A 144,179-nucleotide genomic window follows, 5' to 3' on the forward strand; every position below is an offset into this window, starting at 1 on the left:
CGAAGGGGAGCTGAGAAAGACTCTGAAAGACAAAGAGGGAGAGAAGTCAAGAAGGCTAGCAGAAAAAAAAAGTCATGAGTAAGGAAGACGGGATTCTCTTGAGAGAATGTGAGGAAAAGAAGAAGAACTTACAGAATTAAATGGAAAAGGGAGGACTGTAGTATAGATGCTGCTTCGTCCCTTGGAATCATGGAGCAGACATCTTTAGATTGTTTGTCCATAGTCCCTGTTATTACCTCCTGGTATTATGGTTCCTGTGTCTCCTTTACATGTGCATTTCAAGATTTTTCTGTACTTTGGTATGCTAAAATGTATTTAATAGTTAACAAAACCTTATGTTTTTTGTCAGGTGATTTTCTCCTTTCCTGTGCCACATTAAACTACTAAATATGTGGCTTGGACATGCATTAACTTGTGAGTCCAATGAAGTGCACTGCAAACAGTCATTTGTATCATAAGTAGCATATATTAATTACCCCTTCATTGCTAGGCTAAGTCTAGGCCATTGCTTTGAGTGTAGAAGATGCTTGTTTTTTTCTGCTGTGGGCTTTTCCTTTTCCAATGCAGTAGCTTGGTACTTCACTTTTCTTTCTTTTTCTTTTCTTTTTTTTTTTTTTTTTTTTTTTTTAAATTAGACTTTAGGTTTTTATTTCCTGCCATTTTAACATTACTCTCAGTTGTTTCATCTGTCAAGGTAATTTACATATTGTTTACCTTTTCTTTGAGCTTATTAATGAAGTTATTAAAATAAGAAACCACTTCATACCTTGCAGGAGATCCACTGCCTACTTCCCCACAACTTAGTGCAATCTCCTGCCATTTCTCATCAGCCAGTGTTTGTGATCCTTCAGCCTGTTTTCAATTTACATGACAGTGCTTACGTCCAAAGCAATTTGGATTCATTTTGGGAGATTTAGTAAGACACTGTATTGAATCCTTTATTAAAATCATGCTGTGTATCTCTCATCCAGGATTTTTGCAGTTCTATCAAAAAAGCAATCACGTTTCCTTGGCACAACGTGTTCCTTATGAACCCATGCTGCTTATTGCTCATTGTACCATTATCCTTTGAATGTTTAGAAGAGTATTTTGGAGTCATGAGTTTTGTTTCTTTTTTCTGTTTATTTTCTTTTTCCCCTCAGCAAATGTTCTGTTCTTTCTCATTACAGAATATGGTTGAAATTAAACTCCTTGTTTAATAAAGCACACTTCTTCCCTTTATTGATGTTTGAGGCTGTATTTCCTATGCCATATGACTTTTCACAAATAGTTTTTGAGGGCTTACTCTTTTCATTGTGCACTCAGGAATGCATTTAACATAGGCTAATTGACTGGATACAACTGTTTTTCTTACTTTTGTGCTATCCATAGAAATTTTTTCTTGTCCTGATTTTGGCTAGGATAGACTTAATTATCTTGTCCTGGTTTTGGCTAGGATAGAGTTAATTTTCTTTCTAGAAGCTGGTGTAGTGCTGTGTTTTGGATTCGGTAGGAGAAGAACGTTGTTTCAACACTTTGATGTTTTAATTGTTGCATATTACTGCTTACCCTAAGTCAAGGGCTTTTCAGTGTGCTCCTGCTCTGGTGTTGAGGAGCTGCACAGGAAGCTGGGAGGGAGCATGGCCAGGACAGGTGACCTGAACGTGTTCTGTACCATAGAACATCACCCCTCTGTAGAAACTGGGAGAAGTTTCCTGAGAGCTGCTTGAGCATGGGCTGGGCATTCGTCAGTGGATGGTGAGCAGTTGTCTTGTGTATCACTTGTTTCTCTTGGGTTTTATTCCTCTCTTGGTTTTATATCATTATTATTAATTAATAAAATGCTCTTATCTCAACCCACAGGCTGTACCTTTTTGTGATCAACTTCCCCATCCCACTAGGGAAGGAGGCCTGGGAGAGAGTGAGGGACTGTGTTGCCAACTGTGGCTAAACCGTGAAACTTTTTTTCAGTCAATCTTGCTTTCAATGAGAACAAATAAGAAATACATGTGGGAGATGTGAGTTTTGCCCACCTCTCTCCCACCAAAGTAGCCCTACATTTGAACCATGTTTGCATTAATAGCCCTACATTTGAACCATGTTTGCATTAATTTTATATATTTTAGCAATCCTCTTTGGTATCATTAACTTGTTCTTGGCTTTATCCTGAGAGCCATTGAACACTTTGACAGAGGTCTATTGTAATTGTAAGAATGTATTTCCTTTTCATTGCCCAAGTCATCCTGCAGGAATTTGGATATTCCCCAGTTTTGGGAATATTCATATATTCAAGTTAAGCACAAGATTTTATGCTTTGCTGTTGCCCATACAAGATCTCTTCTACAGTTCATCTTTTTCCTGAAGAGTAGCCCACTGTATGTATTATCTGCATAAGTAATCACAGCACCCTAGGGAGAAGAGTTACTTAAAACTGTGATAAATGTCATACACGTTTTCCCTTTCATGACTTATTTGTTCTCTATTAAGGTCAGATCTGGAGTCAGTTAAAGTTGTAGACAATTAATTTTTATTGCACTCTTACTTGTCAAATGTCATATTTTGGCTTAGGGTTCTCTTTTCTGTTTTGATTTGCTTTGGGTTTTTTATTTTATTTTTTTCCTATTTTTTTTTCTTTTTCCTCTCTCCCACTTCTGTATCCCATGATGAATTGATAGCTTCTGAAGGATGACAGGGAATAAGAAGATCAGCTAACTGCATCTCAGCAGCTGGTGGTACTTTTTGTGCATTTTTATGTTATGACCTTGTGAGAAACATTTCTGCAACTTCTTGTAGATATACTGTATTAAAAAAAATTCTGTATTTGTTTCAAAGGCTGAAATCCTTACCTTCTATAGCATTGTTCCAATTTGCCAGCATCTGTTAATGAGGACATAGTATAAAGTCACTGGTAATGTCAGCAGGTCATTAAGGAGAAGAAGCAGTCAGGGATGCCAGCTCTTCTGTCACTGGTCTTTTGAATCACAGATGTCCAGGACCACAGAAGGCATCTGAGGGTGTTGGTAAAAGCTGCCTGTGGTGATGTTAAATTAGGCTGTGCTTTTTCTACATAAATAGCGTCAGCACTTCTCTTTGTATAGGTGCAAACCTCAGTTTGCTGCATGAGTTAGTATATTCTTCTCTTAAAAACATCAGTGAATACCCTAATTTAAGAAATGACCTTTGGTAACAGAACGTGTCTGTCAAGTAAAATATCATTAGAAGGCACTTGTTATTTGTGCCCAGTAATAAATTCTAGGATACTTTCTACAAGACTGAAAATATCTTGACACTGAGAGCATGGTCATTTCCCGTAGCAGAAATGTCTTCACTTCAGTGGTAAGTAAATTACTTGTACAGTGTGACACATTTTTGGCTGTGGCTGTTCTTTGCTCACCAGGCCAGCAAAGATACAGAGAGTTAAAGTAAATTTCCTTTTAGCTACTTTGACTCTAAAGCTTCTAAAAATGCTTTGAGGTTCAGGGATGCTCAAAGAAATAGTACCCTGGACTGTCATCTGCAGCCCTCTTTCCTCCTGAGGGGTGTCACAGAGCCATGCTAGGTGATGTTTGGCAATCAGCAACTTTCTTAAATCAGGGAAAACTCACTTGCCTTGTTTTAGCTGCTTTTTAGTATATGTAGTTCATAGCACAAGGAGACCAGAGAAAAAAGGTCAAGGATCCAGTCTGATCACTGTAAAGAGCTTTAGAAATATGTTATTGACCTCCCAAAGAACTTAATTCCATGGAAGCCTGAACAGCAGAGAAAGCCATATGTTTTCTGGAAGAAAAATATATTACTGGCTGGAAGAGGTTATTGCAATTATTTTAAAAAATAGTAATTCAAATTTCCAAATTAAATAATCTTGAATACCCTTTCAAGTGACTATGGTTTGAAAGAAAGCTAATGGCAATTATTTTTCTCTCTACCTTTCATTCCAGAATGAAAGTTAAGGGTTATTAAAGTCTAATTGTGAAATGAATATTATCTCTTGATGATGCCTTTTTTTTTTTTTTCCCCTTAGCATCCACTGTAAAACCGTATTTCATCTGGGTGCTGGCAAAATGTTAGCTTCCTGTAGAGTGAAACATTCATTTCATGTGGCACACATGTATCATATATGAGCCTGGTTGAATTGTATGTTGCTGTGAGCTAAGGTTTCTGCCACATCCCCTATAAAGGTAAGGAGCAGCAGCAGTGATTTATGTGAAGAATTTTCAAAATGTGTTTAATTAATATTTTAAATAGGAAAGGGCTGTGCTATTATGTTTGTGAAGATCCTTCTGTTTTCAGGCTGAGCCTGTCTGAAAAGTACTCATCGTTCAGCTCGAGTCACTCACTGGAGCATTGCTTAAAATGAAGGGCTGCTCTTTCTAACCTCTTGCAAGGAAGGCTTTAGCCAGAGCCAGAAAACAGAGCACAGCCCAAGCTGCCAGCTTGTTAGCGTGAGATTCCCGCCTCCATAGAAGTCTTTGGATTAATGACTTCAGACAGACAGATGTGAGACTCAGAGGCCATATGTGGGGGAAGGGGGTTTCTTGTCAGAAGGCCCTGGAGTGTTCTTGGTGATGAGAGTAGCTTTATTCCCTGAAAAATACAAAGAGTTGACTGAGCAACTCTAAAGGAAGGCTGGAAAAATGGAAGGAAAAAATATAAATATTGCAGGTATCTTTGTGCTGGAAAGTAATGCACAGCAGCTGCTCTGAGTCCATCCAAGTAAACACCCTCCTTTTTCTGTGTTCAGTGTAAAAATCTTAAGCTGAGTTTTCCACATCTGAATACAGTAATGTTACCAATGCATCATTGCTGATGGAAGTGATCTGAGTTTCCCATGAGCCATCATTGCAGGAAAACCAGATTTCTGTGGGGCAGAAGATTTTATAAGCAGCAAATCTGTCATAGCAAATCCATCAAGGTTATCCTCTGCACACTAGCTTTCCTGCTATGCTATCAAAAATAAATAAAATCACATGAAATCTAAACATCTTCATCAAGCCCTTATATTATTAATGAGAAAATACCCTATGGGGCACAAGTTACAGTATGCACATTGTACAATGAAATATTTGCATGTTCTGTGACATCTGAAGAGTGCAAGAGTCTATAGTCTTGAATGGTATTTGGAATGCAATTGTGCACACAGAAGAGGCAAATAGAAAAGTTACACATATTTTTAATAATAAAATGTATTTATTTATACTAATTTATAATTATAAAATTATTATGGTAATATAAAAATGCAAAACACTGATATCCTGAAATGATTTCTTTACATATTGTGTATTCCAATTTAATATTAATTACATTTTTATAACCTGTATGTTGTAACTACACATATGCACGTGCACTGTTTCACACAAACACATGTTCTGTCATACACTTATTAAAGTATATGTCACATTTTCTATTTTGTGTTGTATGCTAATGTTAAAACCAAGAAAGTAGAGGCATATTTTCAGTCTAAATTCATAACACTGGGAATGGGTAATGGGAACAGATGTGATGTAGAAGGAATTTTATTCTGGAGGGCTGTCATAACAGAATTAAGCTATCCAGCTGACTTCATTTCAGTGGTAGAAACTTTCAGCAGTGGGTGGTGTATGAGCACAGAGTCACACCAGTTTAGAGCTCAGTGAATATCTCTTAAATATAGCTGAAGCATAGCCTGATGAAAGATTTAGGAATAATAAGCAGCAGCTGATGAAAAAAAAATAAAAAAATTGCTGGTAGACCTAATGTGTCACAATAGCCCATCACACTGAGATAATGTACAACTGCAATGATGTCAGCTGCCCTGTTGAGAGCCCTGTGATGGGGTCTTGGAATGATGCAACCGAATGAAATAATAAAAAAGGCTCTGTCAGTGTGGCAAGAGGCTGGAGACTTCTGAGTACCCTCTTGAGGCATCTGACCTCCACAGATTATCAGAGCAAGTAGATCACAGGGCACTAATAACTTCTGGTACATTCAGTTACCTGTCTTTCAAAATTTTCAAGGGACCAGGCCCTGCAGCTACAAAGCCAGGAAAAGATCTTGCATCATCAGCATGATTGGTAATACTCTGTCCTGTGTTCAGTAATGATCTCACCTAGAGATTTGGTATTTACAGCATGGGAAATGGGAAAGGAAAAGAGCCTTGAAGGGTGTCACATATCAAATTCCTTTATTCTGACACATAATTACCCAGCAGAGCCAGTTACCTCCTATTTTTCAGACAGCTGGAAGAGGAAGGATGCTCTTACAGGTAAGATCTTGGGAAATACAGTAGCTGTCTCTGAGAGAGCTTGTTTAGTAAGTTCTTCAACTGGCCACTATTTTCTCCTTATTTACAAGAGAATGACTATTTCTGGTCTTCTAATTTTCTTGATACTTCTAGGCCCGTGGGTTGACACTAAACACCTACAAAGAATCAGGCACACAATGTTCTGATGCTGTTTGGACCTGCATGCACTTCCAAGCACATGGTTCTTGCATGCAGTTCCTTCAAATGAGCAGTGAGCAAGACTGCTGGAGAACTGCTTTAGAAACACCAGCCATTTCCTCTGTCTGCTAAAAGGAAATATTATGGATTAGATATATTATTTATTTAAGAATCCTGGGGAAAACTAAACAACACTGAACTTCTTGAGGAACTGTCCAGGTAGTGACGATTGTAATTGATGATTCCCTCAAATTTAATTCTAGAGTTTTTCAATTTTCTAGAAATTGGTGAAATAGAATAGGGTTATTTGCTGAATTTTTATATAATTTTATTGAAAAGTTCCTAGGTAGAGAATTAAGGAAATTATCTATTGTTTTGATCACTATGAAATGCTGACACCTGTTTCCCTTGGAAGCTCTCAAGCAGAAATGAAATGTATTGCAACTGGGCAAAGAAAGAGGAGGTTCCCTTTTATTGTTTCCGTGAAATCTTATTCTGCTGGGGCTGTTTTTTCTCTCTGCAAGTGACAGATGTGTTTTTTCTCTCCGTGTGTCTGCTGGTAAAGATGATAGCAATTGTTAGTCACCAGAGACAGGGGAGGAAGGAATGCAGGGGAAATCAGAGGAGGTGATGCTGGTGAGCACTGCAGCACAGGTGTGCAGGCTGTTCCGTGTGCCCTGCTGGAACTGCAAAGGCTCCAATAGCAGCAACTCCTTCACCCTGTACCTGCTTCTTACAGTGAAAACACACTGAAATGGCTTGTGAGCCGTCAGATATAAGGTCTTGCCCCTTCTGAGCAAAATGCCTCTTGATCTCAGCCATATATGCTGCTAAAGATATTTTTCTTGCATCTAAATGATTGGTATTCACAAAGTGAAGGAGAAGGGAGGGGCCATGGCTGTCAGCACGAAGGAGAAGCAGCAGAACCTTGCCTGCAGCGAGGAGTGTTTAAAAGTCTGAATGCTAACATCTCCTACAGCACTTCCTTGAAAGAGCATCCTGGATAAAATAAGGGAAGCCTTGCTAATATTTTATGGACCAGCTTGTTAAATAAGTGACTACATTTTCAGTCTAACACGTTGTTTCTGATTACCACTTTTTGATATATTTCTGTCCACTTGTTCTGGAATGCCTATTATATCAGACTGACATGGACTAATAGCTTGGTAGATTATCAGAGCAAGTAGACCACAATTGAGAAAATTATCTATGCCTATTAATACAAGAATTCTATTATGTTAATTGTGTATTCACAGAATAGCCAGAGGGCAAATATATTGTACCTTCATGTAACAAAGTGTTTCAGCTGAAACTATTACTGAGTATATTTGAATTAATATTTTTCTGTATTTGAATTCATATTTTTCAGAACACTTGTGCTTTTTTACTTATGTGCTTCACAGCAAATTTCTAAAATTATATTTGGTGATAAATTTTGGTACCAACTGTGCAGTGTCTGCAGTAATTTGTTATTATAGAGAGTCACTGTCAAGTCAGACAACCCAGCTCAGAGAGGCAAGACTTTTAGGAATGGTAATGTAATTTCATTAGCATGTTCCCCAGTGCTTTCTTTTTTAAGGAAGCTGCTTACCCCACACAAACACACACAAAATTATGAATGCTGCATTGCCTCTTCAGAAATATGTCTATCATATTTCTGCTGTGACATGTTATGCCACTCATGGGTGGTTCTGTATAACTAAGACACCCAAATTCCTAGTTTTTCTTGCTGATTTCCCCTGCCACATATAATCATAACAAGTGAAGAAGCAGCTCTTTTTTTGTCTCCTGTTACCAGAATATTGCTGTATCTGACATCTCAATATCTAGACAGTGTAAGGGAAGACTAGACACAGCACTGTTGTCTTAAACTGCTATGATGGAATATCACTGTAGTATCCTCTTCTCTAGATCTGGGGTCTGGAGAAAGATCTTCAAACAGACCTCATTCGCCGGCAATTTTCTGGGTTAAGTAACAACTGCCTCCAGCAGATGCTTGTGAGGCATGTTTATAAAATTCTCCAACAAAGACCTCCCAGCCTCTATGGGAGCAAGCCTCAGAAAACAGGATTTGCTTTAGATTGAGATGTTAAGAGAGCCTGTTCTAGTTTGCTTCAAGGTAATGATCGAGACAGGGGAGTGCAAGCACTTAAGGACCACAGTTACCTGTCTCAAACATGGTTTAGGATGCAGAAGGACTTTGCCATGGGATAAGCACAGAATGGAGTGGCAGGATGGTGCTGGCTCTGGTCTGATGAGGTCTGCCTAGCATCTCCTGGGTAACACATCCAGACAAAAATTCCCACTGTGGCAAACCGTGTAAAGAAGCAAGTGTTGGTACACACATCAGTGGTTAAACCAAGATCACCCCAATTTATGGGACAGATGGTACCTGTGTATACTGAAGACCACTGAAGCCCCCCTGAGTAAGCCTCCATGCATACCTGAAACACGGACTGTAAATTAAGCACCATGACAGGAGCTTGAGAGAAGGTAAAGGTGGCACTGTTGCCCTGGTGTTATCTCAAACCAAGGGGGAGGTTAACGAAGTTGAGGGAGAGGAATATATCACTGATAATGGCAGAATTTATGGGACACAAGGAAACCCAACTCAGCAACTGTGCTGAAATTTTGAAATTAGCCCGGATTGGGTGAAAGGTAATTCTGGTGGGGGTAGACTGTGACCACCAACTCACAACCCACCGACTCCAGAAACCCACTGACTCACAATCCATCAACTCAAAAGAAAAGAAACACTGAACATGGGACTGTTTAGCATTAGAAGAGAGGGAATAATTTAGCCAATATATTAAGACAACTGTGTAACCAATGAGCATTAATTCCTTTGTTTGCTACAAATCTATAAATAGCAAAAATTGTTGAATGTCCTCAGGATCCCCACCACAAAGAAGCCCAGGATGAAGAAGGACCAATGAAACACTGCTGGATCCACAGGTTCTGACTATGTTTTGCTTGATACCTCTCTTTCCCCACCCCACCCCCACCCCTTGCTATTTCTCTTTCTCTCTCCCCACCACATTTTATTGTTAAATAAATTCCGTATGATTGACTTCACCATATGGTCTCCTTTGCAGCTTAATTTGGGTAGAGGCATTTCTTACTAGTCAGATCATAACAGAGAACAATTGTGAGAGAACAGAATGCACCTGCAGAAAAGTCTTTTTTTTCATCCTACATGTGGTTTTTGTTTTCTTTTTCCTGAGGCTACAATAAGTTGAAAAGAGAGAATCTCTCTCTTAACAAGCAATCAAGGATGTTTGAGGGCTACTGGAAGATTATCCTACTTGCAGTGATTATGCTGTTGAATTTTTTGCCTAAAATGTTTTGTCATCATTGAAAAAAGAACTAAGGAAAATAAGTCTGACATAAAAATAGTAGTAAAATGTGAAGGGAGGAGTAATGTGTGTCTTCTCTTATCCTAGGATCAGACCACATTAACCCACAAGGGGTTTTGAATACCACAGCACCTTACTCAGAATTAGAGTGAGAGGTTTTAACCATGTCTGCTGACGTGTGCTTTAATAAGAGAAAGTTTCATGTGCTTTGTCACTTCAAAAGAAATATACTCACTTCATTGCAAAACCGATGAAGTTTGAGTACCATTAGCCATCTCTGAAAATCTTCTAAGGATGCTACAGTTACTGCCATTGAAAACTCAGCAGTCCTGCTGTAGCAGCATAAAAATTAAACTGATGAGCTGTAACTTAAGTGTTTAACAATGAGATATCAAGTGAACTATCCAAATTTGCTGCAGTATAGAAATTCATAGCTGTAACTAACAGAAGGCAACAACAGGTATTTGAGAGATGAGTGAGAAGCATGCAGTGTGAATGCTGAGGCAGCTTTAATGGACGGCTGAAGAAATGAAGCAGCAAAGAGAATTAATTGTTGAAGGGACAAGAGATTTAAGTTGCTCTGAAGCTGACAGGTAGCAGTGCATTAAATGACTCATCCAAACCAATGGAAGTTGATGATACTGTAGTAGTAGCAGACAATTTTTCAATTACATTGTAATGGTTATGGTTCTTGGCCAGAAGATGACCATTTCCAGACCAGTGAGCTTTTTTTTTTCTTTTGTGTAGTCAGGAATGTGGGAATTTCAGGAAAACAAAGGAAGAAATAGTGGCTCTAAAAATGAGGGTTTACACACTCATCTTTTGAATTACAGGTTAGAGACTAGTAGCTTCCATAGGGAAATAACAGCCTACCTTCAGTTCCCTGCTTGGGGTCATTCAGACACCTGACTCAGCCTACTTGGCATCCTAGGGCTAGGATTTTCCTGGGAAGCAAGTGAACATAGTCCCCATCTCTGCTCCCCAGGACATTGCTGCACCTTCCACTCCCTACTCACCGAGAAGTGATCTCGAGCACCAAGGGCAAAACCAGCGCCACAGAAACCTGCTGGTGGCTGAGCAGTGGCTGAGCAGTTTACAGCCTGTGCATCCACTGGGAGGAGAAAGCCCTTTTTGAGCAGGACTGACAATGTAACTCTTAATGTGGATGGGAAAGGGAAATTATTTGGATGGAGAGTGTGAGAAACCTTGTCAGCTGCTCTCTGAAATGGGGAGCTGCAATCCTGGCAGTCCTGACACCCTGGGAATGAGGGAGGTCTGCTGGCTACTGGTGCTCTCCTGAGGGCCCATTCAAAGATTCAGGTATTTGTTTCTAGCTTGAACTCAGGACCTGTCACTCTAAACAGGCATTTCCCAGACCCAGAAAAACCATACAAAAAAGGAAAGGATTTGACTGATCAGACACTTGATCTGACACCTGTTTGTTCCACTACCTCCAGGCTATTTTTCCTTTTTTATACTGAGGCAAATAACCATGAGTGAAATCGGAGCCAAGATGTTCAAGTTTAGCCAAAAGGATGTTTTTTTAGCAATGATATTTAGCTATTAATCAATCTTGTGGAACCCTGAACCTGATGTATAAAATTATTATTTATTCTATTATTGTTATTGCTTCAATTGACAGAAGGGAACAAATAGAGCTTCATATGAGTATCAAGCAAAAAGGATCCACATCTTTGAAACCCTGAAGCTCCTTTTTCTGAGCCAAGAGAAACTCCAATACAAAACTGAAATGTGGGAGAATTTGTTACAGTATATTAATCATGAAACTGAGTTAATTAAACAATACTTGAAGAAAAACACTGTATCAAAAATGGTGCATAAATATAGGTTTTATAATGAAAATATTGATCATGAATCTGTCTTACAATAATATAACTTTTTTTTTTTTTTTCTCATTACTGGCCTTAAAATCTAAGGTTACATCAAAATTATTTGATTATAGGTAATGAGTATTATTAGGTGGTGAAAAATATTAGAATCCAATACAGAAGCAAGGGACGGCTATTTCTGTATCCTGTGTTATAACAAACATGATTTTAATGTTTCTCTTCAACAATGTTGTTCTATATAGATACAAATAGGGCTTTAAAGAGGATTCTGTAGGCAATTTATACTGGTGTTTGTAGCTGTTTTTGCAGGTGGAGAATTTGCACAGAAATAAAAATCTTTCTAACATCTGTAAGTACAATTGCCCAAGAGAGAAAAACGACATACAGGAGAAGGATGCCATTCAAAGTTATGACTATTGCTGTAGAACTTATTCTTTCTGTGTGTTCCAAAAAAATCACCAGACAGTGTGAAAATGGATCTGTTCTTTACCACAATTATTTTCCTCCAATTTGTGTCCAAGTTAGCTTGCTGAGATAGACTGGTGGGCTTTTGGCACTCATTTTCCCTTTGGAACCTAAAGAGAAAATTTTTTTAAAAAAACTGTATATATATAAAAAAACCCAAACTAACCAACCAACCAACAGAAAACAAACAATAAAAACCCTCAACAACAACAATCTCCCCTCCTCAAACCAAAACAACAAAAACCCTGTAAATTCCTTTATCGATTACAAAGCAAAAATGAGATCAAAGGAAGTTACATTTCAGGCCTGCCACTTTCATCAGTTTCCCTAATTTGAAATTGCAGTTGTTCTATGAGCTTGAGTCACATTTGAGTCTTTACTTGACCTTTTGTAGAAAAAAGCAGGTGTGAGGGAATAGTCAGTTCCCTGTGTACATGTTATACTAATGAACACAACCTTAGGAAGGCAAGGCGAGGTTGGGGTGATGTTATAAACACCAAGAAGTTATTTTCCATTCCCCTGCCTGCCATCCAGAGGGTGATCAGGGCTTTTCAGAAAGTATTTAGCTGATACAATCTATCCTATTGTGATTTTCAATTTACAGTGCAAGCGATTGACTGATGTTGTTGGTTAATGTAGAGAATATGTTTCTGTATATGTTTTATCTGTGTGGTTTAGGCTGTGTTGAAATTGCATCAATTTACAGTGTTAACTGTTATGCAGCATAAATAGAGCCTGCATGGAAATTTGAATTGGGAACTAAATGAGCAGATGCAGAGATAATTCCAGCTGTCACTATTAATATTTCAATTTTTTTTTAATTTTTTTATTTTATTTTTTTTAATGAATACTGCTCCAATTTTAAATACAGATTTGGGGCTATGTATGGATAAAACAGGACGCCATTTTTACTCAGACATTGTTCACTCAGATACCACACGATGTAGCCACAGAGCACAACCAGGGGTGCCACATTCTGACTTGCAGAGAGGGCTCTGGCTGCCTGCCCTGCAGGAAACACCTGTCCTATACCCAAAGAGTTGTGTGCTACTGATACTGCAGATGACGACATTACCAATACACAAACAGATTCTCCTTCAGCCCTTTGTGACTTCCCAACTCATACTTTAAGGGCCCCTTAGTGCAGTTTCCCTTTGGAGCCATACCAGCTGAAAGGGCATAAAGCTGAGATGGAAATCTGCCAGATGCCAACAAATAGCCAAGATTTGGTAGAAAAATTATATTGTGTTTTAACATAATATTTTGTTTATATAGACAGAAAAAAAGTTAGGTATTAATGTCATCAAATGTATGCAGACATCTTTACCTACAAAGAGATCTGAATCCACAGTTAGATATTCCTTCCTCCCTAGATGAGGTGGGGATATAGGGAAAAGCAAGTGGTTGGAACATATTGTTAAGGTGAAGGTCTGCAGGAAAGACAATTACCTGTATTATTATCATCTTATTTATCTTTTTAATCTTGGAGACAGCATGAAATGTTTCCCAGGCACCCCTAACAAACCCCGCATAGTTGTGCCTGCCGCATATTTTTTCCTTAGCACACTGATTTACAGATCTACATCCTAAAATTTGTAGGGAATAGCTCCCTCCCCTGCAAAAGATAAGGTATTGCTGCAAGTCACAGAGGACCGACTCCTTAAGTGTTAAAGGGAAAATCAGTCCATTTAATTGGACTGCAGTGGTAAATTGCACTTGCTGACACATTTGTGCAGTATTTACTATATTTACTGTGTAATTTGTGAATTTCACTCAGACATCTAGGCTGTAAATTCATTTAGAAATATAATAAGAGTCTTTAAAAAACACGGTAGAAGCAGCTCATTAAGGAAATTTTTCCCTAGAAAAAAACAAAACTCTTCTTATAGACTTTTCTTTTCTGATTGGGGGGCTTACACAGTCTTTCAACAAAAAGAAGATAAAAGAAGCATCTGTTTCATAATCATCATATAGACAGCATAATAGTGTCAGAATGCAAATACTACAAGAACTGCAGATGCTGGGTCAGTCCTCAAAAAGTATTTGATATCCAAAGCTTTGAGAACAGTGTAAGATTGACATATACATACAGCAATCTTTCCATTACAAAAAAAAAACCCCTCAAACCGCCATTTTCCTGCAGGATTAAACTTTAGAGTTCATTTTCATGCATTGTAATATGTCAGGTTTTTGTAAAAAAACATGTGACGTACCCTAACAGATTACACATCCTCTGAAGATGTATGGCCTAATAAGAAAATTAGTGGGTTTACCAAAGATGGAAAGTGATTTAGATAATATTTTTTCTGCTTGCATTTGCTTAACTGCTATTTAGGAATAGCCATACTAATTGAGACCCCTGGATAGAACATCAATAAAAGTAATAAATGTATTGTGAACATTGATCAAAGTCCCCTTCTTCCCTTGTCCTAGTATTAGAAGTATGAAATGATAAGAAACATTCAAATAGGTCTAAAAAATAGAAATTATATTTAAAATAATAAACTTCTCTATTGTTATCCAGTAAATTTGTAAAGCTCTTTTAATGGGCAGGCCCAGCTGTGCTGGCACGAAAGCATGCTCATCCCAGAATCAAAATGGTCCCCTTCTGGCACAGTGTTGGCAGGAATAAGAGACTTGGATTTTAAAACTGGATGAAGAAATTTATGTTTGACCTTGGTTAGAAATCAATATAAATTTTTCACATCCTATGTATTTTGCAGGCCCAGTCTGTAGAACAGACTTTTAACCTTGCGCTGTAGAACCCACCGAAGAGCCCAGAATTTTTACTTCCACTAATATGTTTCTTTTGTTTCTGAAAGTATGATTATTAAGAAGCATGTCTTTAGCAATGGTCACTCTATCAGTTGGTAAAATGTACAAAAACATACACATGTAGGTAAAGTTGACAAGAGGAAACTGACTATTGTAAGAACAATAAAAAGATGGTGCTGCCCTAAGTGGTTGTGGTGGGTTTACCCTGCCTGGACACCAGGTGTCCACTAAGCTGCTCTAGCTTTCCCTTCTTCAGTGTGACAGAGGGAGAAAATAAGATGGGGAAAAAAAATAAATTGTGGTTTGAGAAAAAGGTAATTTACAAAAGAAAAAGTGAAGATTGCACAAGTGTAAGCAAAAAGAAAACCAAAAGATTTTATTCTCTACTTCCAACAGCAGAAAATGTCAGCCTCTTCCTGGGAAGAAAGGTTTCATCACCCATAGTAGCTACTCCAGAAGGCAAACACTGGAAATAACAAATGCCTTTCTTTCCTCCTCCTTTCTCTTGGCTTTTATATTTATCATACGGTATGAAATTTCCTTTTGGTCAGTTTGGGACAGCAGCCCTGATTTTGTCTCCTCTCAAGACCTTGCCCACCCCCAGTCTCCCAGTGGAGTGTTGGAAGGTTGGAGTGAGGGCACGGATGCTGTGCCAGCACTGCTCAGCAGTAGCCAGAAACTGGGGTGTTACCAACACCTTTCCAGGTCCCAATATAAAGCACAGCTCTGGGGGGGGCTCTGGGCGGGAAATTAGCTCCATCCCAGCCAGAGCCAGTCACAGGTTACATGTTCTCATTCCCATGAGAACTGGATACCAAGCCAGGTACAGGGTACAGAGCACTTCAGGTCTCTACCTGTCACTGCTGACATCTGCCATTCTCTGTCTTTCCTTTGCTTCCTGATGAATATAAAGATGGAATAGGAATTTAGATCACAGTCATTACCAAACTGTTCCTGGAGTATGAGAAATAAACCTGGCAGCATTAGTAACATGGGATTCCTTTCATGTTTCCTTTTCCTTTTTTCATTCATCCAATATTTTAAAACCTGTAATTACGTTTTGGTTGTTATTGGCACTCTTTTGTTGGCCACATTTTTCAGCCACAATAAAGGGCATAACCTTACTGAGACTGATTATGATGCCCCAGCTTCTTTCAAATTACACACTGGCCAACAGCTGGAGACAGTATGCAAATAAATATATAAATATACACATAGCTTGCAGTGCTGGTCTTTCAAAGATAACCCATTAGCAAAATAAAAATAGTGAGAATAGCTATTGATATAAGAAGCCAGACCCATATTATAATACAAAGCAAGATTTTTAAAGTAAGATTGAATAGATGGATATCCATTTAGTTTGCTAACTATAGAAATAATATAGTTTGAAAAAAAAAAAAGGAGTAAAATATCATTAAGATAATTATTTTCTTTTTCATGACAATGAACAATTTTAAACTATACTAAAGTATGCTGAGACTTACAAGGAGCAGCTGTGGTCACTTAGTTGGTTCAGTTTGGAGAAGGCTGAGGGTGCCTAATTATAGTCTACAATTTCCTCAGAGGGTCAGAGCTGTTTATCTCCTCTCTTTGGAGACCAGCAACAATGAAGAAGTTCAGATTGAACATTAGGAAAATGTCTCTCATCTGACAAAAGCTGAGGAAGAGTATATGAAACAGCACTGATGAATAATGTCCTTTGATGTGGTTTAGTGGTTTAGGGGTGTGCTGTGCCAGAGAGCTCATATTTCTAATTAGTCAGGAATAGCCTGGAAGCAGGAACTGCTAAGCAATTAACTGTGGGTATAGACCCATCAGGAATTAAGCACAGGGAAACTTTTGGTGAAATCCCACTCTTCCTGAAATGGAAAGCAAAATGCACCTATTGATTTCAGCAGCATCAGCAATGTATTGACTGCATCATTTACCAGTTTGCCAGCCAGTTTGTCCTTGATCTGTTTGCTTTTCTCATCCTTAATGCAGCCACTGGGACTATCACCTCTATTTCATGCTAGAAAGGCTGTGTAACCAGCAGCTTTTTCAATCCACAAGAGCAAAATGTTGAGAGTTTCAACTGGTGGCGTAAAATCATGGCTCTATTGATTGAGTGCCTTGGTGTGGTTGCAATGGGTAGCACCAACCTTGCCACCAAAGCGATCTTCATTGCATTTAGGCCTTTAGGACTAAAAAAGACTTAAAGTCAGAAGGAATGAGGTGAACTTTAGAATGATGTCACCCCTTGTGCTTTGCCAAATAAATAATTTTCTGTGGCCCTGCATAGACTAAGGACCCAGTGTGGGGAGTTAAAGGAATGGGGGGCTTGTGACATGACTGCATTCAACTAAAAGTTGGTGTCTTCTAGTTGTTCTGTTGATGACAGCATCCAGAAAATTCCTAAATGTTTACAGGAGAAATGAAGTATGTTATGGATTTTTCACAGTCTTTACACTGGGAAGAGTTATGTGCAACATTAAGCTTAAATTGATTTTCAGTGTTTGAGCACTGGCCTGGACAATGGATCTAATGAGTATCTACAGTTATTTAAATAGCAGAATTGAATACCTGGGTTGCAACAGTTCTCTTCTTGGTTTAGAATTATGTTTTGTTAAGGAAACTCTTCTTGTGATTCTGAGAGGTGAATTTAATTGGGAACTGTAAACATTAAAAAAAAAACTTGCCTTTGCTATTTAAGCTGTGATAGTTTTGCCCAAGTACTCAGCTTAGAAACAAACAATGAAAACAGAAGCTGAGACACAGAAAAACCCAGCTGCTATAAAGCACATTTTGTGAGAATAGTAAATCTGTATCTATAAGAGCTTAAATTTGCCATGATCCTTTGTCAATACACTTGGTCTTTTGGGGTCTTTTCCACCAGCTTTGTGCAAAGCTGGCAGAAAACTGGCCAGAGTGTTACGTGTGGATCACCAGAAAACTCAATCCATTACAGCCTAAATCAGAAATCCTTTCTTCATCCCGTGTGAGAAGGTATTTTGTGACAGAACAACAGCCAAAATGGGTCCTGGGAGGGAGGGCTCTGGGTCTCTACTTTTATGTTAACCCAAGAAAACAGTCCCACAGGAGCTGGTATGTGTTAAATTTACCAGCTGACTTGGAGAAGAAAGATGTCTGCCTCACATTGTGTTGCAATCCTTAGCCACTTGGTACATTTAGACAAAAAAATTATGTGGCTATTTCATGCTCATTTCAGAATGAGAAAACAAGACAGATTTATAACTAAATGTGTGTGACAGACTTCTCACCTAATCCTTAAGTTTCTGAACACCCTCAGTTCCCATCGAGGTCATGTGAAATACAGGAGTAATAGCACCTTGCAAAGACATGAAGGAAGGACTATTCAGGGGCTGCAAGTTCAACAAAATCAATGACAGAGCTTTGGTATAGGGTCACACCAGGGGTATCACACATTTTCCTTACCTTTCCTTACCTCAGATTGCATTCTGGATGAATCATATTTAGGACGTGGGTTTTCTTTTCTCTGCACAAACCATTATGGAATTTTAATAGCAGCGAAGTGTGATGTTAACCCCTGTGATCTGAATGATGTTCCTCTAATTTGCAATCTCTTAATTAATGTCTGACATGGCTCAGCTATTATTTACACTTATAGTGTTTGGCCATCTGGGCTTCACTAATAAATAAGCACTTTAATGGCTGAACTACTTAATAACCCTTCAGTGAAAGAAGATGAAAATTAAGGAAATTCTTTCATTATGAAAATATGCTGCGCCATCTAATTGTTCAAAAGCAGATGTCACTCAAATTCAATTAAGCTGTTTAATGACCTGCATGCCTATTACTAACTTGATGGAAGGTTTGACACAGTTAAAGTAAATACAAATGGCTGGTATGACTTTATCTTATTGTGTTCCTGCTTTTTGCTACTTTCCCAAAATATCCATGTCAATCTGTGTTTTTTTCTTATGAAAATTGATAAATTTGCATTGTGTGGCCTGAAATAAGAGCTTATGAAAATTGCTAACACAGATATTTTTCTTATTTTCACTTCCAAATGTGTAGTGATTGTCTCACAAAAAAAGGCTCAAATTATTCAAATGTGAGTCAGTCATAAACGTTGTTGGTTAGATAGGCAGCAAAGCTCCCCAAGCCAGATCTTAGTTTAGTGATTTAGCCTCTTTTGTTAGTGACAGATTGGGAGAGATACTAAGGTTGCTTTTTCTCTGTAAACAATGTCCTATAATATGCCAAGTTTTACAGCATGTTAATGAAACCCATATATAAGTTCATCCTGGTTTATTAAGAAACAGACATGCAATATTCACTGATTATTAAAATGTTTTTCAGCACTTCATATTTTATAATGTGCTTCCATCTTCGTTTCCCTCATCCTTGTGACTTTTTAATTAGCTAATTATTGCTTAGTACTTATTACTTACAAAATTAAGAATTAAGGATTATCTTTGTTATAAACTTCCATCCATATTGCAGACTTCCTGCCCAACAGTTTTCATGGCATTAAGAGGTGGCTATTTCAGTCTTTCCTGACAGAAATATGAAGCTGTGTGGATGAGGTGTAGCTCCTCCTGGCTCTGCAGCTGGGATAGACTTAAGGAAGTTCCAGAGGTGCTGTGCTTCCCACAGCCACATGTACGTGCCAGCTCCTGCCGTGCTGCAAAACTTCTCCCCACAGCAGTCTCTGCCCAAGTCCTTTCCTTGCCTTTGCCATGGGCAGCAAGGTCAGCTGCATCTGCCCAAAGCAAACATCAGTAGGAAATGTTTAGTCCTGCACTGGAGTGGGAGAAGGGCTAGAGTGTCCTTTAAAAAATCTGGTTTTTAGACTAGATCTGGTGCAAGTATCTCTTTATTATAAGCAAACTGAGTTTTTCAGATGTGTTGGTAATTCTGAAACCATGACTTAAACCTAAAAAGAAATCCTGAAGTGAATCTTAATGCAGATGCTCTGGATGGACAGCTTCCTGCTAAGGAGTGGCAAGAGAAGCCTCACCTTCACACATTGATCTCAGATCCAGGTTCTGAATTCCAGACTCCACAATGGGAAGCAGATGACCTAGGAGCCCTGCAGGCCCTGAGCCATCCACATGGTGACACAGCCCTAGAGCAATAGAGCCTGAAAAACAAGGCTCTTCAGCACCTGCTGCTGCCAGGGAGCTGGCAGGCCTCCAACCAAGCACAGTCTACGTTCCAGCAGAAGGCTTTGAACAGGATGCACTTCTGAAAAATGCTTGCATTTAGACTTGTAATTTTTAATTTTATAAAACAACTTTAAGACTGCTTTTGCCACATCCCAGCCTAGATTTTTGCTGTGTCAACAACCCACAGTAGAACTCCATTCTCTCTTCTTGAAGGAATATGGGGCTACATGCAAAGCTCTGCTCCACTCTCTAATTCTTAAATGTGCCCCTGTGTTTTAGAAAATAGCCAAAAGTACCCTTTGAGTAAGAGTTTTGCCATGTGTTTTGAGGTCACTGCAACTGTTCTGTCTTTTTCACTGGCTGTTAACATTTTGGTTTGGAATTCAGTCCAATTGTGCTTTCCACGTAAAGAAGTCATTGTTCTGTGTTAGGAAGTAGGTATGTTTATTTACCTATCAATGTACTAATAGCAATATTGGAATGTAACTTTATAGCTGAGGACTTTATAGTTCAGACACGGTTCAGAAACTTGTGACATGGAAAAAGTTTTAAGTGGAAGAAAAGACAGATTTTTAAATTTTAATTTTGAAACATGAAAACATATCCAAACTTTCACTGGTACTTGACAACAAAGTACCAGAAATTTGCTAGAAACTCTTCTGAATTGCTCAGAGATGACTGAAATCCATGTTGGCATGGTTAGTACAGTTCTAAGCTAGGTCTGATCCTTCATATTCCTGTGTCTCAGTGTAAGGGTGGTATAGCTTGTGCACTTGTGTACAATGCTTCTTTTTTTAGTCTGAAAAGAAGGGCTGATATTGTCTAAGGATATTATATTAAAAAGGTAGTCTGAAATTATGAGACAATTCTGAAACTTGAACAGATCTCCAGATGTCTTCCAATACAACAGCTTTCAAAAAATTAAGTACAAATACTTTGTGATACACTACTGAAGGATTGCCCTGTCCACTTGGTCTTTTGAGCTGTGGCTACATGTCACTAAATGCTCATCAGCAAATCAGTTCAAAAAGTTACATCCACCATTTCTGTCACTTATTGCCACTCCTTCTTAGCTCTGATAACTCAACTTTTCATGTGACTCTTTTCACAGGTGCATTTGTGGAATAATGCAGACTAAGTGATCATTTTCTAACATTTCTTTTTAAGGAAATCTTTTATTTTAGGCCAGGACATTTACAATTTGTTTGGAGAGCTGCCATGCTCAAATCCAGAGGAGATTTGGAGACTTTTGGAGAGGGGGTATAGGAAAACACAGCTGGGTACAAATGTAAACCTGGAAGTGGATTTGCTGCCAGTACAATTGCAGCTTGTGTGGAGTGAGAGCTGCTTCCCTCTAACTCACTATCATTTAAAAACTGAAAATTCTCAGTTAAGCTCTTTTAGCATTTTTTGATTGTGAAATTCTCAAAATTTAGAAAGGATTTCCAGAACAGGACAGTCAGGAACAGGTGCCAGGCCTTTAATGACTTCTGGAAGCAAGAAATAATCCAACAGGTTTTGGTGAGGAATGAACCCAAGATTTATTAAAGATGAAACCTCTTTCTCTGTATGTTCTCAGGGCAACCATGCCTAAATAACAGTAGGTAAGGGGAAAAAAAAAAAAAAATCATGTTATGTTTTATTCACATACCCTCCATTCATCTGTTTCATTTATGAGTTGCAGCTCATCACAAGCACACACAACTTACAACAGTCTCCATTTGGCCATAGCACGTGATTCCCAAATCTGGCTGTGGCTTCTGCCTAGACTGACTTAAAAATTATGTATTCGTCAGATATCTTCTGTCCACAGAGACAAAGAAGTAAATACTTCAGATGTACTTCTAATAAGATTATATGTTTGCCAGGCTGAGCTTTGGATTTTGCCTAAGTGGACACATGGCCAGCCAAATGAATAAGCCTATGGCAAGCCTCATGCAAAAAAATAAATGTCATCATTTTCTTGGACAGCAGTGCAGGATTCAGGGAAGACTTATTGTGCTTGCATCTATGCTTGTCTCTTCACTAGCACAAATTTTTGGTCATTATCCTTAATTTGTGTATATTTAAGTGGATTTCCCTTTAAAAGCATCCTGATGCTGCCAGAACAATAAGGGTGAACATGAAAAGCTTAAACATCCTCTAGATACATGCCAAAGAGATTCCCATTACAAAACAGAGGATGAGTAAAAGGCTCAGGCTGGAGGGCCTGTCATGATGATCTTATTTACAAGGAAAGCACTTATTTTCCAGTTTCTGCAGATAATAATAATATCCAGAATAAGAGAAATCTGTGAAGAATCTTGCAATTCCTTTTTACACATTGATAAATAAAACATTTGTGCTTTCAATGAGCACATACATCTTTGGGTTGCAGTACTTCCTGTACAATTAAAAGAAGAGATGTGATACTCATTTGCTCAATTTTCTGAAGCCCTTTCCATCCACTTGCATGTCTCTTAGTACTAGAAGAATTAATAGATAATAGAGCCAGTGCTTGAAGCACAGCTGGGTAGAAGCTGAAACAGATTGTCTATCTACTAAGGGGTTGATTTAGCCTTAAAAATATGGCTGTGGTTCTGCACTATATGAAACAGATGGGTTGTTTGTGCAATTAGGCCGTAAGTGTTAAGTTCTCCTCTTGATGAAAATGCCCAAGACCTCTATTACTATCAGTGAAGATGTGCGTGTCTAGTACAGGGAAGGATACAACCCTGAGTGTTAAATAATGTGTTTGTCAGACAACTGGGGACAGAAGGGTAGCACACTGCACATTTCTGGCCCATGATATTCCTGCTCTTAATCTGGGAAACCAAACCATTTATGGACCATAACCAAATTTATTTGTGTTTATCAAAATCCCACATCTCATCAAGGGTCTGACTTTGCCCCATCAGTGAACAGTGCCAGAATTTTAGGATTAACAACTTTCCAAGTTATTATGTTGTCAATTGTCACACTCCAGGACATCTCAGGCAGCAATAGCCAGACATCAGTGTTTTAGTGCAAGCATCTGCTCCTGAGCCCGCAAAGTTAGCAGCTCTACTGGGCCAAGATGCACACCTGTCCATATGTTTTGAAACTGTTCAGACACACATTATTGTAACGTGCGATTTAATCTGCTGCTTCTATTTTAACTTGTCAGTGCTCTCTTTTAGATCTAGACCAACTGTTGCAGTTTTTAATATCTAACCTTTCAAAATTAATTTGAGGACCAACAGGAGAGTACTGATACACTGTTTGAAAACTGACAGTGTTTTATACTGGGGAGGTGCCCTTTCTTTTGGGATCCCAGTAAGTAAGGCACTGACACTCAGAGATGGATAGATGATTTATTAAGTATGGAAATTGCAGAGGAGGTGACAGCAATCTGAGTCCCTTTTGAAGCTGAGAAATGCAGCTGTTGCAGTCAGAGGAGCCCCTCCCTATGGGTCACAGCACAGCACATGGTGTCCTGCTGGGGCTGGGGCTCACTGGCATTCCCAGGTACAGGCTCATCTGCCACTGACAGCTGTCACGTTTGGAATCTGGACTCAGCTTTGAAGAGTCCTGGGGATACTACACTCCAATACTCTCAGCTCAATAAGGATATGGTTCCCGAAGAAGTGCATTCATATAATTATGATTGAAAACATATTGAATACTGTGAATTTATTATGTATACCTTGATCAGTTATGCTATAGTATAAAGCAGTTGTATGGTATCTATAAGAAAAAAATCCCTTTTCAATTCAGTGCCTCCTCTGGGGCCTCTGCTCTATTTGAGCAGGTAGTCTTGTGCTTTTCATCAAATTAAGTTTTTATTTACTATGTGGTTTAAGTTTCAGATGAAAATTCTTTACCCAAGCTAAATTACCAAAAGCAGAATTTATCACTGTCCCATTTTTCCATGTGTCAGTTTAAATTATAATTTATTTCCAATTCTGATTTGCATTGTTGCATGTGCTCTTGACAGGAGTATTTGGTACAGCTCTGTGCTTTTCTGACACATATTAGCCAATGACCTCGATATTTAAGATGAGGCTTGAGTACCTTTGCCATAGCCCCTAAGCAGAGAGTTCAGGATTCCCTGCTCCATCACATCACATCAGCTACCTCCTTATCCAGACTGAAAAGTAGGCCAGACATTCATATCTTTCTAGGCCTTACCGCAGAGCTAAAAGAGTTTTGAAAATTATTGCTATTTTTAAACTGCCTTGATAATCTTGCTGTGAAAAAGTACACTTAGAAGGTATCATTGTGGAATATCATCTTTGCCAGAAAAAATGATCTGAGTAGGTCCTGGCACTTGGTGAAGACAAATACTGTAATTTTGCCAACTCCTACTCCATTCAGTTTTTAAAGGATAAAAACAAATTCCAGTAACTGGACCCAGAGGAATTAAACTTGTATAGAAATATAATTGTGAATTAGTTAATCACTTAGAACAGAATGGAATAATATTCAAGATGTTATTTATTATCCAATCATATAGAGCACAGCAGTCAAAAGATCTACATTAAGATTTGCAAAGTACAATATTTGAATTATAGAACTGCCAGGTTAGATATCTTAGGTTCACTCCTCATTCCTCATTGTTCCTTCATGTGTAACTTCTGTCCTTTCTCAACCCTTCAAACAAAGCATTTGAAGTTTTCTTTTCTGCTTCTGTTTCCTGCAAGAAGGACCCAAGCCACAGCACACTGCTAAACAAATACATTGAACTGACCTGTAGGGAAAAAGCAATTCTTCACCTTTCTCCTTACTTTTAAGGCTGTTTGGTTTACTCTCAACAAAACAGCAAGTAATGGAAACAGCTGTTTCCCTTTAAGTCAAATGCCATTTTCTGGGCAGTGAGACCTTACACGTATGTCATGGTTTAGGAATGGCAGTTCCCAATTCAGTGCCCCTACCAAGACACTCCAACCATGCTCTGCTCTCTCTCACTCCCCCATTTTCCCCTCTCTGTCCCCTGTAGCAGAATGGGGAAGAGAACTGGAGACAAAAAAGATAAAGGTCACAACTTGAGATAAGAACAATTTACTGGAAACAGCAATGAAACAAGAAAATGAAGAGTAATAGCAACAATATTAATGAGAGAGGGTACAAGAAAAGAAATTATGCACATGGGAAAAAGTCCCCTAAAGCAGAATAGGGGGCCCGCTCTCCACAAGAGGGTCCCTTTCCCCCAGCCCTGGCAGTGATGTGAAGTGTACAGAATAAGCTCTGCATGCCGGCCATGCCCACTCTCGGCTGCTGCAAAACAATTACCCCTGTCCTGACCAGACCCAGGACACCACCACACTACACGTACCAGGTACCTCTGCATGACGGGAGACCGCAGGGCAGCGTGTCTAGATGGCCTCTGACACCTCGATATCCCAGGCTTATGTCAAATGCAATCACGCCAATGTTTACATTCTTATAAATGGGATTTTACTCCTTTGGCATGGTTAATATGTAAGGAAAACTGTATCCTTCAAAATGGAGTAGCAAATGAATATATGTCAGTGACAGCATTTAAGACAGCTGTGTGGTGAAAGCCCCTTTCTCACCCCGTTAAAAACAATAATGAGCCCCTTTGGTTAATATACAACCTGTCAGCAACTGATCATGTATGTCACTTCAAACATTGCTTCAGAGAGGCTTTGAGTTGCTTAAGGTCTCATTTGTAGACACAAGAAGAAATAAAATCTGTAATTAAATCTGTTCCAGCAGCAGATTTCAGTTTCAGTTTTGCTGCTATTTAACCAAAAAATTCAAGCAACATTTATAAACTGCCATTGTTCAGATAATTCCTTTCAGTGAAGAAACACCTCCATAATTCAAAGCTATCTGATAGCTGGCCTTTGAAATTACAGCTGAATATGAACTCAATTCTAAAGGTGTAGCTTGTACAAAACTGCACTTTTTTGTGTCAGTTTAGCAGTGTCAGTCCACAGGCTGTGCACACAGAGTAGAAGGTACAGAACAAAGTTATGCTTAAAGCTATATGTAATAGAACAGTTGATAGAAAACCAAAACCAAAACCTCTTCTTTGCTGGCACGGATTTCCCCATTCAGCATACATCCTTGTAAAAACAAATTAAAATAAGTATCTATTACATGTAGATTTATTCCTTGACTTTCAGTCTGCTCTGTTTATGTAGACAAATGGTACCAATACCGCAGTTTTATGGAGATACCTCCATAGCAAGTATCACCCTTGCAGTAGAAAACAAGGAAAAATTGTAACACATTATTCTGGGGTGAAGTCCACCCATATCTTTACCACAAATATGAATTCATTAATTGTAGCATAATTCCGCTCTACATTTTTTAAGCACTTTGGATCAGGTATTCCATCATCAGATGAATGCTTTCCCAAACAACAGTTCTTATTGGGAATTTCACGTATAGGAAATGTTGTGAACAGGAGCTGCAGCAAACTGTCTCATAAAGACTGTCCATCACTTCTTATTTTTATTACTATCCTCTGGAACTGCTCTTTCCTTCTGTCTCCATTTTATGCTGATTTTTTGTTTCCAATTCTTTACGTTCACTGTACACTTTGAAAAATACCTGGAAGTAAATTCTTATTTGGATTTTTTTTTTCTCCCCTCCAGTGAACAAAATTTTTTTGCAATGGTCCCTTTGCACCTGAAGAAATTGAAAATATGTATCACCTGAAGAACTTGAACATATATTTAATTTTTTCACAACTCCATTTAAATATTTGGCCTTTCCCTATAGGGTAGTATCCCAGTTCCTACCAGTTTTACATCTTAATGCAATGGCTTGGTCAAAAGGTGACCTAATATGCATAAATTCTCATGATTTAAAATGCTGTGGTATTGAAAAGCTAAGCACTCATCCCTGTTAAGACAATAAACTCCCTTCCTCCTGTTTCAAGCCTCAACTTGTATCCTCTGGGCTCCACTGTTCTTCTCACAATCCCACTTCCTGCAGCTCTGTAGCCAAAGGATTAGCATTAAGCTAAGCATTTCAAAGCCTTGTCTGTAAATCTCTAGATCCCATAACTGCAAAAGCTGATGAGAAAGTTCAATCACTACTCAACAGCAGTAAAACCTAACAGGAATGCCTCCTTGTTTTTGCAATGTTATTTATTTAGATTCTCTCTTTCCAGCTGGAGCTTCAAGCATATGACATGTCCAAGAGCTTAAACTCAACTCAATTTGGATAGACTTCCAACATCCTTAAGTTTTTAAATTCCCTTAAAACACAGACTTCAAAGAAACAAATTACACAGGCATCCCTAAAAACACTATTCCAAATCTATTTTGCTTTCTTTTTTTTCCCTGAAAAAGCCTTTTTAAATTACAGCTTTATCATTTTTTTTTGCACTTATCCATTGGAACAATGAATAGGCTTATGTTCTCTTCTTGGTCTTTTATATTTCTATTATTTTCCCTCACAGCTCCTCCTTTTATATTCAGATATTCTTCCTCCTTGATGATGTTTCTGTGTGTGATGTACTTCACATTCCATGCATATTTTCCATTTCTAGTAGGAAGGTGCTGTTCTGATTCAGTTTTCCTGAAAAATGTGGAGGAAGATGTGAACCAGCAAGACATGCCTGGAGCTCTCACTGGATCTTAGTGTACAAGTATTAACCCCATCTCCTCCTACTGGGTCAGATTTTGAGTGTCTTTAAATATATATTTCAGTAATTAAAAAACTATTAGAGTAGACATTTGAACTTTTATTAAAATGTTTCAGAAACTGATATCATACACCTGGTCAAGAAACTCACCAAAGGAAATAAGAGTTTCATTTGTAATTAAGAAAATTTTAAGTAATGGCTAAAAGTCATTGCTGCCTGAGATGCTCATCTTTCAGAAACCAGAGCCTGCTGGTGCTGCAGGCTCAGGACACAACAATCTCAGGATTTCACCCTCCAGTCAGACACTCTCAGCACTGACCAGGCACCTAACCTTAGGTAGCTAAGGTTCAAGTCCCACCTCAGTGACTTCCACTGCTCTGTACAAAGGCTACCAATGAGAGCCATTTTTAAATGTCTGTCCAGTAATTCCTTCCTATACAGTGATCTTTAGTATGAACAAATATATAATTATTAATTTATTTCTACACATTATATTTAGAAAAAGAACTAAACATGTACCTTTTAATCCAACAAACTATACATTCATTTGGAACACTATGTTGGATGAAGGCTACTGATGACAAAGTTTTCACGCCTATGAAACAGAAATTAAAAGTCAAATACATGAAAAACCTCATTACATGGAAAAATCTTTATTAAAAATTTTAATAAAATATTCAGTAGTCAAAAAATTATGTGATGCACATGTAGGGTTTTTAGGCAGGGATCTCAGGAAAGACGTGGTGAAATTGACTTATTTTACACTGAAGTTCAAAACATATTTTTATTTATTACTTTACAAAGACAAATTAGAAAAACTGTACAATATCAGAATCTTTCAGAGCTGTTAACAAAAATCTAAAAATAGAAATTCATGTTTTTATACCCTATATAAAATAAAAGCAAAGAAGATTGCCTTCAATTTAACTTCTAACTTGTGAAAACATTTGGGTATGGCCAGTGTCTTAAGTTTCATAATATTCATTTGTTCTAACTATTTTTTGTTGGTGCATTTATGCAAAAATTCAAGAAAACTTTCTTGAGTCAGTAGACTCTTTGATAAACTGCTGGTTCAATTCCAAAATATTTTTATTTTTTAGAAATTTTTAAAGGAAATATGCACTCACTACTTTTAATACTGCTTGCCCCTATACACCAATCAACAAAGAACAATATCCTGGCTTATGACATTTAAACACAGTATAATTTACAGTACAAGAAAATTACTGGAGGATATTTGATGAAATTTTAAGACAAATGGCATAATCTATTAAATGGCCCTCAAAAATAGAAAAAAAAAAAGTCATCTACTATCAAAACAATAATTTACTTACAAATATCCCATCTTGCTTCTGAAGTTCTTTAAAAACATCTGTTCTAAATACTGGAGTAATTTTGTTCTGATGGAAAGCATTCGATTTGACAGGGATTTCTACATTAATTACCCTTACAGAAACATGTTCTGAACTTGTCCTAGAGACTTCTGAATGCAAAGTAAAACCACCATATAGTTTTCTAGTCAGCAGAATTTTCAATCCATGATAGCACCAGATCTGTTTTGTATCTCTAATTTAGGCACACAATCTGATTATGTAAGATGGAAAAGGCAGATCGAGCCTTTGAAAACACAGACCCAGCTAATAAACATGCAAACAACTTTGGTACCCAACCAGGCCACCTCAGAATCATTACTAAATGTCAATATTCATTTTACAATTCTACACTAGTTTACTTTCATGGCTTGACTTTAATTTTAGTGGTAATCACTACATGGCCATGTTCATGACCCCATCATTATTTGCAGTAACTGGTACATGTAGCAGTTACCTGAGTAACTGGGAGTAGTTTGAGTAATGGGAGGAGTTTGTCTAAATGTACATATCAGTACAAAATGAAAGAAGTCTCTAAAAACCAACCTCCCTGTCAAATTGAGAACAGTAATATTGGCTTGTACAAAGTAGTCTGAGTTTACCGAAGATCTCTTTCTGTCTGCCTCTGTTGACATAATTTAATACAAAAATATAACAATTTAATACAAAAATGAACACACAATGACTACATTTTTCTGAGTAAAATTCACAATTTTAGAGTAACCTCATCACTGCCTTTATGAAGGATAGATGGAAAGTAGATTGCTTCCATCAGCCTAAGCCAAGCAGCTTCCAGTGAGAGAAACTTAGAACCTCCACTTGGCCTTAAATCACAAAGTCGTGTGCCAGGAAAAAAGCAAACATATCAGAGTATAATTCCCATTTCTATTCATACATAAACTAAAAGTTCATAAAACCAGGTTAAATTCCTAAGAAAGGAACAACCTTTTTTTTTTTTTTAATACAATATCTGATCCCATAACCCTCCCAGAAACTGATTCTTACTGGATTACTTCCAACTAGCAACACATGACTATACAACATCTTCAGCAACTGTAGTGTCAAAAATTTGGTAATAAACTTGATTTTTCATTGCATCTCTGACATTATAAGATCTGATGAAGCACTCCAGCCACGGCAAGTCACCTATCAACAAAATCCAAATTACTGTTCAATATAATTACTTATTTTTATAACAGGCAAGTATAACTTGAGCAAGATCTTAACTAGGATATCTAAATTTATACAACAGTTAATAATAAGAAAAATGAATTGTTAACTTCGAAATTCCAACTGGTATCTTTTAAATTTCCCACAAGAGCTGAAATGGTGCTCAGTGACAACCTTCCAAGACTCGTCCTCCCTGCACCAGCATTCCACAGAACACTTGGACCCAGCAGTCATGACACAGTATAAAATACCTATATGTAAAGGCTTTCCAATAATAAAAATTCATCTCCATGTGTCTCAATGAGACAATTTCATTGGTCTCAAAGGGAAAATCCTTTACAATCTTTATTACAGGACAACTTTTTGTAAGTATGGCAAAGACTCCAGGGTGATTGCAGTGGTCACTGACAGCCATGTACCCGGAGTATGCTCTGGAGGTCAGAGCTGCATATTACACATCCATCTACCTTGGACATGTGTAGTTCAGGCAGACCTACTTTCTTTCACAACACATACACTGCACAAAAAACTCTAAATGGATTTGGATTAAGCATTTGCTCAATTTCCATGGATACTTCCCATGGCAAGGGATGTTCCAAGGCAGCATGTGCAATCAAAAGCAGGGTATCACCCAAAACATGTGCCATACACTGAATTTCCTTTCTGTTTTCCCCAACGTGCTGTGACATTCAGTATGAGGGTGTTCTGATTAACCTTCATATGACTACAGATGGCATGTGAGTGCCTGCACAGGCATGGCTCTATTCACACACCACTGCATGCTACATGAGAATTTACTGAACCATTTATTTTCTTTCTCAAAGGCAGAGTTAATATGAAAGACATGATTCAGAACAAATTAATACGAACTCTGCTTTCAGGCTCCAGCATTTTTCAACTTCCAGTGTAAGTTGAATTCTAAGACTTTGCATACGCAATAGTAGATTAAAACACCCCTTCCCACCCCCTTTTAAAAAAACAGCAAGCTGACCTAGTTTTCTTCCTGGAGGGCAGAGTGTATTCATGGTCATTTGCATCTTTTGCTGAAGAAAATTACTAGTTAAGATTTCAGAGGCAGGAATTTGGAAAAACTTCTCCTGAAAGAGAACAGAAGAATATGAAGTGTTGAAAGAGGTGTAAGAAATCATTAGCCAGAACCTTGACTGCATGTTCTTTTAGGAGCTTAAAATCAGGTAACACAAGAAAAGAATTGTATTATTTCAAAAAACGGTCCAGATACAGAAAAAACCCAAACTGTCTGAAAAAATGATCAGTCTGTTTTTCAGTTCCCTGAGTTTTTAGGGACTACAGCCACCCAGAAAGCACACGTTAGTCACTGAACATAACTGGCAGATATTCCTCATGAAACATAACCAGACAATATCAGACAATGTTATGGCCAGAGAGGATCAGCTCCCTCAACAGTCCCTCACATCTTGAGAGGAACAAGATCCCTTTAAAACAAGGGGCACTGCAGCCTGGCTTTATATCTGTGGAACTCTCTTAGCACGAGTTTCATTTTTAGAAATTTAGGCAGTTTTAGAAACTATAGAAAAAGGCTTATACTGTGGGGTACACTTCTGAATATACTGAGACTAACCAGAAGTGCACTTTCTGAGACAGAAAATAATATATGGAACATTAAAATGTTAAACATTTTCTGTGTATTATTAAACCACATACAGTATGATTGAAAAAACTCCAAGTTTATTCTTTCCAACTTTGTTGACTGATTTTGGATCCCTAAAGGCTCATCATCTTATAACTTCTCAGAGTGAGCTTAAGATTTGTGGTAGTAATTTCTCATTCTTGTTAAAAGATACAGCTACAGAATAATCTGCCTCTGTATAATTTTTGTATGACATGGTTAATGACAATGATCAGAAGTTAGGGGATAATCCAGCAGCAAAAATGGCACAGATAACTTTCTCGTCTCTCTCTTCAGTCTTCTTCTGACTACAGAACTTTTTCGCTTTTTGCCTTCACTGAATTTTCTGTAAGGAGGGAAGGAAGGAGAAGCACTGTGCTCCTATGGAAGTGCAACTGGAAGCTAATGTAAAGCTGCACTTCAAAGCAGCCCAGCTCCTTCTGCGGTGGTGCCGAAGGACTGGAGTTTAGGCTTGGAAACTCTTGGCTTGTCTTTGAAGTACCACCAGCAGGAAGGCGAGCAGCTGGCACTTCAGAAGAAACTGTGGGTATTTTCCTGCAGCTAAACTGTAGTACTGAGCAGTATCTGATAAAAAAATGAGCCACCATGAAGTAAAAATTTTTGGAATTCTGCATCATGAGATGGTTTAAATCTTGTCCCCCACCTCCTTCTACAGTTTAGTTTCTTGATATAAAAAGAAAAAAAGACAGTAGAAGGAAAAGATGAGTGGGGATTTTAGTCTTAGATCTCCTTTGCTGTTAAAACACCATGTATTTTAAGAAAAAACACATTTTTTTTCTGATATTAATTTTACTTACAGTCTTAAAATTAAACAAGGAAGAGTATTCTCTTTAAAGTCCCATTCAAAGTAATTCAATATAATGGCAGAAAATGTGCAGATATATACACATTAAACAACACTTCTGTGCACAAAAACAATCCCACTAAATTGTTTTTCTGTCCCATTTTGTCATACCCACACTGCTGTGACAGGAAAATCATCCAATCTTCAGTGTCTCAGGTAGCAGGAATGGTCTTAAGTTGCTTCAGAGAAAACTGAAGACAGGCTAATTCTAAGGTTAGTAAAGTAGTTGAATAAATTGCTTCTGAAATCCAAGAAAAATATCTGTACAGATACAACTGTCCAGGGAAAGAGGGCCTCCTTACCTCATGCTCATGTGAAACAAAAAAAATCAAGCATTATGGAAAGGAGAGATTCTATTAAGAGTTAAAAAAAGAGGTAATGAGATTTTAAGCTGATGCAGAAGTTAACTGCATAAATCCTGAAACATTCCTGTCATTCACACAGCATTCAGGCTGCATAATTTAACACTGCCAATAAAAGAAAAATTCAGCTATAGGAATATATAAGTTTATGGAAATATCAAATAATCTTCAAGCTTCAATTTTGTCTTTATGCTTTAATATTCTATACTCTGTACAGTATTAATAACAACCTTATAGCATTGTAATTATTCCCACAAAACACTGCAGGTAACATAGAATGAACATTTGTGCACATACATTTGCCATTTTAAAAACAAATAAAATCCAAACTCACTCCATCTATAGAGTCTACCTTTAGCTAGATTTACTTACATAATCAAAAAGGTATGCATTTAGTGCTCCTGTTTCATCAACCAGTGTAAACTTCATAATAAAAACATACTGGAGCAGTTCAATACCTAAAACTGAAGGAAAGAAAAATTGGTACTTCTCTGAGAGAATATGCAGTCTTTTAATAGCAACTCTTTTAATAGCAACTGACTTTGAATATTGTCATTAGAAGTATTAAAGACCAAAATAGAGAGACTCTGATGTCTGACAGCAAAATGTCATTTATCTCTTGAGACCACATTGCAATTTTCCTAGAAACACCTTAATAGATGAGCCTATAAAAACACAAAGATTCTTAAGTACTTATTCCCATGCTAGTAAACAAAAAGCTATTATTTGCTTAGATTTTAGATCCCACCTTAGTAGGATCCTCCTAGTCCTGTGTTCTTTTATCCATGGAAGATTAAAGGAGAGGTGCTCTTAATTCAATGGTAATACAAATTCCACCTGAAAACTATTTTCTGAGGAAAAAGAGTTTATTTGGTATGATGTAGTAAAAGCTACCAGGCTTGCTCAGAAAAAAATAAACTTTGCTGGCAGTTTTGTAAGTATTTCAGTGTAAGTAAAAGACTACAGTCACCACATCACTGGCAGCAGTAACTGTTATGCTGCAAACAAAATAACTGAAACAGTCAAAGTTAGTACAGCTCAGCATCAGTCTTTTCTAGGTACACCTACTTAAATTGGTAGTCATTTTATGTTCAACTGATCTGATATACTTGCAGGTTTATACTTTAGCCTGAAAATACAGCTAATAGAAGAATGATATACATAACATAGTGTAACTGTCAGGAAGCATTAATTAATATTGTTTTCACTTTGAGAATTAAATGTCAATCACTGGCAGTTATATATTACTTTACAATTATTTAACAGGATACAATTATGAAAATTTATTTGAGAAAATCACTGTATTGTTCAAATAGTTTTCTTCTTTTAGAAAGTGTTTATCAAACTTATATGTTGCTAGATATCCCAATTTAGTATGTTAGAACATGAATTGATAAATATGCAAATATTCTTTTTCCTTAATGCATTGTATAGTTTTAAACTCAATTTCCATCATTGTAACATGTTGACTTCATATAGTAACACAAGGAACACATGAAGCACAGAATACGTGTAATTGTTGTGGTATATTTCATTTATTTCTTGCAGACTCTCTGGAAAATGAAGTTTACAGAAGATAAAAGTCTAACTTGCATGAGTCACTAAATAAGACTGTCTTTTCTTCAGGTCAGAAAAACAGTATCTACAAAAGGAAAAGCAAGATTAAGTTCTAGGACTGCAAGTTTAAAAGTAACATCTACAACCAAAAATTCATGACATCTGTATTATCATAAGCGTTACTACTGATGCCAATGGTAGAAGAAACTAGTCAACATATAAAATCCTTTAATTCATACTGCAATAGTTTCAAAAGTAACTACGTTATTTTGATTACTAAAAGGTGAATGAATTTTACAGCACCATATTCAACATGACCATAACTATATGCTTTCTGTACAAAACTGCAACCCAGAACTGCGAGTCAAACTACTTCACATCGACCCTTTCAGAACCAAGGCACGAAAGTATTTCAGGACAGTATCATGTTAGCTTACCTTGTGCAATTTCAGTTGGTTCCCATGATGGTTGCTGCTCTGCTGCAATGGAACTTAGATTCTTCATAGGCTTTGGAGTTGAACACTGCTTGCACCTAGCATTTAAAACAAGATATTGAGACTAACCAAACACTGATGTATTTGTACTAGAATTGTTCTGCACAGAAAAAAACCAAAACTCTGATTTTCTTGCACAGTGAAGTGCAGAAGTATTTATATTGCTGCTTGAAGCAACTACTTCACCAGACACACTAGCTTTGGAGCAAAACAAAATCCCTTAATGCTTTTTTTGAACTATCCATGAGGAGAAATAAATCTAGAAAAGACCACTTCAGTAATCAGACAGGAATAAAACTGTACATCAAGGCTGAAGAGCTGGGGTTGTTCAGCCTTGAAAACAGAGGGTCCAGGCAGACCCTACTGTGGCCTTTCTATATATAAAAGGGAAGAAAGTGAGAGAAGACAGAGACAAGACTCTCTTTTTGTAAGACACAGACTTTGAACCAGGGCCTGTAGTGAAGAACAAGGAGCAATATTTTTAAACTGAAAGAGTGTAGATGTAGATTTTGCAGAAAGAAGAAACACTTCAACAAAGAAGCTGAGGCACTGGAACAGGCTGTCCAGAAACACTGTGGATTCCCTATACCTGGAAGTGTTCAAGACGAGACTGGTGTAGTGCATGGTGTCTGTGCCCAAGGCAGGGGGTTGGATTAGCTGATCATGAGAGGTCCCTTTCAACCCAAACCATTCTATGATTCTAAGATCACTACATTACTAAACATACGCTCATATGCCACTACTTCTCATTTTGTAAAAGCAGAAATTAATCTAAACTTGTAGCCTGCTCTAAACCCGTTACAGAGTTACAGGAGAAATTTGGCTTTGCCTATGTTGAGAATATTAACTAAGAGTTGTTAAAAAAGTCTATTTTATTACTGGTGTATTTTCACCAATTATTATAAATTTTACATGTAACATAGTAAGCAAATGCTACAAGTGGATTGAAGTATGGAACTGTTTTCAAAATTGCTCCCATTTGCCTCATGGAATGAAATTACAGAACAAAACTATTTGTTCTAAATTAAGCTGCTGTATTAGTATATTACAGTTAGAATTTGAAATAAACATCTATTATTGTTTAAAATTATATGCAAAGAATGTCAAATCAATAAAACTGCTTAAGTGATATAGTCAAGTCACTTTTTTCCTTTAAAAAACTCAAACTTCAATAAAGTAACAACTGCAAATTTTGCTTTTTATATGCAGTGTGTGTTTATTTTTATATATAAATGAATATGCATGCAAATGCATACACATGTAATTCATTCTACCAAACAGAATCTTTTCTTAGCAAAGTATATGCCACTAATAGAAACATGCATGAAACATAGCTCTGAAATGTCAGCATACTTTTGAGGTTCTTTCCTAAATATCCTATAAGCAACCCATGGAATATCTTATAAACCATTTTACTTTTACAGTTCAACCATTTGAAGAGAGAACAATGTCTGAAGGTGAGTTGCATATAGCAGGGGAAATACATGGATTATGGAAGTGCAAGCAGAAATACTTTGTATTGGTGAAGATCCTGTCCCAAGAGGAGTACCCATATACTGCCTTTATTTAAATAAAGCTGTAGACAGCAATATCTGGAAAGGTCAAAACTATATATGACAGAGAGAAACAATTACCTATATTCATTTTATGGACGGCCCTTATGGGAAACTTTAGGGTTCACATGAAACATGAAATATTTCTGCATAGAAAATTTTTGACTGCCTGGAGACCTAGCATAGTGTCCCACTGCACTGTGCTCTGCCTGAGCTGCTGAGATAGAGGACTCAGTAGCTTGCATGGAGGAGGCTGTATTTCTGAGCTCAGTAGCTGCATGCTGCTGGGCACTACTGGGGGAACATACTGCTGACAGCTCCCACTGAGCAGGAACATGGCATTGCATGGCAGATCACAAATACCACACCTAGGTGTGGCTACTGTATTCCATGGCTTTGGAACTGTGGAATTCAGAAACTCAGTGAAGTCATCTCTACAGTGAATGACATCCACAAACAGGTAAGGCACTTTGCAGTGCTGTGGATCATCTTAAGTTACAAATGGTAACGAAAAGCTGTCCAAAATCCCTTACTGCTTCCAAAACTTAAGCTTTCCCAACACTAAAAATGAGTGGTAGATTGACAGGCTGAGATAATCTTCTGTATCTCTACTTAAATATTATCTGTTATATTGTATATATTTGTATCTAAAACTCCCCAACATACAGTTTTGAAAACAAGGTATGTTTTCACTTTAGTCCAAGTGAGACCAGAAAATGGAAGATCTGGACTAGAAGAGGTATTTAGGTACTTTGCACTGCATGTGCATTTCCATTTCTACAGCCCACTGCCCTGCCTATGCACCACAGACAAGACTGGAACTGGAGTGCTGTGTAATTAAGGTCTTCAGATTTACAGATCAAGAGCCAAACTGCAGTCAGTCCTCTGATACCAGGTATCAAATGATACCACATTTCATCCCCAATGTCAGTACTGTAGACCATGCTATATATTTTACATCGAAGTCTTCGCTTCCCAAGTACTGCAGTCTGAATTAGTGAAGAAAATGTTATCTATTACAGCAGCTAGTGAAATATCAACAAATACTTTTAACCTACCCATAATATTTGACATTCCCTTGTATAAGAAAAGGAGCTGAAAGATCTAATAATTCAAGATCATCTTCTGTGGATCTCACAGGGATAACACACTTAAATCGTTTTGAAAGCTTCCAGATTTCTTTCAGAGTTCCACCTATTAAAAACCAAATAAACATGGTTTCTTAAACAGTAGTCAGAAATAAATTGAACAACTTACATTTCTCAGCTGATTTCAGGGCCTTCAGTAATAATTGATATCACTACTGAAAACTCAAAAAATAGCCCAATACCTTCTCACTTTTACTCAACAACAGACTCAATGAAGAAACAAAAATAGACATTTATCAAAGGAGATGCCTTAATATCTTCCTCATAGCTAACACTGCAATGAAGAGGTTGTATTTAGTTAACATCACTTTCATATAATTACCCCTATAATTTTACTAGCCATTTTCTTAGAAAAAAAATCAAAGCAACCAAACTGACCTTTTATATGCACATATCCATACACAGACATACTTAGTTGCTGACACTTTAATATCTGAAAATAGATTAACCAAGTTATATTGCTCAGCTGTTCTAGGAAAATGGAAACTAATCCATTATAAAAGAAAGCAGAAAACAGAAGGGGTTTTGTCATTGACCCTCACACAAAGGACCACCTGACTTACATTCGCTTATTCATATCACTAACTTGAGCACAATTGAAGATTTTGTTTTGAACTCTGAATGGTGCTATATGCAATTTATTATTTTTATTATATAAAAATTCCTTAATAGTACTCTTGATAAATTGCTTTGTTTAAAGGTCAGTGGCTATTTCTCTTTCCTGAGAAAATCTGATAAAAACCACACCAAACCAAAAAAACTCACACTGAGAGAAGCTCTACTAATCTGGAACAACACTGACATCCAGAGGCTGACAAATTTAACTGGAAGCTTGTATCATGAGAAGCCTTTCAAAACTTTCCACACCACTACTAAAAACAGGCCTGTTTAGAAGACTTGGCAAGTTTTTAAATCGCACTGTAAAACCAGTAAGCACAGCTAGAAAAAAAAAGACATTCACTGTTAATTTCAGTGTAATCAACAAAAAACAACATTGGCATAGTTTTAAAATAGACGGAATCATCTTACAAGACCTTCACAGATTACCATCTCCTGTTTGCACAACAGCAACTTATAGTTCCAGCTCAGTTTTTCTTTTCTTTGAAGATGCCTTTATGATCATCTACAACTTCAACATATCTTTACTCTGTACATACACAGAGGGGACACAGTGCTGTAAGAATTGGTATATTTGTAATTTACCTTCTATCATAAGCAAGGTGTTTTCAGGATGTTGAAGCATTTCATCATGCTTCACAAAATGGATGGCTATTTCCCTCTGCTTCCGGTCTTGTGTAGTCCATGTTACAGATTCATACCAGGATGTATTGTGTAATTCTCGGTTTGGGGCAGTACTGGCAGAGCCGCGTAAAATGGAGTCAAAGTCATCTTTATCTGGAACTTCTTGCCTAAAACCATTTCCAAATTGAGCAAGTATATTATAACAGCCCCTCCTTAGGCAATCTACCCACAAGGATGACAGTACTCCAAACAAATATTAGAATACAGTCATGAGTTAACATACATACAGGAAAAACATCCTAATTGTTTTATCAGTTTAAACATTTAGAGTTATGTAGTATATCATGGCTTTCCATGTTAATAAATATGCTAAGTAATATGCCAACTTACCTAGGAGCAGAGGCAGCCTAGTGGCTACATACCACACTAATGAAAATCCATGGAAAGCCAAATCTATCAGCTTTCTGTTATTTCAGTTGGGCCTTAAAAGGGCCACAAAATGCATACTGCTTCATTAGAGTGAAAAGACTGCATCAACTTACATAATTTCATATTTTAGTCTGTTTGACTTTGCATAAACCGATGGAGAAAAAAGAAAAAAGGACAGGACCAGAATAGTTCCACGTAAGTACTGCCAAGGGAAAATCTGCAACTCTGCACCACACAGTTTCTATCCTGTCCTGCTGGAATGCACCATTTCTGCACTTCCACTTGTCATACACAGAGAAGCAATAATGCAGGCCACCCAAATAACACAAATATTATGGAATCAATTAGGTTATAAAAGATCTCCGAGTGTCCAAAGCAGAGCAATGAAGATGGTGAAGGGCCTTAAGGGGAAGCCATATGAGCAGCAGCTGAGGTCACTTGGTCAGTTCAGCATGCAGACCCCACTGTAGTTACAACTTCCTTGTGAGGGGAAGAGGAGTGGCAGGCATTGATCTCTCCTCTGTGGTGACCAGTGACAGGACCCACGGGAGTGGCCTGAAGTTGTGTGATTTCCCTGGTATTTTTGGATCCAGAAAAGATGCTTTGTCTGGAAGACGCACTTTAGTCAAAAATATTTTATCAATTCATTTGGAGACTATTATACCTCTTTGAATACCCTATTTTAAAACTTCAATAAAGAAATACTTGAGATACTTCTATACAGCTATAGTATGGAAAAAAACTGTACTGCTGCATTTGCAAATTAAGAAAACATTGTTTTGAAAGCACTCAAAAGATTCTGTAAATTGAACTCATCTCATGATTTAAAAAAATCCTACTTATTATCAGTGCATTTCAAATCTTTCCACAAAATGATATACATTTACATTCAGCTCATTTTACACAAAAAAAAAAAAATCACTGAAAATCTAGGCATCCCAAAACATACAGAGCAATTCCTAGTTACTTGTAATGTGTGAAACACTTACAAAGAGTTGCATTTGGAACAATGAAGTTTAACAGACTGATGGAGCTTTTGGGGTTTATAAGTTCTCAGCTTTGCTCTAATGCGATACTGTTGAGGCGCTGTGCTGCTTGTTATGGTTTTCAGTTCTGTGTTACTCAAATCCTGATGATCTGTTAATACTGCAAAACAATACAAAGTGAGATGAAAAAGCACCATGCATACTATTAATCACTGTAATATTTGTAATACTGGAAATAGCAATCACAGGTATGCATTTTTCCTTAATTTCCAACTTTTCTTTCCTTCCCAGCTGCAGCCTTAGTTTTATCAACACAATTTGTTATTACAGTCAGTAAGATAAATCACATTAGGCTGAGGGAGTATGGTGTACAGGGTGCAGAAATACAACATGTAGAAAAACCAAATGAAAGAAGAATATACAAATATGCTCTATTCTTTTAAATAACAAATAAACCAAATACAATATACATGGAATTTATCTTGGAATTTATACTCTCAGAATAGCTCTTCCTATAACCCTATAATAACCTTTATATATAACCATATATGGATAACCATTTAACTATAACCATATATCCTATAATAAACTTTAAGATAATGTTTTAAAACTACTTTTGTTCTCTAGAAAAGTTAAAATTCACCTTAAGGTCAAAATGTTACCTACCTGTAACAGATAGCTGCTGACATCTCTGTAAGTGCAATTCAAGATCTATAATCAAGAAGAATTTCATAATTATTTTCTGCCATTCATTTCTTTTTTATCATGTGGACACATACAAACAGGTAGGTAGATAAAGAGGTAGAAAGACACACAAAACCAAAAGCTGAACAAATGAAAATGAAAATCCCAATAATGTATGAAAACAATACAACAACAAACAAAAAAAAAAAAGTAGCAAAAGTAAGCAGGAGACACACACTGAATATCAAGAGTTAATATATTAGAGGGGAAGTTAGCATATACATTAAATAGGAATACTTATTACAGTGAACACTTTTCAGAATTACACTTTGAATGACTTGCTGACATAAATTGTATACATCTCCTGTAATCTTTCTGGACACGAACATAAATACATTATTCTAATACCAATACAGACTGCCTGGTCCCTTTAAACAACCTCTACTACACACAGAGAGTGCAGCAAATAAGTGCAATTTTTTCCAGTTATGGACTGGACATGAAGCATTTATTTATGCTTGACTTTTGCATCCTTTTAGAACTTCCCTATGTTTCTATGTTAATAATGGCTGAGTAACACAGATTTTTTAAAAGCTAGAAGCAAAGATACAGACTATGTCCAACCAGCTTTAGAGTTTAATTCCCTTTTAGTTATTCTTATCCTGGGCTAAAAGTACCATTCAGAAAATAATGTGGGGTCTGTAGAACTGTCTATAAGATATCACTGTTCTGTGGAAGTGCACCTTACATACATCTCACACAACTTTTCATCCCATGGCTTAAGAAGGGCTCCTCAACAGGCAGCTGTTTAGTAGCATTTTCAGTGCCTGTCCCTGCAGAATCCCCCTTTAGAGGGAGGCACTTCCATAACTCTGCTTTGTGATCTAATACAGTACAATTAAGAACACCATCTGTGTTTAAGAATTTATTACTAACTCCTATGAAAGTATCTTTCCATGTAATATGAAATGCTTGTGCTGGAAGACAGAAAGAGTAATGTAAATTTCCAGTCTAATAAACTGAAGGAATTCTCTAAGGCTTTGAATGCAAAAGTAGCATTACACACACAGAAAAGCAGTAACTGTGACCTTATCTTGACCATATATATATTAGAATAAAGTGCAAATCAGCTTTCAGTTGCTCTTACCTGTAATATTGCCAAAAGTGCTGTCCACATCCATTGAACACGTGCTTTCCATATCCTGACTGTCTGTCAGATCCACAGATTCTAAAAATCTAAAGATAAATGGCCAAATATTTTATGAACTAGAGAAATCTTTTATATATTGTCATACACACATATATATATGGGACTACACAGACACTTACAAGAAAACTGCTTATTATCAATACACAGGTGTTCAGACATAAATGTTCCAGCAGAGACATAAAAATCAACTGAGCCAGAAGTTTCAGGAGGTAATATTAATGATGCAGATGAGACACTTTCCAAATCACTTCTGGAACATTAAACACAAAAGAGTGCCAAAAGAAATATGTACTACTGGAAACAGAATTCCTGATAATGGAATTTGGACTTTGGTTACTTAGCCTTTCCTAAGGAAGAAAATAGAGTTTATAACTTTGGAAGAAGTGGCAGATCACTCAGGAGGATTACACGGATGTTACACAGGCAGAAAATCAGAAGTGCCAAAATCTGACTATTGCTGTATGAGAACAAAAATAGCTTCTCCAAATATATCATCAACAAAAGGTGGGCTAAGGAAAATATCCATCCTTTATTGGATGTTGGGAGAAACAACAAGTGACAAAGGATGAGGAAAAGGCCAATGTATTTCATGCCTTCTTTACTTCCATTGCAATAGTAAGACCAATTATTCTTGGAGTATCAAGACTCCTGAGCTGAGAGAGGGATGGGGAGCAAAATGAAACCTCCATAACCTAAGAGGAAATGGTCACTGACCTTCTACACCACTTAAACACACACATCTTTAAGGGGTGGTTGGGATCCAACCACAGATACTGAGGGGGCTGGAAGAAGCGCTCAAAAATCCACTTTCTATCATTTATCAGCAGTCCTGGGTAAGTGAGGAGGTTCCAGTAGACTGAAAATTACAGCAGATGGTTATCTACAAGAAGGGTCAGAGGGAGGATCCAGGGAACTACAGGCCTGTAGTTCTACAATAGGAACTACTGAGCCTGAGCTCAGTGCTAGAGGTCACGGAGCAGATCACCCTCTGTACGTTGTCCTCATGTAGCACATGAAGGATACCCAGGGGATCAGACACAGCCAGCACGGGTTTATGAGACATGTCCTGCTTCACCAACCTCATCTCCTCTTATGACAAACTGACCTGCTTAGTGGATGAGGAAAGAGCTGTGGATGTAGTTTACCCGGACCTTAGTAAAGCCTTTGACAGTGTTTCCCATAGCATTCTCACAGAGCAACTAGGTGTCATGGCTGGGATGGGTGCATATCTGCTGGGTAAAAAACTGGCTAGGCCCAGAGAGTAGTGGTGAATGAAGTTACCTCCAGCTGGTGGCCACTCAAATGGTGCTCCCCAGGGGTCAGTACAGGGGCCAGTTTAGTATCTACCAATGATGAGGACAAGGTGACTGAGGGAATGGCACCCTCAGTCAGTTTGTAGATGATCCCAAGCTGAGCAGGAGTGTTGATCTGTTGGAGTGTAGGAAGGCTCAACAGAGGACTCTGGACAGGCTGGACTGATGGCCAAGGCCAAGTGTATGAGGTCCAACAAGGTGAACTGCACTTGGGTCTCAACAAACCCATGCAGGCTGGGGAAGAGTGGCTGGAAAGAGGCTCAGCAGAAAAGGACCTGGTGAAGGAGCTAGAGCACAAGTTCTGTGAGGAGCAGCTGAGGGAGCTGGGATGCTTTAGCTTGGAGGTGAGGAAGGTCAGGGGGGACCTTATCACTTATGTCTACAACAACAGCGTGACAGGAGGTTGTACTGAGGTGGGGTCAGCCTCTTCTCCCATTCAACAAGTGACAGAAGGAGAGGAAATGGCTTCAAGTTGTGCCTGGGGAGGTTTACCATCAGGTATTAAGAAAAATTTCTTCACGGAAAGGGTTGACAAGCACTGAAAAAAGCAGCTCAGGAAAAACTGTGGAGTCGTTGTCCCTGGAGGTATTTTAAAGTCATGTAGATGTGGCACTTAGAGATATGGTTTAGTGGGGGACTTACCTATCCCTCCAAATATGTTCATCTTAGTGGCGCTGAAGACATTCTGTTCTTGAGCTTCTGATTCTTAGATACATTTACAATTGTAAACTCTATAGCTGTTACATTAGCCTAGAGTTTTCAAGAGTAACCTAGAGAAAAGGAAATATCTACACATACATAGTACTTACGCTTTTAGTTCCTTAACATCTGGGTTACTTTCTGGCAAGACTCCTATTCCTCGACCATAACAAGTGCCACCATGAAGATGAAATTCTATATGTGAGACATCTTCATTGTCAGCACTTGCTTGTTTAGTATGAATACTGTAAATTCTCAGAAAACTTCCAATCTGAAAGGAAAAAAAAAACAACCACTTTGATAACACAAAGTTAGTTATTTACGTGGAAGATTCTAGTGCTCATGAAGCTTCCTTCCTGTTTCAACTGAATCACAGAATGACTGAAGCTGGCAGGGACCTCTGGCGATTACCTCATTCTTGTGCCCAAAGCAGAGTCAACTAGAGCAGACTTCTTAGGACTGTTTCCAGATGGGTTTTAAGTATTTTCAGGTACGGAAACTGTAAAACCTCTCTGTGTGATCTGTTTATTTTGCTTTATCAGAAAACATTACTGGCAGCAAAGGGTGATTAAGAACCAGAATAAGCCTTCTTGGTAAATCTAATTCTCAAACACACTTCAGAAGACTGATCAAACACTCCTTTCCCAAGGGCACAATCTGCCTTCTATATTCCCAACACAGCCCCACAGAGACTGACATCCTGTGATTTGTCCTAGGAATGATCACATTCAGCAATTGACCTGCTCATCATCGTGCATGGCTTACTGTGTTTACATGTATATGTACATATCTGCTTACTCAGATTTCTCCATCGTATCTTACTCTTACATTACAGGTAACATTTTTTTTAGCACCAGAACAAAAGAAAACATGCATTAGAAATGGAAAGATTTTGGCACTTCTCCTATCTCTGTTAGATCTCCTCAGGTACATGGAGAATATGCTTCCTGTTTTGCTTAGAATGATTTTGTGTTTTCTGAAACAGTTTTGTCAAGTTACACAAACAGACTTATGTTAACTTATGCAAGCACCTATTAAAAATGAAGTTATGATGTGGTGGACACTGAACACATTTTATAACTTTGCATTTATTTCAAAATATTACTCCCATTATCCCCCAAAGAAAGCCCACACACCCAACCAAATAACCAAAACCAAGCCAAATGTTCTAAAGGCACATAACATGGTGTCTCAATTACACAGTTACCAAATATTTTTTTTTTAATTTATAATGTGACATCTAGATAATAGCTGACAAGCTACATACACTCAACAACCTGGTTTTATATCAATTCTAAACATCTTTTAAATAGCCTGATAGGAATGAGAAATTAATTTAAATTTACCTCAATAAAAATTAATATTACAGCAGTTCATTTATTAAGTAGTATTTCAGCCTCAACTTTAACCAGTGGAAACTGAAAAAAATATTCCTATTAGATTGGATTGGTCATGGCAGAGTACAACACTTTTAAACACGTGTATATATGCATAAAAGCAGATAGAGCAGCAACCTGTGTCTAGAATCCTCCTCTGTATCAAGGAACAAACTATGACTACATAATGTTGGTATCAAACTGCTTTTTTAAACAATAATCACACATGAAAAAGGCAGGATATTTTTCAATTGAGGCAGCAGGAACATAATGGTGCACTTCAGTCTGCACCTATTTTGCTTCTGGCATGGAGCTCTTACCAGACTTTTAATTGATCTGCACTGTTAGTAGGCTGCTCATTTTGTTCATTCAAAGCACCACCAGGACAGCTTGTGCATTTAGATGGCAGTTAAGAGGCTTATCCTAAGACTTTTTGGTTTTTCCTTTCTAGATGCTGATTTTACTTAATTATGAATATCCAAAAAAGCAAAGGACACTCATATCATAAGACTAATGACTATGAGAAATGCTTTTGGAGAATTTTTTTTAAGAGTTCTCACCTAAGTTATGATTATGGAATAACCATACATAAATAAAACAGTGTCAAACTACTTCCCTTCCATCAAGAGTAATATGCATATTAAGAGAAAAAAGTTTAATTGACAAATTTATTTGTCTTTTTAAAAAAAGTATATAAAAAATAAATATTTTCTCTAGTATGAACACAAAAAATTAAGTATCAGAGAGAGGAGAGCTCAGAAGCCAAGAATATATTTATTAGATCCTTTTCTGAAAATTTTATTATTTTATGTATTTTAATATCACTTTGAACTACAAAAAAGAGATGCATAATAATCAGCATTGCCAAATACCAAAAAAGGTCTGTAAGGTTCTGAATGTCAGCCCAGAGATGCCTGGGTGGGCAGAATGCTGTTTCTGTGGATTCCTTTGGGAGGCAGCCTTGCTTACTGTAACAGCAGAGAGCAAATGTGGCTGCTATGGATAAAAATGTTACCGTATTAAAATGTTCTGTATTGTTTACAGAATGCAGGCAGACTGCACTCTTTATATACCAGACTTGGAAGAAATTGTGATCTACATTAAACACCATGATTTACAGAGCCATCGCTAAAATCTAGTACAAACCCAGCTACTACTTGACTTTACAGCAGTTCTGTTTATGACCTACCTCGTTTAGAGGAAGTTCATTCAAAAGTGAAATTAAAGTGAATAAAAACATTTCTTGCAGTAATATAAAATATACTAATACCCTATTTTCAGTCTAATTCAAATATGACTATTCAAAGAATACATATTAAGGCTAAAGAGAATTGAAATGCATAAATCATATACGCAGGTCCCTGTAACTAGTTAACTAGAACAACTTTCCAGCATAGGAAATTCTCATAATTATTTCAATACATATTGGGTTGTGTTCATAATCACACTGGAATTCAGTGAATTCACAACAGCATGTGTCATTGCAGGTAAATATTCATGTTTGTCCAAAAAGGCACACAAGAAGCTGCCTTTATCTACAGGAATCACCCAACAAATTCACCTGCACTCAATTTTGCCTATATTTATGGTTGATTATATTCAGTGAGATTTGTCATCATTTTTATTGCAGCAACAGTCCAATTTTACTGAGTAAATAGCACACAACTTTCTGCAAATGAGACATTTAGGCACCATCTTGGGCAGTAAGAAATAACAAATCCATTTAAGAGTTTGAAGGACTCAAGAGTGATGTCTTTTGAGTTTTTTCCTTTTTCAATGAGTAAAAAGACAGAAGTGGGGAGAATACAACTCACAGGTTGAAGGAATGCTACCTAGGTCTGAAAAATATGAAACTAGACATTGTATCCATGTAGCAACTCATTTGAATTGTGTGTTGAAAATGTGACTCTGCCACCACTAGGAAAACAAACTTCTTAGTTTAGTCAAACTACTATCATGAAAGACATGACATGATAGTCATATCATAGGAGAAACAGCTGAAAATAGACAAATTCTACATCTGAAGATATGTAACACGAAGCAAACACCGTGAAACTACAGACTAGGACACGTATGCATGCGCAAGGTTACTTGTTTTAATTGCATTATCCATAAAATGCATGGCAACACAGAATTGATGGTATCAAGCCAGAAGAGAAATGCACTGGATCATATATTCAGTGTAAACCAGAAATCAGGAAACCTCTGACCAGCTGTGGGCTGCTGGACCCCTACTGTGCTGACCACTAACACTCATTCATCTTGATGCTTACCACCCAAGCAAAATGCCCCAGATGGAGAAACCCTGTCATAGACCTATTCCCAAACTTCACAGTAAAGTCACTGAACCCTGAGAAGTTCTGGAAAACTGGCATGAGGTTAAACAATGTGGAGCAACCATATTCCAGACAGTTGTACTGTTCCAGGGGTTCCTACAGCAATGAGAAAGCCTCATCTACTCCAGGTACATTGCCAGAGGAAGAGGGAAATTCAAGCAAAATTGGTAAACACCATTTTCTTTGCTTAGTTGTAGGTCTTGCCTTGTCCTTATGCCCCAGGCAATAATCTGCTTCAAAGATGAGATTTCTGAAAATTCTCTTTGTGCTCTGTTATGGCACCAAATGCTGAAAAACCACAGCCTTGCCCAGCAGGAAAGGGAGGCCAGTAAATTTAGGGGAAAAAATTCTACTTACAGTATCACCTGCAACATACCTTCAACATACCTTTAACTAAAATTCCCTCCATTGAAAATTAAAAGTATTAGTAGTCTTAGAAAATGAGATACAGTGCTCATATTTTCAGCATTCTCTGGACAGACAATATAAAAAAGGAGTTTTTAACAAACTCTTGCAGCAATATCCCTGGCACTGTGCTCCTTGATTTGCCAAAAATTCCCTGTAATATATTACCCACTTTCTCTGGGGTGTGGTGCTTACTCAGAGATTCCTTGTTTGAACATGCACCTACAGATACAATTTTAAAATAAGAACATGTATTTCAGTTTGTTTTTTTTTTAATCTGGCCCTCTTGTTATCAAGGTTGTGTAAAACAGATTGCTCCTACATAAAACATCATTTCCAAGCTGCAACTGTTATTGTAAATGGTTCACAACAAGAGGTGAGAGTGTAACCTAACAATTTTGTAACAATTTACATTGAAAAAGGCCACTTTGAGCTAGTGTTAAGTGTAGAAGACCAAAAAATAGTGCACTTTTTACTGCTTCTGAAACCATAAACTGTTTCTGAAACCATAAACTAGCAAAATATCTAATCAGACTTGGGAAGGCACATGTGGATCCACTAAACACTTGCCAGTTCTATACTGCTACATAAATTAATTTTTTAAAATAGCTTTGTGTAACAAGACCCTGAACTCAATAAAGTATTATACATATTTTCATTATGCTTTTTTATAATATGACATGATTTCCACTAGTATTTAAAAGCCTTTAATAAAACTCTGCATTTTAGGGAGAATTTCCCCCAAATTTTATAATATATATATGTGCATGTATATACATTTTTATACATATATATAGGTATAAAAATATTCTCTGAAATACAATTAATTCTACATGTTACAATCTGCAATTAATAAAAATTTCTGAAATTTAATTGTCAGCATATCAGCTCTTTTTCTTTGATAACTCCACTAAGACAAGCAACTAAAATGTTGTGTACAAAAATTATCTAATTTGAAACTACTGCAACTTTGGACATAGCCAGAAAGAGAAAAACACCCACAAGAAGTCAAAGGGGGTTTCTTAGCAATTTATTTTGAAATTATTAAATCTTCTACTATACAGTGCAGTATCCAGCAAAGGTAAAAATGCTTCAGAAATGCAAAAGAACAAGTGGATAGGAAACAAAAAATTGAGAGAGAGAATGAAGATATCCCATGTATCACATATTCAGTATGTGATTCAATTCCTGAATATAAATGGGGGAGAATAATAAAGGAAGAATTATCAGCTACTCAAGAAAATATGTTTTATTAATATTAAAATACTTTCTTCCTTCATTTTCAAAACATACCATTTCAGTAGAACATCATTTTTTTACACTAGTTAGCAGGAGAAAAGTTCTGGAAGAGAAGTTGTAAGAAATGAAATAGTGCTGTCAGTTTTGTTACAAATTCTTACAAAAAGATTTTGCACTTACTTTGCTATCTGTAATTTACTTATGAATGGGTGTTAATGTATCAAAATAATTTCATATCTGCTGATAGACTCAGCATAAAAAAAAAGGCTATTGCTTCTCTTTATTTTCTAGTAAACGTTTTCTTAAAAACAATCTTGAGTGTAGAGGGCAAGGCATGAAATGAAAGATGCATTCTTTGCCAAGTTCCTGTATTCTGAAGCAAGATGGCAGTATTGCTGAAGATCTAATATTTAATTATGTTGTTGTTTTCTCTATCTACGCACAATCAACATTACTGACCTACTAAATGGAGATTGCACTGCAAACTGCAGAAACTTATAGAACAGAAAATCTTCTATTGACTTTGGAATTAAGGGTGTTTAACAGGACTACAGGTTTAACATTGCATCGTATAATTTAAAAATAATTCTAAAGCATAGAATACATTTTCTGAGTGCGTTATTTTCATTGTATTATCTATTATATTCCTTGTCTGGAAAGTGCTTAATTGGAAGAATATTTTCATGGCAATTTTTGGGTAATGAGCCTGTTTAACACATGTTGAAGTTTTGCTTTCAAATAAAAGGTATGGGAAATACAGCAAAAGATAAAGAGGCACATTAAACTAATTACAACAGATCTGAATTGATGCATTCTCTGAAGCAACTTTTAAGCAGAAAACAGGCCACAAAAAGAGAGAAATACCAAACTGTGCATTACCTTAAGTGATTCTGCCAGGTGTACATGATTATCATAGACTAGAATGTCCACTGCTAGATTTCTCAGCTGATGAAGAAGAACTTTTTCCCCTTCCAGATCTTTTGCTTCCACAGGCACCTTCCATGTGGGGTAGGGACATTTAGTGCCATCCCAAACCTGCAATGTAAATGAACTATTTCAATGTGCTCAGAATACTTTAGAGTCAGACTTTAACAACTTATTTTTTATTATTTTGATTAAAAAATTATTAACAATAAGAGATCTTAGTTGTAGTCTCAGTCTAAAAGCCATTAAAATACTTAAATTAGACTTTAAGGGATTTTTAATTTATTACTCCTTACACAGCATAAAATCACCTCAACAGAGAATATAATCAATTGCTAAGACCTGGCATTTTTTAATATTTAAATAAAAAATAAAAATAACAGCTCTAGCTAAACCTCAGCTGTTTATCATCAGCACAGAATGACAAAATATTCTGAGCTGGAAAGGACCCACAAAGATTATCAAGTCTTACTCTTAAGTGAATGCTCCACATGGGGATTGAACCCTAAGCCTTGCTGCTCTCGGAACCACGGTCTGAGCAGCTGAGACAATCTTAGGGTCAGCTGTTACAACAATCAGAATTCATCATATGCAGAACTGTCTGCACTTAACATTTTAATCCTGATGTAGGGTTTTTTAACCACTCCAGCTACAGTATGTGAAAACTGACTACACAGCATTTACTGACCCCTATATCAGTATACACTGCTAGTTACCCAGAACATATTAGAAAAACATCAGTACTTAATCTGTCTTTATTAACAATAATTCTAAAACTTGTTTGCATAAAGCTGATACTTGATACACTCCAAGTACTGAAACATCAGTAGTTATTTTTTAGCTATCAAAGTGTTGTGAAAACATAAATTTACTGACAGGCTTAACACCTTGAAACAAAATCTTACTTCTTAACCTAAACATTATTCTGTAAACCCTAATTTCCTGAGTTGCTGAAAATACACTCTTCTCAAAGACACAAAAATAATGGTTTGATATACTGGCATAGTAAAACAAAAATCTAGAAGCAGTTGGACTATACTTCTGAAATTCCACTTTTCATAGGATTTCATACATGTACGTTCAACAGAAGAACCTATTTTCCAGTTATCAGATAGTTTGTGATATCAAGGTGCTTTGTCCCACGAGTTAGGCACTGCAGATGGCAAGAAAAAAAGACACTAAAGCCTAATTTTTAAAGGATTTCTTCCCCTTATGCTTAACTGCTTTGGATCAACAGGCCCACAGGAAAAGATCTAAGAATCAGCAAAGCTATGTATAAATGCACTAAGAATAACTCACTGAATATGCATCCAAAATCAAAATATAAAAGGGAAAACTGTTCATAGCAAAAATGACCCATGACATCAAATTATGTTGCCAAATAAGAGTAAATTCTGAAGGACCCAGATAATGAGGTGGTGTATGCTGCCATAGATTTAATAAAGCCTGTTATCTTCTGATCCTGTACCATGAAATACTTAAAACCACCTTTGAAAGAAAGGTTGTCTATTGCTTGAATTATCACATCTTTTCCAGAACTCAGCTTGAAAACAGATTTAGTGCATACATATTACAAATTTAGTCACTCTGACAAAGTAAAGAATCTTATGTTTGTCAAGTTTTCCATTATTTTTCAACTGGCTTTACTTGAGACACTTTGTTAATTGTACACTGGAGAGATGATCTGACAAATGGATTAAAATAACCTGCATGCTCCCTGATCAGAAGAAAAGGACGGTGACTTAGTGTTAAAATGTCCTTTACCAGAGGAACTAACAGGGTTGGCACCGGGCACCTTTTAGAGGAATTTATAAGCTAGTAGGTTTGGGTTTTTTCTTGCACAAATATAAAAACAGATAAAGCTCTCTGCCTCAGGAGCTTGGCAGCTCTACTTTCCACAAAACATGAAAACATCCCAGTTTCAAAAGGTGCTGGTTTCAAAAACAAATACTGGAATAAAATCCAAAACTGGTTTAATTAATTTTGAAAGAAAAACAACAAATGGTTCTATGTCATGAACAGACTGGAGCTAAAGAAAAGTTAGTGGTAACATTTTACCACCATGGTAGGAAAACACTGAAATGGGAGAGACAAAATATCTTTCTGTCTTCAGCAGAATATGCTCATTGTACAACTTACCTTAATGTACACAATTTAACTGACAGAAAGGAAGAAAAGAGTAATAATAAAACTCTTATAAAAGGCATTAATGACAGAATAATTCCTAGTGTGTATTCTTTAGTCTCCACCAGTCTGAATAACAAAATTCTCATAAAATGGTAAACAGTAACAGGTCAGTGATTATGCCTTGTCCAACTCTACTGCCTTGCAAATAGGAATTAATTTATCAAGTGTAATTTAAAAGTTATGCTACAGGTGATGCACAAAATTGCTGAAATTCAATTCAGTTGTCTTTGAAGCACTCTCCACTAGGTACATGAGATCAATGCTTAAAATAATAATGATTTTTTTATAGTATAATCAACCATTAATTTACCTGATATACTTGGAATAAAAAAAATGCAAATAATAATTATAAAATGCATAACAAAATAATACAATAAAACAATATTTAATGAGCACTCAATTTGAGCTGGTATTGAATCGGCTGTTTTGATTTTTTTTTTATTTAGCAAATCAAGAAAATAATCAGAGATCTGTCTACAAGTATTTAGAAACATTTCTTTTCTATCACAACCAGTATTTGATATCAGAAATGGATTTTACCACTGTTGAAAAATGGAGGAAATTAGCAACAGAATATTAATGTAGCTTGTCCAATGCATTCTAATACATATTTAAGTATTTAATTTTTTATGGTAAAAAATTGATGTACCATTATTTGACCTCAAGCTTTTACCTTCATAAGTCTATCCTAAGATTTCCCAAAGTAATCACCTTTACTACACAAAAGTGACAAAATCGACTTCAGGTGTTACAACACAGGAAAGTGTGTAAAAAAAATAATAATTTAAGAATTAAATTGACTTGTCTCCGTCCTTGCAGAAGGTCCCTCAATGCTGAAGATACACTTATTAATGAACAACTTAATTACAGTCCACAAAGTAATGAAAACTTACTGGGTCTCATTTGACATCTCTTTCAAAAGGCATAATTAAATGGAAATATTTGTAGCAGCTGCAGAATATGTTACAGCATGCACTTAAGGTTTTTTCTGTGTAGCAATGCATTGCTCTGTATGAGAAAAATCTTTGCTGCTTCAATGAAGGAATAATGCCAAGTGCTATTTCTAAAAATATTCTAACAATACAGTTTAACACAGTAGAACCAATACATTATTTTATGAAGTCATAAAGTGGAAAATAACAGCTTGTAATTACTCATGTTTTAACAGTCAAGTAAAAAATAAATACAGAGGAATTCTGGAATAGCACCAGACTGATACATTGGAACGAAAACTAGGAATATTATGGAGACCTCCTTTCTATTTAGCTAATGTGAAGGATCACCTTTAGAATCTGCTCTCTTGTTCCATGGCACTTTGCATTTTGTATTTTCAGTGACCATTGATGCCCAAAGTGCTCATGTATAACTAAAAGAAGCTACCTGAAATCCATCATGATAGCATAATCCATTCATTCTTTTTTAGGCAGTGCTATTTATTGAACTAATCATATCCAGCAAACCAAGAAAAAAAAGCAGTAAATGCTGCTAACTAGAAAACAAGTTTAAACAAGTTTTATTTACCTACAAATCTTCATGAAATTTTGATCTATATAATGCCATCTTAATAAACCTCTCTAAAAAACCAAACAAGGTAATCAAAGACAACTGGGCTTTCTATTTTGTTTTCATAGAATCAAAATAGCCAAAGATCACAGATTTGCTTACACTAAAAATATTTATCTACATAATATTATTTCAATTAATATGTCTGTTTTATTAAAAAATATATCACAATGTCTTAATAAACCTAACAAATTATTTTTAAAAAGGAAGTCTACCTTTAGAAGAAAAGAAGATCCATCCACTTTTGCTTTTCCTACCAGCTGGCACGTGAGATCAAAGAACAGCATTGGCTCAACACCAGACAATTTTGTTGCTGATCCAGAGATGGAAATATTACTGGCTGCCCAAATACGTAATTCTTCTATTGTTTTCCGTTCTTCATCCAAAAAAGTGTAGTCTCTGCTAGAAGCTCGAGGAACTACTGGAGCTCCTACAGTTCCATCAAATGTTAAGGATGCAAATCCCCCACTGTTAATTCCCTGCATCTGTCCATTGTATTCCCTGATCTGTAATAAAATATGAATGAGAAAAAAAACAGTTTGCACTGCATGGAAAAACAAATATATTTCTGCTTTATCATGTGCATGGAACAATGGACCATTGATCACCTCTGCTCCTGGTTCTACTGGGAGAACAGAGTCAAAATAAAAACAAAACAAAAAGGTAAAATTAATATTAACAAGAAAATAAAATGTATAAGCAGAAATATAACCTTACACAAGAAATTTCTGAAGAGGCAGACTAATAACTACCTGTAACATTTATACCTACATCATCTTTGCAGAGTATTTTATTTGCACACATCAAAGTATTTGTGTGGGGAACAGATAAGGATTGCCCTTATAAAAGGGGAAACTAAAGCACTAGAGAAATTAATTGTTAGGGGCCACACAGCAGAGTAATGGCAAAATTATTCTGGATTCCTGATTTTGGCCCCTCACCAATACTGCTTCCCAATACTATGGAACTAAAAAAAATATATCAGCTCAAGAAGGTATTTTTTTTTTCTATAAAGCAAATAGTGATGAGCTTTCATTCCTTGAATTATGAATACAGCTACCACAATTATTCAATGTCTATTGCCCTGCTCGTGGCAGGTCTCCTAAATCCTGCTAATTTAGCTGTGCATCTGCTGCCATATGAAACATAGTATTTAAAGTCTGAAGCATTCCTTCAAGGGTCCAGTCTAGTCTTACTGCTCCCTGCAATTATAGATTTATCTATATCAAAGCACTCCATGACTCATTATCCTGAAATCTGAAACAGTCTTTTTTGACCCATTCCTTTTTAATTAATGTCGGGTTACCAAGTAAGCAGTAACACGCATGAACACAGCAATTGTGAGACTGTCTAGTATGAGCTTCCCAGGGCTCAGTTTTCAAATGGTTGAAAATCCCACAGATTTGAAATACAGAACATGCAATATGTATCAGAAGTCCTAAACAGCAAAACATTGCCAATGATTTAGGCCTGTGTTTTATAAACATAGTGAAATTTTAAAAGCACACAAATCAGGCATTCATTGACCTTGGAAATTCATAAACAAAGCAGTTCAATCCTGGTGACAGAACTCCTTTAATCCCTGCTACTCTGACATAATGCATAAATGCATTAAGGGTCATCTCTAAGATAAACTTTGATTTACTTAAGCATTCTTCAGACTCAACCAATGGAGCACATCAATTCAGGATGTAGTTCTTCCTCAGTGAACCACTGAAAAGCTTCAGTCTTTTAACCTTTATGTTTAAATATTGAAAATCCAAGAAAAGCCAAAGGACAAATAACGAAAATGCATGGTTTCATAATCATTTTGCCCCCCATTATCAATGATCTGGAAAAAAACATGTTCCTCTCTAAGATGTTACCTAATTTAAATGCACAGATTTACTTTAGTTGCTATCAATTGAATGAAACTTGATGAAAACTCTCATCACTTTTACCTCTTCATCCTGTATCAAAATATACTTCAAGAGTATTTTTTGTATCTTGTCTGAAATGTCAAATGTTTCTTTAAGTGTTTTAATTTCTAATTTACCTATTATTTACTTTTTCACTAGTTCTTTTAAATCATCATAAAAATATATTGATTTCTTTCTTAGTAAAAATTGTGTACTAGTCTCCTATGAATGCTCTAAGCCTTCCACGAAACCAGAAAGAAAATACTGTGTCTCCCTGGGCTACCACCCAGGGAGACAACTTTCACCTTAAGTTATTTTCCTCTCTTTCCAAATCCTTCATGTCATGCTTTGAGCATTCAGGAGGCTGACATACTGTACTTCTGACATCTCCCAGTATCCTCATTTAGTGAATTTTAAATCAGCCTTAATGTTGGAAAAGGCAATTCTAAAATAAAATAAAAGAAATAAAATATGTAACAAGGTAAATCTCAACTGTCATGATGAAAAAATTACCAGTGATCTTTAACAAAACCAGATGTCCTCAGTCGCAGGCAGGTGGAGAAGCCACTGAGTCCTCTCAAATGTAAACAGAATTCGACAATATTAGTGAGCAACAGAAGAAACAGGAATAGAAAATGTAGAATAGGTTACAGAAAGAAGTATTTCACAGCTGGAAAATTACTTATGTTGGACCCATGGAACAGATGGTGGTTAACAGAAATTCTCTGGGCCTGTCCTTTAAAAACAAATCACTGCTAAAGTGATGAGGGATCACTGGAGTGTAAAATGAACAAGATCTATGGACAAATTTTCTCTCATTATGGCACTCTTAAGTAGATATCAGATTAAGTTAAGCATTGATACTGTAAACATGTTGTATCTTCCAAACAATTTTGAATTTGAATTAAATTTACGAAAGAGTCAATCTGGGACTTTTACATATGACAACAATTCCCCTTCGGTAGATTTTGTGTCATTTCTAGAGGATATGGATATATCTTTCAAAAAATTGGTGGGGGAGGGTGAAGCAGGGAGTCAACAGGGAAGCAGGGCAGACAGGTATCACTCTTAAAATTCCATTAAACTTTTAAATAATTTCAAATTAATGGTTGCTAAATAAAAATACCCTCTGGGACAACAATGGAGCAGATAAAATGCATTTGGCTTGTTCTAAACAAGAAAATTCCAGTACATATTGCAGGAGTCTTTGGCATAGTTTTTGTAAACTGAAGAACAATAGGTGAAATGTCACCTTAACAAACTGCATGGACAATAAACTCTACTGATTTCTATGCGGTACAACACTATCCTGAATATGGTTATTGAAAAGAAGCAAATCTTGAAATATTTATAAATAGATTTACAGAAAAGTAAAATACATCCTTTTTTCTTTTTTTACTGAAGATGGTGTTATTCATCTCACTAAATGGAAAAGTATGATAGTAAGTAGTGTATAAAGCTGGAATAATAGCATCTCCAAGGTAGTTTTCCATCAAAACTGATTGTTAAATTATAGAAGCAAAGGACTATTATGAAACCACTGCAGTCACAGATCATCTTAGAATATCAAAAAATGCCTAGGGAAACAACATATACCAAGCTAATGTACATGTTTTTATACTAAGAAGGAAGACTTTATTTTTTTTATTATTGTCACTGATATTTGTATGAAGGAAAGTATCCTGTCAGAAAAAAACCCATTAGAATGCATCTGGTACATTTCATTATATTTTACAAATATTCTCCCATCTTAAGTAAATAGTCTAAACAAATTTGGATAATACAGGATGCTGATTATATTTTCTTATATTTTAATAATGTAATCCTGGTTTACTTGTACCTCCAGCTGTATGAACAGAGAGCTACTAATGAAATAGAGAAGTCATTTGAAGTATAAATTAAACTGTTCTGAATATGTTTAAGTATCACAAGAAGAAAACTGAACTATCAAAACTGTCTGCAGGTACCTTCTGAAAGAAAATTAACAAAGACAGTCAAATGGAAGTAAAATGATTTTTTGAAGACATGATGAACATATCTAGATATTAGAACCATAAATGATAGCTTATCCTCTAGCATTCCTGAATTGAAGCCTGTAAAATAAGATTGTCAGAAACATCTGTAGCAATGGAAACACAAATGAAAGAAGAAAATGAGCAATACACTGTATTTTGTTTACCAATTCAATTCACCTGAAGATACAAGTATTTTGTGGAAAAACTTGTATGCAATAGTTTATACCCTTAGGCCAGCTGAAATAATTTCTGGTTTAATAACTTAAAAAGCCAGAAGGCACTGTGATACTGCTTTAGAAATATTCCTTAGAGAAAGTGGCATAATTTATTTACGGAAATTCTAAAAAATTATTATTTTGGAATATCTTCTGCATATTTAAAACCTGATCCAGTAACTTGACCAAAAATACGGATATGAAAATCGTATGTGCAAATTGCAAAGACTTCAAATTACAGAGACACTTTATCCCTGCCTACAGTCACTATTTCCTGACATTATTTACTATAGGAAAAATACTTTTTTAAAATTTAAATTCCATTCAAAGTGAGTTGCATGCCTTACAGAATTTTTGAAGGGGAGCCAAAAGCAATAGTAATACTGATATTTCTGAGAAAAAAAAAAAAAAGTCTTTTTCTGTATTAAAAAGAATCTCCTAACTGCTTATTAAAAAAAAAAATTGATTCCTTCCACTCTTTTGAAAAGAATTTGAAAACTGGGTAGCAGTGCAACAGACAACACCCTGACTCTTCAAAATCCTTTTTAGCAGAAAGTCTCAAACCTAATTTTGGCCACGTTTATATATTTGGACCACATTTACTCAGAAGACACTAAGAATCTGGGAGCTATATTCTGCCAAATATAATGTTCATTATATTTGTATAACCAAGCTGTATAACCAAGCTCCAGACTTTCACCCCCATCCTTATCAACCTGACAGCTACAGCTAGAGCTGCCCAGGAATAAGTGAGCAGATACTTCAGCTGTGTATTTCTCTCAGTACCTTCTATATTTCATTAAGCAGAAAGAAGGAAAGAAATCAACTTTCATTGGACAAACTGGATTAAACTAAAGGACAGAATATAAAGAGACAAGGAAACAGCTAGCTAAGTGCAAAAGTACATTTTAAGTAAAAAGTAAGAGTGCTCCTGGAAATAACAGCAGATTGTTTAAGATCAAAGTAAGTAACACAGTGGAATGAATGCTATCTTAAATATTACTATATTTAGGAGAGTGATGAACTAGAAGAGAGACAGAACAGAACTGGTAAGGATAACAAAAAAGGGAGTGTGATACTTTTATGCTGTTATGAAGCCATGCTCCATATACTCGACATTCAGATTCCTCCTCCTCTGTGGGTAAACACCTTAGAAACTCACTAACAAAACAGCTATCTTATACTTGTCAATCTACTGATCTATGAAAGGAAAAACCCTCTACATGGTGGCTATTAAATCCTTTTGCTCAAAGAGACTATGCTTTTACATTGTAAATCTAAAGGGTTTAAATCAGATGAATATGGAATGGAATTAATAGCATGCAAGGATTTTGATTTTCCTGGTGTTTTTTCTGCATTTTTTTATTCTACAGATCTAGGATGCTACATTAGGCATGGTGGTTTTTGGTAAAAGATTGGATATGATAATCTTGGAATTAACTTCCAATCTTAATGATTCTCCTATTCTGTCATCTAATCACAAAGATAAAACAACAGGATTATAATCCATAATTATTCCAAGTTTAGCAGATGACAGTTACTGATGCCTGTACAAACTCAGTTCAGCTCATGATGCATTTATGTTATGATACCATGTTCCGTAACCCCCATGACCCTATTTTTCTATAGAACATTTTCCTACACAGTGCACGACTTGAGAAGTGCAGTGGTGATGCAACAGTACTGTCTAGGTAAGAGAGGAACAACTTTACAATTTCTACTTCATTTGTTACAGCAACTGGTGCCTATGTACAGAAGTTAATGAAAGTAGGAGAAGAGAACAGCATCAGGATTACTATGACAAAAAGCTAGAGAATTAAGGGTTTGTAGTTGCTACAGAATTTGCATTATGCCAAGAAAGTCATGCAAGTGAAGTCATGCACTGTCTCCGTCTTCATTCTCTAAGTGTTACACATGAACCACACTGCTCTGCAATGCCACATAATCAGGAAAAAGATTGACCAGAACACATCCTGGACATCCTGACTGCATTGAACAATTACACTGTACTTGTACTAGAGTACACCGAACAAGATGAATGCCAAAATAAGAATGTGCCTCACTTTTTCCAATTCTCAAACATTAAAATGGAAATCAAATACCAGCTCTCTTCACTGGAAGTGAGGAAATAAGTTCTTGTTTGTGAATCACTCAGAAGTAATAGGGAATACTAGAGAAAAGCCAATGAGAAAATTAACTATTCTATCATCATGGCAGGGTTTGAAGTATTTTATGAAAGGCAGAATACCAGCCAAAATTCATAAGTCAAGGAAGGGTAAAATACTGCAGGTTTAGCCAGTTCCAGCAGATTGCCTCTTCCCGCAGTTTAAGTGCACCATTAGGCATGACTTCTAAGATACTAAGAGCATTCACAGTAAACAATAAACAAGAATGTCCAAGAAAAATCAACCTAAGAAAACTCTTCCTTTGACATGAAGATTGAAGGAGACTAGACAAATAGATCACAGCCTGGCTTTTATATTGGGAGATGAGGGGCTGGTCTTCCACAATCTCTGCAGAGCATTGATTGTTGCTGAAAGCCTGGGTACAGTACTGTGAATCACTAAATTCTGTAATTCATGAGAAATCATCATATGATGCCATGCATAAAGATGCACTTCAAGAAATATTAACAAAAATGTAATTAAAACTAGATAATTTTCCAGTTTTATTACTGACACACTTAAATTTTCCTTCCCTGCATCAAATATTAGGCAAATTAAATTACTCTCTATCCCAAATAATTCCAGCAGAATCCTCTTCATTAAATTCTTATTAGCTCCGACCATTAGATCTTGTCAACACCTCTGTTACTATGAGGAGAAGTTATCCATTAGAAGCCAATAGTGTTAACTGGGAGCAGTAATTTTTAAAATGTGTTTGCTATCACTGTCAACTCCCTGGAAGTCCCTCAAAAGCACATCTGCTCCCTCAATCTCCCTCAAATGATAGAACATGAACACATGCTCTCCAGGCTGTGTATATCTATGTCCCCACTGATAAGCACAGCTTTGACAGACTATGGCCTCTGCTACCCTGGCTTGCTTTCCATTCAAGCTGAGAGAAGGTGATTAAGGCCTGAATACAAAAGCAGGAAAGAGTGAAGGAAGAACTGCAGAAAGTGTAATTAGAAGTCATACCTACTATGCTGCTCATGGATGAAAGACAAAGAAGTCCTCCCTCTCCCAGTTCATTTCCAGAAGCTGACACCAGCCTTTTGTGTCAGATTTACACCTGTTCAGATCAGATATGAAAACTTCCAAAATACCTGTTTCTTTGTTGGGGGTAACCAGAACATTCCCATCCAGAAAAAGATATCTTAGTAACTCTAGATCATTTTCACTTAGAAAGTAATTAAACAAGCTCTGACCTCATCTGAAGAGAGATACAGAAGAGACATAGATTGTGAGCAGCTAGAGGTCTGTTAGGACTGGAAACTACTTAGAATAGCTCAACTAGGATGAAATAAAAAAAATAGGAGAAGCAAATTGGTAGACCTTCTCTTTAAATACTGGAACATCATCCAGGAGAATGATATAAGTACCAACTGACAAGGATTCTAGAATGATCTCCTAAAAAAGTGATGCCAAATCAGAACAGTGAGGTCCCTTACCTGCAGGCTGTATCAGTAGGTTTCCTTAGTAAGGTTGTGATAATAATAAATAGTAGAAGTTAGACATTACTATGTTTGCATAAAAGAGGGTGCATGCATCAATTTCCTGACAGTGGTCTTGTTTATTTTCTTTATGTGTACTTAGAAATCCAATTTTGACCTACCACAGCCAAACAACTTTTCAATTCTTCTTTTTGACCAGTTCCTTTCTACTTTTTTTTTTCACATATATAAAATACATACTCTGTTTCAGAAGCAATAAACAAGCTTTTATCTCCACTGAGTTTCTAAAATGAATGTATGTGTATAACACTCATCCTGATGGATTCAGAGAAAATATTAAAATTTAGTGTAAGACTTTCCCATCTGAAGTCAAATTCATGAACTTCCAAGACTGATAACACATCTCAAGTACTGATTAGCATCACAAGCTTCAAAATATAATAATACAATTTAATTCTACTCTTACTATATATACAGATGACCTCAGAGAAACCTTATACTAACTCAGAATAGGTTAGCTAATTTCTCTCTCAATGGTAAATATTTATAATATAGAGGAATAACTTTGGACTGTTTCTGAATCTTAACAAGTTCTTTCTTAACAATCTCAGCAGTATGAAACTCAAATACTGGCTAAATCTTACTACTTTTTACATTTATTGTCATGGGTTTTTGTTCATTGTTCTCCTGCTACAGCATATCAAAATGTACATGCTTAGGACTATGGATATTTATCCCTTTTATCATCCTTTTGTACAATCCTAAATTTCCTACATCTCTCAAGTTTCCTAGAACACTAGGAGTGTTCAGATATGCAAACTGGGCTCTTGTTTCCACCCCCCACCCCCGGCCTCTTTCATTATCTTTATTAATTTCTGCTATAATTAATGGTAAAATCACATCTTCGGTCCTATTAAGCACCTCTTTGTGTATGATCCAGCACTACAAGACTTCCATTCAGTCCCTGTAGGATGGTTCCTCCTCCCCATACAGTTGCAGCAGGCATAAGAAAAACAGCCAGCAGAAGCAGTATCAGAGCTATAAACAGTTTCCTGTATGCCCTTCCATACAGATAGATAGGAAGTAATGCAGGGTAACACTGAAGCAGCATCAGGAGCACACTGCACACTAACAAGCCCAGACTGATTTGCTTTACTGGAGTAATTCTCCAGCTGACCTAAACTACTCCATAATAGAAGACCTAAAGAAACTCCTCAATTCTATCAGCTCGAACAGGACTAAAATGTGCCAATTTATGTCAGTTAAACTCTATCCACCAAGAAGTACCACATGATTTCTTGTCAGGTAGTTTAATAAATACTGTTGTTGAAAAAAAGTCATTGTTTACTTTCAGTTTTGGTCCATACCATAACCATAGCTGTTTTAACAATCAGCTGTTTTATCCAGTGTCTCCAAGAGTTAATTTCTGCATGTGTAGAACTAAATTATTACTGTGGTCCTCTCACTGCAGAAAAGCAAGCACATAAACACTGCACATCCTAGTACGTACCTTTATTCTATGAAATCGAACAATATCTCCAACTTTGTAAATTTTTGGTAGAAAATCTACGTTTCCATTAAAAAGATTGCATGTTAACTTCACATTTGATGGGTCCACCAGCGTTACAACTGAGCAATAATCTGTAAAATATAAAAGTGTCTGGATGAGTAACAGGCATTATGGAATTATTAATACATAGACACCAAATTTGGAAGGAACACCCTTTTGGGCAATTTTTTTCTACTATGACATTTTAAATATTAACTTTTTCAAAGTTAATTTTTTACAGTATCATAATAACTGAAGTGTGGCCCATCTTGCCAATAATTAGCCCAAATAAATGAAAATGAAATGTGTGATTAAGCACAGCTCTGAGTGCAAAGACACACAAACCTTTTTCTTCTGTCTGGAACAGGTATCCTATTCTTTCATGTTTCAATTACGTGTTCTACAAAATGAGGAGCATATCTACAATTTTATAAAATAATTTTCTAAGACTTATTTTGCAAGGTAATGAGTTCTACAAGGAAATTAAAGCATAAATTACATATCCTTCACTTCAACAAAATATGCAAGATAGACATATATACCAGAAGAACAGAGTAAAAATATGAAATATGCCTTTCTGAATTTAAACTTCATGGAATTTCATGTCTAATAATGATCTAAAAGGTAAAATCAAAACAAGCTACAAAGATAACAATGCAGCCCAGAATACAGCAATATTTGTGGATGACATAAATGAAACCTGTATTTTCCATTTCAGCTTAGAGAACATGTATGCTCTCATAGAGAAACCATCTCTTAAAAAGAAAACACAAACAGAAGAGAAAAAAATCTAAATTATCAAAACCCCCAGTTTCCCTGAGCTGTAACTCTATGAAGCAACTAGTGATAATGACACTATGCCAGTTTATATAGCTAGGAACTGAACAAAGGTGTTGTATTTCTAAAACAAAGTCAATAAAATGCCCATCATGCACATTACAAAGACATTTAAGTTGATGCTAGACAGCTTTGAAAGAGAATGCTATCAGTCCAGTAAAACTGACAGATTTGCCTTTTATAAAAAAGCTACAGGAAGGCAGTCATAAAAAGATGGTTTTTATATGTAAATTTTCTGAATAGATTCCCTAAACATAAAGACAGGTATGTAAGACTGGATTAAAATACATGCATGTAAAGAAATATTCCTCTGTTTCCAGCACATATCCCCTTAAATTTTCCTATCATTTAAGCTTAGAGTTTAAATGCCCTAATGATTTGAGTGAATTAAGTGGTCAAAGAAATCCAGTGAAGGCTTACCAAGAAATGAAACTTTGCCTACAGATACAAAAACCTTCTGTATTTCAACAAAACTAGTACTCTTCATCCTTCCCAAAATTTTTACACAGACTCAATAATGATGACTTATCATCTTTTGCATTCAAAAGTTGCTGAGATCACTCTTTTCCACACTCCCACCAAAGGCACAAAGTCCACATAGAGTCAATTTTGAAATTCTATGCTAGGAATGTCAAGAATAAACTTCTGTCACTGGCTAACGAAACTGCAAGTATCTACTACTGTAATCCACAGACTGATGTATTTCTTTGGGTATGAATTCTAGAGGTTAACTTAAAAGTTCTGTTGCAAATATGAGCAAAATGAGCAATTAAGAAGAAAAACCCATATGGTTCATAGATTTACAATCCTTTGGGGATGTAGAATCACATGCTACAGTCCACTGATATAATCCAACATCAGAATCAAGCGAAAGCAGCAAAAACATTCCACATTAAAATTGTGGTTAATTCTTTGATGCTGTGATTATACAACCTAGTTAGCTTCATACATGTGCAGTTGCCTATTTAATGGTAGAAGTTAACACACTGCCTCAATTTTCTGTGTAATTAGCATAATCATATAGGACTGATAATCATCCTAGTCAGAGCAGTATAAAACAGTACACTTGCTTTACATAGCCAGGAAACACTTTCTACATAATAGACGTTCTCTGTCTCTGTGACTTTAGTCTTCCATTCCTTACTCTCAGCTCAAAACATCACTTCTATAAACCTAATTACAATAGAGGTCTTTGAGAACAAAGCATATAGACTTTTTAAAATGAAATCCTCCTTCAGCAAAATCCTTTTTGAAGGTTAAAACAAAAATGCCACATTTTCTTTTTCAGCTGAAATGTAAAAATTGTTTCCTATATTCCACACTAGCATTATAGATCAGTGTATTAATTCACTGAAAAAAATTAATTTTCTGAAAAAATAGTGAGTCAAACACTAAACAGAATTGTTGAATTTAAATAATATCCTAGAGTTAAACAAAATAATATAATGCCATTGGTCACACTTTTGATTTTTCTCAATGTACTCTCCAACAAAGCAAAATCCCTTCATTACCAAGCTAACAAATAAATAAATAACGGAAGTTTACATATTGGAGTCAATTTTCCCTTACTACAGAAATTCACTCCACTGATTAAAAAAAATCCACTGATTTTCTTTAAAAAAAATTTACCACTGGTAGATGTTACTTGCAATAACTTGACTTAAAAATATTACACAATGGATGCACAGTTCAGCAAATTTATATGCTACTGCACATAACTTTTTACTTTCATACTATACTGTCTCAGTAAAAGCACTGAATTTCAGCTGACACTACACAGAACTACAAACTTCATTTACTTTTTTTTTTTTTTTTTTTTAATATATTTATTTATTATGAAGGGGTGTTCTCACTTAGGCTTAACATTACATGAGGAACCACCTGCCATGGACAGCTACCTGTAAGAATGCTTGTAATATCTCACAATTGGTGTTACAAAAACAAGGAGACATAACTCATGTTTAATTTAAATGAAAATACAGCATGATAGTCTGCATGTGTCTTACATGCTTTTTATATTCTTCCAGATTATTCCTTACTGTTCTTTAAAAATACAATTGCTATAATTTTCTAATGAGTTCTTTATTTCATTTCATAAAAAAATCCACAACTATTACCAAATAGGAGAAGGTTACACTGTCTGCATAGAGAATGCTGACTGTCAGGCTTCCATGTCCTTTAAATAGTTTGAAATAGGAATCTCTTGCAGCTCTCTAACAGTTACTGAAAATCTCAATTGCCTCCACTATCATGACAGTCCAGGTTCATTCTTCAGGTTGCAACTTTCACAATTCCATAGCATTTCTAATCGTTTATGGAAATCTCTGTTATGCTGGTTATTAGCATGAGCAGAAAGCCAGCATTTCTCCACAGTGTGTACAGATAGATAAAAAACAAACATGAAAACCCCAAACCCCACAGCTTCACGTAAACACTCATTTTTCAGTCATCCTAAGAAAACTAGAATCGCTAAAAAAGCTTTCCAGATTAGTAGCTATTGATATTGTAGGACCAACAAGTTGTTTAGAATTTACTGAATAAATATTTATTATAGTTTTACTGAGGACTTCAGCAGTTCCTGACTAATATGCTTGTATAAATTGTTATGGTGGAAAGCACTGATCTAATTACACATCCCCTTTTGGGCAATCACAAATTTATTTCTCAACAACATTTAGTGGAAAACACACTACCCTGAACCAATAACTTCACCCTTCCAAGAGATAAAAAGGTTTTGGGCAATGTTGTTAGCAGTCAGAGACTCTAATTAAAGATTGCCTTCTGTTTCTTTTATTTCAATACACACAAAAAAGGCAGAGATTATTGTAGCAAATTATTCTCTCTTCAAAACTAAATGAAACATTTAATACTGTTTTCAAGAATTACTGAGGCCTTTCAATACACAAGTGCCTGCACTAACACCAAGAAGCTGACCTAGTTAATTTACCATTTATACTTCAACAAGACAGGAAAAAATAATAAAAACGTACACACACTTCTATGTGTGTGTATATATATGTACATACAAATACATTTTGCAGAAACCCAAAACAAAAAGCCCTGAAGAACCAAACTGTTTTACTAGAGCTTGTTATTTCTAACATGGTGATACACTTTAGAGAGACAATGTGGTAACTACCAGAAGCATCTGGCTAAACAGATGTTTCAATGCTGTAATTTTAAACTGCAGATCAAAGTAACTGTCTTGAGATTCCTATTAATTATTTAATCAACTATTTACTATTGTTATTAATTCCTCTAAATATCTTTTATTTATCTTCTGTACTTGAAGATAAGAAAGAGTGGTTATTTAAAAAAGAAATGCATATAAACCACTATGAACAGAAGGAAAAACATTATTCTAATCTCTAGGGGTCCAGAAATTAAATTGCTACCTTTACCTCTGCAACTGTTTTTATTCTGTTCTGCAAAACTTAAGTAAATCCTCAACATTTTGATTCAGAAGAAACCCCCCAAGATGGAATACAATACTTTGAAGGAAGAACTCCTACAGGTTTAAGTTCGCTTCCTCACAAATGGATACCACAACATTCTGTGATGGGTTTGCTTTGCACTGTAAAGTTGGTTTGCTATTACTTGCTAAAATTTGACTATTGTAGTTCAAGTTAACCAAATGGTATAGTTTAAATTAGAGTTCATTCTTTCAGCTACATAATTTTAAACAAATTTTGGGCTGTTTGATGAACTTGGCTCAAGATCAAATAAAAACTGAAAATAAAAATAAAACTTAGGGCTTCAAAAATTCTTTAAGAATCTGATTTGATTCTTAACCTGCATTTTGGGCACGTAAAACTGTTGACCTGGAAGCCGCCAAGCTTTTTAGAAGTATCTTTTACAACTTGCTAACCTTTGTTAATTTTGATTCTAAGAAATATTTCATAAACATAAAATAGTTACAATCTACATGCATGTCTAGGTAGGATGAGATTTTAACTGAATACGTGACATATAAATATACTGAATGCATCTATGATAAAATGCTACATGGAGGTTTCCTCAGAAAAACAGGACATGAATTCTGTGACACTGTTAACCAGCAGCAAGGATTCTTCATTATTCCCTGCTTTATGGAAAATATTGATCAATATCTACATGAAAAAAAGGGCTGGGGAAGCAGTAGGTGTCACGTTGTAACGTCCCAAAACTTTCATGGTCAAGCACATAATCTATGTAATTGGACTCTACAAAGACAGAGGCTCTTTCTTCTTCTATTTACTTCTCTTTTCCATTAAATCTCAAGGTTAAGTACTTGAGATATCCTGAAGATTAAGGGAGGGGAGAGAGGAGAATATCATCTTTGTTAAAAATTTAAAATATCTTAAGACTCTTATACTATTGGGGAAGGAAAGTTAGAATATCATTTTGAACACCTCCAACAGATCTTCTAGCAGACAAAATCCCGTCTGTCTCTTGTACCAAGCAAGACCCAAAGCACTTTCTTGGACATTTTCAGAACTCATAACGCTCTCATATACAGACATTTCAGACTATATGCCTCAAGCAAAAGCATGCTTAGCTAAAACAACTTTATCTGTAATAAATAATTTATAGACGTACTGAAAACTCATTTCATTCATCAGTGTTTTAACATTCATCTAATGCAATCATGGCAATGGAAATGATGAACTTTTAATTATAGATTATATAAACCAACCCAATTAAATTAGGCACCAGTCCAGTGGTACCCACCTTCAATGGGAACACAGAGCAAGGCCTCATCCTTAAGCCTTAATATGTGTAAGAAGGAGCAGCATCTTATACCTCAGAAAGTACCTCTATAGTGAATAAAGACCCATGTAGATAAAGTACAGTGGCCCCACTTTCCATGCTTCCAGTGGGCACCAGCTAAAAGCTATATGATTCTATTATTACTGTGTCAGACAGAGAATGCATTGGTGTAGGATTGGGCCAGATCTAAAGCAATCACAAAATTTTCTGACAAGACCCACTTTGTGCCCTGACAATGCAGAACAATCGTTGACCATCTGGTACCCTCTCAAGCAATCGTCACTCTGGATAGTGCAAAAAAATCAAAAACCAACAACAAAATATTTGACTGATTAGTGAATATTTTTACTCAAAACCCCAGACTGATTAAAACTGTCTTAGAGATTTCCATTATAAAGTAGCAAGTGAATTACAACTATCTTCATAAATAAGAAATATCAGATTGCATCCCTGTTCTCTACTGATACTATTTTAGTGTTAGCTACACTGTGCTACTTTAATAATGTCAACTGAAAATATACAGGGAAGACATATTAGGAAGTTATTAATTACATTTAGGCAAGGACTAGTTGCTAAATAAATAATAATTTTCCTTATTAAATTTCTACTACTTAAGAAATTGAAGTGATTAACTTGGCAAATGACTCAGCAGAAAAGAAATCTCTCCTAGCTGCTTCAGAGACATGCTACTTCGAAAGTTGGTGCATTTAACTTCACTGTTTTTATATAACTGGAAAGAATGGCTGCCCTAACGATTTCCAGCAATCAGCACTTGTCTAATTAAGATGTTCCACAACCTCAGTTGCCCAAAGTCTTGTTAAAGTAGCTGGACAAATGACAAATCTCCTCTAAAAACATTCTTAATTTGCTGTCTTCACCTATCTGCCTGGACTGACTGGTATCTCTTATTTATTAGTTTTTCTCTTTCCTTGGTATTAGCTGGTCTAAACTATGGTTAAAGGATCATGTGAATTTGTTGTTTTGGTTCATTTTTAACAAACATAATAAGAACAATTCTGGCTGGAGGAGATTTCAAATGTCTTGAATGTAGTACATACCAGTTCCTTTGCTAATATATGGAGGCTTGAAGAATTTCACAATGCCATACAAGTTCACTATAGTTCCATCTTTTAGATGATTCAGGGGAGTATAAACATATTTTGGAGCAACAGACTGAAAAGGCATGATACAATGAGGGAACAAAAGAAAAAATTATTCAAACATTCACAGAGAATTTTGCCTTTTAACATCATTCATCCTCAGACATAGTTATTGAATTTTAAAGAAATAAAGATTATCTATTTCTTTGTATCTTATTCACTTGAGACTCAGAAAGCACACAAGACTTTTAATTTCTTTCTGGGATTACATCTTTCTTACAATAAGCCAACCAGTTAATTGAGTAAGTTTTGATACATAAACCAGGTGAGTAGAAGTCATTAGAATAAAGATCAATGAAAGACACTTTTTTACTGATCCATTTTAACATGTCCATCCAGAGAACTTTTTAAAGCACATACATAATCGGCTTTGTATTTCTGCTTGGCAGTGTCACTGTACAGACTCCCTGTCTTGGGCTGGTGCGGGGGTTACGTCTCACAGCCACTGTGCACATCTGATTAAAAAACCACAATTCTGTCGAATTTGAGAAATTAAGGGCTACATTCTACAGTTTAAGGACTACTCTCATCTTAAGGTTATAATATATGCTGATTAGACTCTTTTAAAGAATACAAGTTCTCTCAAACTGAGTGATAACTTATGTTCTCAAGTACTATACTGAAAAAATGAGACTGTAAATAAAAATTCAAAACGAGCTCTATCACCATTGGTACTGAATCTTTAAAATCATGATAAAGACCATTACAATTTTGCAAACCAGTTCCTCTGTCTTTAAAAGACTACTTATTGTAGAATTTTAATTTAGACACATAAAGGCTTGTTCCAAACAGAAAACAAATGTTAAGACCAGCATCGGAAGTCTGATTTTAAAACAAAGGAAGTTTAATATTTCTTTTTTTTTGTTTTTACAAGCATACAATCTTATTTAGACCAATAGTTAGCTTTCTAGTTCAAATTTCCTAAACCAACATGAAGTGCGTTTGGAGATCAAGATGGGAACAATGCAAGTATAGAAAATGTACTACTTTTTTCAAATGTTATTTTGTGTTCCAGGTATGTTATTTGCAAAAGTAAAAGCTAATGACTGCTGGGATAAGAGAACGGAAGTAAATTAAACAGGAACAAAAATGAATTCCACACCTTTTTATTTACATGCAGTTAATCTCGTGATTTAAAAATATCCCAAATACAAACTCACCACAGATGCAGTTTCTGAAGCAGCAGTTGTTCCTGGTTTAGTGCAAATCTGTGGAGAAAAAATAACAAACTTTCTGATTACAAAATTGATAATACTGCAAATATAACAACATTTGAAAACTTTAAAGCAAATACAACACTGTAAGGAAATGCAAACCAGCCCTACAGCCATTTTTGCCACAAGAATCATATGTGAATCTAGTAAAATTTTAGCTACAGAAGAAAAGAAAGTATTTACTGCAATTACACTCAGACAAAAGCTTCTTCAAAAAAACTACACGTTTTCTAAAGCCATGTAGCTGAATATGCTAGGTGACATTAATAGAGTACCATTTGAAAGTTGGAGGCCACAAACTTAAAAATGCACTTGCTTAACATAGACCAGAAATGGGTTTAAGGTTCTGTACATGAAGATGTATGTAGATGTGAATGCTTAGAGCAGACCTATTCTCAGTGACTCATTACTTTCCTTTGGGAGAAAAAATTCACCAAAATGGGATAAATTGTATTTAAAGATAGTTCCTAAGTTTTCTGAGCTTTACTTGTAAGCCAGATTTATCTTCAATGTGAGGTCTTTTAAAGACCTTACACTAATCATGGTGATTTGATGAAAAGCCCAACTCTCTGTGAGGAACACAGCGCTCAGCTGCCTTCCCAGCCTGCCACAGAGCCCCTGTTACAGCTGTTCCCTGCCCCACACTGCCAACTCCTGCTGGGCATCTGCTTTTGCTCTCCACCTCAGCTGCATCCCTGAAACTGATTTTACTTTTAAACAGCCAAGTGAAAAGTTATGATTAAGGAAATGAAGCAGACATGAAGTCATTTGTATGAATGTTATTATGCATCCAATACGCCTCTCACCAAGCAAAGTGCCACACGCTCCATTCTGTGGTCAATGACGAGAGAAACAGCACAACCCAGGCATTCAGGGGGCTGCACAGTGTCTGAGGTCTTGCCAATACTCAGCTAAAGGCCTTGGGTAGATTCTAAAATTTAGACACTTTTAGTTTACACACACCTATTCAGACTCAGGGTGGTTTTGCTATCTATGATCTTCAATGAAAAATACTCTTTTTACCTATATATCATCATCATCAACAGATAATGAATGCAGGAATCAGTCTGCACTATCATTTTAAATAATTTTGTTTCTCATTGAGCTGTGTGCCAAGTTTTAATTACCTATAGAAATCAATTCCAAAACAAAAGTGCCTGAGATTTAAAAAAAAAGATTTTTTTTTTCCTTAAATTTAGGATTTAATTAGACAACACCTGTACAGATAAGACTAAACAGAACTGATGTGAGAGGGGTATAAAAACAAATATTCTACTCAGGACAAACGGGTACAATTCTCTGTACAAAATTTAGATTACAGCAATCCATCTATTTGAAAGGCAACAACTAATGATTTGTGTTAAAACAGTACAAACTCATAGGTCAGAGAAAACTAAAAATTATAGACCTGAAATCAGTCTTGCACCCTCTGCCTTGTCTGCATTATTGAAATGTGTTATGCACAGGAGTAGTTGAAACAACTCTAGAAATCTATCTAAAGTCAACTAAAGTCAAATTCATGCACTCAACAAGTAGAAATTTACCTGGAAAATAATTTGTTTAGGGTTATTGTAAAATTACATGTGCACACAGACACAAACGTGACATGTTTCCTCATTAACATGGTAAAATAATATGTACCATTTCAGTTTCTAATAGGTTTTATTGTTTTTTTTCTATTATAAAACAAAATGTCAATATAAGCATTTTGGAAATTAAAAAAGTTGGGCACATACATAAATGGCTGATCCAGCTTCTTCAGAAACTTCCAGATGACACTCATGTCTACCATCCTCTCTCGCTGTAGGCAATTTTATCACCTTAAATCCTGCAACTATCATGGTTTCCTATGGGAACAGAGCAATAAACAGAAAATTACAGACTCCAACACATGCTCTATTTTAAGACTATATGATGTGAAAATTCACTCTGAAGTCTCAAGACACTGAAGAAACAATCCTGAACAAATTGTAAAATCTGTCTTTAAGTTTCTCAATTTAGTTCTTTCACTCATGGAATTTATATTTACAACAAATGCCAGAAAGCTTTCCTTTTTAATTCTGCTAGAATTTTCACACCCATGATGCTACTGTAACTGAATGCTATTTTTGACAAAGCCTAGGGAGGAAGATTCACACTGAATAAAGCAAGAGAATCATTCCTCTTTGAATACACTAAAGACTGACTCCTTTCTGGTTAGCTTAATTAAAGTAGAAAAGAAATCACACGTCAGACCAACAGTGATAAAACATTTTTTCTTAGAGCTCCTTTCTCATTGAATTACAGCTGTACTTTTAAGAAACTCTCCTATAAACTCCGTTTTGGCTGGACCAACATCTTCCTTAAGGGTTAAATAGGTAGTTCAATCGAGAGGTAGATTTCTGGTAGCAAAAGAGACCTTACAAACTTCTCTGGGATCACTGCTGAGTTTCTGGCACAGGAAGCAATTGTAACTCTATCTTCATGTCAGTACAAAGTTCCTCAGACACCACAAAATTAACAAGAAAAAGAGGATTTAAAGGGTACATGGCAAGTCCCAGAAGCAGCTCATGGTTTTAGCAGCAACCTCACCAAATCAAAAAGAAAAAAACAAAGAAAAAATTAAAAAGGAGGAGAAGATAGAAAATACATTAAATATCTTTAGGTAATCAGAGATTATTAAGATAGCTATCTGATACAATGTAAAGCTTCTTTATAGTCAGCTCCCCCTGTTATCAGAACTGTTTAGCTGGCCTGTGCCAGTGTGCTCCATTCCAATAAACACATTAGACTTGGAAGCCTATTTCTACTTAAGCTTCTACCAAAAGCGTTTCCATAAACTTTTACTGAATAACTTTTCTTCATGTGTTTATTTGATTACAACAAATAAAAGAGCTTTCTGATTAAAGTTGACAGTTTTAGCCAAATATTGCACTATAACAGCACTTTTTTTGCTATTTCAGCAATCTGACAATGCTATGCTAAATGATTTAAGATCCAAAACCTTAATGTCTTATGCAAGAAAAAGAAAGGCTTCTAGATTAAGTGACAGTGATATATGTAGTTATTAAAACTTTAGGGGAAAAAAATCTGCAGAAAATATAAATTTAATCAGACAGTTTAATTCACAATGAAACTACTTAGGGCATGGTGATTTTCAGGTAGTGTCACAATGTATACTTTGACTAAATAATAATATATAAACCTAAAAGTAAGTCAAAGCTAAGTTAAAACATGGCAAAACAATTAGAACACTCAGTATTCTTTTTGTACCACTAACACACTGTCCTACTAACATACAAGAAAGTTGTTTCAGTCTTTCCAGACACAGAAACACGTGAATAAAAACTTCAAGAATCTCCATGAATTTTGTCAAAATCAGATGTTAGTACAATGACTTTCACTCTTAGCTGATGCTAACTAGAATGTTCCTTCAACAGTAAAATCAACTTTACCTAAAAAGTTATGCCTTGCTTATAAGTTCTTCCCATTTCAGCATTTTATTAGAACGTAGACTGCTCAAGATTCTGGGACTTGACTGTTGAGTCAGGATTGGAGCTCTGTACAGGTAACTTCTCATATGTCAGAAGGAACTTCAGAATTACACAGACTCAGCCCTTTAACAGGCTGACAATAAACGAAAAAAATTTTGAGTAGTATTAGGTCACTGATGATTATTCTCATGTAATACATACGCCATATGTAGCACCACATTAAAAAAACCAAACAAAATCCCTCTCAGACTGTGAAAGGGCTGTGCAATTCCATAAGGAAGACAGCACTAACCTCAATATCTAGTTCTACAGGTAGAAAGAACAGATACACTCTCAGATTTTTTACAAATTCACAGTCAACTGTGACAGGTTGTGACTTGCAGTTTCTAGACATGCAAAAAAATTTTCATAATATTTGCACAGTGCCTTGATATTTAATTAGTTTTCAAACTAGATTAGTTTCCATTTCACCTTTAGCTAAGAAGATCTTGTAATTGGCTTGGGAATCAAAGCTATTTATAGAAATTGGTGGATATTCATGTCAACAGATGTGCATTGCATAAATAAACGATGAGATTCAAACCAACATCTTTAAATGGCAAAAAAATTTCTATTTTCCTCATTCAGAAAGTGTGAAATACAGGAAAGACAATATTTTTCCTGATGGTTATTCTCTTACAGAGCGAGAAGACTCCCAGGAGACAATATGGTTACTCATATTTTTGGAAATTGCCAGCTCCTCCCCCAGCTACTTAGCTACATTTCTTCCAGTATGCCAAGAATGATATGGAAATTAAAAAAATACTAAAATCTGAAATGGCATACAGCAAATAAGCAGTACTAGACCTTACTGAAGTAATTTTCAAATGGCTAAAAAATGGGACTTTTTATGACACTCTGCTAGCTTCCCAAATCATTGTCTCATATTCATATTCTTCCAAAATTAAAATCTCATTTGACACATGAGGGAAGACCACGAAGGCTCAGTTCACTGGGGAAGAACAAATTGAGATTTTAACGCACCTCAGCTAAGGGTTGTTGCCTGTGGGTTGTAGTTTTCTACCCAGCTCTTTAGTAATGATCTTTTTTTCTTCTAATTGCTGCTCAGTGCCTTGTTCAACATTTGTATTTTTATCAGGACAAAACTGATTTGTTCACTAAATTTAAAAAGATTCTGCAGCTTGCACATTTAGCAAATTAGTTCAGGAACTTTCTACCCCAGCTTCCCCATCAAAATTCAAAATTCCTTGGAAAAAAACCTGTATAAACACTGTAATTTGCCCAGAGAGATTGTAGATGCCCCATCACTGGAAGCGTTCCAAGTGAGACTGGATAGGGCTTTGGAGCAATCTAATGAGGTGAAATATGTCCCTGCCCATATGTCCCTCCCTGTGGTGGGAAGGTTGTGACTGGCTGACCTTTAAAGGTGTCTTCCAGCCCAAACCATCCTATGATTTAGTGTGAATTTGTATCACAAATCAAAAAGCACTAACATCAGCTCATAATGCATCATATACTAATTTAATTTCATATTTGGCTAATACTGACATGTCAATAAACTGATATGCAATCTTATAAAAAGACTGAGATAATTGTTTTTATCTTGTTTTCCTTCTTTAGTGGTAACACTGCCTCAGAAACTCACAGGCTGACTTGTCTAAGTCTTTTACCTGGAGCTAATCTAACCAAACTTTTATTTCTGACAAAGCAAGACACTGGCACCAAGTCAGTAAAACAACTCTGTATGGAAAGTTTTGAATTTTTTTTTTTTTAAATCTTTTAGTATAACTGTCTTTTAAGTGAGTTTAATTGTAAAACATATTTTATCAAATGGAAAAACATTCAAAATATGAACATAAATGAGTGACTTCTCTATTATCCATATTCATGATCCTTTGCCTGCTAGGTAAACAGCACTGATAAAAAGAATTGTTTTATTTCAATATTAGTGTGAGAAACAATTTACATAAGCAAATACGTTTTTTTTTCTTTCTAGTTTGTACTTATAGATTTGAAGGGATTGAACAGACTGTTTCTAATTTTAGGGATAAAAGAAGACAAGAAAAGAAGTCAACATACATCTGTGAAAAACAACTCCTATGACAAGAATATATATGTATATATGTTTTGGTGGTTTTTTTACCCCGTGGTGTATAATTTTTGCACAATCCTCTGCCATTTTTCCATATATTAAAACACTGATGCTGTTGATCTGGGAACACAAGTCATCCGAATCTAGAGGAAAAAAAGCAAAAGTGATTCAAATCACTATACCTTCTCCAACACTAAACAGCAGTGGAAAGAGATTTACAAAGCAAGCTGATCAACAGTCTAACACATTTCAATTAATGTACAAACAGGAAATGTACTAACTACAGGTATGTAGCTCAGAATATTCTTTGTAAGAGGATTAAAATGTGAATGTTGTACACCAGTGAACAATTAAACAGAAATTAAAAAAATTTCCAGTTGGATAATTCAATGTATAGTGTTAGAAAGGAAATATTATGCAGTCACATTAACACAGATCCTATTGTAGAATCTATTATAGACTTAAGATATTCTAGGACACAGAAATATTAATTAATAGCCTCCCAGGAGGACTGGAGCAGAAATCATTTTGTTATTTTAAGCTTTCTACTTTTTACTGTTTCAAAGATTTAGATGTGCAAACTTATGTTTCCATGGAGAATGTGCATAACTTCTCCTCTCCTGAACAGTCACTGAAATCAGCAAGACTCAGGGAGGTTAAGCAGGAGATTAAGCAGCCCTCTGAGAACCCTGGAGCCAGCAGGGAGACTGGCTAGGGTCCCAAGAAATTCATCACCTCTGCAAACACCAGCCACAACCGCAGAACCAGGCAGGATCTGCACACCCCAGGACTGCTGTTCAGGCACAGGAGGCAGCAGACCCCTGACAAATTACCTCCTCCACCTTCCTGACTGGAGGGGATGACAAGCTTAAGGCTGGAAGGGAATGTATTATTTTTTTGCATCATTTATTACATGATGAACAATTTGGGTCTTTCAAAGAGCTAATCTAGCTACTGACATTCAAATACTTGAGTAGTCAGATTAAATTTCCTTAAGTGCTTAAATTAAAACAGAATGAAACACAAATATTTTGCTGCTAATCAAAATACTGACCTATACTAAATGTGCCCTTACATAGTATATGCTATATATATATTATATGGTAACTATTATATGTGCAATTTCCTTGGTCCTTCTTATGATAAGCAGTTTGAAAATACATTGTTAAAGCTATACATATAGCTAATACATTTCCAGGACAGTCTTTTAAAAAGTTATGCAACAAGAAGTCTACTGAAATATAAAGACTGTATTGTTTCCATTAACTCACCTGGCGTAAGTTTATCTTAAAATTTTCTGTAGAAAATGAACAGTTTTAGGGACTATTTTAAATCTTACATTCTATTGAACACTATACAAAAACAGGAACTACTGATGTAATACCATAAATTCAAAATGTATATTTAAATGCAGTACCTTGAAGAACAATCTTGAAAAAGTCTGTTCCATCTCTGAGTTTTGTTAATGGATAGGAAAGAGTAACTATTCCCTACAAAGCAAAAAATAAAAGAAAATGTTGTGAACTAAGACTTTATGCCTCTAAGTTACTGAAATGCTGGTCACAGCTGAAACATCTAAGATAAAGGCAGAATTTAAGGAACAAGCCTAAATTGCCATCTACATTCTTAATAAAAAACCAACTGCTACAGACAGCACTAAAAAGCAACATTCTGGAGATATAACAAAGTATTACATGTCAATACTATTTAGATGCTACAGCTAGATGATAAACATAAATAAGATAGTAAAATAAGACAGTAGCTATGGAACTATACATGCAACTTTTATTACAAAAATAGCAAAAAACGCTAGAGTTTTAGTACAAAACCTGAAAGGCATCTGAAGAGGTAGTGATCAAAATCTTAAAAGATAGAGAAATTTCTCCAAAAATATTGGCAAAGGATTACAACATAAATATCAGAACAAAATCACAGTCAAGATATAATAGAAGCATACGAAGATATATAATGTTCTGTAAAAAAAATACAGCTGTGAGAAGAGTACTACAAAGGTTTGAAACTATCATGTCCTACTTATTTGGCAATAATACAAATGCTCTAAAAGATGCTATGATTTAATGATTAATTAAAAATATTCTTTATATTGTGAAGCTGAAGTTATACTGAAGCAAATATCAGCAACTTCAGCAATGTTAACATTTAACACCTCTTTAGAACTAACACTTCTCGTTAGAAATATGGTTATCATCTACATTACCAAAAATGTCAGTCAAGTGTATTCTTTCACAGTATGGCAGATAAAGCACTGCTACCTTCTCAATGATAAAACCAAAAAAATTGGTTCAATAAAGAAAAATAAAAATATTGAAAACAAACTCTGTAAAATGTTTAAAAAAAGCTAAACAAACAACACAAAAATAGACTAAAAGGCTTCTTGCAAAAAGAGAGCAGGGCAATATATCAATAAATGCAACATTAAGAGGACAGTCAGGTAAATTACAGTTTTACTTTAGTAATTTGCTTAAACCAAATCAGGATAAAATATGCAGCAGTGAATTGTTACTCCAGAGGCCTTTCACAGTAAAATTTGTCATACAATGTGCTGAGGAGTAATTCAAATCAAATTCAACAAGATTTTACTACCTCTTTTATAAAGAAATAATACCAGTCCACAAAACCTCAACATTATTTACAGATGCTGATTTCCAAAATATTTTGATAATTACGTCTCCTTATAAAACTCTTTAGTCTTCTCTGTGAAAGGTAGGAACTTACCTGTAAAAACAGAAAGCTTTCTTACTTGTTTTCAAAATTACAGCTTTGTTTAAAATTTCACTATATATATATATATATATACACACACACACATATATATATATATTTGTTCTTGCTGAGATTGTTGTGATTTGTAAAGGTAAATAAAATTGTGAACTGTGAATTGTCACAGGTAAATAAACTACAGAATTTTTCTTGTCATAAAGTCTTTGCAATGAAACAGTCACCTCAGGAACACTCAGTGTTTACGTATGTATGCATTTTTTTCTTAGTAAGAAATTTCAATCTGCACCAGCATGCTACTTTAAAAGTTGAATTCATTGATGCGATAGTGACTGCTTTTTGACCATCTTTACTTTTTATTTTTCCTTTAAATCCCAGTATCTTCCAAAGTGTTTTCAAATTCTGGGATCACATTCTTTGCTATAATGGTCTGGCCTCTCCACTTTCCTCTGTATTCCAAACACCTAAGCTATAGTTCTCTTCCCCAGCTACTACCCGTTTCCTCATACTGCCCCACTGCCTTCCCCACATGCCTGAATATCTCGAGCTTCAAACTTCAAAAGAACCTACCTTAGCAAAATTTGCTCAGATTGACTCTTCCCTCATAAATCTTGCACTGCTTATTGAGTTCAGAAGCAAACTTTCCAAAACACTCCACATGCCACTAGATGCACTCTCAAACCAACCATGTACAATTCTTCTACTGCATGTGTCTCCTTCCCGAGAAGGCCTTTCTCCCTCAGTTTGATTCTATAACTGATTTGGCAGCTTATTTTCAGGTTTGGTTCGGATCTGCCCCAGCAAAATCCAGAGGATGATGAACTAATAGGAGAAGGCATCATGTTTAGTTAATGAACATGATGACTGAAGAGGTACAAATATTGCTTATGCTGTTTTTCTACCAATTTGAAGTTTGCCATTTTCAAAGAGGTGCCAGGAAGATAAAAACACGCAGAAGAATGAAAGGACTGAGGCACACAAGTCAGACAGAAGCATTCCAAATGTTTTTTGTTGCTTTTGCCAGAACACATTTCATAAAAATCCTCCCCTGCCCTTCCCCCCTCGTCAAAGCAGGACCTGATCCCTATTTTGGCTGGTCTAGAGTGACAGTGTGTCACCACAAAAACAACCTAACATCAGTGCATTCTAAGGTTCACTTCAAGCTCAGCCTGCAGAACTGGATTTTCCTTCACATTTAATGGTGCATTAGCACCAGCTTTATCAACTCTCAGTCGTGCTGTTTATGCCAAGCTGTTTTAGTCACCTACTAATCCATGTCAGCAGCAGCATGAAGTTCTCTTTACATAAGGCAGAAGCCTTATGACATTCTACATTCTACATACTCTTCCCTTCAGAATCAGCTAGAGCACGGCATGTATGCTTTAAATCATAGTCTGGTAGTAATTGCTCTGCTTTCCAAATAGAAATATTTATTTTGGCAGAAAGATTTTCTAACTTATAATGCATTTTTGTCTCCTTCACTACTTTCTTCTGAACAAGTATCCCTGTTCTTCCATGTCAGAGCTGCCTGCAGACACAGTTCTTCAAAGCAGGAAAGTCTATATATCATACAGGTGAACAGGGACAGAAAACTACACCCTGAGGAATAAACCCCGTTTGCTAGCAGCAATGGTTATTGATGTTTCCATTTGTTCCTTTACAAGACCTGAGGGAGGCTCATTCTCAATCAAATCACCTCCTACACCACTCAACTGCTGCCTGCTGCCAGACAGGGCAGTTCTGCTCCTTCGCTACACTGAAGTGCACCACTCTTGGCATCAATTTGACACCACAAGGAACCAGTGCAGAGTGAGAACAGCAGAAAATTATCCTCTCTCCAGCAATAAGGATAGTCTTCTGCCAGCTTCCTTCTCATGAATAGACTCAATCACAGGGTCACATAAGCACTAGAGTTGCAACTGAGAATATACAGCTGTAGTAGCAAAAATGTTTTTTCGGATACAGAAATATATTAGATCAGTTCAGCTCGTATTTTTAAAATGCTTATGCCATTTTTTTAAGGATTCAAGACAACTTAGGTTTTCTACAGAACCAGATTGCCTTAACTTTTTCCCTTTTTTCTTTTTAATTAACAGATTGAAAGAAAGACTGAATTAATGCTGATATCCTGACACATTAGCATCAGTGATACCTAAAATGATTCTCAGAGTCACAGACAAGAAAAAGTTAAACAGGATAAAAAAAGAACACACTCAAGTATTGACACTGCATTTTACCGAAAATACTTATTTTAGGCATGGAAAAGGTTGTTTCTGCATTTCACTAGTATTGCAGGATTGTATTTCCAATCCGAAATATATTTAAGATTACTGTCAAATATAAGTGCACACTTCGTAATGATAAAAAACCTAATTGTGCCTTGATCCTGGTAGTTGTTACAAACATTTTTTATAAAACTGGATATTGCATCATTTCATACAAAAGGAAAACTACTTTAGAAGTTTTTTACTTACTCTGAAATCAGTTATTCTCATTTCACTTACTCTGATCTTTAACAGGATTGAAGTGCTTATTACTGTTTTTTTAAAACAAAATACCACTTAACTTCCCACAATCCCTCCATTTTAAGAAATGCATTCTGCATATTAATGTGTTTTAAACTGGTCCACAGCTTATAAACTCTGAAAAGATAAACTCCTACAAAATTTTAGTCTGATAACATAAGAGAAAGGGACAGGACTGTGAATCAATGAAGGTAAAAGCAACATGCAATGAGGTTCAAAACAGTCATCATTTTCCACTGCTAAAAGACATGCAACAGATGAACACAAAGACACACAAGTTGCAGAAAGTCACCAACTGAGCTGGAATACAAAAGTGCATTGCTAATGTTAAGAGGAGCTATTTCAAAGCAAGACAAAATTTTTTTACTGGTCAGTTTACCTGAATGTATTTGTTAGCATGATCACAGCCTTCTTGCAAATGTTGCAAATTCTCCTTCTGCAAATAGCTTGGTACTGGAATCTCAGATTGTCCTTTAATGATTTTCAGCAACTGAACAGGCATAGCTGCTTTATCTAAACAAGAATCAGAAAAAGAGTCCTGAAGCTCCTTCTTTTGTTCAAATGAAGAGTTACTAGAAGTTGCACCTCAGTCAGAAGGGGAATATTTTCCTATTTCATAACAAGACAATTTCATTATGTAAAACTATTTCAGGGGGACTGGGCTCATCTCTTAGTATTGTAAGAACCAAGAAGAAAGTAACATTTCCTCGAAAATAGACTGCCATCCAAATTACTTGATTTTTCAAACATTCCAAAACACCATAAATGACAATAAAATATTTTTTTACATATAAATAAATAGAAATGCATATAAATGCAAAGAATAATGTAAACAGTGTTAATATTTTATGTAGAAATGCAGATAAAAACCATGCAAAGACTTTGAATGACTCCTTCCCCAGCACAAGGTCAAAGACAGTCTCCATATATAGCTTCTTCCCTAGAAGAAAATTCGACTGCAAGAAATTAAAACATCTGTCATTTTAACTTAAAATGAACAAAAGATGCTTATGTACAGATCAAAAAATTTTCATCAATGAATCAAGTAATGAAAAATATAATAAAAATATAAGATGGGTATCTACAGATTCCAAGCATGGCAGGCACTCGGAATAAGATAAGGAATGTATGACTGTGTCATCTATGGTCTGCCCTCATTGTGCTAAAAGTCAATTAAATAAATTAATAGTGACAGTGTTATAATGCTGAGAATAGGGGAGAGCTTCAAAGAGTAGTCTATTGCAGTGAAGTTACACATAATAGAAAAAAGTGATCTAGCAATAAGAAGCTATTGGTGTATTTTCTCATTACACTGTCATCTCATTTCTTCTGGGGGTATCTTTGTCTTTACAGTACAATTTTTATTTCAAGTGGGTATCTACAGAACAGTCACAACATTATCAATCTTCTGTTTCCAGTAAGTTTTAATAAACTAAGCAAAAAATGCTTTCTGTTTTCTGAAAATCCAGATGGCAGCATTATTGCCACAGCTCTAATTTCAAACAGTTTTAGCAATTCTTATATGATAGTAAAGAACAGGAAAGAAAATACTTTCTGTAGTTTTGAACGGACACAAAAACTTGGCATTCTACTCAGTAAAAGCTTAAACTACATTCAGTTATAGCTCAAAAGAGCTTTTGCAGTGCTAAGCAGAATGAATTCCTACAAAATATTCAGTGATAATGGAATTGGGAAACCATTGCAAAATGGAAAGACCAGTGAAGACCTTCTCTTATGACCATCATAAGTTACAAACCTAAGTCCGCACATAGAGGTGCAGAGTGCAAAATTATGCGCATTCTTTTAAAAAGTGCATTATTCTTCAGAAAATTCAAAAATCTACCTTATTGTTACTCCAGTATCCAAAGATACCAGACTTCACTAATAACTCATGACTGTTTCTCTGGTTGTTAGCAACCCTTCTTTCTCCTCCCCCATTTTTCAAGAAACCCCCCCAGTGCTGTTATTCTTGTCTAGCAGATATAAGCAAGAAGTCACAGTCACTCATGACATATCTTTATTTTGGTTTGAGGATGTCTCAGTTGCAATGGCACACACAGGATGACTATCTTTTGTTTTTTCCTAGCTTCCAATTTACATGAGGAGGAAGGAAGCAGAAATGAAGCATTATGAACTGACCACAATCCCCATTCTCTATCCCCTGCACAGCTCAGGGGGAGAAACTGGTAGAGAAATTGGAGTGGAGCTAAGCCCAGAAAATAGGAGAGGTGAGGGAAAGGTCTTTAGATTTGATGACCAGCGAGTTAAATTCCTTTGAGTCTCTTTTGTCCATGTAAATGGTGACTGATCTCCCCATCTCAACCTGCAAGCTTTTAGTTGTATTTTCTCTTCCCTGTCCTCCTGGGGGGAATGATAAGAGTGGCTTTGGCAGGCACCTGGCCTCCAACCAGGATCAACCTATGACAGCACAGAGCTGAGATGTACAGCACCAGACAGGTTTCAATTTCTGCTTGAGTTTAAGAAGTAAAAGCCTGCTACAAAGGTGCAGATGCTGTTCCTGCTTTGATTAGTGAGGTATTAGAAGTTAGGGTTTCTGTAAGACATTACTAAATGAGCCTAAAAACGATGCCTTTGTCTGTATATTTTCAAACACGCATCAAACCACAAGAGCATTGTCATTAGCCTACTAAGATTTCAAGTCTCTAGTGAAAAGAGCAACTAGAAGATTTACACAGCTTTTCAGTTCAAAGTATCTACTTCACACTTTATTCTAGCAGACTGAGAAGCTGATCTATTCCACCTAGAAAGAGTCAACTTCAAAGTTAATCAGCAATATTGGTCTTCACCCAGCAACAGTATTAGCCGTATATATACAATACAACATAACAGATTAGCAATTTTTTAATCTTGTTTCTCTCTGTTACATTACTTAGCAGTTAAAAATAGTATTTTCTGTTTATTTTCCCCATGACGATGTCTTAAGAACACAGAACATTATATTTATTATATTAACAAAATTATATTTTGTTATAATTTGAATTTATGTGAATAACATTCTAGTAGAAAACAAGTGGGGTGTTTTTACAGATCTTAAACTCCTATATATATAAAACTAAGGTCATGTGTTCTAACTGCTAATCTCTGCAGCTTTCAGATTCTTGTTCTCAGCAATTAAAAACCAAAGATGAGTATCCAGTTCTAAGAGTTATAAAAGTAAATTTTCCAAAACAAACTGATAGAGCAGTGGCTCACAAAATCTACATGAAGATATTGTTAGGGCTGTCCTTGGTGTTCCCAACTCTTCTGGAGAGCAGCTAAGTGAAAATAAATAAGTCTGTCAAATACCTTTGTTGCTCTCAAAAGCCTGACTAACACTGACAGGAATCATTCCAACTTGAGCTTAAGGAGCCCGTAAATGGTGTAAAGAGAGCTATACATAAAGATGGATACTGAAAAAAAAAAACCAAACAGGAACAACAGAGACTGCACAAAAGGCAGACTGCAGCATGGGACACTCCTTGAAGAAGAGTGACACAACACATACACACAGCAGGAACAAGAAGACTGAACTAGAAATACCTTTTGCCTTCCAGTAATTAAAGTGACAAAAATATGGAGAGTGAGCAACCAGAGAGCTTAACAATTTTAACAAAGAATTATATGAAAGAATGTAGACTGTTTAAAGTAGACTATATACTGTATATAGGATGTAACCCACAATTTAACACCCCCAAAGAGAATGCAATATGCATCACTCAAGTGAAATATAACACTGAGGACTGCTATGGTCTTAACTCTTATGGGCTGCTCTGCCCTATCCTTGATGTTCTAGAAAATTTAATCCTTTCCCTACTACCAAGAAATACTTCAGTCATACACAAAAATTCCATGAAGAGAATAATGTCATTTTGGGAAACAGAAGAGAATAAAACACATGACTTTGTGGACTTCAGAAGGAAACCACACCGAAGTCTCATGAAGAACAAAGGAATAGCCAAGAGCATCAGCATCTTATTAATGTGGTCAGTCAGTGGTAGGTACTTGAAGTCCCTGCAAACATAAATACTAGTCCGTGCAATATTCAGGCTAACTGTGCAAAAGTTAAAAAAATTATGAAGTAAGTCATGCTTCATTAGAAAAACACACATATTTGTAGACACAGCCATACATTCCTGCTATATTTTACGCAACGCTTGCCATAAAAATGAACATTTGTGGCTTGAGCAGAATAAGCAGTACAGACTACCACAAACCCAACCTGCCATCACAGGACAAAGCTTTTGTCACGTAGCAGTCTTAATGAAATCAAGAAGACCATCAGCGAACAAAGCATGTAGTCTAGCTAGAATTTTTTCAAAAGTCTAATTTTGTAATTTATTAGTTGAGAATTCTCATGAGGTGAAAGCATCATGTCAGATTAACTAAAATAGAAGGAGAAATCAAGTCAGTACTGTGACACATCTTATTGCCCTGGCTGCAGGGCTTCAGCCTGCTATTGCTGCAGATCTTCGGGCACTTGTCTTTATTTGGGAAGTATATCCTCGGCTATACTTACTGTTAATTACAAAAGTGATACTTAGTTTCATTAGAGTACAAATAGGTTTCTTAAGAAAACAAAATTTATTTCAGATTAAAATTTACTCATCTGACATTGTGCAAGAGACTACAATCAAACATTACCTGAGGAAAAGGGATTCTCACACAGTCATTAATATCTCAACTCTAGTACTTCAGCTGTAGAAAGCAGCAACCCACTGAAAAGCAGCGGCCTCAGGAGGTCAGGGCTACTCTGCAGATCCCACACGTCACACGGTATTAATTAATCGCTTCAGAAAGTGAATCCACCAGTTACAAGAAACCGAGACCCTTAAAACCAAGACCGTCAACACAGGCGTATTACCAACCAACAAAAACCCCCTTTCGGTTTACTCAGTGCCCGGAAAGAACTTCCAAAGCCGTGGAGCCCGTGTGCAGGGCAGCTGCGGGGCGGAGAGAGGTAAAACCGGGCCCGCAGACCCGCCGCTCCCCGCGCGCCGCCGCTCCTTGTTTGTGCCCGTCCCGCTCCGCCGCCGCCTGCGCAACTTCCGCCCGCCCCGCGCACCGCCCGCACACTGCGCATGCCCGGGCTGCGCGCGCACGCGCAGCGGCGGCGTCGAGCACACCCGTCCTGCAGGGACCGGGACCCGGGACCGGGACCCGGGACGGCCTCGGACCCACTGATGCTCTTCTCTTTTCTCTTCTGGTTCTGTTTTTTTTTGTCTGTAAAAGATCTGTTATTAGTTAAAACTACAGTGAGCTGAAATCATGGAAAGCTTATACATTATAGGTACATTAAATTAAAATAATTCGGAAACATCAAGTTGCACTCCGGGTGAATATATGGTTACTTGATCTTCTCGTCTTAACTTCTCTCCTTTTTGCTCTTTCTTTTTCCAGTTACTTTTATTTTTAATTTACTATTAAATTATTTCTATAAAGTAATCTTAAACCTAGAAGAATTGGCGGTTTTCTGTCCTGTATGTAATCAAAGGAGAAAAAAATAAGCAGAATTTTGATAAAATACTCAGTTTTATGTGTCGACAAAACAATAACCGGGTCTGCCAGAAATCTAGCCTGAAGTCTGTTTTTCTTTAATACTGTTTTTGAATGGTAGTCATACTCCTCTTCAGAAGGATGGCGCGGGGCGGGGGCGGGTGAGGGAGAAGCGCTGACGGCAAAGCGCGGGCTGTCGGTGGCCGGGCTGTCCCCGTGCCCCTGTGCCCCGGTGTCCCCGTGTCCCCAGTGTCTCCTTGTACCCAGTGTCCCCGTGTCCCCGTGTCCCCTGTGTGCCCGTGTCCCATTGTTGCAGTGTCCCCGTGTCCCGGTGTCCCGGTGTCCCCGTGCCCCGGTGTCCCCGTGTCGCCGTGTCCTGGTGTCCCCGTGTCCCCGTGTCGCCGTGTCCCCGTGTCCCCGGTGTCCCCGGTGTTCCCATGTCGCCGTGCCCCGGGCCGGTGCCGCCCCTCGTGCAGGAGCCGTGCCCCTACACGGGCCCGCTCCCGGCTGTTCCCCCGCCTCCCTGGGATGTTCAGTGCCCATGTGGGGTAGCCGGTAAATCGTGGATGTTGCGTCCGTGTTCAGGCCAACTTAGAAGCCGCCACCTGCAGAAAGTTAAAAAAATACGGGGGAGAAGAACACCCTGCAGCTTGCTGGCGTCTGTTGTTGAAATGGCTTTGGAAAGCAGTATTCATCGCTGACAGCGACACGGGGTCCCTGGGACTTGCTGGTGTTTGGATGCTGCAAGTTGACACATGCCAAGATCTCACTGACACATGCCAAGATCCCGTTTGCAGTGCTTGCCAATTCAAAATTACAGCATTCGTGGCTCAGCGTTTCAACAGTGATGCTTCTTCCTTTCGAGACTTCAGCTTTCTGTCTCCAGCACCTCAGAGATGCGTTTGCTGCCAGTCTATGTTCTCTCTTTCCTTTCTCATCTCTGCAGTCCTGAATAACTGGGACAGCTTTCTTTTTCTTGTTTCTCATCACTTAGTAATTTTTAAAAAGTCCCACTGGAAACAATTTTCTCCTCTCTCTACCTTCAAATAATTTCTTTCACAACCCTCCTCCTATTTTGGAACTCTGTTAGTTATGTCTCTGGAGCGTTTTATAGTTACACTTAGAATTCAAATCCAATTCAAAAAATGGAGCTTGGATCTATCCATGTTCAGGCAGCCTCTGGAGGGACATCTATGCTTTGTACTCATTTTCACCGCTGACAACCTTTTCTAGAACAGGCTTCTCTTCTTTGATCATCACAGTTCTCAATAAATTTTAATCCTGTACCTTCCATTGGGTATTGATGTACCATGCTTGATTATGAGCAAAAATATTATTAAGACCTTGTTAAACAGACGTGATAAAAGTAGCCCACAGTCAGAGCTAAGACAGAGCTGGGAATTTAAAATTTAAGACAGCTGGTTACATGGAGGTCTAATGATCTGCCGTTTGTAGAGCCAGCTATAGCAGATAGGCTGAGGTTAGCGTGACTTGCCCACATCCTTTATTTCCATCAAAAGATTTTGAGAAATCAAACTTATCTTTAGGCTATTAAGTTCTGTCCAGCAAACGTTTCTGGTGGAATATTTTCTGTCTTCTTTTATGTCCTCTATTTTTATGTTACAACAATAGTTTTCAATATAGAAAACAATAAGAAAACTTCATCAGCAAAAAAAAAGTTGATGAAGTGGTAAAGGATACATTCAGGAACTAAACATTTTTAGAGCCTCATGTCATTTAGTAAAAAACAGGGCAATTTGAAACAATACACCAAGGAAATGTGCTTTGGCCCACTGATGCATTTCTCTTTTCTGTTAGGTTTCTTTTTTCATGTCTGTAAAAGATCTGTTTTGCAATTAAAATTACAGTAAAGTGAAATAATGGAAAGCTTATAGGTGAATTAAATTAAAATAATTTGGAAACATCAAGTTCCACTCCAGAGTCATTTAAATAGTTGATTGATCTTGTCCTCTTACTTCTCTTTTGCTGCTTCTGTTTCCAGTTACTTTTTCTAAATTTACTATTAAATTTATTCTATAAAGTAATCTTAAACCTAGAAGAACTGGAGTATTTTATGTCCTGTCCTGTATATAATCAAAAGAGAAAAACCTGAGAGAAAGCTGTATATAAGCAAAATTTTGATTTTGATAAAAGAATACCTTAGTTTATATGTCAACAAAGCAATTGGGTCTGCCAGAAATTTAGCCTGAAGTCTGTTTTTCTTTAATTTTAACCTTGCTTCTTCCTCAGTTACTAGTTTTAATTTAAGAAATTTAAGAAGTTAGATGAATTACATCAGAAAGTTATTTTTAATGTTCCAGTAACTGTGTGTATTCTTTTACTGCTCATACTTGGAGCAATCTTGAAATGTGCTGCAATTTAGATGTATCATAATAGAAAATAGTATCTCTGCAGAGGGAAAAAAAAATCACCAAAACCATAATTCTGATCTTAATGTTGGTTTGCTTTGTGGCTTTTAATAAACTGCTTACACTACAAAACGAAAGTCCTTGAATAAATAAGATGGTAGCGTTATTTCTTGAGCCCAAGTTTTGGGGTGAGGTCCACATGTAAATTACACATGCTTTTAACCAGTTTAGGAATCCTTGGAAATCCCCAAGTGCAACTGAAATTCTGATCTCACTGAAAATACTAAAAAATTTCCATTCACTTGAGCAAGACCAAAAGGTCTCCCCTGTGCGTCAAAATTGTATGAAACATAAGACCTTGAATCAAAGCTTTGAGGAATAGGAGCCTTACACATTAAATCAATAACTAGTCACAGAAGCTTCTGAAGACTGCTGTCTTAATGAGGCAAGAACTAGATATGGGTTCCAGAAACTAGCCTCGAGTTAATGGTTTTGGTGGGTTTTTTTTTCAATAATAAAACCCCCCAAAAAACAACCCCAAAAACCAAATCCATTCCCCCTGCCAAAACGGGGCAAGCTTTTCAAGTATGTTCTTCCACACATTACAGTACCAGTCAAGTCCTTAAGCCATATTGAAAATTCTACCTCTTCAATCTTATTTCCCTCAGATATCTTAGTAAACAGTAATAAAAGAATTGTCCTATAGGAGTACAATAGGCTATTTTCATTAGCAGCTGCCTGGTATAATGTTTTCCAAGTTCAGTATGAGACATTTCACAGCGTAAATGCAGCCCTTTCTACTCCTTTACCTTTGCTTTGTTTTGATGATAGCACTTGATTTTCACTTGAACTTTTATGGATACCAGCCAAATTCAGGTAGAGATCCTTTGCAGTACATCTGAAATTATGTATTGCTTGCTAGAATTGATAGGTTAGGAGAAGTCAAAAATGCAGATTTATTAAAATTACAGAAATTATTACAGCATAAATATTTAAGAATTTCTAGATGATTTCCAGGAATCAATTTTGATTAATTGCATCTTTATAGAAATAATTAAAGTGTAGTCACTCAATAAAAATCATATGACTATGGCATGCTTTTTTATTACAAAGTACTGTGGTTAAAGGATTTTCCTTCTGTAAAGAACAGTCAGATCCATGACTTCTTGTAACTGCTGGGAAATCTGAAATGCAGAGACCAGAATTTGAGTATTTTGAAATAAGTATATATGAAGTACTAAAATAAGCAATTCTTTGTTGTTTGTCTTATATTAGTGTTCTGTGTGACTGAAGCTCACTTACATGGCTGTAACTTATGTGGGTGTAAAAATAAATAGAGCGTATGTTTATATGTATTTAATGGCTATGTTATCATAATTTAAGAAGCAAGATTAGCAGAGGAGGATAAATCTTTTATTAGACCAAATTGTATAGGTTATGATTTGTATATGATAGCATGGAACACTTTCAGAGAATATTAATGATATGTCAGTAGCTCAATCACTGAGCAGATTCATGACTGGCTCCCTGATCAGAACATGGCAGCTTTAAATAACTCACTAATGGAGTATTGGGTAAAGAAAGACTCATTTTGAGCAGAAGACAATTTTCCTCAGTATCTAGGAGATAAGAAAAAAGAAATAGGAGAGGATCCTGGGAAGAGCAAGAGATTGAATGTAGGCAAGGGACGGAGAAAGTCTCCATTAATGTGATCCTGGACACACATCTGCTTGTGGCAATTCTGTAGTTCAGCAACTCTAAAGTGTATCTGAAAATCTCCAAGTTTGCTTGTAAAAGAAAGTGATATGTGTTACATGGAGTCTCTTGCAAAGGGTTTTTGTGCCAGCTGGAGACTTCAAACTTTATTGGGGTTTTGAGCATTATTAAGATAAATGCTAAGAGAATATATTGAGTTATTACAGTTAGTGTAAATTTTGGAAGCTGACACAAAACTGTTTGAATTCAATGTTAGCCTTTTCATTTGTTCTAAAGTTTCCTTTTTATTGAATTTTTATTGAATCATCACAGCTACTGCAGATTAGATGTCTGTTTTCAGGCATTAAGTATGCTTCTTTAAAATGAGACATTTTTCTAAATTTAATACACTCATTAAGTTTGTTTGCTCAGTGGTTGTGTTCTTAGCTAATTTTCTTAACAATAGGATTTTATTTTCTAATAAGGCATGTACCCAAAAGCCTTCTGTAGAAATCAATGATGGAAATTTATTATCTCTTTGCATAGTAGTTTTTCAGTATTTCAGTTGAAATACTCATGAGCTCTAAGAATGTTGGAGTACTATTCTTTATTCTAAAGCCTCAGATGTCTGACTAGCTATAGAAGTTTGTGCTTCTTTCACTGGTGCTTATAAGCTTACACTGGCTAAGAAGGCTACTGCAAAAAAAATAAATCTTATTTATATAATTTACCAAAGAGTTGATGAGTTAGTGTGACACATAACCTAGTAAAATAACAAAAAGAAACACTACACTTCAGAAGCACTGGATGTTTTTCTTTTCTGTTTTGGAAACACAGAAATAAAACCAGGGATGTATTAAGATTTTTATGTGAGAAAAGCAGAACATTTATAACTACAAGGTAATTAAAAACAAAGTGGCATCACTGGAGTGTTTAATTTTTTAATATCAGAGCATTTGTTTGTGTATCCATTCATTGCATGTGAATTTTGGTTATGTCTGCATCCATTGTAGACAACAGTGGACAGGAATCCAGGCATATATTTTCAAAAAAACTCATTAAAAGAACTTATTAAAGGGTGTCATTGTGTGAGTGCAGATAAACAGAACTATTTCTATAAAAGCTATTTATGTATCACTTGTAAAATATTAAAGTGTTTCTTCTGTTATTTTCAATAACTGAAGCAATTTTTTTTTTATGACATATACTAAAATATGCTTTTGATATAATTCCTTATGATCTGGTTTACCTGGAAAATTCAAGTTCTTCCGTTTCAAGAATGAAAGTCTAACTATGGTTATTATCACAGGCATCACTTTTCTCACTGTAAAAATCTATAGGTGTCGTCATGAACTGAAATCATTGTCTTTAACAGTGTAGTGGTGAACAAAAGAGCCTGTCTTCACCCCACCAAGTTTGCAGTCAAAATGCACTGAGAAAATTAGAATTTGAGTTAATTTAATATGTAGTGAGCTCCTTACTTTGAAACCAAAAAAATATGTCAAGAAGCTGAAGGAGACTTGGGAAGAGATTTTACTGGGAAGCCTGTTCTATTCAGTTATTTAGCTTCCATTTGTGTGATGGTGGTGCCAGTTTTCCAGACATCATTGAGTTCTCCAGTCTAGAGAAAACTTTTATATATAAAATTAATTATAATTTACTAAAATATGGATCTTTTGGGATATATAAAATTCTCCAAAAACACAAAATCCATTTATTCTCTTTCTTAAAAATCCTTTAGCTATTAGGGCTCAGTTCTGATAATTCTGTCTGCATTGACTAGAGTGGGATATTTCGAAATTTTTTTTTCATGTTTTTTCCCTATGCACATTTAATTCTTGATTCAGCTTTGTATCAATGCATTTTTAATGATTCATTTCTTTTGGTTTTCAGTAAAATAAAAGTAAAAGGAAAATGAAATTAAAATTAAAATAAAGGAGGAAGAAACTTGTGGCTTAAACAGAATGGCTTTATCTAGTCACACTAATCATGTTCACCTCCTATCCTGAGGTATTTTGAATGTTTTCTAAGAGATCCTTAATTCAGTTTTAACTCAAAGAGTCTTAAGTGCTTTTCAGTACCCTGAAGCTGAAGCCTTGACTTTCCAATGTTCTTAACCTTTTTAGCTTCAGCATTCTGTGAAAAACTGAACAGAACTTGCTCTACCAGGAATAACAGACAACTTTATTTAAAAACACTTATAACTTGGAAGATGTTTGTCTTCAGTCTTCCAAACATTTTTGTCTGTTTATTTTCTTGGGCTAGATGATTACTTTTAAGAACTTATTTGTTACAGAAAACCAGAAATATAATTTTCCAAAACATGATAAACATAAATGTTAATTTACATTTGGAAGCAGCCAAAATATTCAAAGTGAGGCAAAAGTTGCCATTGGTTTTTGACCATGACAGAAATGAACCCCATGTCAGTATCTAACATCTTAGTGATGAGTTTGCACTCATCTTTACTTCTAGAATTTGTTTATGTCATGGCTTGGGAATGGTAATCCTCAATTCAGTGCCCTCACCGAGACTCTCCAAGCCATTCTCCACTCTCTCACTCCTCCATTTTCCCCTTTCCCTCCTCTGCAGTGGGATGGAGAGGAGAATCGGAGACAAAAGTCAAAGGCCATAACTTGAGATAACAGCAATTTCCTGGAAACAGCAGTGAAACAAAAAAAATGGACAGTAACAGCAACAATACTAATGACAGAAGGTGCAATAAAAGAAACTATTCACATGGAAAAGAACCCAAAACTGAACTAGTAACAGACAATACCAGTGGGCTCCCTCTGCCATGTTTTTTTTGACTAGAAGTTACTTTTTCTCCTTGGAAGAAAGTCCCTTTCTCTTGCTCCCAGCAATGACATGAGGTGATATAGAGTATATTTCACCATATGTCCCAGCCATGCCTCCTCCTAGCTACTGCAAAAAATTAGCCCTGTCCTAGCCAGAACCAGGACAGCATAACTCAAGAGTGCTTGTGATTTCATCCACTGCTGCTCACAGTTTTTGGAGTGCAGCTGTATTGTACTAGATGCTTTATATTCTTGTGGACTTCAATGGGACTTAAAGCTGCGTGGAATCTTGTGGAAATCAGGATTTTTTCAGCTGTGTCGAGACCTTATACAACAAACTGCTGAGCTCTTGAAAGGTACTACATGGGCTCAATTTCCACAGAAATCTCAGGGCAGGTGTTCAGGTCCTGCAGAATTATGAGAATATGCTGGTATGTTCTTACAACCTTGGCAATGGTCTTGTTGCTGTGCTCTGTAAAATACTGCACACCTAGGAAGTATAGTAAATTGAAGATTCTTAAATAATAGCAGATACTGATAATATGGATTCTTCATTGTCCTGCAAAAGTATTTTGTTGAATTGAAGAAAATGGTTAAAAAATAAGATGCAGTCAAAAGGGACAAGCAAAAAATACTACACTTACACAAAAATAGTCACAGTGTAAATACACAAGGACAAACAATGGGCTAGGTAGAAGTTCTTTAGAGAAGAAAGGAATGAATCACATACGAGTCAGACATGTCATTCTATTCTAAAACACCAAAAAAATTAACAAATTGCACAACTGTACATAAAATAACCTTCCTGTTCAGGAATTTTGATTAGCTGAAATAATGCATCACATTTCTGTCATAGAGCTTGAAGAAAAGAACCCGATAGATCCGTTGGAGGCATTCTGAAGGATGGCAGTGTGAATGAGGAAAGGAATGAAACATGACCACTGAAAATGGATGGAAAGAGTTGGGGTTATTTAGCCTAAAATTTTTCTAATGTGGAGTCATGTGTGTATACAAAGAGAAATATGGTTTTTTTAAAAAGAGTATTTTTGTGTGTGTGTCTGTGTGTGTGTGTGTCCATGGTACAGAGGGGAAGTAATAACCTTAAATTCTTTAATGAATTATTTGTATTTTACAATAGGATGGACTTTCTGAGCAAAAAAAAATTAATGCTGAGGCATGGAATAATTCTTCTGAGATCTGCATTACTGAATGGATTTTTTTGAGCTGGGTTAATAAAATATTTAGTTTAGCTAGATGATTTGTCTCAAAGTAGATGGATAGATAGGTAAGATACCTTCTGAAGGTTGTTTTAACTCTATTCTTCTATGATTCTTTAAGATTTGGCTTGAAACCTTTGCTTACTTTAAATTTATTTATCTCTTAAAGCTGTATTATTCTCAGTTAGCATTATTCTCAGCTGTTTTTATGAACTCAAAGTAATCACTAGACAACGATGGAAATCTGTTTGCATTCAGACTGAAATATTTACAATTTGTTGCTTTTTTGTGACTTAGTATGTATTCATTGTATTTGATAGGATGTGATTAATATGAGCTTGAGAGCTGCCATTTAGTTTTATTCTAAACAATTGTGCTTGATTGTTTTGCCCCATTTTCATGCTACATTAGTTCTTTGTTCTTTTTTGTATATTGACAATGTCAATCAGTTTTGTGGTTTGTGTGTTTTAATGTTATTAGTTTAATTGTAACTTTTAGATAACAAAAATCTACAAAGTGCAAAGAAGTTTCAAAAATAGATATTGAAATTTCTTTGATAATTTGATTATTGGCAGGCAAAAAGGAATAAGCATTTAAACAATGTTTTCTGATATATCATAATTACAATTGAATTCAACTGAATTGACTAAGACTAGTGCTCAACCAAGCATCTAATTATTTTGAAAAATTGCAGTTGGATGCTGCATTGTGACACTGAATATAGACAAAGCTTTCTGATACTGACTTCTGCATCTTTAAGAAAGTAGTCAAGCATGAAGGAGCACAATACCACACGGAATTTGGAGCTTGCAGCTTCTGCTAATAGAAATAGTATGATGATGGTCAAATTATTTGCATATATTTATTAATGCTGTTATTTTTAACAGTAGAGAGGATGTCCAAGATAGTGTTTTTTAAGAAAACAGGACACCTTTCCAGGAAGACATTAGGAAGAGTCATGTAGATCACATTTGTCTCAAACTTGGTGAATATGAGTATTTCTTTGCTATTTTTATGCAAATCTTTGTCATTCAGTTTGCAGAACACTGCACTTGATCAAACACTACATATCTGAATATATCGTCTCAAATATGAAGCTCTCTCCGAAGCACTTACAGCAGTGAGGATGGCAGTTTTAGCTTCTCGGTGACCTAGGTGGATTACTGTAAACAAGGTTCATTTCTGTTTGAGAAGGGGGACTACTGAGGAGGTCAGCAACATTATGGAAAGTATAATTACCAAAAAGGTCTGTAGTGGACTGGTCCTGGCTGTTAGCCAAGCATTCTTACAGCTCCTTCTCACTCTTCTCACCCTCAGCATGGCTGAAGAGCAAACAGAACAGAAGATAGCTTGTGTTTCAAGATAACCTGTGGCAGACAGTGTAGACTCAAACAGGGCAAACTTTTTATTGCAAATTAGTATAAATAATTAATTACTCACTCTTTCAGGTATTAAGAAACAAAAGCAAAACAATAAAAAAATCATTAAAACATTTAAGGAAAATATGCCACTCCTTTTTCCAAGCTTCACATGAGGCACCTCTCACCTCCCAGCTCGTTACGGCTGCAGATTTCACTCGGTACTTTCAGTTAGGCAAGGGATCCAGTGGTGGAGGGGTGGCAATGTTTGCAAGTCAGGATATAGTGGTTTCTTTTGGTGCCTCTTTCATTGTTATTTTCCTCTGCTTTGGCCTGAGCCTTCCACAGGCTCTGTGCCTTTGGGAATATATGCTCTGCCGTGGAACAGCTCTGACCTCAGTATTCTCTTGCTGCTTCCCTCAGGTTCTCTCCACCTATCTCTGTTCCCTCATTGTCTCCATGTTCCTTCCTCCTCTTTCAAGAGTCTCCATTTTTGCAGAGACAACACCAAACTCAGTGATGGGATCATCTTTGGCCTATGATGGGTGGAGAGCTATCTGGAAATGACTGTGTCCAGTGCAGGACAATCACTGACCTTCTTCCACAGAGGCCACCCCTGCAACTACTCACTCCCAAAATCTTGCCACACCAACACAAATGGTTTTATCCACACTGCATTTTCAAACAGAAAATCCACATCCTTTTGTCACTCTTTAAGAACTGAATAGATTCTTCAGAAATCTGAAGTTCATATGCTCTCATCAGCTTTAATAATTCCTTTCTTCTCAGCCTGCCTCACAGCTTTTAATTTAAACAAATAATATATAAAGTGTGTATTTTTTAGCTATTAGTCTGATTTATGGCGTACTCAACAGACACTGTTATGCATAGACAATGATAACTTCATTTGTATTGACATCCAATTCTAAATTTCTTTCAGGATGGGCAAATTTTATTCTTATTTATTAGTTTTATTACTCTAGCAAGTAGGAGATTTATCAGGAATTCACACTGCGTTGTCCTGAGGAGAACACCAGCCAATGACAGTAAGTGCTTTCAACTAGTACAAGAGAAGGCCAGCAATGTAATAAGGTCAGCTTGATGAGAGGTAGTTTTAACACAGAGCAAATTAAGCTTTGCCATGGTCAGCAGTCCAATTTCTTAGTGAGTCATCTGTCCATTTTCTTGTTGGTCTGACAGAAGCCAGTGTCCACTTGTGAGAAAACGTCAACAGGGAGAAGAAATCAAAAGGCATGAATTGTGGTAAACAAGGTGTAAATATGGAACATAATAAAGAATGTATAATATTACCTTCATTAGAAAAATAGCCAATTAAAATTTCAGAGAATTCAAATATCTCACAGCTAGTATATTTCATGAAATGATGGTAGAAATCACAAAGAAATAAAAAAAGGCAAATAAGGATTGCAGTACTGATTGAGGATAATTACTTTGTACATCTCTTAAACTCTTGAAAATGCCATCACTACCTAAATGCCTTTTTTCTCGTCTATCATTCTTCATAGCAGTTTCATGAAATTCTTAGGATTAGAAGAAGGAAAATTATCCAGGGTCTCTGGCCTCTATGGAAAGGACTTTCTACAGAGTTTTCTTAGTGCACTGCACATCTCACTGGTAAAAAGATTCAGAGATGGCAATCATGAAGTTCATAGGCAAGATAATTGCAAGACGTTGATTGATAGGTAGTCTATTTGCTACCATAATCTTACTCTAAACTTAATAACCACTGAAATATAGAGTGATTTCCCACATGATGTGCTAGTAAAAGAAAGTAATACACTACTCAGAATATTAAAAATATTCCTTTCTTATGTTCATTTCAGGAATCAGATTGTTCTGGAAATTCTTGTTGGGTGGTACTGATAAAATGGAAATTTTACCAGTACCATCTCAAATGATAATGCATGACAGAGCACAGCTTCCTCTGGTATCAACAGGTGTTGCATGTAGTGATCTGAGAATTGATGTGGACTCTATATAGAGAGTGACATTTCAGAGATTAATGGATGTTTATGGAAAGTCATGAAAAATCCGTATATGAATTATTTAACTGTCATAGGCATTTCTACATAGAAAATCAGAGAAAGTTGCTATGAAAAACTGAAATAGAGAACAAGGTAGCAAAGCAACTGGAGAAGACAAAAAGCTATAAAACCAATAAAAGATACAATTAACATTTTACTATCTGACCAGACATCTACAATTTATTGTAAGCTATACAATATCCCCTAGAGAATAAACTAAGATGGTTAAGAGCTCTGAAACAAGGTAGAGGCTAAAAATTAGCCCTTTAAGTTTATTGATAACTAAAGAGGAATATTCCTACAGTAGATTTTAAAATTTTATAAGGCTCTTATGAAAGACAGAGGATGTTAGGTGTGGTGAAACATCAGAGCTTATCAGGTGGGGCCATGAGTCTCACATAATGCTTTTCCTTTAAATCAGTGCACTCTTAATTACACTTTTTAAAAATAGTACTGAAAATTGTTCACAATTTTTCACAAAGAAGAGAAACATCCTCAGAAAGTAAGAATCAGTAACTTCCATTGTCTTTTCTAACTGTAAGAACAGGAAAACAGTCAGGAAAAACAAAAATTGGTCTGAGTGAAAAGAAAACACATTAATCTCTTAGCTGTTCCAACTGTGGTCATCAGGACAAAGTCCTGCAGGAGGACACTTGTTGTTAGAATTAACCAGCAGTATCAACTGCTGGTTATTTTTGCCCAAAACATTTTCATTAATGGTCTGGACAAGGGGACACAGTGCACCCTCAGCAAGTTTGAATATGATGCAAAACTGGTAGGAACAGCTGATGGCTGTGCTACCTACTCTTCAGGAAGACCTCAGCTAGCTAGAGAAGTGGGCTGAGAAGAACCCAGGAGATGAGCCATTGTAGAGTGAACTCATGGAAGGAACCTCACCTGTGATCTCTGCAGGAGTCTCTGGAAGTGTCTCTGCCCACTGTGGGAAAAGGGGAACCTGCCTAGTTTAGGCTTTTGTGCCTGAAGTTACACTTAGGGAATGTGCACCTTTTAAAGCAGCCAGTTTGTAGAGCCCTAGCACATAAAATCAATCTTACAGAAAGGATATTTTCTCTCATATGACAACTGGAATATAGAGATGAAATGACATGTTTCCTCACTGTGGTCGCTGTTCCAGTCCTGAGTAATGCTACCTGGTGCTTGTCCAACCACTGTTCTGACAGCTTGTCAAGAGGCTCCTTGGAAATAGTTTTCACATGATTTACTGCATCAAAAAACTGTCTTTATGTTCCAATTCAGGCTTGACAAATTTGTCAGTTTCTCAAATCCATTCACAGTTCATAAAGTTAACATTTCTGTGACGCAACCTGAGAGAACTGCAAGGAAACCCCTGGAGTTTGCTTCAAGTGTTACTAATTTAGAAACAGTGCAATATATTTTTAAATCCCAGCAGAAGAATGAGGTTTGGAAGGTAGCAGATCTTCATTAAAAACTAGCTAACAACATCTGAGAGATTCCTGTGCAGCAAAGATTTATGTTTTAAAATTCTCACTGGTCTAGGGAAACTCAGGGCTCCCCTTGAGAAAATATTTAGTAATAAGCTATTAGAGTATGAGTTATAAAAATGATGAGGATAGAACCTTTAAGCACTTGGGTGAGCAAAAAACCCCACTTATTTTGCTGGCCAGATAAACAACCCGAGCACTGCATTCCTTAGACATTGTTTTAACAGATGACACAAGTTAAGGGAAGCTAAACTGCGTAAATTACTAGAATGCCCTAGTTTTAGCTAGGGTAGAGGTAATTTCTCCTTACTAGCTGATGCAGTGCTGTAGTTTGGACTTGGAATGAGAATGGCATGGATAACACTGGTTCTAGGGATATTTCACACCACAGAATGTCATACCCAATATATAAACTGGGGGAGTTACCTGGAAGTGGGTTTGATCCATGTTCAGGAATGGGGTCTGGCATCAATCAGTGGGTGGAGCAATTGTATTGTACAGAAATAAGTTTTTTGTTCTTTTTTTTCCCTTTTTATTGCCATTATTATTATTATTTACTATCATGATTATATTTTGGTTTGTTTTTAATTTTTAAACTGTTCTTATTTCAACCTACAAGTTTTACTTTTGATTCTCCTCCCTATTTTACTGCAGTGGGGGGTGAGAAAACACCAATGAAACAGAATTCAGCAGGTTTTTCATCTTAAAATGAAATGAGAGAATTTAGATTTGGGACATGTTCCCACCCTGATCCTTCAGGCTTCATGATGTGGCTAAACTGTGCACTGGGATGCTCTCAGGGCATGAACAGATCTCCAGGGTGCTCTAGGCCACACAACCTGTTGAATTTTGCTTAACAAAACTGGAACAGCTGCAGAAATGACAAAGGCCCCCAAGGCTGAGCCCCATCCTTTGACAAAGCTATTGCTGAGCAGCAAGCCTCAGCTAAGGCAACGCACAGTGCAGGCACCACTGCATCCATTTAATCCCACCCAGCTGGGATTAAAACCATGACATGAGGGAAAAGAGGGTGAGTAAGAATATAAAGATATAAATCAATTGGGACTGTATGTAATTCTAAACTGGAATTAAGTTTTGTCCACATCAGTGTACTTTATCAAATGATACAGCCTATTCAAAGTAGCATGTCATGATGTGACATAAAAATGTTGAGGGATGGAATTCTTTTATGTTTTCTGTACTGATTTAACCTCTTGCATGAAGTGGAGAGATCAGTTTTTTGAAAACTGTGTTGAGTTTTTCTAGAAAAAAAAAGCAGGCTCTGAAGAAAGAGAAAGCAGATTTTTTCCTTAGCAGAACGTATATATGGTGATGCTTCAGAGGACAATAAATGATCTTTTAGTGCTGGCCAAAGCACTGACAGGAGTATGAGCTTGAGATTACTTGAATGTGTGAGCAGAGATGTGTAATTGATATTCACAAAGTCATAGAAGTCTTTGGACAATTTATGGCACAAAGAGGACAAAAAATTGCTTGCAATCTTTTATACAATTGCTTTTGACTCAAGTCTCAGCACTAACTTGAGTTGTGCTTGGCCCTGCTGTGCAGTTATATGTCAGAGAGCCCAGGGTAGCAACAAAATTCTTTTGTTCTTGAGACATGAATGCAAACATTGCTTGAGGAACTTTGATTTGTGCTAGTACACCTGACATTTTCTCTGTCAGCAGAGAGAAATACCAAATTTGAGGAATCTAACTGCTGTGGCTCAAAACGCTTTTCCGTAAATCAGTTTGTGTGTTTCACCTGGAAATTTATAAATTCCCCAGACCTGATGTTTTGTCCTCAAGATGAAAAATGCTTTAAAATAAGAGGATGGTTTTTCACTCTTTAGGGTCCATGACATTTATCCCAGCCTGTAACTTATGAAGCAGTTTGTTTGCAAAGTCTTCAAAAATTTCTTGTTCCTTGAGAAAGTGTTTAGTCTGTTATTCACCTGGAAACATCTACAGGAAATGATCATGACTGGGTTTGACCAACAAGAGCTGTAATGTTCTTTCTATTTTCTATTTTCAAGGAGTGTTTGCTAGTCTCCTGCAATAAGTCTCCTGTATCAGTCATGATCTGTGCAATCAAAATATCTTCCAAAGGCTGGGCATAACAGAACAGGTCAGTTGCAAGTAGCCAGGCTGTTTGGATTTGGTTGGAGCTGCATGGAAACAGTTTTATATATCTAGTCCAGCTGGGCTCCATGCATGCAAATATTTGCTAACATTACACCAACAGAGTTCACCTAGACAGGACATTGTTTTGTGTTATCACAGATTCTACTTGGATCCTGCTAATAGCTACCAGTCTTCAGCTCCATATTCTCCAGCCTTGTCCACGTGAGGTGCTGTTCTGCTGAATAATGAACTATCTTGAGAGTACTCTGTGATCTAATATGGCGAGCTAGAGGATTTTATTGAAGAATGGCCGTAAACAATGTCAGAGTATATATGACTAAAGAAATGTGTGAACATTGTTGTGCTTTCCCTCTGTTTTGTGTGTGCTCTGTTGGTTTGCTCCAGTGAAAATGCAGCAGGTTCCCTTGTCAGGGGGCTCCTCAGCTGGAACATGGAGCAGAAGGGTGGTGTGAGATCAGTAGTGAATAAGTAAACAGCATTAGATCAACCCAATATAAGGTGATGATGTAAAATTGAATCGCGATGAATAAACATAGTGTTTGAGACTGCAGTGTACATAGGAAGCCACAGGAGCTGTTGCCACATCATATGGTTGTTACAGCATTTATTTTTTATATGTTTATTTTATGTACATATAAAATTTTATATGTGCATATTTCATACAATCCTGATACTTGACAAAAAAATTCCAGCTTTTTATATACTATGTAATGATGCTTCTGAGTGTTGGAACACAACTGCCAGTGCTAGTAAGCTTTTATCTTTTCAGCTAGCGTTTTTGGCAGAGTTTTTTTGATGTGCCATGAGTAACTTACTCAAAGAATTCCTGGGTATGATGCTGGAATTGAAAGGTTCCAATGAGGACTGCCAATAGATAGTTTGCATGCAACCATATAATTTCCCAGGATAACAGTGATTACTACTGTAGAAACAAGCTTTTTTCTACCACCTCTTTCAAGACCAAGGAATACTCTCAGTAAATTTAATTTACTAGCATAATTGTCAGGTGTCTCATTTTTCTTTTCTCTTAATCTTGAACTTGATCTCAATCAAATTCTGTCTAATCTCTTGCAATCTAGAATATCTGAGACTGCATTCAGAAAAGTGAGTTGGGTCTTACCTATTTAGAAAATTGGCTGAAGGGTAGATTAAGGAAATAAATTAAAGTTGCTTTTATTGCTTCAAGTTACTGTAAGTGTTACATTTCAGGGGTTCAAACTTTGCTCTGTAACTACCTAGGCGTAGGAATTTAGTATTTTTGCCCCTCATGAATCACCCAAATCCATATACTGATGCTTTGAAAAAATGTCAATAGACTTTGCTGTAAATTAAATATGCAACAAAATATCAGAAAATGCAAGAAGTGCATAAAGTTAATTGAAGAAGTGTTTAAAAGCATACAGTAATCAATGTACCACATCCTTTTAAATTCTCTATAGTCATAGATGCAGTCATTTCATATTACTGACATAACTAATCCTTGTGAAATCAGTAGGACATCTCATGATGGCTGATATAAAGGATAAGCATTGGTAATTGCAACTGCAGCACACATAGGGAAAGGAAGACTTTTTTTTTTCCAATTCTATAGTCAGATGGAGCAGACTTAGTAAAAAAATCAGAAATTTTCATGACCAGAAAATAAAAAAAACCCGAGAGAGTCAGATCTCTTAAAAGAAGATACTGTTTTTGGCATCTATCTTTTAGTGAAAGTTCATATAAGAAAGGAAAAACTATCCCCTCAGAATTTCACCTCAGGTTTTTAAAATGTAATTTACAGATTCTCATGATGTAAAATTGTGATTTCACTAAGAGGAAACATTAGGGATTTATTAAGGACCAGAAATAAATTATTACAAGCCCTTCTGAGTAGCCTAGTGATTGATTCTTGGGTTTTTTTACTACATGAGATTTCCTGACAGAAAAGTAATTGCAGGTGTTCAGAGAGATATGGATGCAGCTCACAATATCCAAAGTTAAATCTGTCAATTGAAGTACAGGAATCTGTCCTTTTTCTATGGGATTTTCAATTTTCAAAAATGCAGTATAGTTGTATCAACTAATACTTGGACAATGAAAGACCAATGAGCAACGAACTAAACAGCTTCCCTTGAGTTCTGGTAAGAATTGGTCAAATGTTGCATTCTACAGCCACAGGATCATGTCCAGAGAAGGTACAGTTACCAGGAACCAGCATGGGACACCAACGAGACCGGCTTCTGCTCATGAAACCATTTATTCAGCACAGGAACAAACTCAGATCCAGAGATAGAGAGCCCCGAACAGAGGCAGGGTGATGGGTTTTGAGGGACAGAACCAGGGTGGAGCTCAAGGTCAGGGACCACCAGGAACACAGCAAGGGAAAAACCCCAGGGGCTCAAACCCAATCAGAACCCCCGGGCTGACACCCCAGGAGGGGTCTGGGGTGGGGCAACTCTTCCAGGGCTCACAGGGCACATACCCTGAGGCAGAGGTTTAGAATTCACACTAGCCAGGCTTTACAGCCATGCCTCTCACTTTAACAGTGGTTATCTGAAACTAAATCTTTGCCTCCCTGAGGCACCTCACAGTCCAAGGTAGATTTCTGTTTCTATAATACTGGCAAGCAAAGAGCCAGTTTTTATCTTTCTTATGAATAAGAGTCGCTTAAGGTTATCCAAATTTACACAGTAATTCCATCACTTGAGCACTCACATACTGAGTTTATTCCTTGGTCTTGTGACCAGCTGTCACAGCAGAGCCCTAGTACCAGTACTAAGGCTGTCCTAGCGACCTCCTCTCACTATTAAGAGTACCGTTGTAGCCACAATAGCATAAAGATAAATAGGAAGTGGCAATGATCAGATACTTGAAAAATGCAGAGCTGGAGGAAACAGGAGTCTTTTAAATGTTTTTTCCATTATTGGACAAGTATTAGCATATCTCTGCCACAGACTGGAGAAAAGTTGGGGAAAGGAATGGAGAATGTTGCAAAACTTACGGGCAGAAAACTCTCACTCTTCTTGAATTTCTGTCAGGTGGAGATCCCCTCTACCATAATTATTTACTACACTTCAGTGCTATGTGGATGTCAAGTGAAAATGTTAATTTTCATCAGACCATTTTTTCAACTTGCTTAATAAACACCTTTGAAAGAGGCTTAGTGCTGCTTCTGAGGAAATGGTGATCTGATCATCCAACACTGCCTGACAGGATGGGATCTTGTTATCAGCTGTTTAATGGTCTTTCCTTGTCACAGGTTCAGATATTGACCACATTTTGTTTATAAAATAAATAAAATTATATTACCAGTCATAAAATTAGCCATGTATTTTTAAAATATGTCAGGAACATTTGATTGTAAGAGTTAATAGTATTGACAGTTTCACATCCTGACTACAGGCTATGCAAAAAAATGCTTGGAATAGCCTTTGAAAAAAATAGTGATGGCAAAAACACCAATTACTTCAAACTCTAAACAAAGTAATTTATTGATTATATTATAGAACAGAAACCAAGGGGGCTAGAATCAGAGAGCAGGATGATCTCTTTTAATCTCTATTTCCAGGGTTTTAATAGTTTTTAATTTAACTAACACTAATCATTAGTGAAACAGGCAAGATGGGAAATGCTGTTGCATCAGGAAGGAAATGTGAAATTTATGGTTTGTGTACTGTCTACTTTCCCAGGAACCGGTTGGCATCATAATCCAAGCACTGTTTTTTACAATACCAGGATCAATACTGAAAATGGGAGAGGTAATAAGAGGCTTTAATTCTTCCTGTAAAGTCAGAACACCATCTACCAAATGATAAATAGGCTCAACCACTGCTCTGTTTTCTGAAAAGCTCCTCATCCACAAGGACCTATTTAATTATTTCTTTGTTTTTATGGGTCTGTCTACAGTCATTTACTTTTCCTTCACAGTCCGTTACCCAAGGTAATTCTAACTCTAATTAGACACTGGGATGTTTTGCTACAGACATTGGAGGACAGTTTAGAGACCCTGCTGAAAGCATTTTCTTCCTGCTAACAGTGAAACCCCCTCCTCTGGGCCTCCCTAGTCCCATTATGAAACATTTCTAGTGCCCTGTCAAGCCTTGCATTGGACCCCTACCCACCCACTCTTGCCATAGCCAGAGGTCTCATTCAGCTCAAGCCTGTGCCCCTAGTCTCACCACATCTGCCTGTCTCCAGCCCTGTCCACATCATTCCCCAGCTGGTGATTAGATTTCCTGGGCTGATATTAGACTGAGTCATTACTTCAGCTTTCTCTGGATGGTGGGTGGACCCCACTGTTGTGGGTATCCCTGCTGTGCTCACCCTGCTCAGGCACTGTGGGTGTGGGATCTGCTGGTGGGGATGCAGTGGTGCCTGTGCTGTGCGTAGCCTTAGCTGAGGTTTGCCCAGCCTGTGGAACAGCCTGGCTTGCTGCTCAGCAATAGCTTTGTCAAGATATGGGGCTTAGCCTTGGGAGCCTTTGTCATTTCTGCAGCTGCTCCAGTTTTGCTAAGCTAAATTCAACAGGCTGTATGGCCAGGAGCACCCTGAAGATCTGCTCATACCCTTAAAGCGTTTGGACTCCCAGAGCACTATTCAGACAAGGGATTGGAGGAGAACATGTCCCAAATCTAAATTCTCTCATTTCATTTTAAGATGAAATCCCTGTTGAATTCTGTTTCAATGGCCTATCATTCCTGTGATTTATTGCAAAATTATTTGTCTGTGCTTATTTTGACTGGGGTAGAGTTCATTTTCTTCACAGGGGCTGGTTTGGGGCTGTGGTTTGTATTTGTGCTGAAAACTGTGTTGATAATACAGAGGTGCTTTTGTTATTGCTGAGCAGTGCTTGCACATTGTCAAGGGCCTTTCTGCTATATGTACCACTCCACTATTGAGGAGGCTGGGGGTGCAAAAGAAGGTGGGAAGAGATAGAGCCAGGACTTGAGAGCCATACCATCCCACGGGGCATTCCAGATCATATGGCGTCATGCTCAGCATATGGAGAGAGGGGAAGGAAGGCTGGAGCTTTTGGAGTGGTGACATCTGTCTTGGACAGTCACCATTATGCGTGATGGAGCCCTGCTTTCCTGGATATGGCAAACATTCCTTGGTTTGCTTTGTTCGTGCCTGTGACATTTGCGTTCCCTATTAAACTCTCTTTGTTTCAACCCACGAATTCTCATTTTTCTGATTCTCTTCCCCATCCTACCTGAAGAACCTCAGTTTGTATGAGATGAATACAAGGGGGAATGTGAATGTGTATCCTCTAACCAGACTATGTACTATCAATTCTGTAGCATGAGAAACAAAAAAATTGCTCAGAATAAAATCTAAGCATAGAATCAATAGATTTGTTTTTAAAACCAAGCAGTCAAATCTAATGGGAAGAGTAAGCAGACTTTAAAACTGGTGTTATACGACATTTTTTTTGTTGGAAGGTGATAACAAATATGTAAATTTCACACACTCTCCTTTTTTCCTTTGATTATATTTTTTTGTTTAGCCCTTTTGGTTTAAATTCTTCTACATAATTTCCATCTCAGCATCATTCCTGTTTGCTGTTGGCTTAAATGTCTTCCTTTGAGATGTTAACTGGTAAGTTCTAAAGTGAATCAATGATCCTAGCTATGCTCTATGGGAAAAAGATTAGTCGTAAATAACAATTATAGTCTGGAAGAAGTTGCTCTTCTCAGACTAGAGCCTGGAAATGTTGCATAGTACTAATGTTGTTCGATTTATTGCTTTGTTTCTTAATTACCTCTGAAAAAAAAATAGGTAAATCTTTCTTGCTGTCAGGAAGTTCTCATCATCATCATATCATACATAGGCTCCCACTTCACACAAAGCATGAGAATATGAAATTAGCATTTTAAACACTGTTCTTTAACCATTTTATTATAATCCCTGCCTATTACACTGTAAAATATTGCAGCTCCTCTTAGGAAATGTAACATGTAGGAAGAAAATATGTGAAAGCTTGCATCATCTTGTTTACAAGGCCTAGCTAAAGCTTTAAACATATATTTTTATGACTTCATTTTATTTTTATTGCTATATTTTAGAGCACTACTAATAATGCTGTCAGTACTTTTTATGTAAGCAAATCACATAGGTTTGGGTGTTTTCCCTTTATTTTGTTCCTGTGAGTTTCAGCAATTAGCCTGAAATTCTAAGCCCAAACATTCCAAGGGATCATGTTAAAAGAAAGCTTTCTTAAATTATTGGATTTTTCTTTTCTGAAATAAAAACTCTGACTCTGAACCCTACAGCATTGGCTGAAAGCATCTAAAATGATCAAATCACTGCAGTCTATTCCTTTTTTCTTGGCTGTTGGAAAGAATAAACAAAACAGATGCACAAGAATTTCACAGTCTGAGGAGGCAGAAGAGGTATTTGAACAAGAGCATTTCACCTTTACCCTAATTCAATTAACAAGTTTCAGTTTCCTCAAAGTGTTGGTTCAGCTGCCAGATTAAATTGTTTCTCAAATGTCCCAAACCATGTCATCTCAGATCAGGATGGCTAGCTAGAAATATTAAATTATTTTTTAACTCTTTGTCAGCACTGTTTTTCCTTTAGTAATGTCAGAAATTATTTTCTTTAATTAAATACAGATATATATATATATATATATAAAGATAATATAAAGATAATAGAGATAAATACTCAGAAGAGGTGAAAATTTTGAAGGTGACAGCAATTTAAAATCTTTTTTTATTAACCTGTTGCAATTGTTCAGTTTGGGTGCTTCAGTAGAAAAGAAATATCAGCAAACTGGAAAGAAGATGGTGGAGGCCACTAAGGGTTGGGGGCCTGAGGAATATTGTGTAGGAAGAGGGGTCTGAATCTGAAATTTTTAGGCTCAGTGAGGTCTTCCCTGCTGGAGTTAGAGACAATGGAGCTAGACTCCCTTTGGAGGTAATTAAATGTCTTCACAGTGAGAGCAGTTAAGTTCAAGAGCTGGTTGCACAGAGGGGTGGAAGAATCCAAGCCCCACAAATCCTTGGGCAACCTGCTCCAACTTTGGAAGTTAGCACTGTGCCAGGGAGTAGCATGAATGGGCTGCTCTGCGAAAGTTGTCTGATCATGCAGGGATGGGGTTAGGAAAGCCAAGGCTGACTTGGAATTGAATCTGGCAAAGGGATAAGAAGGATAAAAATAAAGGATCATGTAGGCACATAAACAGCAAAAGGAACACTAAGGAAAACCTGGCCCCAATGTTGCACAGGGAAGAGGAGCTTCAGACAAAGGGTTTGGAAAAAAGGAAGGTACTTGGTGCCTTCTTTTTTTCACTCTTGACTGGCAAGACCAGTCTTTGGGAATCACAAGCCCCTGAGACCAGAAAAAAGTCTGGAGTAAGGAAGAATAACCCTCGACAGAAGAGGACCATGTTAAGAAGAACTCAGCTGAACATACAGAAATCCATGCAGCCTGAGTGGTTGCACCCACAAGTGCTGAGTCACTAGAAGCACAAGAGTAAAGCATAAGAAGATGATCAGGAGTAGTCAGCGTATTTATGAAAGACAAATCCTGCCTAACCAACCTGTCAGCCTTGTACAGTGAGGTGACCAGGTCAGTAGATGAAGGGAGAAAGTTGACTAATGTCAACTGACTTAGTAGGACTTTAGTAGAGTTTTTGATGGGAGTCTTCCATGAAAAAATCTGTGTTATGTAAAAACAGAGTGAGGAAGGATTAAAAACTCACTGAACAGCCAGTTCAGCACCAGAGGGTTGAGATCAGTGACATAAAGTCCATTTAGATGAAAGTCACTAGCAGTGTACCCTCAGGGGGTATCCACCACCTATCCCCCACCCCCCCTTGACAAGGGACAATACTGAGAGGCTGTATATTAAAAACAACAATTTACTAAAACCACAAGTAACGACAACAACAGACATAGCAAAAGTACACAAAAAAAGGTGCCCTACCCACAGAAAGGCGTTTACCAGTGGGACAAAGCTAAGACTGCTGCTGCTTCCACAGCGCATGGCCCCAAGGAGACAGAGGTGGGGAGCAGGGAGGCTGCTGCGTTAGCCCACACAGGTCAAGAGAGCTAAGAAGACAGTGTGGTAAATGAATTTCTGTAGGCCAGTGCACAGCCCCTGCCAGACAGATGATGGGGAGACAGAGACAAAGCAAAAAGAAACCTGGGAAAATAGCACCCGCCGAAGCAGGAGCCTGTGCTGCCATTGTGCCCATCCGGTGAGGTCTGCAGGGTCTCTCTTGGTGGCTCCTGGGCTGGAACTGCAACTGCTCTGGTTCCTGGGGCTGCCCACATGACAACATTCCACACAGGAGCTGCCTTCTCAAGGCCTGGGCTCCACCCAGCCGGAAAAATGGTGAACAGCAAACCTGCAGCCATGACAGTGCAGTCCTGGATGAAGGCTACCTCTCCTCAAGCTCCAGGCAAGTGAAGAGCAGCCACACTTCTGCTTCTGCCTGTGCTTAGAGAGACAGCCCATCAAAGATGATGTAGATGATGTGGAATAGTACTAAACTCTGCCTCCTACCTCTATAACTGGGACAACTACTTATTTCATTTTTTTTATTAGACAGAGAGGTATATTTCGAAATGATAGACAGCTTTTCTGTTCCTGATAGACAGTATTTCTGTCTGATACTGATAGACAGTATTTCTGTCCCTGTTGTTGCAACTCTAACATGAAGAGGTTTTGATTGATAGGGTGCATCCTCCCACCCTTGGCAGAGCTGCTGCTGGTTTGCCAGCTTGTTGCCTTTCTCAGTAGGTTTCCCATCAAGTCTCTTAACTGACTTTAAACAGTACAGCTTCAGAGGAGTAATATTCTGTCCCACATTCTGTAATAACATGTACTTAGTACAACTAAAGGCATAGAAATGGAAATAAAACATATGGGCTGTCAATAAAATACTGTCACCTTAGAGTTATTATATACTCCTTGTAAGAGCCCAAGTCTCTAGAAAAATCATTGCATGGAGGTTTTCTTTCCCAACATAGTTTCTGTCTTTTTAATTTAGTCCTCTTCAGAAACTTCTATATTTCATCATTTAACTCAGAAATTGGATGCCTTAGGGCTTGACTTTATCATGCACTAATAAAATGAAGAGAAACAGACCTTTAAAAATAATTGTGAAAATACAGTCTGTCAGTAAGGATTGGATTCAGCTGTGGCACTGGCCTGAAAAAAGTTATTTTGCTCTAAAATACATTAAATATTTATTAGCTTTACCTGAGGTAAACATGCAGTTGTTTACATATCTTCAAATTTGTAAATACGCACTTGTAAATGAATTTAGAAAGGAGCACCACACTCTTAAATATATACCATTCTTATTTCTGTTTTGAAAAATAAATCATCAAAGTGTTCCATTAGAAATAGGCCAGGAGTAAAAAGGTAGGATATTTGAGAAGCAGGACTGATTTCCTTAACCTGTCTAATAAAATGTGCTATTAATAATTTGATTTGTTTTGTCTTCTTTCTGCCTCAGACTCTTCCTCTCCACAACCTAAGCCGGTTGACTTAGGGCAGAAGTTATACATGGAAGTGTAATGTGTTCTGGCTTTCCTCATATTTTCCAGTAAGAGAAGATGAAAAGAAACCCATAAGCCCATAAGAAATGTCTCTGCTGTGATAAAGAGATTTGTGAAGCTGAAGGTCTCAACAAACTTTTTAAAATCTTGCTGAGTCCAGATAACATTCAGAGAGTTTTCTTTGGCACCTAGGATAGATTTTTGGTAAAATGGGAACATGGTGCTGGACCATGCACATGTAATTAAGAAAGCTTATGCCCCAAAACTTGTCACTTTTGGCATCAACATTATGAACTTCAGAGTTCCTCAGGTCTGTGAACTTCTGTCACTGAACTTCTGTGACTCCTTCTTATGCAGAGAAGCAGTTCAGCTTCTGAGAAAACTGTGCCTATTTCATAACCAGAGTACCTGGATTAACCAGTGGTCAGAGATCCTCAGAGCACACCAGATGCACAAAAAAGTGAACAAGAAACAATTGAATGGTCCAGTGCAATATAGGAAATCTGTGTTCCACCCTGTGTTCTCAGGACTGTTTTAATCTTCTGCATAATGCAAATAAACTATCATAGGAATTGAGACAGCAGTAGTATTTAAAGTTAATTTTAGACCTTGGATAAATTTTTTTATGTGATTTTCCAGTGCTTAACATAGTTTCATCTGCTCAATCCTTTTTCTCTGGAACATTATTTACTTAATGTTTTTTCAGCACTTTTTCTTTCTACCTCTTTAATAATAGATATTTTTCAGAAGCCATGTTTTATTATTCTTATCTGTCTGCTGCTTGTAAAATGTTTTTATATGTTCTATGGCAGTAATTCAGATTCTTCTGTTTTGTTCCTTGGAAAAGCATACAAGTTTTCTTAGCTTTTTACTGCCCTCACCAAATTATTTAAGTATATTAGATTTCAGTCTATTAGAGATTGTATTCCTAGCACCTTTTAGCCTATAAATCTTATTATTTTCCTCCTCTTGCAGTCCATCTATTTTCTCTGTCTTTGGTTGCCTGATTTTCTTTTCCCTTTGTAGTAAAATAATGCATGGACACCACATGATTTTTTCACAGCTTTCTTCAGCAATTTAGTAATTGAGCGTTTGTCTTTTCTATGTATTTTCTCAGCTATTTACACAGATTTTGACAGTCGAGAGAATTAATCCTTCAATAAATTCTCCCAGTGGTAAGACATCTCCTTTTCACATGATTGAATCACCTTTTCATTTGCATTATCCTGTCCTTACTTGTCTAGAAAAACCTTTTTGCCTTCACTTCAGTAAGTATCTCCTGCTGGTCTGTGTAAACTTGCATGCACCCTCTGTGGGGGATAGTGGCCGTCATTCACTGTGGTGGAAAGGACAGTCAGGACATCTTTCTCTTCAGCCCTTCCAGCTACGATGCCTATTCTCAGTCATGGTGAGCAATCAGTAACTTTAGAAACATTACAGTGATATGCTGAAAAAATATTGCTATATATGAAGTTTCACAAACATAGATATGCTTCTGCCAAGTGTCAGCAGCCTTGCTGATCCTCTATTCAGATCTCAGACACTAAATCCTTTTAGTTCTGGTACCTATTGAGTGATTTTTAAACCTTTTTATTATTTTTTTCCCCCTCTAGATTATTTTAGCTCTCACTTTGGATTGTTGAGTTGGCCATCAGCTGTGGTGAAATGCAAGAAATTTCTTACATATTATCAGCTTTCAAGTCATGGTCTCCACCTGCAATTCCTAATCTTCAAACTGAAATGAGTCATTGATACTGTCAGATGTGACCAAAAAATCACCTGGAAATGGAGAAGATTTTATTTTTGGCCTCAGGGAACAAAGACCAGGTTCTTTTTCTCACTGTCAGTCATTTGATTTAAGATTTAATATCTTTAAGGAATATCCAAATTAACATGAATAATGAAATAATTAGAACTATTAATAATATTTTTCATCCCCACCTGCTTTTGTATCTTATAAAATATTGTAAGATATTCTTCAAATATAAAAAAAAAAAATAACCTGAAAGGTAGATAAAGCTTACTGGAAATCATTAAATTCAAGTAGAAAAGCTATTTTTTAATACATTTCTCTGCTTTAGCATTAATGCACTCAATGAAAATGTTTCTGTTTCCCAAAGATCATGGCTTTATCTTTCCTTTAGGCTCTGATAAAATGATCAGTTGGTGCAAAAGACTGGAGTGCACATTACAATACAAATATTATTGATCTGACACAGCGACAAAACTCTTTCACATTCAAATGCTTCTCATGTCTATGGAGTAAAACTAATAGAGCATGTAAACACTGAAGTAGTAATTAAATTCTAATCTGTATTAAACTCTGTGATACCTGCATCACATGGCTACAAATAAATAATGAACTTTGTGGAAAGCACTAGTGACCCAGCATTATACTAAGTATAGTCTCCTTTGCTAAAACAGTTAAAAATGGTGGCATTGTTCTAATTGCAGGGTTCTTTAGCCATTGAAAAGACTTTGCAAGTGTGCTCAGCCTCCTGTGACCACTAAGGGATTTCTGCTGAGGTGTCTTTCTGTTCGTAGTTGATAACACATAGGTGTGCCTTATCCATTGAGATCATATTATTGCTCAACAGGCATAAGCTGGTGTCACTTTGTTCTTGTCAGTTGTATGCCTTTTAGAACTTGTGAATATGACCTATGATAGGATTTTGAGTCAAAATCTAAAGGATTTTAGTTTGTTAAAATGATTTACCCTATTCACATATTTGAGCAAATTAATACTTTTGGAAGCATACTTTGAGGAAAACCTATTAATACAAGCATTCACACTGTGCTGATCTGTGTGGTATGTCTGTTTCTTACATAATGAGCAGGAAATAAAAAGGAAAGAATTGATTGAACCCGTTTCTTCAAGCTTCAGCAGTGTGTGTTCACACTGTTGTCTCTTTTTATGCCATCTAGTTTGCTCTCACTGTCTTGAGTCAACAGAAAACATTTACTGTGTGCGTTTTTTCTATGAAATGGCAAGAATATATGAAATACAGTGCTTGCCCATTCTGCATTATGGAGTATTATACCCCTTTGACACACCTCAGACAAAGTAAATGAAAATTGCACTTCTGTAGCTCAGGGCACATAATTTTAGAAGAGAGGATGCACCTCTTGACAGAAGGCTTGAAATATGCATGAGCATTCTTCTGAGAGTTTTCAGTCTTCTGGAATTAACATAGTAAGTATTTTAGCAGATACATGAGGTTAAAAGAATAAGAGAAGATATTCACCCCTGGGTATAGTCTCTCACTGCAGTAAGTCTTTTACACATAATGTGCTAGTAGGCACAGAAGGGGACAATAACACTCTAATCAGGTTTGGGTTTTTTTTTTAGTTTTAAACAGTAAAGAGTACCCTTTCTTTCCATACTTCATTTCAGGAATCTCAAAGCCTCAGTTCTTGGTCCTCTTCTTCTCTTTGTTGCCACATCCATGACTCCCTCATGTACTAAAAAACAAACTGGGTATTTCCAGTCATGTGAATATGAATCATCACAATTTGATCTTAAATGTCTGCTGTAGCAACTCGAAATACCATTTAGATCAGGCACAGAAAGCATTACCTAACATACATTACCTGAGGGTAACAAGAAAACATAACAGAAATTGTTCACATCAGGTGTTATCATCTTTGCAGAGTTGTGTTGACTGGAACATTCATGCCAATAACATGACAAACATTTCACATTTTTTAGCTAAAAAAGCAGGTTTTTAGTGTGTCTGTCACACAAAAAAAGGACTGCTGCCTTCCTTTCCAGCATGAAATCTTATAGTGATGCCGTAAATGATTTGACAGAGGGCTTGGCATAAAAATAGAATCATAATCTCTATGAGATGGCTTTGGAAAACACTGTTTGGGATAATTTCAAAAAATCTTTTGACTTACAAATCACATTTTTAATCTTCTGGTAAAAATGTAAATATATCTCAGATAGTGTTAGTCCCATTTAAGAGGATATTCTATTTAGGACTAGATTAGAGAAAATGAAAGAAGCTTGTTTTGTGTTTGGCAATAAGAGAAAAGTACCATGAACTACTGTCACACACTACTTGCATATAGAATTGCATAACACTTGAAAAAGATATCTCTGGATTTACTTATCAGCTAGAAATTACTGTATGTTACTTGGAGGGTTTAGTAGCAGAATAATTTTTTTTTAATTTTTTTTTTATTAGCAATCAATAGATTTGTATTCTGCTTTGTACTTCTACAGATGCTGAAGTGAACTAAAAGGGAAATTAAGAGTTTAATTTTGCCTGGCTTACATTTCTGAAAGCAAGTGTTGTAGACTTTTTCCATAATAACTATACAGAACGAGGTACAGGAAGGTAATTAAGGTCCACCTTTAACAACAAAATTACGTTATCTGCCATCCTTTGAGAGTCCATATCTTGTTTGCTATGATTCCTCACTGTACAGATTACATTTTAAGAATCCAGAGCAGTAATTTTTATAAATTTGCTTTAGTCAGAATAATGGCTATTGTTAATGCAGGGCTACATACCTCCAAAGGTGAGGAGAGCATTAAAGTAGGTATCTCAATATTTTCTTTGATAACTAGAGAAAACTTTAATTAAAAACAAGTTATTTGTTGATAACACAGAAATCTACATGTGAATTTTGTGGATAACCATTTTCTTTCATCCCAGAAAATGGTATGAACATAACTTCATTGACACTTTAATAGGATATGTCTCACCTAACTTTAGTTGTGTGAAAATTACATGTTCAGCCTAAGGTGATTATATAGACAACTCTTTAGTCAGTGAAGATATTTTCTGTGTGGGGCATTATGGCCAGAAATAGATTTCTAATGCAGAATGGGATTAATTCTCTCTGGGTGTGCTCATTTATCTCCACAGGTTAGAGCAAACTGGCAAATCCAAGCTAGGCACACAGTTACGTGACATAAATACTAGTAATAAATGAAAAAAACACATAAAAGAAAGGATGAAATTTTAATTTTATTAACTCTGCTTCCAGAATGAGTTTGAATGTATTGTACTGAGATCTTTGTTCACCAGATGTATGCTCACCACAACCCCTTATTGAATTTATTTCTTGAATATGTGTGTATTTACCACTAAAAAGGAAATTTAGTCCCATGTTAAACAGAAAGTAGGGTCTACAGCTGCTGTAAACTGAAACTGCTGAATGATTAAGAGATGCAGAGCTTGTGCACTCTAACATGTTGAGTAGCATGTTCCCATTTCTCCAGTTAAGTGAAGAAATCCAATTCCATGAACTTCAAAGCAGGTAATATTTTAACCGTGAAACCCATCTGATTATCCAGATTTGCCAGCATACAAGAAAAAACCTTTTAAAATATTCCCTAAATGATTCCAAATTATACTCAGTCCTCTCCCAGTGAACAGCAGAAGCTGAACAAGGCAGTACTTTGCAACAGCTGAAAATGGAGACAAAATCTTAGCTAATGGCACACAATTTTATTTCAGGTCTCTTGCTCCTTTTTCCCCATTGCACCCAGAAGGAGATAAAAAAGGAAGACTGAAAGATTCCATATTCTTTCCCTGATTCCTGAGCCTGCTCTGTAGCAGATTTTGCATAACATACTTTAACCTTGGACCTGAAATGATCCGTGCTAGTTGATAATAGACCTTAAAAGGTTGTTAACCAGTAAGAATTTGCACCAGTATTGTAGCCTTCCAAAGGCTACAAAGCAGGTAACTTGCAGAAAGTTTAAGTAAGAAATGGATATATATCCACATTTCTGCCTGATGCTGAAGAAAATGGATGGAATAGAGCAGACAATATGGTCTTTTATACTCACATCTCTTTCAATTTCCCTTAAACTGAAACACTTTAAAATGCATTTGTAATACAGACTGGACAGGTTCTTTTATTGAGAATAGCTATGCAGAGTAGGAATGGCTGATGACACTCATGATATACCATAGAACATTAAGAATTGTTATGTAATTCAGATAATAAGGGATTTTTTTTATCCTATTACAAATTTTATATTCAGTAGTGCAGTTCCCTTTTCCCTGAAAAAACTGACCTTGTCAGGTGAAATAACGAGTAAAACAAAGAGAGAGCAACATGACATTTACTCCCTGTTACCAGCTCAAGTCCAAAGGGAAAGTTCTCAGCAGCCCTTGGCTCTAACTCTTGTTCTCCCACAAGAAACACTGCAAGCAATTTTCAACTTGTCATCCAAGCATGTATTTTGACTAGATGATAAAAATTAACTCAGTATTTAAACAACTCTTTCTGAAAGAATTTACTAGATACAGGGTTTACTAATTACACTACAGGTCATGAAGCTGAGCCACCTAGAGGAACCAATCCCCCTGCATATGTACAATAAGCTCTACAGGATTGCTCTAATTCTGTTTGAGGTTTCTTTTGTTTTGAGGGGGGGTTTGTGTGTTGGTTTTTTGGTTTCTGCTTTTTTTTCCCCCTCTCAGTAGATCATACTTAGCAGACTCTTCTGCCTCTTCCTAAACTGTCAAAATTCAGACACTATGTGCTAATTGCTGTGATTATGACATTAAGAATCAAATTTCTGAGTCTTCTGTGGCAGTGGGGCCAGATCAGCAGTCTCTAGAGTAGGAAGGATATATTAAAGGTTTGAATATAGTGTCATATTTATTCCGTAAGTGTTACAGTCTTCTCTCATAATTAAATCTGTTGGGTATTCTTTTTTTAAATAAAGGCTTTCCTTACAGTTAATTTTTATGCATTTTTGGAAACAAAAAGTAACATTGGTTGATTTCCTTTGATTGGCAGAGGAGTATCTTTAAAAGTAAAATGTGGTGCTAATACCTCCCATTTCCTCCCCTTCCATTTTTTAAGTGGAATTTCTTGATCCTCATTACAGCAGTGCCCCACAGGGATGTTGATGTTTGCACATAATAATGATTGCAAGCAGCACTGTAGATAAATCTTGGCATGGAAAGAAAACAGGCTGTAAATGAAAAAGAAAAAAAACTCTACTAGAAATGCAAGATAATGTAGTGGGCTGGTTTTGCTGTTGTTTGAAACAAATGTATTTAAACAGAGAGTGTTAGGCTGAATAATTAAGAATTATAGAAATGTAGAAAAACAAGCATGTACATGGTTATACTATAAATGAGGTTTTTACTAGAGAGAGATCTTTCGCATTTATTTCCTTGTTTGAAATAGTGCCAGAAATTAATGAACAGAAGGAAGAACTTCAAGAGAGATCTGACCTAAGAGCAGTGTTGCTTCTTTTGACTCACTTTCTTTTATTCAGCAGCTATACAATAATTTTGTTCCTATTTCAGCTTTCATAGTAAGACTGGTAATGTAAAATCAGACCTGTGAAATCAGGAAAAAAACATTTGAAAGCCTACAACATAAGAACATACTGACGCCAGGGAGAATTCAAGCTGGCTTCTTTTAGGACTCTAGTGGGCTTCAGCAGTCATTGTAGCTGGCCTAATATAGTTGAAAATGAGTGTGATTTGTAAAATATTCTCAGAAAACATTAATTTTGTGTCTACTGAAGAGAAATGCTCTGCTCAGTGGCTACATTGTGTGCTGATGTAGGTTGGGATTTTGTGGAAACACATGCACTCTTTGCTTTCACAGTCACTAGAGTTACTTGGACGGTTTCTCCTGGGTAGCAGAGCAGAATTTGACCCCAAAGCGTCATTCCTCCTCTGGCTGTCAGCTCTCCCAGCAGCGTGCCACACAGGCTGCAAATGGAATCAGGCTAATAACAGTCCTAGGGAGTTTATCAGTGGATGGCAGTGTGGAAATGTGTTTCCTCTGTCTTGTTTTATATTCATGGGGGGGGGGAAAAAAAAAAAAAGAAAAAGAAAGTAAGAAAAGACACATACTGTTTGTATTTCTGAAATGACAGGCATGGAATGGAATTGTGTAAGTGGCTATTTTGTTCTCCTAGTTATTAGAACTGAAATATTTATCTGTCTGTATAGATATATATATATACACACACACACACATATATTACATACTGAGGAGAGTCAGAAATGACTTAGAGAAAGGTCACTGTAATTCAATTCCAATAAGTTAAATTTAAGAAAAAAATGCAGCAGTGAGCAAACATACACATACACACACACTGCTGAATGTCACCCTCTTCTGCATAGCACTGTGAGGTTGTTCTATATGACCTCCACATTTCTCTTTTCCCCAGAAAATCCATCCTTGATAGGGCACACACGGAGAAATATATGGAAAGATGATCAGCTTAATCTTTTACTTTGTTTGCACAAATCCACATGATTTCAGTGTTAGCTGTGTTAACCCCTTACCAACTGAATATACAAAAAGAAAAAGAAAACAGTAAGAAAAGGAAGGTGATGAAGAGGTGGTAAAGGTGCTAAGGATATGCCACTGACACTGTATGGATAGATATAGATATAGAGATATAACCACTGATATATGGGCAGTTGGCTCTTTATTAGATTGAGGCCCAGCACATGACCACTTATCTAAACATTTTTTTTTGGAAGAGACCATATTTGGTGACTGATGAGCTAGATGGATTTACTAAAGTAATTTTGTCAAATGATAGCATTCCCTTGTGTTCAATATCCTGATTTATCTTGTGAAATGAATTCAGTAAAGGACTTCTGTCCATCAGTTGTAAAATAGCATATTATATGATGTATACCAGCCAGACTGGGGCATGGATTTAATGTCTATAGCAAATTAAAGAATTTAACAGAGTTAGGAAGGGAAATAGGATTACTAAAGTAAAAGGGATTGAACTTTTGCAGAATAAAGTGTAATTTGAGTCACAATTATGTTTGCAGATAGCATCTATTATGGTACAAATAAAGCATAACACTCAGAAACATGCCCAGTTCTTGCTCACTGTCACTGTTCATTTTCTATTTCTGACTTGCTTCTTTGTCTGGATTTTTTTCTTGAAATTAGTGTAGATGACTATGTCATGCTAACAATGTTAGCATTTGTTTCATAACAGTGATAACATCAGAGATATCTAGTCAATCATAACTGTTAAGGGTTTATTTTATAGTTTTCGAAACACTTGCTGTACCTTTTTTTTTTTTTTTTTTCTACTGGTTTGGTACTCCTCAGCAGAACAAATTTTTTTCTCTCTGAAGCTCTTTTCCCTTGGTAGAAGATAATTTGATAGAGGTGGAGCTTCTGTAAAAAGTGTTTTTGATATACCTGTATGATGATAAATTTTGATCCATCGCTCCTCTTTACAAGATTAATATTAACACTTTTAAAAACACTTGTTTTGATTTGAGAGACTGAAGTTTCCAGCTCACCACAATTCACCAGTTTGTTTCAGAGTCTTGTGTGTTTCCTCCAGTACTCTGTCTTGTTTGCAGCAAAAGAGAAAGTTTATCTCAAAATCAGTACCAACTGGTAAGGAAAATACCTAAGAAAAGAATTCTTGGGATACACACAAGTATTTTCTCTTGCTGATAAGGCTCCTTGTTCTGGTAGAGCACAGAAAAGTATGTTGGTTTTTCCTTTTTCCTTCCACTCTTTCCCAAGCAGCCCAGTAGAAATCTTGGAAGTTAATTCTTAACACTTCCAGTGGCCTAAGAGGTCTAGCATTAGAGTACTGGTAAAACTTTGGAGCCAAAATCTAGTTTTGACTTTCTTTGTATTCCACTTGAAGTACTTTAGGATTTTTTTTTGGAGCCCAGCTGCAGAGAGGTTTCAGCATGCAAAATAGAAAAAAAAACAATACAAATGCCAATCTCCAGCTTGTTAAGAGCCAGATTACTGTGACTTTAAGTGTTTCTGTGGTCCATATATAGACTTCATATAGAATACATTTTTCTGACAGAGGCTTATTTTGGTAACAAACTAGTGTTAGTTTATGCTGGATATATTTTACAGTGATGGTTGAATTGGCTGATCTACATGCTTTAAGAAAAACCCAACAAACAAAAAAACAAGCATAATGATAATGTCTTTCTTGTTCAGCTCTACTCAGAGGAAATGTAGGGATTTCAAACTGAAGATATTATTAGGAGAACTCTATTATGATTCTTAGGAGGGCTGAAGGGTTTGTTTTTTTTTTTAAATCAGTGATCTATGAAAGCTTTTAAAGCAGTAATTAGGTATCACAAATCCATGGAGATATAGGCAAACAGGATTTACTCACCTGCCACAGAAATACAACCAAATTCAGGCTGGCATGCAGCACCAAAGAACAGGCAGTAGAGTGACAATTTTTCTCTGAATTAATATCAAGTACCAGTCACCAGAGGGACTAGACATTGTGTAAACTGAAATCAAACTACTCTGAAATGAATAGTGACGTCTGTGTTTGAAACATTCAGGTAGACAGAATGTGCAGACTTCAACTACCTGCAAGCCAGCAAAATCTCTTTCTTATTCTGATTGTCCTTTCCTCATCTGGTTCCCCTTTTATCCCATGGTTTTGGTTTTTAATTTTGGGAATTAATAACCTGCATTGAATTCAACCAATATTCTGAATATTTCTCCAATATTCAGTCCTTCTTGAATTCTGTTATTTGTTGTTGACCCTGATTAACTTGTGATATTTTAAAGAATCTCTATATGATCTGGTGAACTTGCAATATCAAACAATAAAACTAGCAGAAGTGTTCAGAGCAGAGGATGAATAAAAACTGCCCCTGAGACAAATAAATGTAATTTTGCCCTGAAAGGAAATTTTAAATGAATGAAAGATGATCAGTGAAAGGTTTGGTGCACTGGAAGCATCTTACATGAAGAGAAGTTTGGCAGTGACTGGATGAAAATGTTAGACATGAGTAGGCTGGGATACTGATAAATCTTGGAAAGGAGAGAGAGCACCAGAGACACTGGGAAATGAAAGATGTATGCTGTCTATCAGTGCATCTGAAGCTGAGAAGTCTATTTATTAAAAATACTTTAGGGGCAGAGTTTAGTCCTTCTACTTTTTCATGTGTTGCAATCACAGAATATCACAAGATTCAGACCCTGGGCAGATTGGTGACAGTAGAAGCCTGCTTGTGGATCCCAGAATGGAAGGGGCTACAAGGAAGGATGCTGCCTATACTAACAGGAAAAATCTGGCCTAAGGCTTGTGAGGATGTTTCGTACTGCTTGGGATACCAGCCTAGGCAAGGATCAAGATGACCTTGTTTAACACATCTATCTCTCAAGAAGACTTTGTTTCTCAGGACTAGATTTGGCCAGAATTGTTGCACAAAGGGCACTGGAGCTTCCTTCTCCCAAAATGTGAATCCTGTATTTGTAGTTTGTATGGTGAGTTTTGCAATGTCTTCACTGGCGTAAACTGCCTCATCTTGTTTTTATAGAGAGACAATTTGATCTCAAGACTTTCTTGATGCTTGTAGAGTCTGGAGAGGAGGCTCTGCATATTAGAAGGATTTGAAATGAGGATAGTACATAATACTTGCAAAAACTTCAGTGTAAATACAGTTTGCATGATTATTTCCAAGAGCATAATTTTACTCAATATAAAAAAAACTGATCCACAGATAAAAAAGGGGTCTTGGAGGAAAACGAGGCCATCAAACTTTCAATTAATAAATGGCAAGTGCTTTTGCTACCTCTGCTCCTTTTACTTTATTTTCTTTGTACTGAAAGGGTTTTATCTGAGAAGTAGTTGCTTTTTTTGGGTTCATTTATTAGAAGGATATTAGTGTAAAATAGCCTTCTTGAAAGTACAGTCATAGACTAAGGAAGAAAAAGGAAAGAAGTGAACCAAGGAAAACTCTAGGAAGCTGGCATATCTAAGCCTCCTCTTAACTTAAAAATTTAATGTGATTTTTAAATAAAGTTAGCATAGGCTAACATAGAGAAGAAATTAGTGGCCTTTTCTTTAATTAGTAATATCACAATACATTTTTGTTCTTTTTTTCTCGTCAGACATTTCAGAAGCCTGTGCCACTCCTAATGGATTATTATAGTTGAAAGGTTGGTGGTGAATAAAAAAGGAAGTCTTGCATGGTTAAGGATGATGCAATATGAAAGTATAAGAGAATTTTGTCCTCAATTGTACAATGAAATATGTAAGCTTCAATCGTTTCACTGCAGGAGTTGTAACAAGAATTATGGGGTTTGTTTTTTCTTCTTTAATGAAATCTTTTCCCAATAAATTCAGTCACTAACCTGGCTTAGCTCAAATATTTGCAATATGATTCTTACTGTAAATTTGCTTTTTCTTCTATCTGAGGGAGATGCAAAATGTGTTAAAAATTTAGATAAGTTCATTTTCATTTCACCTGCAGAGAAATCATCTGAGTATTCCCTACTGATACAGACTAGTGATAATTTGGCTTCTGATGTCTCCTCTAGGCCTGCTGTCCTGCTCAGCTGTGTTCAGCATATATTACAATGCACAGAACATGTGCAGTCTGATAGCAACCCGTGGACTCCTGAAGTTTGATATGTCTTTCTCTGTTTTCTGCTGTGGACATCACAGTCATGAAGCAGAAACAATGCACATCCAGGGAAAAATAGTACTAATACACCATACCTGTGATTTTCCCTTTTCTGACCTGCATTTAGATGGAATTTCTGGTGAAAATATAAACTATGAGTGAAATCCATGCCTGAGGTTTTGCAAACAACAATAATATATATGATAAAATAGTAGCATTGAGATAAGTGCTAGTCTCCTTATCTGACTCAAACACTGTATGAATTTCCTTACTAATGAAGATATAAATTGGAATTCTGCATGGAGACAGAGTGAGCAGGTGGAAGTCAGTCCTCTATCCTGCCTAGTTTTGCTAATACAGCAGTAGTGAAAGTCAACCCTACATTGCAAGTTAACAGAGCTATGTCTAAATTGACTCATATTCTAGTAATGTATATTACTCACCACACTTAAAAAGGAGAATATTCTCTACTGGTCTTTCAGTCGGATGATCTGTAAAAAGTATATCTGGCGGCCTCCTTTTGGTGGTTATAGTGCGTGGCAGGAAGGTCAACCCTAACTTCCTCAACTGTTAGAGAAAACAAAATTCGGCATCTCACAGTGTTCCAGAGTCCAGTATTTCATGGGAGCTTAGAAAGTAGTACAGGGCTCCACAGCACATTTTATTGCCCTTGGAAAGCCACATAATGCTCCCATATAGCTGGGGCTCAGTAATTTATTGTGGGTGATTGTGATTATTTTCCTCTTTTGATAATTTTTATTTTTTAATCTGTTTACCTTCTACACTTTTGAGTGTTTAGTAGGGATATGCGTGGCCCAAAACTGGTCTTAGTTCCTCAAAGAAAGAGATGAGTAGCTACTTATGAGCAAAAGCAGATTAGATTACCAAAAAGGAGAAAATGCCTTTGTGGTTTCAGAGGTAACCTTGTTGCCAGTAGTAGGAAGAAAGGTAAATTGAAGGCATACATATTTAAGAGGAGCTCGAGATCCCTATAGGGATGTGTATATATATATATATATCCCTATAGCTGCAAAATTCTGGTGTCAACACCAAGAGCTGCTGATGTACTTGCTTCTTGGGCCATGGTTCCTCAGCTCTGAGGTGGGGGTGACAACACATTGTACTACTGGGTGGTGTCTGAGTTTGAAAACAGCCCCTTCCATTCCAAGGGGCTTGGAACCTTACAGCTGAGCAGAAACCAGCAGGCACCACCCTTTCCTGTGCCTCCTGTGTACAGACATCAATAGGAAGTGGGGCTGTCATAAATAAGTAATATCTTTTCTCCTGTAAATTGGTGTTCAAAGCACTATAAAGACCTGTCAAGGCTGTGTAAGACAGCAGCACGTCTGTCTTCTGCTGAGCACTAAAATGTTCTTTTAACAAAATGCCAAGGCTGAGTTTTCTGACAGCAACTCTAACATTTGTTTATTTGTTTATTTGTTAATTTATTTATTTATTGCATTCTGATTTCTTTGAGGGTTGTGCCATTGTCAGAAGTAGAACAAATGTGTGGGCTGGCCCAGAGTTCCTGCTGGCCAGAGACCACAAGCTTATTCTATACCTGGCCAGCTTGCTGATGGGGTGCAATTTATCTTGTTCAGTTCAGTTTCTTTATTTTCTGCCATGAAATGCCTCTGTGTGGATGTTTTCTTGTCTGCTTGCCAAATCTGTGGCTAGTTACAATTACACATTTACTGACAAATTAATATTTTCTCTTGGTGTCAACCTCACGTTTATTTTCTTCATATATGCACAACTTTATTTGCAGTATCTGTGTATTTCTAATCTGTTTATCTTCGGTATACAGCCTCTCTCTGAAAGAGATATGTAGAGAATGGAAAGCTAAAATAAACTAAATTATAACATACAAGTATATTGTAACATGCATAACAAATAGCAGAGTTAATCCTTCATAAGTCTTTTCTATTTAATAAAAATGACAACCCCCTCTCTCTCATCCCCCCATTCTGCCTGATCTTTATTAGTCTTTTTTCAAAGAGTTCAGGTCTCTTATGAATGCAAAGAAAAGAACATTAAAGCAAGGAAGTCTTGGATAGTTCTTTATAATTATTTTTCTTCCTAATTTTCTTATTTTTATTATTTTCTAACTTCTGGCAGTTTCTTTTGCGGGCCCTGGGTAGGAAGTTACATTGAGGATACTGTTATTTCATCTTCTTCAACATATAATTGCTTGATACACTGTGAAATAGGTCCCTGAAGCTTCTAGGTTTAACTTGTCTTTATTATGCTGCTTCAGTAATAAAAATTAAATAAATAATGGGGAAAAGAAATGCTGAATTTCAGTAGATGGATCTGTTATGTTGTTTCTGAAGGATGCAGGAGAGTATGTGTGATTCCAGACATGCATAGAGGTGTTGCTCTTCAGTGACTATTCAGGACAGCTGTTTATTTGTCTTTTTGGCTGGGGTGATATTTTTGTCCTCTTCCATCTTTGCTCCTGAATGTTGAGAGCTCTAAACATACAGTTCACAGCAGCTCAAAAGGGAAGGTGGAATATGGTGATACAAAACTTCACTGTAATGTAACGCATGACCACATCTCTCTCTCTCTAGGATTTCCTACTGACTTAATCAAAGATGTACAAATTAGAAGTTGTCTATTACTGAAGAAAGCCTTAGTATGGGAGTTCTATAAAATATGATACTCAGGCTTCCATTTTTTAATCCTTGCTGCCATAGTTTTTTCTTTCCAGACAGGACACTCACATACCTGCTTTTAAGACTCTAAGTAGCCAGAGTGACACCTAAGTGCCACAGAGGAATCTGGGAAAGCCTGTTTTGTGTGAAACTTTAAAATCCAATCCTGTTTGATGATTTAGCCTGATTATTCTGTAGGGGAGCTCACTCTACATTGGCTGCAGCAGGCTTGTGTAAGTACCTGTAAAGTGGAACAGGGATTGTGTGTCACTCCATATATATTATTTTAATTTATAATTGCTTGTAGATTTTACCTGAGGGATGCCTAAATCTGTGACAGGGTGATGGTTCCCAGGTTCTGGATGGAGCAGAGCATTGGGACAGAGATTCTCCTTCAGAAGATAGCTTTGGAAGAGCTCTCCTGTGCCTAGGGCCAGCACTGGCTCTCCCCTGCCACCTTAACAGCTCTGTAAGGAGGAATCAGTAGCAGTAGCGGGTTACTGGAAAGTAAGGAGAATTAACATTACCACAGTCATTTCCAAATTTAGAAGCAATGATTTAGAACTGACATAAGTGATGCCTTAAGTTTTAGCTTTCATATTTTTCATATTCTGTGCTGCCTAGGTGTGTAGCTCTGAGCTTCATATGAAGTGTTAGTGAGCTCTCTTCACAGGGTAGGCAGACAAAACAATTCCTTTTCTAGACTGAGACCAAGGACAATTGGTACAAGCTTCAGGCACAAAGAAGCATAAAAAATGATGGACTGAAGACAGAAAACAAGGATGGGTCTTCACAATCCGAAGCTGTGATTGGACAATTAACCCTGGTATGCAAATAGACCAAAACATTAAAAAACACTATAAAAATGTGGGACCTCATGACTAGTGATGCATTTTGTGACCTTTTTTAAATTCATCTTGTGTGTAGCCCTGGCCAGGCTCTTGTACTGCCCAAGGTGTATCCTTTATGGCCTTTCAATAAACACCTACTTTATTCTTAACTCTGTCTAGCCTTTGTTCTAGGTCAGCCTCTTATGGCATCATCAGCACAATATTTTAGAAAGATAATTTGCATGAAAAAAATTATGTATTTAATAAGTTGAGAGCTTGCAAAAAAAAAAAAAAAAAAAAAAGAAATGCCAAATGCAAGAGAAACCAAGTTTCAGGGAAAATTATGTTACTACAATATAAAGAAAGAGATGATGATAATGACTTTTTCATAAATCACATTTCATTAGATGCATTTTTAGCTATTAATAAAAATATGTTCAGAGGCAGAGGTTTCTCTTGCATTTGACATTTTTGGGTATGCCATAAAATGTCCTCTTTCCTGATTTTTAGCCATGTGACCACCTAAACTCCCCCAGTCTTCTGACTGTATTTACAGATAAATTATTGAAATTTCACTGTGATCAATTTCTTTTGGTCCATCATTTGTATTACAATTAATATAAAGCATATCCCTCTGGACCCAGGTGGCTCCACAGTAAGTGACAGAGACTATTCAAGCCATATTTCAGGGGACAATGCCTCAGTCCAGGACAGTGTAAACAGGCTGGAGAGCAGCAAATAGAAGCCCTACAGCAGGGCAGCTTCAAGTAAGGAATGATGGCCACATGCCACAGGTCTGCCAGATATTCTAGTTACTAAGTCAGGCTGACCTCTCTGATAAGTTTTTATAAGCAGAATTCTCTTTAGAGGGGCAAATGATGTTATCACATTTTTCAAGGGGAAGAAACTGAAACAAGGAAAATTAAATAGATGCCTGTGATTACCCAGCAGAGAAAACACTGGAATCTAGTTTTCCTGACCATGATTTTTCTTACATGCTGCATGTACCCTGGGTCTTAGTTTTTATTGGAACAATATGTCTTTTCTTCATTACACCAGTATTTTCCAGATGATTACATACTTCACTGATATTCAGTTTTCAGACCTTCATAGCTTCCTGAAACCAAAACAAATTTCATTTGAAAGAGAAAATGATGAATATCTGACAGAAATGTCCTTACGTAAAATTCCTTTTCTTTAAATACACTTGTTTCAACTGAAAGATTTTAAGTACATAAAAGAATGTGTATACATTTCTCTCCATCTTTGATGTACACAGGAATAACCAAGTTAATTTTACTCAGATTCATTTTTGTGAAGCTTACTGATGGGTGAGAGCTTTAAAAACTTTCATCTGAATTTGTTTTCCTTATTGCTAGTTTATCTGCAATAATTAATAGGTCTAAGTGTGATTTTAGAGGTGTCACTGGGAAGGAGCTGATTTTCTAAAGTAAATCTATAATAAATACAGCTTCAAAGATGATTTAATATAAAGGTAAGAAAAATACAGGGAGGAAAATCTGATTAATTATATACATCATATTTTTCCCCTGTCTGTTCTTCCTAATATTGTTTCAGAGTGAATATTCAGTAATTACTTCATTGAAAGCCACTTTTTATGCTATTTGTCAGAATGTGCAGTCAATTACTAATGATGAAGTGGCCATTAAATAAAATGGCATTTTATTTAATGCCATTAAATTTTAATGCATTAAATTTAAATGCAAAATTTCCTTTTGCGCTTCCTGCAAGAGGAAATATCACAGACATCCCATTTCAAATATTTAAAATATTTAAACTTTCTTTTGGAAGTTATTACACAAAACAAGTTTCACAGAGACATATAAAAAACTGATTCCACTGTCGATCTCTCATCATTTTCATGTTATTTCTTTCCACACAGAAATTATTAAAAATATGGATGTTGGTTCTTTAGTCACCATTTTAGTTATTCTTTATGTAAAGACTTTTTACTACAGAAAACCTTCAACCTGTTAATGCAACTATTCTATTCATAAAAACTCTAAAGAGGGATAAATGATCTCCTAAACTGATTTTTCTTCAGATCTGTGGTGCTGTAACATCAAGCAGATGTGCAATTGTTTGTGGAACATGGGAGAAGAGCCTTTGGATTCAGCTTACATTTCCTCCAACACACCCTCTTAAGAAAAAAACAAAACAAGTGAGGTTAAGCCCCTTAGTAATAAAATCAGTGATGAGATGAGTATAAAAAATGATAAAGTGCAGGATGCCATCTTCCTCCTTTGGCATTGACTGCCTTTCCTAAATACTGTGCTATTGGTAAGACAGGCAGACAAAATGTGAAGGAATTTGTTTATAATTCTGAAAAGTTGAAATAAATTTTCAGTACTTTTTTGCTTATAAATTTACTTCCCTTTTTCAGGATTGTTCTAGTATGTCACCCTTTTATTTTAATTTGATAATGAGTAAGTTTCCTGACAAAAGGTTAGAAATCAAGGTTAACAAGTAACAAATTAGTATAAAATCAAAATGTCACAAAGTCTCTGTGGAATGTAGTTACAGACATTTGTTATTCAGGATCAATTTTTCATTATACTCTGCAAATGATTTTAAGCCTTTCTTCATATATGATGCATTGTTCTTTATCAGCTGCCAGAAGATGGAGCTCTTTTAATAAACCATGATGCTTGTATTTGGAAAAAATGCAAAAAAGTTGCATAGAAAAGATTTAGAAAAACATTAAGAATTATTTCCATTTGTTACTAACTAAGGTTTAGTTTAGTTAAATACATTTTTAAGCAGGTAAAATTGTATCCTGCTGCAAAATCTGAAAACCAGCTTAATATATTAATTGTATTTTCAGATTTTCTTAGTTTTAACCTTATACTTTAAACCCTCTTTTCCTTCCATCTTCTGAATTTTCCAAACATTCCCAAGTAGGTCAGAAGTAGCACTTTAGTTAAGACATATGGACTTGCAATGGTGTAAAGTAAGCGAAAAATGGACTCCAAATCCTTTTTCTGTGTTCCTGGTTTCAGTGGTGTAAGGCTGGAGTGGCAGGCTGTGTAGCTGGGCTCTGCAGAGCTTCCTGGCTGTCAGATCAAACATCTTTCACTGACACCTCTGACAACTGCTAAGCAGGTGGGCTTCTCTTCTGCTGACAATAAGCCACCTCAGATAGGTGACAGTGGAAAACCTTATAAATGTGCCTGTGAAGGTATCTGTGCATCTCTCCTGCTGCATTGACCATGGAGGAAAGACAGATAATGAGGTTAGACTAGAGCACTAACTTTAGGACAGCTAATGTCAGCCAGAATGAATCCAGAAATCTTATTAACAGAATTTGTGAAGAAAAGATCGAATCTCTATTTGCAGCACTGATTCAGACTTGTTTAATATAAGCTGTGATTCACACTTCTTTAGTGTAAGATGCAGCCACAACAGAGTACAAGCATAAAGTTCAAATTGAAGGCAGGCAGCTATGCAGCTTGGAAAGAATAGTGAAAATAAATTTTTGTTATTTTATATCTGATGCTGTATCTTAGCTTTCCCCTTAAAACTGAAATAACTTTTTCATAAGTGTCAAGCCTGGATGGAGGAATCATAAAATATAGATTTTGTTACTTTAGATAATTCTTCCTACTGTTTTTGAAAGTTAATGAATAATATAATGAAGAATTCTCACATTGACACAGCACTTGAAATGTAGACCTCCAAAATTTGTTTGGTATGACAGGATGGCCTTTTTCGTTTATTGTAAGAAAATTTTTTTTGCCTGTACAAAAATTAATCAGGTTATATGATCGGTCTGTCAGTAGCTCTCACTGACTTTGTCAATCAGCCTGGATTACGTTGAAAGCCACTTTAGGTCTTAATTGCAAAGATGCTAATTGTGTGATTGTGTTTTCACCACTGTTCTCATGCAGAGAGATGTTTGCTACCAATGGAGATTAATGATACAATAAATGCTTTTACATTCTAGCCTGGTGTCAGTTAAAATACAGCAAGTCCAGTTTGTGGGTTATTCACTTTGCAAACTCTTTGCAGTGGTAGACAACAGCAGTTTTAGCCTACAGCATCTTCTTTTTGGATTACACTTCTCTGAATGTTCCTAAAACCTTGCACAGCCGTGCTGTATATTAGGGGGTAAAGGCTGGAGAGTCACCTTTTCTCTCTCTTAACCCTTTGAACAGAGAAAAGTATCTGCTAACATTAAGAACTGGGAACATTCAGAGAAGAAGTTACAGCATTGAATGCAGAGCTTAACTACTGTCACTCCATATTGATTTTTTAAGAGTTTATGCACTGCAATTCAAGCCAAAAGTTCTGACAACCCTCCTTAAATCCACTTTTCAAGTGCTCTCTCTCTCATACACCCCGAACCTATACAGTGGGTATGGGTTTGAGCTTTTCTCTGATTAATACTGTTTTCTGGGACCGTGAAAAGAAAGTCCATGCTTGCATTCCAAATTCTGAAATTCATTTAGAAAAATGTCCAAAAGCACATAATTTGTATTTTCTTTTTAATTTTTTTAGGATTTTTTTTTTTTTTTACAGTCAGCTTCCAAGATACCCATCATCTTTGGATCTTTCTGTGGGTTTCTCTGATGAGCAATGAAAGGATCACCAGTGCCACGAAGGAGAATGCTTACTTGACATTAAATGGCCCTAATGGACATATGCCAGAGGACTCAGCAAGAATGCATGGTGACATCCGTAAATGATGGTGCATAATGATGACAGAGAGAGTGCATATATTATTATTTGAGGCTTTTATTACTTATGGCTTTCATATATGTGCTGACACATCCTCTTGCAGTGTCTGAAGCAATGTTATATCAAACTCACACAGTGTAGCACCTCACTTCTTTTTGCCCAAACTAGAAATATCTTGCAGAATGATTAACAGGTGGAGGGATCTTTTGGCAAGGGTTGCAGTATCGAGCTTTGCTGTTGCACTCTTCTCACGCATCTCTCCTACTTCATGAACGTTGTAATTACCTCTCATAAAAATAAAATCCACCCTTGCACTCAATGTAAGTACTAGACTTCACTATTTTTTTTCTTAATTTCCTTTGCTCATTTGAAGAAGAGATAATGCAATTGAAGGCTACTCAAATCCCAGGGGAAATTAAAAGCAGCTTTTGGTACTTATAAATGGTACTTTCGAATTGAAACTGATGCATTTCCATAAATCAAATCTGATTTTAGAATTAGCTTGTCTTCCTTACTGATTATTTAGAAGACCATATGTAAGATAGATAATCAAATTATACAGCAAGGCTAGGAGGAGAATAGAGAAACAATACATTGCATTTCTAAGGTGATCTTTCCATATTCCACCTGTACTATTGTGACCATGGTGGTAAAAGTGTACCATCAGCCAAGTGTGCACTGAACTCTGAAAAGGAGTAATACTTTTACAGGAATGCTTTTCTTCTGATGTAGATGTTCACAAAGCAGGAATTGTGTCACTTTTGGTCATGTAATTATTTCCATTCTCAAGCACAGTTCTATCCTCAACTAAAGTAGTTAAAATAGTAGCAAATCTGCAGGTTAATTAGGACTACTGATTTTCTGTTACAGCATTGTGCAATGTGACTTAAAATTTTCAGTGAAATTTTTCAGGAGGAAAGTATTTCAGTTGATGGTGATCTGTAAGACTTTCTTGAAACTACAACCAAAATCAAAGTGGATGTGTTTTTTCAGACTACATGGGATCCCATGACAGCGGTTGTTACAGAAAAGAAATTTATTCTCATATTAAGCAAGGATATTGGTTAGAATGTGGAATATTAATTTCTCCCAGATATTTAAATCTGACACTCTGGAAGGTAATTCTGTTTTGGCAGACCTCCTTTTACTGTTTTGGAGGAAGGCTTCAAACTAAAGGAAACTAGTGGAATAGCTATCTCCACAAAACCTAGTGGCAAAGGAAGTCCCTGCCTCAATAGGTATACAGGTGATACACAAGATAATTAATATTTCTGTTCAGTACATCTTGGGCAATAATAGAATGAATGTGGGAAGATAGCAACCCTTTGGAGATGACATTGTACATTAAGTCATTACTTGTAGATCCTTTTACTATAGTTCAAGGCATATTATGTATGTATATGATATATGTATATAATATACATTATAAAATGTATCTTCTGACTTGTAGAAGAGATATGCACTGTTTTGCTTTACAATTTGTAGTAGCCTATAAAAAGTGAGAACTAGACTGCCATAAGCCTAGAAGAGTAACCTAAAAAAGGCTCTAAAGATACGGGAGTTAGCTTACATTTTTATAACAAGATGGTAACACCATTACAGGTACATTCTAGGCTGTTTCACATTTCATTTAATTATACTCACAATTTTATATCCTCTAGTTTTGTACCTAGAACATGCAATACCTTTACTTGATATTAAAAATATAGTAATAAAATCCCCAAAGATATGAGGAGTCAGAACCATATTGATTTTTGAGTCTTATTTGTCACTATGAGCAGAGATTAGAGCTCAAAGAAGAGTGACTCATGATGTCTGTGCTCACTGCAGCATGACTGACAGTTTGCAAGTAAAGAAAGACGTCTCTTTGTCTGGGAAGGGAGCTGGAAAAAGCCATTTTATTCAGCCCAAACTAGGGCTGTATTTTGGAAATATTTGGAAATATATGTGTTCATGCCCATCCATTTTTCGAGTATTGCTGGGCACTAACACAGTCTCTATGCCCAAACCAACACTTTCCCCAATATGAGCACTTTGCATTTATGTCTGTCCTGACTGCACCCTCTTCCTTAACTTTGGCCTCGATATGGAGCCTACTTGGAACAGTGCAAAAAACTGACTTTGGTGGAATTTAGATCTGATAAAAAACGTACATTGCTAGGTTTTTTTTTGCAGCAAAATGGCTTTTTGACTCCTTAGTAGCAGATCTATAGATGGATACTGACACTTCACATTTAATCTATTTTCAAAGAACTTCTTGAATTGCCCAATTTCCAGTAAACCACCTCTCAAAGACTTCAGAATCCTCCTATATTGTGAAGGGCCTTTTGATTTTGTTGCTTAACTCTGAAAACTGCAGCAATCTAGAATAGAATTGCTAAAAAATATTCTGGTTGGTTTCAGTACAAGTCCATTATCTTCCTGCTTTATCTTGTTTTTCACTCTTTTGTTACATGATTATAGACAAACAGACATTGTATTTATTTGATTGTTATGTTGTGAACTACTACAGAAAGAAGAGACCAAAATAGAAACAAAACCAAACCAAGACAACATTTTTCTATTTCTAAGATTGCAGGTCCGCTTCATGTCGTCAAAGTTACACTGCTTACTGTGGACTTTAGCTGGTTACCTTGAGATCATATTTAGGCAGAAGTAAGATGACTCTTCCTTTCCAGTTCAACATACTTTTATTTTTTACTTTTTCTTTTTTCAGTGTTTTATATTATTGAGAATCAGCTAATGAAAATACTTATATTTTCCAAAGAGATGCTGGATATTGCAGCAGATTTAAGCATTTTAGGAGATAGCCCTAATTTTACAGTGTAACTGTACCTTGATTAATTGGATTGATTTTCCTAAATTTGATTCTGAACCATGGAAATTCCTTCCGTTGTGGAAGACATGCTGGGGGCTAATATTGTGGAATTGGAACAAGTCTACTTTATTCCAACACACTGACTGGAAGATATTCCTTCTTTTTAGAGGATACATAATAAATGGTGAGACATTCAGGGAGGCAGAATTACCTGAAAACTGAGGAAAACCTGGGTTTCATAGAGCTGTAAGCTACAGAAGAAAATGGTGCTTGACTACTGCGCCTGATGCAGAGTTTTTAGAACACGAGGGCATATATAATTTAGCAGTGACAGCAGTAACGGCAGGAGAAAGAAATTTACTTCAAAGTAAGAAGGAATAGAGGGAGGGAGATATTTTAACAAACCTGGGAGCTCTCTCTGGGAACAGTGCCTTACAGGATTCAAATACAGAAGGCCAGACTCTTCTATTGATTGCTGACTGATCTATATTTTTTCTTCTGTCAAAGTTAGTGTATACTCAGCTTTTAAATTTAAGACCTGCCTTTACCTTTGAAGGAAAAAAGTCTTGGATGAATTTTCTCTAACAATTGCTTTTCAAGGAAAAAAGAAAAGTAACACACACAGAGAACAAAACCTTAATGCAAAACCTTTTTTTGTCTCTGGAGGTGTAGAACAGAAAATTGATCTACCTAGAATCTCCTTTGGAGATCACATGGCAGTCATCTGCCCATAAACATCGGAGCTCTCCATAGACAGAGATCTGAACATGCTCTAGGATAGCTTTCCCTTAGCTGCTTTGATCTGCAAGTCAGGTGATGCAGAAGAAAATCTAGAGCAAAGAATCAACACCGCGGGAGTTTCAATGATCATTCAGCAGTCATAAATGAACAAGTCTGTATGTCGAACAAAAGCAGAAAGCATCATTATTCTGTCTTTCTAAGGTGAAATTGGTCTCCTTGTGTCCCAGGGGAATCACAGCATTTGCCAGGAATTCCAGGGTCATCTTTTCTTACTTGGCTAAAACTCTGCTGGTCCTTTGGTGTCCCACATCAGCTGGGAGCACCTACAAGAGAAGCTGCCTGAATGTTTATGATATTCCATAGATTATTAATGAGAGGGAAGGGAAAGAAAGAAAGGAAAAAGCTGTTCTTGTTCTCTTGTAGGATTTAATTGCTCTCTTTGCTGAAATTGGAATAATATTATCAAAAACATTTAAATCACTGTAGGATATGCTGAATATGTTGCATATTCATCTTGAACTCACCCATGAGGTAGCAACAAAAGCTGAGATTCTAGCCTGTATTCTCTTTCAGCCTTTCTCCATAAGGATCATTTTGCTGGATGGGAATCAGCAGGTATCTAGATTATTCACTGCATATACTTTGAACAGTCCTATTAATTTGAGGATTGTGATTCCAGAAATAAAGAAATGACCCCATAAATATGCTTTCCCAAACAACAGTTAGCTTCAATGGAATTTCCCATCCATTTTAGCATATCCCTTTTATGTGACACTAGGAACCCAGAAAATGATGCACTGTCTAACTAAAATAATACCTTTTATGAAAGGTATCAGAATGAGGGGAGGTAATGTAGGAAACAAAATTTCAGCAAAATGTCCAAGTTTATATTTTTTCCCAGCTGTTAATTAAATGAAAGCACTTCCTTTGAAAGGCTCTTGCCAGCCTTACTGGATGTAGTAATAATGAAGTAATTTTTGTCTTGAGAAGGCCGTTGTTTTCAATTGCTGTGTATTCTTGTTAGCATTGGCAATCTCTGTTACAAAACAAAATCACATGCAGCTGATTTTCTGGTACTCTTTGTGGTTAATATACACTATTTTGTGGTAAGCACTTATAATGTAAAATAGTGTTATTATGTAGGAACTATTAAAAGTCAATTGGTACTGGGCTATAAGTTATGAAAGTATGAGACTAATTATACTGACTTTCAAAGTAGAAGGAATTATTGCCATACCTAACATGTCTACTAATAAAATTTATATTATAAAACTTACGTTATAATTGTAGAAATTGTATATATAAATGTTATAATATGTAGAATTGTAGAAATATAAGCTTTGAAAATATATATTGGTGCTGGTAAGAACAGTTCCAGAAGCAAGATCTTTGGCTCTTTTGGGTCATTCTATGTGATTTTGCAGTGGTTATACTAGTTGCGTGAATTGACACAGGCAGGCACCCAGAACTACCACAAAACCATGGCTGAACTTCCAAGAGTAAATTTATTTCATTACCTCACTAATTGGAGGATCCCAAAGCAGTACACAGGTGGAGACACACAGGTGGGAATGACGGCACTGTCATGCTAGCAGGTGAGGCTGCTGTTTGCATGAATTTATCAAGGGCCCATGCAGTCCATGTTGTGATCTCCCCTGTGCTCTTTTATGATCTCTGAGCTTTGATATTCTCTCTTCCAAGACTGGGAGCTCAAGCAGGTCTGTGAGAGTGCCTCCAAGTCCCTGTAAACACCTATGTTATCTCCACACAGAGATCCTGCTCCTCAAAACAGTCAGAGGATCAACAGCAGAAGGCACAATATACGTGGTGTTCCACATTGTTATTCTGCAGGCCTTGGCGCTCCCAGCTGCAAGGTCACTTGAGCCAATTAACCATCCTCCTCACCATTCTTCTGCTTCTAACCCTTTCCTCCCAACACAGTTTGTCCAAACAAACTTATCATAGAATGCTGAGGGGTTAGAATCCAAGTCTCCAGTTTGAAGACCAGGATGTCATGTGGGATAGTGTCAATTGCGTTGCAGAAATCCAAACAGAAAATGTCACTTGCTCTGCCAGATCCACCAATGCTGTAACACCATCACAGAGTGCCACAAAATTTGTCAGGCATGATTTTCCCTTTGTAAAGCCTCATTGGCTGATGCCAATCAGCTTGATCATTTAAATAAGAAGCAACATCAAAAAATAAAATTTTCCAGATTTTAAGACGTTTTCTGTAACATTAAGAGCAGGAAGTAACCAAGGTAAATGTAACTTGCTCTGAGTTTGGGATTGGTTGTTTGTCTTTCTTTCCCTTTTGACTGTAAGACTATATTCATCCTAAAAGTTTGATTAAGTGACTTTTTAAAGAAAGGATGCTATAAAAATGCATCAACAAAGCAATTTTTCTCATTAAACTCCTCAAATTTTGATCAGTGCTATTAGTAAAAAATAATCGAGAAATTGATAATGACTCATGGTTCTAACCTTTAATCATTAAGGTTAGTGAATGCTTTGTCATTAGTCTAATGGGAGCATTAGACTAATGGCCAATGAAGAGCCCTAAACTTGTAGCCTCATTCTGCAGTAATGGTCAGGGGACCTCCATCACTCTGGAACTGGGTTTGGCTATCTGTGTCTGACCTCTGATTGGCTGACCATATTTCCTTATCCTTTGTGCTTAGACATAACTCCTTTGTTTGACCCCAAAAGGCTGTGGGATTGCAACGGCCCAGCAAAATTGATGCTAGTTTACAGTACTTAGTTTTGATGTAGCTAAGAAATGAGTAAAGGGTAAACTTTCAGGACATGTATGGAAGACACAGAAAACTCAAGCACAGTGGGATTTCTGAGGACATTTATCCCTTAAGAAACCAGTTCTAGAAAAGGGAAGCTTAAATGTTGAGATATTCAAGTCACGGAGTTTATTGCATGCATTCAGTTTCTTTTTAACTGTTAATTAGAAAGTTCATGCAAGAAACTATTTACTTCCAAAGTCATCACAGAAGTTGTCGGGTTGATGAAAATGATATCCTGTTATCATAAGTCCTTATTTTAAGTTTGCAATTTTCATTACAATATATTCATAAAATAACAAGCTAAAATTCATTTTAGGATGAAAGCAGTAACAGAGTGATAAAAACAGGTAAGATACCCAAACCCCCTAAATCATTCCTAGGGAATAATTACATCAGCCTTGTTTGTATAAAAGCAGAAGCTACAACAATACAGCAAATCTTCCTAGAACCTGAAAACTAAAAGGATCTGATGGATTGCTTATCTATGTATATTTTTTTTTCTTGCTTTATAATGATACTGTTGGACCCAGTATATAATGAGGGCAGTGGCTATGAAATAACGTAATGCATATGTTTCCAGAGGACACAAATTATTGACAAACTTCCTGGGTTTCCTCCTTATGTGGCATGTGTTGCTCCATTGGCTTCAGCTGCTCAGTAAAAGAAATTCTAGCTCTTTACTTCTTGCTCTGTTATTATTCTTTCACTCCTTCTGCCTCTGCTCTCATAGTCTCAAAAGAATAGACTTTTCTTTTGTTCTGTTAAGCATGAAGTCACAGAAGCAACTCTTCAGTAGGGAGAGACTTATACTGATAGGAAGAAATTTTCAAAAGGTCTGGGAACTTGCCTTTTTGTCACCAAAATCCATGAGTTTTATCATTAACTTCAAGAGGAGTGGATTCAGAAATTAATGCTTTCAAAAATCCCTCAGCAAAAACTAGTTTTTTCTTCCTCTTTTGCCTGCTATATTTCTCTCCATCCTTTCTTCCAACCCCTTCTATAAATTTCTTTTGAGTGTTATTCAGCACATACATACCTTTAACTGAAATTTTCAAAATACAAGAAGTATGTGCTGACTTAGTGCACATATATTTATACACAGAGTACTCAGTGTGGATATAGTATACCAAAAGTATATTTTAATAGTGCCTCTCAGAACATAAGAGAGCGTGATGTGATTAAAGAGACTTTAGATGCTCATCTCCATTTTTACACTACATCCACTAAATGCATACAGCACTACAGACAAATATTTAATATTTCTATTTAGGTGGAAAATTTTTAAATGTGAGGGTTTTTTTTTCTTTTTTAATCAAAGAGTTTATATGATGGGTTGATTTTTTTCTGAAATATCATGTTGATTTAAAATTTTCACAATGATGTTGCACTTATTCTGTTAGATTCTATTCTAAAAAAAACCCCAAAACTATTTCACTTTTGTACTGAACACAGAGGAATAATTCTTTGGAATTAAATGTTTACTAAATGTGTCAAGTCAGATGTGATTAACGTATTTAATGCAAATGACATGAAGATTTCATTTTATTTAGGTTTATTTATATATATATACACATGTGCCTGTTTTCTCTTTGTCAGCATTTATTCTCTGTGTCACTCTCCCACTCCTTGAGATTTCAAGTAAGGAAGTTACTTTTGGACACTTTCCCATCTGTTCAGGAAAGTGCTGTAGAAGTTTTGCATTGCATCCTCCCTATGTCACAATCATAACATCTAATGCTGTCAAAGTCTACATCTGCTATGTCATATTTGCCAACTCTGCTGAGGTTCTCTAGACATCAATGTTTAGGCAGGAGAATCCTTCCCAGTTAGTCCACCATGTTCTGTAATATTTTGAAGTGGATAGAGAGGGCAAGGGTACAGACATACAACAGGGTGTAAGAACTCCAGAGGTTTCTTATGGTGATATTGAAGAAAAATTACCCAAAACACTATTTTTTTCACAGTATTTAATTCCTTATTTCTTTTTCTACAATACTAGTTGGATGGACTTTTCAAGGTGACTTTGCAATCTAAGTTAAATCAAACCTGTCAGAAATTGTGGCTTAAAATAAATGACCCTGGAGTTTTTTTCCATTCTGTTCTAGAAATGAGTAAATAAGAAAATGCATAATCTAAAAAATAGCTCTAGTTGCATTTTTAAGCTCACAGTTCAGAGGAATTTGCCAATTAAAAAGTATAGGTGTAGATTTACAATGGCCTATTTCTTTTGATATTCTGTATGCAAATAGTGTTACAGTGATTATGAATTAAAATATGGTAATAAAAATAACTAATTTAGGCTCCTGATCATTTAAAGTATTTGAGCTTTGATGCTTAAAGCACCAGTGGACTTAGATTCCATGCCTCCAATGTACCCAGAAGGCTCATCAAGAAATCTCATTCTATTATTTGTATTTTAAAATCTACTTCCATGCAGGGCCAGATCCCAAGACATTATCCAAACAGCTCAGAGGTCATTGCATCCTCCTTGCCAATTGCTTTTCCACATGCACTCTTATTGCTTTTTCAAGGTGACAGTCTTTAGTCCTGCTTTCCAGCCTCACAATCTATTTGTTGGCTCTACGTTACCCAGCCCAAACAGCTACGGAAATCTGGCACGGTCAGGGAAGCCACTTGGAGAGCAGTGCTTTTTGAAAATAGCTGTTCTACTGCTGCAGGATAGAGGTGTTCTGGCCCTTGATACTCCTGGGCAGTGAACTGGTGTATCAGGCTTCCTGGGTGATTGATAGCTGCTTTCAGCTCAGGTGGGTAAAAGGGTATTATTTCTTAAGGAGCTCTGTCTGTATTTGTGCACTGAACTTTCTGAGGACTGCTGTGACTTAAGCTTTCTGTGGATTTGGAAGAACTGGAAACCGTGGCTTTGGTTAAATTTTGATTCCAGCTCTCAAACTGAAATCTGTCAGAAAGAAAAGTATTTTAAGCAAAATTCAAATTCTGCAGTTTGATTTTCCTATAACAATGAGTAGCATAAATTCTTTTTATTTCAGATGAAAGCAAACTCATTACTACATTGAAGTTTCCTCTGTATTTTGAAATTAAGCCCAACAAACACACTTTTAGAAGAAAATCCTGCTTGAAGAAACACATCAGTTCCATTGCTTTGCTACACTTCCACCCTGCAAAGCTACCAGTAAATTTGCAGTAAATTGCATATTCCATGTGGTAGAGCCGACAGAGTTGAAGAAGTCAGGTGGTGTTATTGGAAAAGTGGTTTCAGAAATCACTCTGAAAATCCTGCTTTGTTTTCCCCTGTGGGCTGTAGATACTCTTATTATTATAGTCCCTGGTTAGAGAATCCTTTAGACAGTGATAGAAAGCTGCTTTAGGGAAAAACACTTTTCATATTCCCTCCCTTCCATATCTTCTTATGAGCCAGTTGGTCAAGCAATGAACCAATAAACTGGATCTTTAAATGCTGGAAAGCATTGGGTATTCAGTGCTGAGTTGACAGAGAATTTTTTGGTGTTTTTTTATCATATTTCAGGAAGTTTCTCAAAATCCAGTGTGGAGTCTGTGGGAACAGGGAGTAGGGAATCAGAGAAAACTTTAGTTCAGAGACACATCATATTATAAGGGAGACCCTTTTCCATCTTGCTCTCCATTGGGATCTAGTATTTGAACATATGTTTCCAATATACAAAGCATGCTCTAAACTCTCTTGTCCTGGTCATTGTAACCATCCAAAAGGCCAGTCTCCCCAGCTTTTGTACAATTATTCACCACAGACTGTCTCTACAGCAGCAGAGGTTGGGTACCCAGCTTGGAAATGGAAGATTTTGTTTGAGTTACAAAGAACCCACATGTTCAAGACACTACAGCCAAACAGTTGTCAGAGCGTACTGAGGTCAGAGTGAAATGCTCTCATATCAACGTTAAGTGTTCCTCAGGAAGGAGCAGGAAAGCAGATTAGTTAAATTACTGTTTCAGTTAGTGCTTAGCCTTTCGTAAAATAGGTTAAATTTCAAGCACAGCATAACTGTGAACAGAAAATAATCATACTAATTACCTTTTATTCCAGGCCAGAGGAGGAACTTGATTAGGAAACAGGCATGGGAGTCAGAATCTAAAAAAAACCACTGAAATAGGCAAGTAGGAAAATGTCCATTAACAGGCTGCCATCAAAATGTCTTGTCTCTATTGATTCAGAGACCATCATAAAAAAAAAAAAAAAAAAAGAGTTTGAAAAGAAGATGATGGATTCTCAGATAAATGTATGTATCTCTAGGAGCTGCCACCTTACTTGAGGTATCAGGCCTCTCTCCCTGTGTTATGTGTATCTGGAGCACACAAATAAAAATTTCTTATATGTCAAATAACCCCCCAAAACACATTGGGAATCAGAAGAGCTTTATGTGCTAAATACTTGCACTATGAAAAATTAACTGGAATTATAGAGAAGAAGCCACAGATTAATTTAATCTTTTTAATGCTATAATCTGTCTTAAATGTGCAAAGATTGAGAATGCAGTTGGCAGAAACTCTTTCAGGCTGCTGTGTTACAAAGTGTTTTACTTCATTAAGTGTGTGAATGAGAACCCTGTATGCATAAAAAAGTCATAAAGGAGGTTAGAAATTTTCATCCCATTTAATTTAGTTTGCATTAAAGACAAATTTTAAGATGATAGATATGCATTTATATACACATATGGAAATATATACACATTCATATATTTGTGTGTATATATGTATATATATATATATATACATATCTCTGAGCAACAGATATTTGAGCAACAAATACATGCATCCTGCATGAGTACCTAGAGT

General features: G+C 36.5%; 1 protein-coding gene across 6 annotated transcripts; it reads right to left on the reverse strand.

Annotated features, from left to right (window-relative positions):
• Positions 1-28,205: 28,205 nt before the first annotated feature.
• On the reverse strand, positions 28,206-87,430 carry LOC131592017 (protection of telomeres protein 1-like). Of its 6 annotated transcripts, XM_058863237.1 has the most exons (21): positions 87,041-87,430; positions 86,327-86,410; positions 82,779-82,912; positions 78,553-78,625; positions 77,187-77,278; positions 73,307-73,417; positions 71,517-71,564; positions 70,255-70,369; positions 63,572-63,702; positions 54,533-54,823; positions 50,523-50,678; positions 44,398-44,558; positions 42,213-42,301; positions 41,048-41,092; positions 40,385-40,541; positions 38,928-39,133; positions 37,635-37,770; positions 34,967-35,061; positions 33,345-33,436; positions 31,089-31,194; positions 28,206-30,073 (listed from the first exon to the last, which is right to left on the reverse strand). In XM_058863237.1, the coding sequence occupies exons 3-21, from the start codon at positions 82,899-82,901 to the stop codon at positions 29,961-29,963; spliced, it is 2,340 nt and encodes a 779-aa protein (XP_058719220.1). In that variant the 5' UTR covers positions 82,902-82,912; positions 86,327-86,410; positions 87,041-87,430; the 3' UTR covers positions 28,206-29,960. The 6 variants fall into 6 exon arrangements, with proteins under 6 accessions (XP_058719220.1, XP_058719221.1, XP_058719219.1 ...); XM_058863238.1 differs by lacking the exon at positions 86,327-86,410 and having other exon boundaries at positions 87,265-87,430; XM_058863236.1 differs by lacking the exon at positions 86,327-86,410.
• Between the last annotated feature and the right edge of the window lie 56,749 nt (positions 87,431-144,179).

This window comes from Poecile atricapillus, chromosome W (genome assembly GCF_030490865.1).
Source record: "Poecile atricapillus isolate bPoeAtr1 chromosome W, bPoeAtr1.hap1, whole genome shotgun sequence".
Lineage (NCBI taxonomy): Eukaryota > Metazoa > Chordata > Aves > Passeriformes > Paridae > Poecile > Poecile atricapillus.

Coding starts and splice junctions, on each gene's coding strand:
- LOC131592017 (XM_058863238.1), bottom strand. CDS start 82,901: ATGCCTGTTCAGTTGCTGAAAATCATTAAAGGACAATCTGAGATTCCA. Junction 71,565..73,306: donor AAGCTGGATCAGCCATTTAT/GTATGTGCCCAA, acceptor TTTTCTCCACAG/ATTTGCACTAAACCAGGAAC. Junction 54,824..63,571: donor TTCGATTTCATAGAATAAAG/GTACGTACTAGG, acceptor ATTTTATTACAG/ATCAGGGAATACAATGGACA.